Source organism: Citrus sinensis, chromosome 4, assembly GCF_022201045.2.
Source record: "Citrus sinensis cultivar Valencia sweet orange chromosome 4, DVS_A1.0, whole genome shotgun sequence".
Taxonomy (NCBI): Eukaryota; Viridiplantae; Streptophyta; class Magnoliopsida; order Sapindales; family Rutaceae; genus Citrus; species Citrus sinensis.
In genome coordinates, this window is record NC_068559.1 from 7,177,003 (window position 1) to 7,321,181 (window position 144,179).

Sequence of the window (144,179 nt, forward strand, 5' to 3'; positions counted from 1 at the left end):
ATCCGAACTTGAAATATTTGGATCAGATGAGATCGAATCGGGTCGGGTCGGTTTATTTGCCCAGCCTAACCTTAAGTTCTGCGTGACAATTCTCCCAAACTTTAGAGATGTATTCTCTTATTTATATATACTATTTAGGGAGAATACCCTCATCCATTTCTACTAAGAAATTGAAAGTGAAAGAAACCTCATAAATGAATGAAAAAGTTGTAGAAATAGAAAAGCCTTTGAAAGGGAAAATTAAAGAGGAGCAAGAGGTGTCTGCCAAAGAAGATCCTTCTTATACCCTTTTCTCAAAAGAAAAGGAAGATCCAGACAAAATTAAGGAAATGGAAGGGATCTGAGCGAATGGAAAGGTTAAAAAAAAAAAGCATGAATTCCACTTGCGCTTCAAAAGACACATGATAAGGGTGAGAGTACTAAAACCCACCAATTTTATTTATACACCTATTTTTTATTTAAATTTCTTATTATTAAAGTTTTTTTTATGGAATTACATATTGTACCCTGTTTTCTCTTTCGCTTTTTGCCTCAGTTTCGCACCCAGGGCTTCGCATTTTTTCTTCTCTCAATGTTCAGTTGTAAGTGAATGGTAATGTTTGTCTGTCAAAAATTGATAAATTCAGATTTTCTACATGCCATCAACAATTAAAAACAAAACAAAACTTACTATCCAAATATAAACTTCAAACGAAATTTACAAGACATCAAAGTCATTAATTTTTTTTCCTAAAATCTTTGAAAATGAAAATCATGATTCCAATGACCTCGGCATCCTTCGTCCATATTGAAGAACATGGATTATAGTGACATGAATTGTAAGCCCTGCCAAAAAGACTTTGATTGCCCAGCGGAGATATGCATATGGTTGAGCTCCATGATATTTTTACTTCAATAATACAAGAAATGCAGTAAGGGTTTATTAATAATGCAATCATGATCTAATAAGAAAGATTAAGAATCAATATCCATGTTAGAGTATACGTGAGAATTTAGTTTACAGGATGTTATGGCAGAGAGAAAATATACACCTATTAAAAAAATGAAGAGTAATTCTAACATTTTGAAATTTAAAAATTTAAAAATAAATATAATTTTTGTTCACGTTTAAAGAGAGATTTAGTAGGTTCAAGCGACCTCACCCTATAATTGATTACAGATGTTGAAAATTAATTAATCCAAATCAACTTGTGGATGTATCTTTTGTTTCCCATTAAAATTAATCCGAATCAGCTTGCGCATGTACCTTCTGTTTCCCATTAACTCATTACAATTTATTTTTTCCACTTTTATTCTTTGTTAAGTTTCCTGATCTAACTCTAGAGTAGGCAACAAAATAGTTTTTGCGTTAATTAAAACACAAACACAACCCAAATAAGACACAAACGTTTCCTATTATCGTTGCTAAAATAGAAATTAATCTTCCCGCGTGCTAATTTTTTTTTTTTTTTTTATGTTGACGAAACCTATTACATTAATTAACTAAACAGTGCTAGAATTTTTCGGACAGCAATACGACACAAATACGATACACACATATATAAAAAGCTCAATTCTCTTTGACTCTTGTGTAATTCTCTTTACCAACACTCCCCTCTCTCTCAAAGAAAAATATACACTCTCCAGCATCAATAGACAATTATGGTAGGTCTTTTCTTTAATTTTCACCTTTTGATTTAGAATTAAGATTTAGCTTTTATCATATAGTTGCGTTGAACTTTTAATAATCTCGTACAAAGGGTGATTAGCATATTGAATCCAACTTCGTTGGTTCATTAGGACTCGAAATCGTTGTTACTTTTTTTAATTAGTTAATAACATCAATTGTATTCAATCGTGTTTTCAGGCCGGGAATCAACCCCAGTGGCTCCAAGGTCTTTTGACTCTTTTCCTAGAGAGAAGCTTTCAAAATTGCAATCACGGAACGGCAGTTAGACAAAGGAACATATATTGTTTGAATTGTTGCACCAGTATATGCGAAAAATGCTTGTCCAATCACGAAAGTACTCATCACCTCTTAAAGGTTCACATGAATAAATAAATATTATTTGAATTAAATTTATTACATCATAAATTTTTAATACTATCTGCATGATTTATTTATTTACTTATGTATTTGTTTTGTAAATTTTTAATATTTCAGATCCGCACATATGGCGAAAACGGCGTTGTACGGTTCGTTGAGGCTCACGAGTTCATTGACTGTGGACATATCCAAGTAATAAGTCAAAGCTTGAATTCAAATCTTTTTTATTTCTTCTTCATTGAATATTTTCTTAAAAATTCTGCTATTTGCCAATGAAGTACTACTCTGAACTGCATAATAATGCTCACGCACGAACATCCGAATTTTAATCCGAATTGAGCTGTGCCACACAATTTTGTTCTTGGTTCAAATTCGGTATCCAGGCATGAGCATATGACTTGTGAAACTACATTTATATCTGACCACTTTCTTACAAACGTGCTCCATATATTTTCTCTTCAGACATATCAACATAATGGTGAAAAAGTGCTACATATAAACCAAAGGCCAGGAACATATTTTAGAGAATCCACCACCAACAAATGCAGTGGGTGTCCGGCTAGGCTGCAAGGGAATAATTATTTCTGTTCACTCTATTGTAAGGTTGTTTCAAAATCTCCCGTATGTATACATGTTTATACACACACACACACACACAAACACACACACACATACATACATACATACATACATACATACATACATATATATATATATAGACACACACACGAATAAAAGTTTGCACTATTCCTTTTCTAATTATTAATCCTCCCTCCTTGTAGGTTTCTTATCTCTGTCAAAATTCTTCGAATTCAAGCAATTTTCCTCGTCTATTGAACAAGTTGGGTCTCTGAACAAGCTCGCTGGATTAATTTGACGAAGAAATCATTAATAAATGACAAACTCTAAAGCTTGGTGTTTCTTCATATTATTTGTAGTGACAGACTATTTTATTAGCTGCTGTTTTATTTGAACTCCCTTATTATTATTATGAATTAGAGTTTTTAGCTATACATAGAGTCATTAATTTTATTATTTTGTCAGTTGAAGCTGTAAATTGTGATACAAGTTATTTGTTAGGCTGCTCACTAATTATCCATAACATTAATTAGTACATTAAATATAATAGCCTTGGTACAATTGGTCTATCTCTGCCACTCCAAAACTGGATGCACGTAAATCTGCTGCCATGTGACTTGACTTGTGCAATTTAGTTGAAATAGAAACGAAAACGGAAGCATATATAACACATGCAATTTAATCCCCAAATTCCTCCGAAATTAAAGAACTAAGGGTTCCTTTGAATATTCTCCTCATTTTAATTCCATAAAAACGCAATAGCAGTTTCCTATATTTGTTCCTTTAGTTATCATATATTGTTGTATTTGTCCTTTATCAGTTGCAGAAGAAATTGATGTTGGTCATTCGGTAAATGTGTTCGGAAAGCTATATAGCTTTTGGATTTGAGAGGGGCTCGAGTCTAGCTCGCGTTAGAATTACAGATTTGATGTACCGTTAACTATCTCGACTTACATCCCTGAGTGATTATATTTCAAACATTCTAAAAGCTTGTCTCTGGATATCTATGTTTTAGGAGAAACTCTAACAGAAATGCTTCGAGCTATAGTATTTGTAGTTCTTAATCACATATATATGCTTGTTTGGTGCGGTGGATAGGATAGGATAGGATGAGATGAGATATAATTGAATATGACTTGAGCTATATGACTTAAAATAAGATGTGATAGGATAAGATTATATTTCATGACCTCTCATGTTTGGCGTAATACAAGATTGGACTAAATTGTAATGTATATATAATTTTAACATTAAATTAGGTTAAAGATAATAAAAATGACCAGATATTATTTTAAGTTTAATGGAAAGATATAAACTTTACTTTTATAATAATAAAATTATATATTTAAATTTAAAATTGTATTATATTTTAATGTTTAAAACAAGCGAAAATTATTTACACTATTAATCAAAAAAATTACTTAATAATAAATTTACATTAATAATGTTACTAAAATATTTAAACAAATATAATTACTTTTTAATATTTTATTTTCATGATAAATAAATAACTTTTTTGTTTTATTTGTTATTTATAATGTTTAATTATTATAATACTTGTATTATGCTTAGTACATATTTATATAATTTTAATATTGAGAAACTATTAAGTATAAATAATTGCTTTTTAAAATTATTCTCAACTAGTCCCAAGGCCACCCGTGAGATAACTTTCTTCATAAAGTTGGGATTATCTTGTGGGCTCAGGATAAGATAATCCCAATACTCTTTGAGAGCATCAATAAGGGATTTGGATGAAGTTTGAAAGAATATTACATTCCCGCATTTTGATCCTTCAACCAAACTCATCCTATACGTAAATATGGTGTTAATTTATCCTACATCTTACTATATTATTGCTTATATTGCAGGCTATCATTTGATAAAGATGTATTTGAAACTTTCGGAATGATGCTGAACTTTATAATGTAGACCTACATTGATTTGTATATACTTTGTATTTTCGTGAAAGATATCATGACATTTAATTTTAGGTTTTAATTTAGTCTAGATTCAAATTAATGGTTAATTATTTCTTACAACCATTTTATATCTAATCTTTCCTTACAATATGTTGGCGGCTGATTTTGGGTTAACGAGATAAAATCACAAAACCAAGCCCAGAACAATAAATTTATTTTTGTTGGGGAGCGGGGTGCCTCGCTTGTTCGGCGCGTGTGGGTTGTTTAGGCTTTTTGTGGAGTGGAGGAGGATTGAGAAGGTGGTGGATATGGCGGGGGTCTGACTTCAGGTGTAGAAGGCTGGTGAAAATCATCTTAAACCTACGAAACAACTAAAAAAGAGGTCAGAGGTGGAGCCGGGGGTGGTCGGCGACCACACTCTGACGCTCAAGTTAGAGTTGGGTTATCTCAGGTTAGAGAGCTTGCAAGCTCTCAGTAATAAAGGTTTTGAGGTTGAAGAAACCTTAGCTTTTTTGGTGGTGTGTTTGTGAACTTAATTGATAAAAATTAAACCTGAGTATTTATATGGTGTACTATACCCCGGTTGCCGTGGCACCTGACGTTATTTTAGTAGCGTTCCCTGCTGTCATGTCAGGAATATTCTTATTTTCATGCATATATATATATCCACATCCATCCATTATTGTTTCTTTTCTGATCTTAGGTACGTACGTAAGGTTTGCTTTTCTTATAGGATGATTATCTATGGTCAGCGAAAGACTGTATATTTTGTAATATTAGATTCTACACGGCATGAACAATTAATTATTTGTTCTCTTGCAGAAAAAAAATCCAACTGGGACAATGTTGTGTTGGCTTATGAGCTAGTTTGGGCCATTGGTACTGGAAAGGTTGCAACCCCTGCTTAGGCTCAAGAAGGAAGTTTGAGTTTATGTCTTATTTAATTTGATGTTTCAATGACAATGATCTTCGTGCTTAGAAGAATGATATGACTATCCTTATTCTTGCTATCAACATAAATATTGTTGGATTGATTATGAGCCTTTTTTTTTTTAACAAGAATTGATTATGAGCTTGTTTGGTGTTTTTGTCAGCACATTTCCATATATTTTCACCACGTGTATTTTTTCCTAGGCAGAGCATTTCAGAATTTGTCTATAGCTCTAGAAGTTTTGAAACAAGTAATAATACAGTAGAGCTGTTTCTGATTGTCATCATCATTTTTTCACCTTATAGATTCATACATACAACAAAGAATTATATTTGTTTCCCAATCCATCTTCAGACTCCCATGCTTGTGGATGCTTTCTTTTATACATCTGCCTAAATATTCGTACAAACCCACAAATAATTTTGCCCGTGTCATTTCCATTTCAGATGGGTACATGCACAGAAATAATTTTGTACTTTGTGTTTGTAACACCCTAGGCAAATCCCACATCGGCAAAGTACGGGAGAAATGCTGGGTTTATAAGGAGTGATCCACACCTTAATTGGCAAGACGCGTTTTGGGGTGTATGAGCGCCCCAAGAACAAATCTGTGCGGGCCTTGTTAAGGCCCAAAGCGGACAATATCTTGCCAGGTCTGGGTTGGGTCATGACATTATGGTATCAGAGCGGCTCCGCGTGTCCTCTTGAGCGATGGTGGGGCAAACCTCAGCGAGGACGCTGAGTCCTCAAGGGGGGGTGTATGTAACACCCTAGGCAAATCCCACATCGGCAAAGTACGGGAGAGATGCTGGGTTTATAAGGAGTGATCCACACCTTAATTGGCAAGACGCGTTTTGGGGTGTATGAGCGCCCCAAGAACAAATCCGTACGGGCCTTGTTAAGGCCCAAAGCGGACAATATCTTGCCAGGTCTGGGTTGGGTCATGACAGTGTTTACATATTGAATACAAGTAAATAGATGTTTTAAGTCTATTTCAATTATTACTTTATCTCTTTTTGCCAGCAAAACTTGCTGACATAATTGCTCTTTGTTGTGCTTCTAAAGTTGATATTCTGTGAATTTTTATGTAATCATTTTTCTCAGACCATGTTTTAAATATATGTGACAGGTCCATGCTGAACTGAGGAAATGGCTTAAAGACAATGTCAATGCTGAAGTTGCAACATCAACTCGAATCATCTATAGAGGTATCCTTTCACTACTTTGTTAGCCATTAATTGTGACCACTATTTAAAATTAATTGTGTATGTTGTAATCGTTATTAATATATATGGAGCCAAGCATGGGCTTATTGAAGCTAATGATTGGTCTTTTTAGAACTTTTTCTTGTTCAAACAAAGTAATAAATAGCACCTTACAACTAAACATACAATATTATTTTTATTGAACTTACTTTGGCCTTTTCTATTCGATATCAAGGAGACGTATTCTCACATATATGCATTCTTTCGCTCTGCTATGTGCTTAATATTTTTCCTTTTGCAACAATAATTTTAGTTGGATTGGTTCTTAAACAGTTCCAAATATTTAGAAAAACGGAAGTTGCTTAAGGATATAATATACAATGCGAACTGTTGAAAACGGATCCAAGAACAGAATTCTCTGCCACTGATATTTTCTTCAGCTTAATTAATTAGAGGGGTAATGAATAATAATGCAGTGAACCAGGCCTGTTTTTGTATTCCTCGTTTATAGGTACTAACAGATTCATCAATATTATCAAGTTTCCACTCATCAACATTTTATAATTAGATGTCGTTCGTGGTTTATCCTACAGTTTCATTTTGTAGTATACTACTTGGTTTAATGCTGAAGCTGTGAAAAACTTTTGTACACTCTCAACAATGGCAAGATACTCAAAAAGAAATTCAATTGTAGGTTGTTGTGCACTGAACGACCGACAAATGTTTGTTATTATTTAGGCATTTCTTCCATTTTTATTTTTGGGGTTAGAATAACAGAATGAGATATATTTTCACAGCTACTTTCAAAATATTTAATGACAACTGCATCATCCAAAAAGAACCAGTGATTTTGAATTAAATTTTTATTGAGATCCGCTTTCTGGCTGTATTAAAGCCTGATGACCTTCGGAGAAATCTTATATATATCTCCAGTATAGGGAATATATTTATTTGTTGTGCTTCTCTATGCGTGGTTTGGGGTGGCAGGGGAAATGAGGAGAATATGGTACTGCATTCTATTGTCTGTTTGATATACTTTTTTTAAAAATAATTAATTCATATAAATGTTTGGTGTACTTATTTGTGCTATTTTCTCGTCGGTTCTTGCTTTTGGAATTTCCTTTTGCATTTGAAGGAAAGAGGAAGTTCGTTATATTATGGGCTAGTTTAGTTATGGCCACTTTTTAGGTTGTGTGGTTGGAGAGAAACAAAAGAATATTTGAGGACAATACGTGAGGATATTTTTGTATATTTGGGAGAAAGTGAGGATTTGGGCTTTTCATTGGGCTTCCATTCCATTTCTTCAAAGTTTAATGAGTCTCCTTTTAATTCTTAGCAACAGGCAAGAAATGGCAGCAGCCTGAGAAGGAGAGTTTTGGCCTTTTCATAGATTTTGTGGAGACTTTCGTGTTTATACTCTTAGCTATAGTTTGTGTGTAGTCATATTCATAATAGAGTTTTAGAACATTTGTGCATGATTTTCACAGGATATGTGCCCAGATAGAAATAACCATAATGTTTTGCATGCCTAACTCCCATATATGATCTTGCTTACCTATTCCTATAGGAACGTTCTGCTGAAAAATAAGTATTGAGACAATCATTAGTTCATATTATCTTCATTGTCATGGTGATATGTATTATGCTTGAAATTTATATTACAAGATACCTTTTTTATTTACTATATATTTTATTGTGGCAAGGAATTAATTTAAGTTGTATAAAAAGTTAAAGTTTTACTTTAATAGATAACTCTTTATAATATAGGGTTGGCTATATTAATTAGTGTTGCACATGCAGATTGAGTTTGAATTAGTAATGATTCTGTTGCATCTAAAACTTAGGGGTTTTACTGTAGGTTTTTATTCTTTATAACGATAGTGCTTGGTATATTCAATTGGTGTTGCATATGCAGGTTGAGAGAAATTGCTGGTCTTGGGAGTTTTGCTGGGTATTTGTTGAGAATGGGAGTTTATCTACTGGAATTTTACTGAGAATATGGGAGTTCTGCGTTACAAGATTTGACGGCTTGTTAGTTTGTAAAATTTGAAACGTTTGCTGGAATTAACTTCTTAATTACTTTGGATGTGTTAACTGTTGGATAAAAGTGTTTTTAGATGATGTTATTAATACAAAGTGTTTTTGGACTTAATAGAATGTATAATTTAATTTTTGGTTCATATTGAATTTGTGATTGAATTTCATATACAAGAATGCATAAATTTAAATGAAATAATTCATAATTATGTTCAGTATAAATTTAGAATTTGTGATAGAAAAAATTAATCATAAAATAAGTCATAAAAAGAATTAATGACATAAAATATCAATCATAAATTTTATCACAAACGTAATATTTTACCCGCCAAAATTGTCCATATGAAAATTAATTTTCCAGCCAAAATTTCAAAATAAAAAAAAATTTACATGTCCCACCAAAAAATTAAATAATTTATTTATTTTTTTCCATGACTGACATATGACATTTAAACGCTATCATACGTTAATGACATACTTTTTTTCTATCATAAAAGAGTGACAGGTACATAAATGATAGATAATTTCACTGTCATCCACCCCACTTTATGATAGATTTTTGCAGTCATCTATTGCCAGTTTTGTTGTAGTGTTGGGTGTATTGAGTATTTTTTTTTTTAGAGTTTTTTCACTTTTGTAAAGTCTCATTATTAGTAAAATTATCTTCCAGTCTTTGCCCATGGACGTAGATTTTACGCCGAAACACGTAAAAATTATTGTGTCCTATTTTCTCTGCATTTGTTTACACCACATTTATATTTCTCCAGAAGTTACAGTCACTAAAATATTGGTAATTGCTCAATCTCACGCTTCCGTAACAGTATTCACTATCAAATCAATTAGAATAACAAAAGCAATTCAAATTATTTGGCACTAAAGTGCTATGGAATAAGAATAGCTTATTGAATCTCTTTTGTCTAATCATTCAGGAGTAGAGACACTCTTTAAGAATCATATTTCAAATGTGAGATATAAAACCGACAATAAATTCAATGAGATAAATAAAGAGATTGTATTTTATCATATCTTTATTTTCTTTACTTTTTAAATTTAAAATCACCTTTTCAATTGGTTTGTTAACCAGTTATAATATTTTAAAAATAAATAAATTTTTTAATTAATAAAAATAATGTGTACTGTTGATAAGATCTAATGATACATAGTTCTTACATTATTAATGCGGTAAAAAAATTACGGCATCATAGAGGGATGTTTTCTTTCGATATCTTTCTGGCACAAACAATTCCACATGGTCTATAACACAAGTTAATTAAAAGATTTATCTCTGCTTTATCTTCTTAGTTTTTTTTAATAGGCTGAGTAATGTGTAAAAGCCATTTAATTAATTACATATAGATCTCGAAAATTAGTTAATCCAAACCAACTTGTGCTTATATATATATTTTTTCCCCAATAACTTATATTTTCTATTTTCTACTTTTGTTCCTTTTCTTTTCTTTCTCGTTTCCTGATCTAACACTAGATCAGAGTAGGCAACAAAATAGTGTTGCGTTAATTAAGACACAAGCACAACTTGAATAAGGACTTTTCCATTTTATAGTTGCTAAAACTAGAAACTATTTTTGTTAACAAAACCTATTTCATTAATTATAACATCCCCAAAGCAAAATCTATTTCTAATATAATTATTGTACTTTTCAAACTTAAAAGGGATTAAATGCCATTATTACTCCTATATTTAATTAACATGCAAAATATATAAGAATTTAACCATAAGGGGCGTCACCTTCTGAACGTGCAATCTTTTTCCCCCCTTTTCCTTGTTTTCCCGTTTTTGCAATATATATTTGTCCCCTTTTCGTTCTTTCCCTTTTTGCAACATAATACGACCTATTAAGTCACACAAACACGACATAAATACGGCACATTCATCTCTTTAAATAGTTCGAATTTCTTCTCTATTTGATTCATTGCAATTATCCTCTTTCTATCCAGCTAGCTAGCACTCCTCTCCTCTTGCAAAAGTTATTCTCTTGCTAGAATCCCTTATTCTCTTGCTAGAATCCCTACCAAGAAAACAATGGTTGGCTTTTATTTTTATATCTTTAGTTGTTTCTTATAATTTAGATTAATTTTAACTGTATTAATACATTCCATGTTTTTCAGGACAATGTTGTTATTGTACCTCGTTGGCTAACCGCTCTTCTTAAAGGAAGATTCGACGAGCATTGTGAAGAGCAAGGTCATAATCGAAAACATAAGAACCTTTTTTGTTTGGAATGTCGAACTTGTATTTGTAAAGATTGCGATGATCATGCGAATCATCGACTCTTAAAGGTTACTAAACTCTATATTCGGCTATTTTCGACCCAAAAATTTAGAAAAAGTTAGTAAGGATACAAGAACACAACTATTATTTATTGCACAATTATCAATTATTCCCCCCTCTTAACATCAATGAGACATTATCTGCAATATCTTGAAGGAAAAAGTAGAGTTTAGAAGACATCACCTGAACACAGTAATAGAAAATATTTAAAAACGGAGAGTTAGATCTAATTTGTACTTCTTACTACTACTACCATCATCAATTGACCAATCCAACACAAAAGTCTTGAGATTTGGCTCTGGACTATAAGCTTTTAAAAGATTAAGTAACTCATTAGTAGTAAGAGCACAGATAATAAAAAATATCAATGAATATTAGAGAGTGGTAATCTCATATAGTTTAATTAATTGAAATATAGCAAGTAACTTACAGCTTGTTGGTAAATATTGATTTTTAATTTTAAATTAGCATATAATTGCTATATTATTCTATATCATGGATAGCACTTAAGATGTTGGTCTTGTTGAAGTGTTCAAGTCATTCCAAAAGAGCTCAACATATATATATTTGCTTTAGACGTTGACACATGAGCTCTAAATGGAATACCACAAAAGTATATTCATTTTACTACTGAGAAATTTTATTTCCCCAAATACGAGAAGAGATTGGAAACTTAGAAACTAAAAAACTTAATGAGTAATCAATATAAAAACTCTACATCGAATATGTAGTTCAATTGAAAGGAAAAAAAAAATTAAAGTAACAAGATACAAATTTCATCTGATTGATAAAGTTCATGTTCTCACAATTCAAAGTTGGCTCTAATTAATAATTCACAGATGTTAGTTTTTAATTACTATGGCGGCATGGATAGTTGCAAGATGATAAAAGAAATACGTAATAAAAACAACTAAAATTGAAAATAAAACTAAATTTATTTATAAAATAATTATACAAAATATTAAAAACACACCTGAAAATCAAGATTACAGGAAGATGGAGAGAATTTGAGAAGAAGAGAGATGTAGAGAGATCATTAAAAACATAAAAATGAGCCTCAATTTATAGAAAAATAAATTCATAATCCAGTGTTTTACCATCCATCATAAGTTTCATGCATGCGCTCCTCACAACCAATAGATCAAGATCCAACGGCTAGTCAAACTTCAAAAGTCAACATCACACGTGGCATTGTTTGACTTAATCAATTTAGCCAAAGAACAGTTGAGATTTGGCGGGTTAATGGATGGATTGGGTCGACCCGAATACAAAGATTCGGATCCTACAACTTGCTTCACCAACCATTGCCACGTGACACAATCATGGCCATTGAATCATGAACGGTTGAGATTTCGTCAAAATTGTCTGCTATCCCATGCACTCAAATCTATTGTAAGCTCATTTCATCATCCAATCAGTGCTCGATCAAGCAAAAAAGTCAACTCTTTTTACACAAGCTCAATTTTAAGTCGATCTTGACTGATCTTAAAGTTTTCGGACCTCCAGAATCCAAATTTGACCTCCGTTTATTTGTTTGGAGCCTCGAATTGCGTGAAATTAATATTTTACCTAATAAACACTTAAAAATACATAAAATTAGATATATTTAATACATAATTAATAATTCCTAATATATTTCATAAACACAAATAAAATTATAACATAAGCACAAAATAACATTATTACCGCTTGATAATTAGACAATTTTTAACACTAATCAACTATGCATTTGAGACAAAAAGAGAATAAAAAAAGTGTTGTGCTATTAAAAATTAAATGTTGCATTTATAATGTTTCACAACATTAATGTCAAACGTAACAAATATATATATATAATGATATTTTCGAGTAGTCAATTGTATCTTTCTTTTACAAAATGCTACTGGAAACAAACTGCTAACTATGAGCATCTGAAAGAATGGTGCATCATGATTTATACCAGGTAATGTGGCTACCCACGCACCATAAGTGCGGTATGACCCAACAAAATAAGGCAACATAAATGACAAAAAATTAAAACTCCTTTAATAAGTGGGCAAGATCATTAATTCATGTAAGGTAATAACTAAATATATAACATCATCAAAGCGTGATTTGATATGAATATTGTTCAACAAGAACATCAAATCAATGATTCCTTGTCTGGTTTGACCGTCCAGCAGCACATTTAGAAGCCTCCCTGTCAAACATTGAAGGCAATAAACTGACAATAAGTTGAGCTAGAAGGACAAGTTAACCGTTCCTATAAATGGTTTTGCTAGGTTAACATTATATGTCCACTTGGATTTGGAAGGAGACTGCTATGTTATAAACATAATCCAGTTTGACAATACAACTGAAATTTACAAGAATTCACTGTCAAATCAAGTCGAATAACAAAAACAATTAAGATTATTTGGCACTAAAGTGCTATGGAATAAGAACAGCTTGTCGAATCTTTTTCGTATAATCATTCAGGAGTAGAGACAATCTTCAAGAATCCAATTTCAAATGTGAGAGATAAAACCGACAGTGAATTCAATGAGATAAATACAAAGATTGTATTTTATCATATCTCTATTTTCTTTACTTTTTAAATTTAAAATCACCCTTTCAACTGGTTTGTTAGCCACATTATTAATGTTGTAACAAAATTACGGCTTCATAGAGGGACGCTTTTCTTTCGATATCTTTCTGGCACAAACAATTCCACATGGTCTATAACACAAGTTAATTAAAAGACTTATCTCTGCTTTATCTTCTTAGTTTTTTTTAATAGGCTGAGTAATGTGTAAAAGCCATTTAATTAATTACATATAGATCTCGAAAATTAGTTAATCCAAACCAACTTGTGCTTATATATTTTTTTTCCCCAATAACTTATATTTTCTATTTTCTACTTTTGTTCCTTTCTTTTTCTTTCTCGTTTCCTGATCTAACACTAGATCAGAGTAGGCAACAAAATAGTGTTGCGTTAATTAAGACACAAGCACAACTTGAATAAGGACTTTTCCATTTTATAGTTGCTAAAAATAGAAACTATTTTTGTTAACAAAACCTATTTCATTAATTATAACATCCCCAAAGCAAAATCTATTTCTAATATAATTATTGTACTTTTCAAACTTAAAAGGGATTACATGCCGTTATTACTCCTATATTTAATTAACATGCAAAATATATAAGAATTTAACCATACGGGGCGTCACCTTCTGAACGTGCAATCTTTTTCCCCCCTTTTCCTTGCTTTCCCGTTTTTGCAATATATATTTGTCCCCTTTTCGTTCTTTCCCTTTTTGCAACATAATACGACCTATTAAGTCACACAAACACGACATAAATACGGCACATTCATCTCTTTAAATAGTTCGAATTTCTTCTCTATTTGATTCATTGCAATTATCCTCTTTCTAGCCAGCTAGCTAGCACGCCTCTCCTCTTGCAAAAGTTATTCTCTTGCTAGAATCCCTTATTCTCTTGCTAGAATCCCTACCAAGAAAACAATGGTTGGCTTTTATTTTTATATCTTTAGTTGTTTCTTATAATTTAGATTAATTTTAACTGTATTAATATATTCCATGTTTTTCAGGACAATGTTCTTATTGTACCTCGTTGGCTAACCGCTCTTCTTAAAGGAAGATTCGACGAGCATTGTGAAGAGCAAGGTCATAATCGAAAACATAAGAACCTTTTTTGTTTGGAATGTCGAGCTTGTATTTGTAAAGATTGCGATGATCATGCGAATCATCGACTCTTAAAGGTTACTATCTATACTTATTGATTCTGTACTATCATGATCTTTTATTTTGCTTTGATATTGCTTTACATCAATTTTTCATATTTCAGATTTTCGCACATGGCACTGGTAGAAATCAAAGTTGTGCAGTTGTAAAGTTGGACAATACCAACGAGTTGCTTGATTGTAGCCATATCCAAGTAAGTTGTCATCTTATTTTTATGTATGTGATATTCATAAACCATGACTTTTTATTATTCTTTTCTCTTTATTACAATACTTTAAAAAAAGAAAAAAAAGAGTATTATTTTAATGAATTAGTGTTTTCATACGGTCCAAAAATAATGTTTATATTAATTTCATTTTTAATAATTTGTCATTAAATATTTACTCACTTTAAAAAAAAAAAAACTTTTTTTCCTCACTTTCCTCGCTTTATACATTTATGTGTTCTAAATCTATGTTACTCTTTAGCCACGCGTCCATAATGGTGCCCAAGTGTTATTTATTAAGCAAAGGCCACAGACAAGTTATGGAGGCAATAATTGTGAACGTGACGGCTGCGATGCAACGCTTGAACATCATAATTCCTTTTGTTCAATCGATTGCAAGGTTAGTTAATTAAGTAATTAATTTCACTTTAGTTAAATTATTTTATTCTAACTCTAATATTTATCTGTCTTTAATTATAGGTTAATCATATCATGTCAGTTCCATCCAATTATCGCAACGCCAAATGGCTTTTGAACAGAGTGAATCTGCCATAGCTTGCACTGCATGCTTCATCAAATTCTTCAATTGTTTTTTTTTCTCTTCATTCGACATTTAAATTTCTAGTGAAGGGCGCTTTTTTTTTTTGGGTTTTCGGAACTTATTATTATTAGTAATGCGTATTTATTTGAGTTATCAATCTTTGGTCAGTTATGTGGTTTGACTTAATTACTAAAAATTGGATCCTGTAAACCCTAAGCTTTGTTAAATTCAAAAATAAAAAGATGAATAAGTGGTGAGAGTTATTCCATCAAAAGACCCACAAGGATATAGACAAAACAAAAAGTAAAGCAAACAAAGAGATTATATGAATCTTCATTGAGGAAATCCAAAACAGTGCATCTTGAATGCGGTAGGAGTTCCTTAAATCTCTTATCAAAATATCAACATGGCTAACCTTATACGAAAATGATAGTCCATCTCATTATGTTTCGACCGCGCATGCAAGACTGGATTTACCGTCATATGTGTGTAACGCACTTATATTATCACAAAACACGAAGAATAGGAAGGTTAGCCATGTGAGCTCAACTGTTGTGAAAGCAAGTGATCAACACTTCATACAGTGGGCCGCTTCTTATAACACCATGAGATACGATTTGCATTGAGAAAGATACAAAATCCCGTAGTACTTCATCAAGTCTGATAAAAAAAAAAGGGGCCCCAATCAGCATCACAAAATTAAACCATTCAAGTTAAGTGTACAACTTGAACTTAGAAACCGAAGACCATGGTCCAAAGTATGTCTACTTGGTTGGCTAAGTGAGTTAGGATGGTTGCGTGAGATGAATAAGGTACCTTCCGGAGGTCATAACTTAGGCTACCGATGTTCGATTTGGGCATATAATATATTGTTTCAAAATTTGTGACTAAACAAACAAAACCCAAAATAGATTGCACATTTTTGGTTTGTGTTTGTACTTTATCGAGTTTGATCAAAGCACCCACCCTAATTAGCATCATAAAATTAAACCATTCAAGTTAAGTGTACAACTTTGTCTCAGAAACTGAAGACCATGATCCAAAGTATGGGTACTTGGTTGGCAAAACGATGTAAGATGGTTGCATGAGATGAGTAGGGTACATTCTAGAGGTCATAACGTGAGTTACAAGTGTTTGTTTTGGGCATATAATATACTGTTTTGAAGTTTGTGACTAGACAAACAAAGCCCAAAATAGATTGCACCCTTTTGGTCCGTGCTCAAGCTAAAAATTCTATTTTTTCTTGGTCTTTTTTTAGTTTTAAGATATTTCCTATTTCTCTTTTTTTGGATTTTATTTTTTTAGAAATCAAATTTGGGTTCCATTTATTTATTTTTCTTATTTAGAATAGAAGAATATTAATATAAAATAATATTTTATATTTGTCTATTTTCGTAAATTTGTGATGTTTAGGGCTACTATGTTAGGGGCGCAAAACCCTAATTTTATTAATTCAAACTTTTTCAATAAAACATTCATTATTGAGAAGCTTTGTTTCTCTTATCAATCAAATTCTTATGTTTTCACATTGTCATTAAGGTAAATCCCTCCATGGAAAAGTTATATGGGGAAAACTCATTTTAGCACTGAACAAGTTTTTTCTTTTAATTTATATATGTATATAAGTTTCGATTTTAGATGGGTAAAATGATGATTTTTATATCTTCTCAAGATTTAAACTTGGGTAACCAATCAAATAAAATTATGTAAAAACTACATAACAATGAAGCCCTTGGGGCTAGAAAAAAAATTACAAGTTTATGACTATGAAACACAAATAGATTAACCAAAAGAATTAATGAAGAGAATACGAAGCATTGGTCTGAATCATGAATTATCTATGTATTTCTTTTTGTTGCTTTAGAATAAAAAGTTATTATCTTATGCTTTTATCTAAATTAGTAATTTTTCAAATAGGCACAAGTTGGGATCAGAGAATTTTATTATTTAATTAAGGTTATTAATTTATCATTTATTGTATTACAACATTATTACTATTACTATTACTATTATTATTATTTTTTCTAAAGTCCCCATATTTGATACACCTAATGAAAAGAGTTTTTATTGTTGTGAGTACGTTACACACACACACACACACACACACACAAATAGAAACATAATAGAATCTTTCGGTGTATATAATTTTGGTAAAATCAGTTCCATAATCTGTAATGCAAGTTGAGGGAAAAAGATAGCTAAGCCTCCGAGATTTGGGAAAATGGTCATGAAGAACCCCAATTTCAATAATGGACATCAAAACCTAATTTTATCTAGTTAATATTCTTCACATATAGTTAGTAAAAAAATAGCTTCAAAATTTTTAATAAATATAAAAGTGTGCTACAAATAATTTACTCTATCTAGTAGACTAATAATAGTAAAAAAATAATTTTTGAAATAATTTTTAAAATATAAATTATTATATTTATTTCATTAATATATTTGTATTTATTATAAAGATTTTAAATAAATCTTTGGTTTAAATAAATTTTACAATGAATAAAATATATCTCATGCATTATTTTAAAGTTAAAATTATTTTATGTAAAATTCAAAATAATTCAAGCTATTATATAATATTTTAATATTATGTTTCCATTTGTATAAAATTTACTTTAATATAATAGAATATGTCTAATAGATTGTAAAATATTAAATAATTTTTTAATGTTGAAATTATTTTAAAATGTATATATTATTACATTCATTTTAATATTATTTTTCTATTTTTATAAAACATTGAGTCATTTTTTTGTGGTTAATTAGCGCCAAAGAATATTATAGCAAAGGAGGATTCCTTTATTGAAATTGGGAGTTTCTTTGACCATTTTTTAAAACTTTATGGGTGTAGTTATGCTTTCTCCTATAATTAAGAGTGAGACTATTTGAACCCACAAATTTCATTTCTAGAACCATTTTTTTTAAAATTTTTATTATTTATGAAATTTTTGTGGAATTACCGAATGTAATGTGTTCTCTTTCTCTTCCTATTCCTCACATATTTTCTTCTTTCAAAGTTCAACTGCATGTGAATGTTTAATGTTTCTGTCGAAAGTTGATAAATTCGTCTGTCAAAAATTGATAAATTCAAATTTTCTATTGGCCATCATCAATTAAAAACAAAACAAAATCCACGATAAAAAATAAATTAAAAAAAAACGTTTACAGGCCATGAAATACGTAAAATCTTTGAAAATGAAAATCCTGATTCGAATGACATCGGCATACATTGACCTTATTGAAGAACATGGATTATAATACATGACGGTCCCAGCGTAGATATACATATGGCTGAGCTCCAGGAGAGTTTTAGTTCAATAATTCAAATGCAGTAATGATTTATTGAAAAATGCAATTATGATCTAATAAGAAAGATTAAGAATCAATATCCATGTTAGAGTGTAAGTGAGAATTTAGTTTACAAGATGTTATATTAGAGAGAGAATATGCATCTGTAAAAGAAAGAAAAAAATAAATAGTAATTCTGACATTCTAAAATTTTAAAAATTTAAAAATAAATATATCTTTTATACATGTGTAGAGAAGAATTTTGTGGGTTCAACTAACCCTACCCTATAATTAATTATAGATGTCGAAAATTAATTAATCCAAATCAACTTGGTGCATTTATTATGTGTTTCCCATTAACTCATTGCAATTTATTTTTTCCACTTTTATTCTTTTTGAAGTTTCCTCATCTAACACTAGAGTAGGCAACAAAATAGTGATTGCGTTAATTAAGATACAAACACTACCCAAATAAGACTCAAACGTTTCCTATTATAGTTGCTAAAACAGAAATTAATCTACCCGCGTGCTTTTTTTTTTCTTGTTCATTAAACCTATCACATTAATTAATTAAAACAGTGCTACAATTTTTCGGACAGCAATACGACACAAATAAGACACATACATATATAAAATGCTCAATTCTCTTTGATTCTTGTGTAATTCTCTTTACTAACACTCCTCTCTCTCTCTAAAAAATATACACTCTCCAGCATCAAAAGATAATTATGGTCGGTCTTTTCTTTAATTTTCACTTTTTGTTTAGAATTTAGATTCAGCTTTGATCATATAGTTGTGCTGATCTTTTAATAATCTCGTGTCAAGGGTGATTAGCATATTGAATCCAACTTCGTTTGTTTATTAGGACTCGAAATTTTTGTTATTGAATTTTATCAGTTAATAACATCAATTGTATTTCAATCGTGTTTTCAGGCAGGGAATCAACCCCAGTGGCTCCAAGGTCTTTTGACTCTCTTCCAAGAGAGAAGCTTTGAAAATTGCAATTATGGAAAGGCTGTTAAACAAAGGAACATATATTGTTTGAATTGTTGCGCCAGAATATGCGAAAAATGCTTGTCCGATCCCGAAAGTACTCATCACCTCTTAAAGGTTCACATGAATAAATAAATATTAATTGAATTAAATTTATTACATCATGAAATTTTTAAAACCATCTGCATGATTTATTTACTTATGCATTTGTTTTGTAAATCTTTAATATTTCAGATCCGCACATCTGGCCGAAAGAGCGTTGTACGGTTGGTTGACGCTGACGAGTTTATTGATTGTAATCTTATTTATTTCTTCTTCATTGAATATTTTCTTCAAAAATTCTGGTATTTGCCAACGAACTACTATTCTGAACTACATAATAATGCTCATGTACAAACATCCGAATTTTGCAAAATCCGAATTGGACTATGGCATACAATTTTGATCTTAGCTCAAGTTCGGTATCCACACATGAGCGTATGACTGATGAAACCACATTTATATCTGCCCACTTTCTTGCCAACAAGATGGTGAAAAAGTGCTACATATAAACCAAAGGCCAGAAGCATATTTTAGAGAATCCACCTCCAATAAATGCAACGGCTGTTCAGATAGGCTGCAAGGGAATAATTATTTCTGTTCACTCTATTGCAAGGTTCATTCAAAATCTCCTTATAATTTGTATATATGTATATATGTGTGCGTGTATATGTATATATATATACATATTACCGGGTAAATTTTTTTAATCGCTTAGTATCAATTATACATCTATGTATACATATATAAAAGTTTACATTATTCTTTTTCTAATTATTAATCGTCCCTCCTCTTAGGTTTCTTATCTCTGTCAAAATTCATGGAATTCAAGCAATTTTCCTCGTCTATTGAACAAGTTGGGTCTTTGAAGAAGCTCGCTGGTTTAATTTGACGAAGAAATAATTAATAAATGACAAAGAAAACTCTGAAGCTCGGAGTTTTTTCAAATTATTTGCAGTGACAGACTATTTTATTAATTTATGTTTTATTTGAAGTTCCTTATTATTATTATGAATTAGAATTTTTATTTTTGAAAGTCCTATCATTAATATCTCTTATTGTGCATAGATTTTAGCTACAAATAGAATCATTAATTTTATTATCTTGTCAGTTGAAGTTGTAAGTTGTCATACAAGTTATTTGTTAGGCTGATCACCAATTAGTACATATTATTAATTAGTACAGTTTTGATGGATAAATGTTGGCCTATCTTCGCCACTCCAAAACACTGGAATGATTCTTTTGCTGGTTGCAAGTAAATCTGCTGCCAAATGACTTGAGTTGTACAATTAATTTGAAATATAAAAGAAAAAAAGAAGGACACGAGCAATTAAAATTCCAAATCCCTAGTCTCCGAAATTAAAGCATTAAAGGATCCGTTGAACGTTCTCCTTATTTTACTTGGAATAATACTTCTATATACAAAAGGGAATGTAGAGACTAAGGAGCTATGAACAGACTAAGCAACCTTAGATTCTTCCCCAAGATCACCAACCAACTAATCAAGATGCTGCAAGATTGATGACTGAAAAGCTGCGACTAAGATGAACCTATGAACTAGATAATTAACTGATTGGAATTAAGAATCAAAACAGAAGTAAATGAATCAGAGAACAAAAGAATCTTAACGTGGTGCAGCTAGATTTCTCTAGCTTACATCCACGGGAGGGCAAAATACAGCTTTATTGATTTACCAAGATGAATTACAGAGTAATGCTTATGCACTAGAAAGAACGTAACTGACTATATATATAAACCAGTCCCCTTCTCTCTCTTCAGCTCTCTCTGCATACCAATCTGTTGCTTCCACATCAGCTGCTGATAACAGCTTCAATAACGAACCCAGAAATTCCCCAGCAACTCACGTGAGTTCCTCATGCGTTTAACAGCTTCCAACGACCCTTGCAAGCTGAACCCAAGCACGTGATACAAGCGTGCTTCACTTAAACTTAAACGACAAATCCACATGTCGTTCAGAAGAGTATTTCTTTTACTCCTCAAAACGCAAGACTCTATGTCGTTGAGCTTAAGTGATTTCAGCTCTAAACGCAAAATCTTCTGCCGTTTTGGTTTTCTGGATTTTCTTTCACAAACAACAGGGAATAATACCAATTTCCAATGATTGAATCTTTTATGGAATGGTCCACTGAAGTGGCGATCTTGGAATTTCTTGAAAGGGCATTTATTCGTTTAGTTATTATACAATGTTGTGGTTATCTTTTGTCGATTGCAGAAGAAATTGGGCTCGAAACTAGCTAGCATTAGTATTAGAGACTTGATGCTTCATTAATTATCTCAACTTAATAGTTCATTTAGAGAAACGGACTGTCCCTCAGTAATTATTTTTCCAACATTATAAACGCTTATCCTAAGTAATTATTCTATAAAGAGCATGGGATACCTTTTCACTATTTTGGGAATTAATGGGTGGGTCTCCCATGAGATACTTAACTTTTATACTCACTCCATGATTTAGAATGACATTGAGTACCACCCGCAGCAGGTTTGTCATTACTAATCCGGCACCAACAAAATGTTTAAATTGCCTAACCCACCCGCAACTAGCTGTGGTTTTTAGTTTTTTTCAAAAACCTATCCGCTGTGGATTTTAACAATTATCAAAACCACCGATAACCTGCAATAGGTTTTGCCCATAACCCATAGTTACGATAGTAGCAATAAATTTATTTCAAATCAGCAGTTTTGCCTGTAACTCGCGACAGTGGCAATAGTGACATATTTATTCCAAATCATAATACCACATCCAAATCATAATACACCTAAAAAATTCATCTAAACATTTCTGTAAAAATATACCCTTACTATTGCATATAAATATACAATTAACGTTAGGCTAGGAGTTATGCTTATGCTTGAGCTTTTAACTAGATTAGTAGGCACGTTTTGGTGGATTTTTGGCCAAAATCGAGAAATCTAAGATAGACCAATTTCAACTAACATGGCTGCCTTTTCATTGATAGCTACAAAAGTTTCTTTAAAAATATATACATACATACATACTGTGAAGAGAAAGATGTGAATCAAGCTAGTGTTAGCAATTATGTATTTTTATAATTAAAAAGACTAGGTTAGGTCTTGGGCAACAAGTGGTTGTTAATAACAAAGTTTATGTATTTTTATAATTAAATATTTTTAATGTAATTTTAATAATTAAAATTTATAAAAAAAATAAAATTGTGGGTTGACGGATACTGCTGTGAAAATTTTATTGTACTCGAAAGCACACGAATCTATTGTAGTACATATTTATGGTGACGAGTGTCGATTGACGAGGAGGTTAATTTAGTTATATGTAGAGTTAATTTTCTAAGTGTGCATGTGAATTGGTTAGAGATGATTTTTTTTTATCAACACTTGAGTCTCTGAATTCAACTCAACACTTCACCAAGGGCTTAATATTCCTTTTTACTGCTAATTATTTTATGAGAGGGTATTTCCAAAACTTAAGCCTCACTTTAATAAATATTGTATCAAGCACTTAGTGTCCCCAGAGAGTAATCATCTTCTGCTAAGTGTGGTGTCAAGTACACGTTGTGCTAGACAATAATAAGCTTTCTGTCGACAATGTGGCAAGACCATTTACTAAATAACTTAGATGCACTCTCAGTCAACACTGAGTCTAGAAAATCCACAATTACTGGAGGAGATTTTCTTTTTAATAAATATAGTGTAAAGTGCTTATTATGCCGGACAGTAATGATCTATCATTAGAGAGCCAATATACCATGCAAAATCTAGATAGGATACATTGTCTGTTGACAATAAGTCAAAACAACCACATAAATCGGAGAGGAAAATAAAATAAACTTATCAAATTAAACCTATGAATCATGTTGAGGCTTCACCTTCAACCAAAACTTGAAATTAAATTAGCCACTCATGATTGAACTAGAGTTATTAAAATATGTAGAAAATACAAGATGAAGAGAGAATTATGAAAAATGGAGCTCAAATTTAGATTCAACGCTATCAAATTAGGGGAGCCCCTTATTTATAGTTGCAATGAGTTAAACATGGGCATTAGATGAAAACAATTCGAATACTCAGGATTGTGTCGTGGCAAGATCTTATTAGTTGAAACAAATCATCAGGTCCAATAACATGTTGCCACATCATCAATCAACACCACTTCAACATTTTTCGGTATAATAGGATACTGGCATACTGCCACATCATCGGTCAATGTCACGTCATTGGTCCATGCCACATTAGCATTTTTCAGTCCAATAAGCTACTGCCACATCATTTGGTCACTGCCATGTTAGCTAGTCAATGGCACGCTAGTTGGGCCTCATTAAAATCTCAAAATTATAGTTTTATCCTTTATGCCCTTCCTACGGTGTTCATTTTGCTGTCTGACTACTCATTAATCTTGAAATATCCAGAATACCCTTGAAATACATAGCATTATAACAATACACACAAAATTAAAGTTTAAAAGACTTAAATAAATAAAAGTATAAATGTTAGTGAGGCTTGGAGTGCAAAATGATGATTTAACCTTCTGTAAATATGTATTCTCTAGTCCCTAGCAATAAGCTATAAAATCCAAATCAAATTAAAATCTATTTACCAAATAAATGAACACTTTGAAGTTCTATTCTTCTCCTTCGCCACTCAACCATCAATCAACAATTCAGCAAAACTTCTTTTGTGTGCAGTGATCTTTAACATAATGATTATAGGGTTTGGTTAAAATAAAGTGGTATTTTTGTTCTCACCACTTCATTGAAGTTATTTTTCTTAGGTAGCAAGTTTATTTATAATATATTTCTAACCAACTCTAATTGTTTTACGTGAACACTCTCTACTTGCCTAGGAAAGAGGCTCGGTTATTAAAAAAGTATTGGGTTGGACAAATCGAACTCTCACCATTTTTCGCAAACACCTTTTGCTTGCTTAGGCAGGAGGCCCAGTTACTAAGTAAGAGTTTACATAAGCTTGATCAACTCTCACCATTTTACACGAATACCCTCTGCTTGCTCAGGAAGGAGACCTGGTTAGTGAGTGAGAGTGTCTCTTTTCTTTTTTTCTTTTTTTTTTTTGGTAAATTCTACTACCTTTGATTGTTGCTTACGAATAAAATGAAAAGATTAGATATTACAAAATCTTAACTTACCACTACCACCTGTCATGTGTGTCTAGACTAATCTATTGAATTTGTCAAGATGGCCAAGGTAGACAAAAATGGGCACTCAATAATATCATAATGGAGAATTCAAAATTTTATTTTTTTTTATTTAGACTCAAAAGTCTAAGAAGATGCACATCAAGATGTATGTCTAAAGTAACTAAACTCTATATTCGACTATTTTCGACACAAAAATTTAGAAAAGGTTAGCACGAATACAAGAAAACAACTATTATTTATTGCACAATTGTCAATTATTCCCTCCTCTTAACCTCAATGAGACATTGTCATCAATGTCTTGAAGGAAAAAAAGTAGAGTTTAGAAGACATCACTTGAACACAGCAATAGAAAATATTTAGAAATGGAGAGTTAGATCTAATTTTTACTTTTTACTACTACTACTACCATCATCAATCGACCAATCCAACGCAAGAGTCTTGGGATTTGGCTCTGGACTATAAGCTTCTAAAAGATTGAGTAACTCATTAGTAGTAAGAGCACAAATAAAGAGTTTTTTTGGCTATAAACGAAATGATTTTTAATTGCATGGTTAATAAATTCTATAAAGGCATCATAAAAGTTATTATCATTTAACAAGATGGGCTTCTGATGAATGTTCGAATGGGCCCAAGAAGCAAATGTAAATAGTGCATCTAGAGTTGCAAAATCTTCTTGCAAGAAAATAAAATTGTTAGCATGTTTTGGCATTCTGCTTATTCTCTCTTGTATACTTGAAACAACTAACTCCTCTCAAATTAGTGGGCCTGACAAGCTTCCCTGAGGTTTTAGGGCTTTTTTTATGATGCCTAGCACTTAACTTCCTCTAGTAAAAGCAGCTTCTAAGATTAGTTTTTATAACCCTTGATCACTTTCTTTATATATCAGGTGTAGTTTTCTTTTGGCTATGACGCGACTATGACATAACTGTTCTTTTTGAGTTGTCTGCTCAAAGTTATCTCTATTAAAATAATTGTTAAAATTATTTGTGAGTTGTTTGAAAAAAAAACTCGCATTTAAAGATATGGTGACAGACATAATGATATACAATTGTATATAGGGTGGTGTATTTGTCAAATGATGTGTAAAACTCATGGCTTAATAGTCAAAAGCAAACAATAAAAAGAAACAAACAATGATTAGATATAAAATCATATTATTAAAAGTAATAATGCAAATGATAAAAGAACTATAAACTAAAAGGATATATACTGGTAGTTGTGATTGTGACTTATATTTTTCTTTGGTTTTATGTTCAGAAATGACTTGAACGCCCTCTATGGGTCGATGATAGGATTCCCATCCAGTTTTCTTGTAAACTAGCAAACTGGGATATTTATAGTCAGATTCTCGAGATATTAAAGCTTAAAGGATTTAACTATATAAAAGTAGAAATGTTAGCGAGGCTTGGAGTGCAAGATGATGATTTTACTCTTTGCAAATATGCATTCTGCAGCACTTAACAAATACCCTCTTGATTTTTTTGTTAATACCAAATCCACCCGCAACTGGCAGCAGATTTAAATTTATAGTACTAAATCCACCAGTAACTCACAAAATTATCCACAGCAAATAGTTTTTAGTGGGCGAGTTTGGGCGAATTTGTGGGTTTATGGTACCATAACATCATTATCCATGATCTTACCAAACATGGGATAAGCTTGGGATTAAACAAAAACTCTCTGGTCCATATAGCTATACCACATACCAAACAAGACCCTTTATGTTATGTTTTTTAAAGGACTAAAGAAGTGTGTTTTACCAACTGTAATGCGTTATATTTTCTCATGCTCACAAACTTCTTGCAGAAAAAAAAAGGTTTTATTTTTCTCTTTTATGAATTTTCAACTCCCAGCTATGTAAAACTATATTGTTTTTTCTTGTTAACACCATGCTTGCAAACTCTTATTATTGGTATTATTATTTATCATGTATATATATTTTGATTTTAGAAATGAAAGTATGTGTTTGACTAAGGATCAATAATTATTGGTCACCAATTTAATGGCATAGGGGCTTAAATACACAATATTATGCCACACAAGCATAAATACACGATGACTAAGCTTAAGTACAATATATCGGATAAGGCTTATGACTCAATCCTAGGTTAGAACAATTCCTACAATTCTAAAAATAACTATGATTACAAGCCAAAAGGAGAAAAAGAATTTCACCAATTAAAACTACTTAAAATCATGATGAATTTTATGGACAGTTGTCAATGTCAACTAATGCAGATGAAACCCTTTTTCCAATCGGAGAAGGAAAATAATAATACAAGAATAACACAATACACCATAACACAATATTAACTACAAAAACAATAAAAAAAACCGCAAAACTCAATAACATAATCACCCCATCTAGAGAATCCCTAAGAAGCCTTGATGAGTCCTTAAACCATGCCTTCGATTACTCGCACAGGTCATCAAAATATCAATGTGCCACTATTAGAGTCATTTATCAACTCTAATATAGGCATCCTTTGATTCGAACATTAACACAATTCTAATTTGAACTTTGCATTGACACCATTTACGACCATATAAGATCTCAAGAGGAGTAGATAAATAACACCCAATAAATAATAAGAAAAACAACCGCCATAAAGAAAAGAAGATAAAATAGGAAAACTAGAAAAATTAAAGCATAAAAATAAATAGGAGATTAAATTAAAAAAAAAGCCGAAGAGGGATTTTTCCCTCTCTGACCAGAGAAACACCTCTTTTTTGTTGGCGACTATGAGCTGTTGGGTTGGTGGTTTGATAAAGAGGGATTGATGGTGGCTCTAGTAGTGCTGCTAGTGGTGAACTCTCACGGTAACGACCATAGCTTTGTGACATCACGTCGCTAATGTAAACAACAGGATGGAGTTAACGAGCGATCGACTACTTGAAAAGTTGGTCCGTGATTTTTTGTAGGCTTTTGAGTCAAAGCTTGAAAGGATAGATCAAGATGTAGATCTAAACAAATCAACAAAGTAACTATGGAAGATTTGTCAGCACTACTCTTTTCTAATGATGAGAAGAATGGATAGGTTGATGTGGTTGTTGTTTGTTAGAAATTTGGCGGGTGGCAGCCTGCAGTTATTAAGCGAAGCAGATTATTTGTGCGGCTCGGGTTGGATAAATTTGTACTTTGATGTAAAGGAATAAGAGTTTTGGTCCACCTTTTTCTATTTATCATGTATATTAAACTATGCTTGATTGGTTATTTTGTCATTGAACATTGATATTTGGAGAAAAAACTTAAACAAAATGGTAAAAAATGAACTATAGCAGTATGCAATGTTGGAGAAAAAATCAAAATAAGTAATTAACACTATTACACCACATACACCACATCACACAATATTATAGTCCATTTTGTCAATATTTTGTCAGCCTTCAGTGATGATGCGCAAATGTAAAAGGTTGATAGATAAGAGAAACTAGGTTTTTAAATAATGAAAATTTTATTGGAAAAGTTTAAATGAATAAAACAAGAATTTTGTGTCCTCTTTATGCTAACTGTTGATGTGTATTGCTATAGGTGTCAGTGTGCAAGTGTACACAATAAATAATATAATGATGAATATCCAGATCGTCTCCACAGGGATTGATGTTACAGGACTTGCTACAACAATCTTAACAATGCAAATTCAGTCTACTTAATTAAAATAAAATAATGAATGAAATTAATGACCTAACAAAATTAAAAATGCAATAAACAGAATACAATAAGGAAAAAATCTCAAGGCAAACACAAAAATATACTCAATAGGAAGGGAGTAGTTGAGTGGTTAAACTCACTTAATGGTATTAACTGTTTTTCAATTACAATAATGTTGCTAAAGCACTAAGCATAATCCCTCATACATCCTCAGCTGTTGCATGTTAGATATGTTACATCTATATGCAATCTAACAGTGACCAGTTCTAACATTAGATATAGCATTATATGTTCTAAAATTTAATAACCCTACAAGGTGAATTCTTATGTGTTGTTCTTCACTAATCTTAGATTAAGCATGACCCTATTCAAATAGAGATTAACTCAACTTGGAAAACTCAATCTAAAACCATGTATTGCCTTGATTTGTTCTACTAAGTCAGGCCTTTTTGAGGCTCCTCCTTAGCTAGTATCTACTAAATGGGTGGTCAACCGAAATAAAGATTTGCAATAAGTAAAATCAAGACAAAATGCTATGACATATTCTAAGCAACACGCATTTATAAGTCAAAAAACCATTAAGCTTGTTTAACACCCAACTACATCAAAGTTTAGTTTATGATAGGCAATAAAACAGTAACAATACTCATTTTTACCATCAAATACATTTCCATAGAAAGATGAAAACAAGCAAATAAAGGTGAGAAATTGAGTTCCGATAATACAAGACGTCCCTCTTTTAGGTTTTTGCGATCTCTGTTTCTTTTTCTTAGAAATCCCTTTCTGCAGCCCTCAACTCTCTCTTGTTCTATTTTTTTTCTTTTTCTCTCTATTGTTTCTTTGTGTGATGGCCACCTTTTGTTTCTTTCATGTGTGCTTTTTTTATATCTTGGAATTAAGGCAACCAAAAGCATGTGGCCACGTGTCTCTTTTTTGGAAACCTCGGATCGCATATCTTTTTGTGCCGCTTGTCATTACTTTGTCAGTTAACACATAGGTAGTCTTGCCCTCATTTGCTCTTATATTGCTACAGCAATTGCTACTACAACAATTGCTACAATCAATTTATTAAAATTAAACTTAAATAGATATTCATGCAAAAATGACAATAAAAATACAATTAAAACACATCATTCACTCTCTAAATAATATTAGTTTTAAGTCTAAAAATGCCATGATAACTCTCATTTCATAGAGTTATCATGCCCTCAAACTTAAATCATTACTTGTCCTTATGCAATTATGCAACAAACAACTTAGCTCTGTCATCTAGCTTGCTCAGATTCATCAACCCTCAGATCTCATTCTTAAACATACAAAATCACCATCAGCAGTTCTAGTTCTAGACTTACGTTTTATTTTATCCAGAGTGTGTGTGTAGCACTTTGATCAAGTTCTAAAATTGCTGCAACATCACTCAAGCATCAAGTATAACTCAAAGATAACAACATACATTTCTATTTGTAGGGGAACGACGGTAAAAAATGGCTTCAAACTGTGCCACAGAAATTTCCATAAGTACCTTTCAGTGTAACATTGATTTTTTATGTGAATGCCTATCACTTGTAATGATGACACCTAATTACTCGATCAATGTATAGCTCAGAGTTGTTGCAACAAAAACATCTAAGACGCTATAACATACTCTTATCTTTAGACACCTTTCACTAAAAGCTAAACATGGGGCTCATGAACAAACCTGACTACTCAGTATCTTAGACAAAGGACCTCTCTTGCTTCTTGGGTTGCTGCAGCAATACTAATAACTTTTGTTGCCTTTTTACTCAAGTCTGCATATGGGGTATATACTTAGCCCTAGTTACTCAGCAACTGAATCATTAGAGCATAATTTTATCTCATATCTAGCATAGTTTGTGATAATTCTGAAAAAAATTTCAGGCTCCCCCCAAACTTAAGATATTTTTTAACTTTAGATTGCTAATAGTTTCTACATTACTTTACGTAGTTTTGCTACAGCATACTCACAAAACTCAACCAAAGCCTAAGTGTTAAGACAAAGTTCCAACCCTCACATATAAACTATCTCTACTTGGAAGTCATTCATCCTATATTTATCACTTAATTCCTTTTTATTGGGTTTTCTAATCCAAATATGAATGGTAGATAAACAGAGTTACACACACAATACAAACACATACATTCATAGACATATTACACCATAATATAGCCCCCTAAACTTGAGAGGTGTTGCGTCCTCACATGTACTTAAAATAAATTAAAAACAATCATGCATAAACTTAAAATCAAGAAATGCAAAATAAACAAGCTAAAATAAATAAAAGAAAAGTTTTAGAAATTACAAAGCTAGACTGGGCAGGTATGGGATACTCCCCTATTGTTGAAAGCAATGCTGCAACATATGCTGTGCAGGGCTATTACTTCTTCGATCCACTTCTCAAATGCTCCTTTGGTGAACCCAGTGGTGCAACAACTATTTGTTTCTTTTTCTGTCTTTTAATTTAACTGGTTAGAGGGTTCCAGCCACTTCAGTAACTTTAAGCAGAGTTGGCTTTGTTTTCTTAGGTTCTAGTTCTTTTGGTACTTACAATGCTACAACACCTCTAGAAGGTTGTGCCCATTTTCTTTTGCTGGATGGCTTTTAAGTTTGGACATGAAACTTTATGGGAGTTTTCTTTATGACAACTGGTGAAAAAGTTGTTGCTACCGGTTTTTCAGTAGTGATGCTCGCAATGAGTTCTGTCATACTCCTCTTTGCTTTTTTTTTTTTTTTTTATCTTGTAAATCTGTTGATGGCCTCTTCGATAGCTGCATCAACATCTTCTTGCTCCTTAGTCTCAGACTCCTCTTCGATTAGGATTTTTTCTTTTCCCTTTCTTTTAGGAGTCACAAATTGGAGGTTCTTTTTTTTTTCCCCATCTTCACTTTCTTCTTCTTCTTCTTCTTCATCATCTTCAACTTTTTCTTTTTTCTTACTGTTGATCTTCTCCTAACTCTCATTCAGTCTCGGCTTCTTCATTTTCTTCTACTGGAGTAGTCTCCTCAGCTCTTTGGAAATTAAATTGTTGTAGCAGAGATTCAGGAAATCTGCATGTTTGCTCTTCATATACATGGTAAATTGATGTTTCTATGCTTCAAGATGCAGTAAGTGAGTCCAAAACCTCTAACTCTCCTCCTTTTACACTTGGACACATACATTCAAGCTTTTATTGAGTTCTTGCAGCATCTTTCCAATCCATGTAGCTTGCCCTAATTTAGTTGCAGTAGGATGTACTAGAGTTGCTGTAGCAGTAGATTCACCAACAATCTTTTCGATTGTCCTAGCTGTGAGAGCCCTTTCATTCTTTATTCTCTCATCATTTGTAATAAATTTTACTCTTAAGGCCTCACAAACACCTGTGATAAGTGAAAGAAATAGTAAGGTAACAAACTTTTACTTCTTTGTGGCAACTATGGTTGTGTGTATGGTTGGCATCATGTAGACTTCAAGAATTTCACCTACACCTTAGCAATAAGCTTTAAGTCTATCCTATTAACCACCATACCTTCCTCATTCATCCATTCACTGCCTTATATAGTTAAAGTTTTAAAACTTCCCCCCACTTCTTTACAGTCATATTTTTAGCAAACGTAGTATACTCAAAATCAATAACAATAGGCAAGTCATAAGAAACATTGATAACTTAAGAATCTAAGGGGACTTGAACTTGCCCCACAAAAATATTGTGTTGCTCTTGCTATAATATGTTTGAGCATAACTCCTTAACAATTGGGAGTACTAGGTCTCGACGATGAGCATAGAACTTGATCCAATATCTTCATACTGCAGCAGTGTGCATGTTGTTTATCGTCCCAGTTGGCTGTCTTGGAAATTGGAAACCCTTTTCTTTTAAAATTTTTTTAGGTTCGATAAATTCTTCATATTTTTTCTCGGCTTTAAAGTAGTAGAAACGCTCAGGATCTTTCAATCTACCAGCACGGGCTTCGATGTTAGGTATGCTGCAACAATTCAAAATAAGTTTTGTTGTGTTGAAAAAATAAAAACATGGGAAAGAAATATTAAGATACAAAGAATTACAGACGAAAAGAGAGAAAGTGATAATGAAATTGAAATGGTGGAAGTAAAACCCGAATTTATAATAAAATGAAAGTGGAAAAAGAGAGGTAATTAAAATGATAAGTTTGGAAAATTTTGAATTTAAAAAAAATTAAATGGAAAGAAAGAGATACATGTCACGAAAAATCAGGGATTGCACTATCTTTCTTGTCAAAAATAATGATCTCCTGACATAAGTGTGTCAGCCACCAATGGTAAAAATTAAGACTGACAATTCAACGGTAAAAATCGTTGCTGTAATAACCAATCTGTTGCTACAAAAATAACGGTAAATGCATATGTTGTTTGAGAAGCATTTTGTTTGCCTTGTTGTGAGTGATTTTGCAGCATTTTTTTTTTGCATTTAAGAATTCTTTTATCCACTTTTCTTACTGCAATTTAATGACAAGAAAATAAAGAAGTTGGATGCATAATTTAAAATAACAAAAAGGAATATTAAACAATATTCAAGACTAAATTTAGAGCTTTAAAAATTGGAAATAACTTCCTTTATTGAGTCGCCTGCCGATCAGCACTTGATTTTAGGTTCTTCAGCCTGACCGTCCCCGATTGCTTAAGCTGGATCCTTTAAGAACATATCCTTCCTTGGATTGTTCATAGTAGCTCTAATGTAATGTTTTATTCTTTGTCCATTCACCTTGAATTCTTGACCTGTCCTTTCATCTTGAAGTTCATAATCCCCATGAGGATAAATCTTCATAAGTTTGAAAGGTCCTGACCATCGTGTTGCTTAGAAGAGTTTTAATCGCGAGTTGTAGAGCAAGACTTGGTAGCCTGGAGTAAGCTCTTTTTTTTTTATCTGCTTGTCATGTCATTGCTTAGTCCTCTTCTTGTAGATTCTTGCATTTTTCATAGGAGAATAACTGCAACTCGTCTAACTCATAAAGTTGTAGCTTCCTCTGCTCTGCTGCAACTATCATATCCATGTTCAGTTATTTAACTGCCCAATATGTTTTGTGCTCCAGCTCTAATGGCAAATGGCAAGCTTTGTCATGAATAATTTTGTATGGAGACATGCCAAGTGGGGTTTTGTAAGTTCGATAAGCCTATAAGGAGTCATTTAGTCTAATAGGCCAATCATTTTTAGTAGATTCATCACTTTGTTTAGAATTTTTTTTAACTCTTTATTAGACACTTCTGCCTAACCACTTGTTTGTGGATAATATACTGTAGCAACCTTATGCTTGATTTCATACTTAGCCAATGCTACAGCAATCATCCTGTTGACAAAAAGGGTTCCTTTTGAAATACTAACTAGGCAATCCAAGAGGGAGGTGAATTGAGATTTTAAAACTTAAGATAAACAAAACACACAACAATTCAATCTATTCCCTTAATGAAACAAAAAACAATAAATTCAATAAATTACAATAATAAAAGAATAAGGGAAGAGAGAGCAAACACAATGATTTTTACGTGGTTCGGCAACTTCCGTTAGGGTTGGAAAATTGCGGGCTTGGCCCGGGCTTGCGCGGGCCTGGGCTGGACCAGGACAGGGCTTGGACTTTTAATAATTTAATAAAATTTTATTTTAATTTCTTTTTTATTGACTGAGAGCTACTGGCATTTTCATTTATAGATAGAAACTTTTCCTACAGCGTATCAATTATCCACCAAATTTCATAAAACAATAATAATATACATATAAGTGAAAATTTTGCTTAATTTTGATGACAAAGTAGAGAAAGTGCCTATCAAATAAAAATATGCAAATTACAAGAGATAAAATACGATAAACTAGGTAAATGTTAAATACCCTTTAATAATTTTTAAAAGAATTTATGGTTGAAACTGAAACACAGTGCTTCTTCTTCATTATCCACTTGCTATGACAACAATGAAACATTCTTCTTCTTCTTCTTCACTCTCTCTCTCTATTCTTCCACAAAACTACTCTCCATTACAACATCAACAATGGCTTCAGTAATCTCAGAATTTCGACAATAATTAAAAAAAATCAAAGCTCACTTGGGGTGGAGTTGGTGATGGTTTACTGTTGGTTCGCTTGCGTTGCTGGTACTGCTGGTTTTGGGTCGCGTTGGAGTTGAGATCGCTGCTGTTGCATCGCGTGCGTTTGATTGGCTGTAGGTACATCGCGCTGGTGGTGCTGGTGGGTGTGGGTCGCTGTTGCGTCGCCCATTTGGTGTTGTACTGCTACTGGGTTGCTGGATCTACTGCGTCGCGCGTGGATGATGGATCGCTACTGATGGTGGTGCCTCCTTAATTCGGTGTGAGGGTAAGGCAGTAAACATCAGCTGTTGGCTGCCGGCGGAGAGTGTAGTGAGAGGCTGATGTAGCGGCTGGAGATGTAGGGATAAATTTAGAGATTTTAGGTTTTGAGAATTTGGTTTCGTTTTGTTTTTTGTTAATTACTTAATCTCGACTTTTTTTTATTTCTTAGTTTTTTTTTCAATTTAAAATTTTTAATATATTATAATTTATTTCTTAAAAAATATATGTATGCATTATATTATAAAGCCCAGGCTTAAGTCACCACGTGAGAGCCCTTGTCCTTAACTTTAAGCCGTGGGCTGGACCTAAAGCCAGCGGGCGTGGGTTGGGCTGTCACGGGCTTGGGCCGGCCTAGGTTTTTTTTCCAATCCTAACTCCCACCTATGTCCATGCCTCCAAGCTCACCTGGCTATAGTATTACTATTCATGAAATTACATTTGTGCCCAAAACGTTATGTAATTATACTGTGGCCTAAAATGTCATAAAACTTTTCAAACAGGTCCAATTTCAAAATTTCTAAATAATACTTGTTATTCCTAAAACTTTTTAAAATTGTGATATGGCCCAAAATATAATAATATTTTTTTAAAAAGTTCTTTTCAAACTTTAACAAATACTTATGAATTTCAAAATTCTCAAACCCTTTACAATTTAGTCCAACATTTGAAAATATCAAATTTTCCTCAGGCGGTTAGCCACTAGCCCTCAGGTGGTTAGCCGCTAACTCTCTGTCCATTTTTGGATATTTTCATTCGGGTCCTCAAACATTTATAAATTATGGTATGGCCCAAATCATTTTAAATGATTGCAAACAAGTCCAAATCCAGAATTCAAAAAAATACTTATTAAAATCAAAGATGACAAAACTTTTTTATTTTAGTTCAAATTACTCAAATCCACAAAATACTTTATCTTATAAATATAAAACCTTTTAGTTTATGAAAAGTAATGATTTAAATAAAATATTGAGCTTCTCAAATGTTAAACCATGTATCAATTAAATCATACCAGCTTTACTAGAATTTGTCGCAATAATTAGTCCGTTAAGCTCTAAACTTTATTCTTGATTGAGCCGTTGTCTATTGAGTGTCTTGAACTTGATTTCACTTTATTCACTTGTATAAACATTATCTTTCAAGAACTAATAAACTTGTGAAATACAATATTTATTGAATCACTTAAGACACATGTTTGTTATCATCAAAATTACATTATGTGTAGCTCTTTAGGCTAACACTTCATCATTAACAATAGCTCTAGGAGTGCCAAATCTCGAGAAAATATTCTTCTGAATGAACTTTACCATTTCTTTGGCATCATTTGTGGACAATGTTGTTGCTTCTGCCCACTTGGATACATAGTCCATAACAATTAAGATGTATAAGCTACTAAAAGAGGATGGAAATGGTCCCATAAAATCTATTCCCCATACCTCTAAGATGTTGATCAGTGGCATTTCATGTTCCTTATTCTTTTGCACATGTCACAACATTTAACAAATTCATAAGCATCTCTAAAAATAGAGGGCCAGTAATAACTTAATTAAAGAACTTTTGTTGTTATTCTATGTCCTTTAAAATGTCCACCATATGCGGCAGCATGACAGGACTGCAGAATGTTTGAAATTTCTTCGTCAGAAACACATCTTCTGATCACATGGTCTGAACACATCTTGTACAAGTAGGGATCATCCTACTGATAGCTTCTGACATCATGGAGAAATCTTTTTTTCTGCTGGTAGCTCAAATCTGACACTAGTAATCCACTCACTAAATAATTAGTAAAATATGCATACCATGGAAAACTAGCTTGCTGCAACATTTGTGCATGCTCTATTATTAGTAAATACTTATCAAGAAATTTTTCTGTTACATCTTGCTTAGTTAAAATGCATGCATCTGCTTCCAACCTTGAGAGATGATCTACTTTTTTTTCATTTTCTATCTTTGATCTCTAGATCAAACTCTTGTAGTAAAAGAATCCACCTAATCAACCTTGGTTTGACATCTTTCTTTGAAATCAAGTACTTTATAACTGAGTGATCTGTATAAACAGTCACTTTGGTGCCAACTAAATAAGTTCTGAATTTATCAAATGCATAAACAACTACCAACAACTCTTTTTTTGTGGTAGTATAATTGAGTTGTCCATCAGCTAGGGTCTTACTAGTATAACAAATAGAGTGAAAAATCTTGCCTTTGCCCTAGCAATACTCCAACAAAGTGGTCATTAGCATCACACATCAATTCAAAAGGCATACTCCAATCAGGTGCTACAACAACTGGTGCTGTAACAAGGACTTTCTTCAACTCAACAAAGGCTTTTAGGCAATTCTCATCAAAATTAAAGGGTCTATCATGCTCCAGCAACATGCACAAAGGTTTGGATATTTTGAAAAAATCCTTAATAAACTTTCTATAAAACCCAGCATGTCTTAAGAAACTCCTTATGCCCTTGACTGAAGTAGGTGGTGGAAGTTTATTAATCACCCCTATTTTTGTATTATCCGGCTCTATTCCCTTTCTAGAGACCCTGTGGCCTAGAACTATCCCTTCTTGTAACATGAAATGACACTTTTCGTACTTCAACACTAAGTTTGTCTCTTCACATCTCTTAAATATATTTTCTACATTATGCAAACAGACATCATGTGATTCCCCAAGAACAAAAAAATTATCCATGAATACTACAAGTGTTTGCTCAACCATATATGAAAAATTTAACATCATACACTTTTGAAAAATTGTTGGAGCATTGCACAGGCCAAATAACATCCTTCTAAAGGCAAAGGTTCCGTAGGGACAAGTGAATGTTGTCTTCTCATGATCCTCTAGTGCTAGTAAATTGGTTGTAGTACTCTTTTCTAGCAAGTCTGTCCAGCATCTGATCTATGAAAGGCAATGAAAAGTGATATTTCCTGGTGGCTTTATTTAACTTTTTATAATCTATGTAAACTCTTCATCTAGTTACTGTTCTTGTAGGAATAAACTCATGCTTTTCATTTGCTATGACTATTACTCTACCTTTCTTTGGAACACATTGTACTGGGCTTACTCATGAGCTATTTGATATTGGGTAAATAATTCCAACATCAAGCCACTTGATGATCTTTTCCTTCACAACTTCTTTCATGATGGGATTTTATCTTCTCTGTTGCTCTACTAAGTTATTGTAGTAATCCTCCAGGAAAATCTTATGCTTGTATATGGATGGGCTAATTCATTTGATATTTTCCACAGTCCATTCGATGGCCTTACTGTATCTCTCTAATACATCCACCAAGCTCTTCTCTTGTTCTGCAATCAAAGAAGATGAAATGATTATAGGAAGTGTGTCATTGTCACCAAGGTAAACATACTTCAAATGTGAAGGTAAAAGTTTTAATTATAAAATAGGAGATGATTCAATAGAGGGAATAGAAGACTTTACTTCTGCGTTTGAAAGATTTAAAGATTTAAAGTGCTCGTAAGTTCTTCCGGGTTACTTCTCTCCTAATGATACTATGTCAGTTGTTTCAATATCTTCTTCTTCAAGTTCTTCAAATGTTACAGCATTGATTTCTTCGTTACTGCAGTATCTGTTTAATCTCTCTACTACAGTAAAATCTATAACACTGATAAAATTACAATCTTCAACATCATCAATACTCTTCATGGCATCTAGCACATTGAGTGTAATTTACTAATCATTAACCCACATAGTCAATTTTCATTTTTGTACATCTATTAGGGTCTTAACTATGGCTAAGAAGGTCCTGACTAAAATTATTGGTACTTCTTTATCTGTCTCAAAGTCCAGCACTATAAAATCTACTGGAAAATAAATTTATCCACTTTTACCAATACACCTTCAATCTTGCCTTCTGAATAGGCATGAGATATGTCAACAGGTTGTAAAGTCACTGTTGTTAATTTAACTTCTCCAACTCCCAATTGCTTGAACACTAATAGAGGTATGGGATTGATGCTAACTTCCAAATCATAAAACGCCTTGTCATTGTATTTAGTTCATATAGAGCATGGGATTGTAAAGCTTCCTGAATCCTTCAACTTCTGAGGTATCTCGTTATGAAGCATATAGCTGCATTCTTGTATTAAAGCAACTGTTTCAAACTCTCTAAGCATTCTTTTCCTTGCCAAAATATCCTTCAAGAACTTCACATAATTTGGCATTTGTTTTAAGGTTTCTACAAAAGGAATATTGATATGTAGCTGCTTGAACACTTCTAAGAATTTATTGAATTATTTATCTTGTTTTTGTTTCTAGATTCTGTGAGAAAAATATGGCGGGTGTCTAAACTGTTGTGCTATAGCAGGTTGTACAGATTGCTTCTCTTTTGCCATGTTTTGGACTAATGTGGGTGGTGTTGTAGCATCCTCACCAACACATGCTGGAGCATCATTTTTTACCGATGTTGTAGCTTGGCTATTTACACTAATGTGCTGGAAAGTAGGAGGTTGTGGCTCCGTTTTAACTTGAGTTTCTTCTTGGGTTACAATGGGTTAACTCTTCTTTTTAGTATACTAATTGGAATATGAACATCTTTTCTAAATCTTAAATTAATCACTTTGCAATGTTCTTTTCCTTTTCTTCTTGGATCCTCTGTATTGCTAGGTAAAATGCCCTGAGGTTTGTTGCTTAGTGCTGTGGTAAGCTGTCCAATCTGATTTTTTAAGTTTCTTAAGGATACAACTTGGCTTTGGACAACCGCTCCATTCTCCATCCCCTGATTTTACTGGTGAAATCTCGGTGGTTGAGCAGGCATGTTTTGTCCACTGGGTACGACAGTATGTTGATTATGATTGCTCTATGAGAAGTTTTGGTGATGTCTCTATCCAATGTTTTAAGTGTTTGAATAAGGATTATTGTAGTTCTGTCTGTTGTAGATGCCCACATAGTTGACTGAAGCAGGATTTCCAAGACCATTGTCGAATAAATGCCCTCTCTATAATAAACACAAGATACCTTGTTGGTAAATATTGATTTTTAATTTTAAATTAGCATATAATTGCTATATTATTCTATATCATGGATAGCACTTAAGATGCTGGTCTTGTTGAAGTGTTCAAGTCATTCCAAAAGAGCTCAACATATATATATTTGCTTTAGACGTTGACACATGAGCTCTAAATGGAATACCACAAAAGTATATTCATTTTACTACTGAGAAATTTTATTTCCCCAAATACGAGAAGAGATTGGAAACTTAGAAACTAAAAAACTTAATGAGTAATCCATATAAAAACTCTACATCGAATATGTAGTTCAATTGAAAGGAAAAAAAAAATTAAAGTAACAAGATACAAATTTCATCTGATTGATAAAGTTCGTGTTCTCACAATTCAAAGTTGGCTCTAATTAATAATTCACAGATGTTAGTTTTTAATTACTATGGCGGCATGGATAGTTGCAAGATGATAAAAGAAATACGTAATAAAAACAACTAAAATTGAAAATAAAACTAAATTTATTTATAAAATAATTATACAAAATATTAAAAACACACCTGAAAATCAAGATTACAGGAAGATGGAGAGAATTTGAGAAGAAGAGAGATGTAGAGAGATCATTAAAAACATAAAAATGAGCCTCAATTTATAGAAAAATAAATTCATAATCCAGTGTTTTACCATCCATCATAAGTTTCATGCATGCGCTCCTCACAACCAATAGATCAAGATCCAACGGCTAGTCAAACTTCAAAAGTCAACATCACACGTGGCATTGTTTGACTTAATCAATTTAGCCAAAGAACAGTTGAGATTTGGCGGGTTAATGGATGGATTGGGTCGACCCGAATACAAAGATTCGGATCCTACAACTTGCTTCACCAACCATTGCCACGTGACACAATCATGGCCATTGAATCATGAACGGTTGAGATTTCGTCAAAATTGTCTGCTATCCCATGCACTCAAATCTATTGTAAGCTCATTTCATCATCCAATCAGTGCTCGATCAAGCAAAAAAGTCAACTCTTTTTACACAAGCTCAATTTTAAGTCGATCTTGACTGATCTTAAAGTTTTCGGACCTCCAGAATCCAAATTTGACCTCCGTTTATTTGTTTGGAGCCTCGAATTTCGTGAAATTAATATTTTACCTAATAAACACTTAAAAATACATAAAATTAGATATATTTAATACATAATTAATAATTCCTAATATATTTCATAAACACAAATAAAATTATAACATAAGCACAAAATAACATTATTACCGCTTGATAATTAGACAATTTTTAACACTAATCAACTATGCATTTGAGACAAAAAGAGAATAAAAAAAGTGTTGTGCTATTAAAAATTAAATGTTGCATTTATAATGTTTCACAACATTAATGTCAAACGTAACAAATATATATATATAATGATATTTTCGAGTAGTCAATTGTATCTTTCTTTTACAAAATGCTACTGGAAACAAACTGCTAACTATGAGCATCTGAAAGAATGGTGCATCATGATTTATACCAGGTAATGTGGCTACCCACGCACCATAAGTGCGGTATGACCCAACAAAATAAGGCAACATAAATGACAAAAAATTAAAACTCCTTTAATAAGTGGGCAAGATCATTAATTCATGTAAGGTAATAACTAAATATATAACATCATCAAAGCGTGATTTGATATGAATATTGTTCAACAAGAACATCAAATCAATGATTCCTTGTCTGGTTTGACCGTCCAGCAGCACATTTAGAAGCCTCCCTGTCAAACATTGAAGGCAATAAACTGACAATAAGTTGAGCTAGAAGGACAAGTTAACCGTTCCTATAAATGGTTTTGCTAGGTTAACATTATATGTCCACTTGGATTTGGAAGGAGACTGCTATGTTATAAACATAATCCAGTTTGACAATACAACTGAAATTTACAAGAATTCACTGTCAAATCAAGTCGAATAACAAAAACAATTAAGATTATTTGGCACTAAAGTGCTATGGAATAAGAACAGCTTGTCGAATCTTTTTCGTATAATCATTCAGGAGTAGAGACAATCTTCAAGAATCCAATTTCAAATGTGAGAGATAAAACCGACAGTGAATTCAATGAGATAAATACAAAGATTGTATTTTATCATATCTCTATTTTCTTTACTTTTTAAATTTAAAATCACCCTTTCAACTGGTTTGTTAGCCACATTATTAATGTTGTAACAAAATTACGGCTTCATAGAGGGACGCTTTTCTTTCGATATCTTTCTGGCACAAACAATTCCACATGGTCTATAACACAAGTTAATTAAAAGACTTATCTCTGCTTTATCTTCTTAGTTTTTTTTAATAGGCTGAGTAATGTGTAAAAGCCATTTAATTAATTACATATAGATCTCGAAAATTAGTTAATCCAAACCAACTTGTGCTTATATATTTTTTTTCCCCAATAACTTATATTTTCTATTTTCTACTTTTGTTCCTTTCTTTTTCTTTCTCGTTTCCTGATCTAACACTAGATCAGAGTAGGCAACAAAATAGTGTTGCGTTAATTAAGACACAAGCACAACTTGAATAAGGACTTTTCCATTTTATAGTTGCTAAAAATAGAAACTATTTTTGTTAACAAAACCTATTTCATTAATTATAACATCCCCAAAGCAAAATCTATTTCTAATATAATTATTGTACTTTTCAAACTTAAAAGGGATTACATGCCGTTATTACTCCTATATTTAATTAACATGCAAAATATATAAGAATTTAACCATACGGGGCGTCACCTTCTGAACGTGCAATCTTTTTCCCCCCTTTTCCTTGCTTTCCCGTTTTTGCAATATATATTTGTCCCCTTTTCGTTCTTTCCCTTTTTGCAACATAATACGACCTATTAAGTCACACAAACACGACATAAATACGGCACATTCATCTCTTTAAATAGTTCGAATTTCTTCTCTATTTGATTCATTGCAATTGTCCTCTTTCTAGCCAGCTAGCTAGCACGCCTCTCCTCTTGCAAAAGTTATTCTCTTGCTAGAATCCCTTATTCTCTTGCTAGAATCCCTACCAAGAAAACAATGGTTGGCTTTTATTTTTATATCTTTAGTTGTTTCTTATAATTTAGATTAATTTTAACTGTATTAATATATTCCATGTTTTTCAGGACAATGTTCTTATTGTACCTCGTTGGCTAACCGCTCTTCTTAAAGGAAGATTCGACGAGCATTGTGAAGAGCAAGGTCATAATCGAAAACATAAGAACCTTTTTTGTTTGGAATGTCGAGCTTGTATTTGTAAAGATTGCGATGATCATGCGAATCATCGACTCTTAAAGGTTACTATCTATACTTATTGATTCTGTACTATCATGATCTTTTATTTTGCTTTGATATTGCTTTACATCAATTTTTCATATTTCAGATTTTCGCACATGGCACTGGTAGAAATCAAAGTTGTGCAGTTGTAAAGTTGGACAATACCAACGAGTTGCTTGATTGTAGCCATATCCAAGTAAGTTGTCATCTTATTTTTATGTATGTGATATTCATAAACCATGACTTTTTATTATTCTTTTCTCTTTATTACAATACTTTAAAAAAAGAAAAAAAAGAGTATTATTTTAATGAATTAGTGTTTTCATACGGTCCAAAAATAATGTTTATATTAATTTCATTTTTAATAATTTGTCATTAAATATTTACTCACTTTAAAAAAAAAAAACTTTTTTTCCTCACTTTCCTCGCTTTATACATTTATGTGTTCTAAATCTATGTTACTCTTTAGCCACGCGTCCATAATGGTGCCCAAGTGTTATTTATTAAGCAAAGGCCACAGACAAGTTATGAGGGCAATAATTGTGAACGTGACGGCTGCGATGCAACGCTTGAACATCATAATTCCTTTTGTTCAATCGATTGCAAGGTTAGTTAATTAAGTAATTAATTTCACTTTAGTTAAATTATTTTATTCTAACTCTAATATTTATCTGTCTTTAATTATAGGTTAATCATATCATGTCAGTTCCATCCAATTATCGCAACGCCAAATGGCTTTTGAACAGAGTGAATCTGCCATAGCTTGCACTGCATGCTTCATCAAATTCTTCAATTGTTTTTTTTTCTCTTCATTCGACATTTAAATTTCTAGTGAAGGGCGCTTTTTTTTTTTGGGTTTTCGGAACTTATTATTATTAGTAATGCGTATTTATTTGAGTTATCAATCTTTGGTCAGTTATGTGGTTTGACTTAATTACTAAAAATTGGATCCTGTAAACCCTAAGCTTTGTTAAATTCAAAAATAAAAAGATGAATAAGTGGTGAGAGTTATTCCATCAAAAGACCCACAAGGATATAGACAAAACAAAAAGTAAAGCAAACAAAGAGATTATATGAATCTTCATTGAGGAAATCCAAAACAGTGCATCTTGAATGCGGTAGGAGTTCCTTAAATCTCTTATCAAAATATCAACATGGCTAACCTTATACGAAAATGATAGTCCATCTCATTATGTTTCGACCGCGCATGCAAGACTGGATTTACCGTCATATGTGTGTAACGCACTTATATTATCACAAAACACGAAGAATAGGAAGGTTAGCCATGTGAGCTCAACTGTTGTGAAAGCAAGTGATCAACACTTCATACAGTGGGCCGCTTCTTATAACACCATGAGATACGATTTGCATTGAGAAAGATACAAAATCCCGTAGTACTTCATCAAGTCTGATAAAAAAAAAAGGGGCCCCAATCAGCATCACAAAATTAAACCATTCAAGTTAAGTGTACAACTTGAACTTAGAAACCGAAGACCATGGTCCAAAGTATGTCTACTTGGTTGGCTAAGTGAGTTAGGATGGTTGCGTGAGATGAATAAGGTACCTTCCGGAGGTCATAACTTAGGCTACCGATGTTCGATTTGGGCATATAATATATTGTTTCAAAATTTGTGACTAAACAAACAAAACCCAAAATAGATTGCACATTTTTGGTTTGTGTTTGTACTTTATCGAGTTTGATCAAAGCACCCACCCTAATTAGCATCATAAAATTAAACCATTCAAGTTAAGTGTACAACTTTGTCTTAGAAACTGAAGACCATGATCCAAAGTATGGGTACTTGGTTGGCAAAACGATGTAAGATGGTTGCATGAGATGAGTAGGGTACATTCTAGAGGTCATAACGTGAGTTACAAGTGTTTGTTTTGGGCATATAATATACTGTTTTGAAGTTTGTGACTAGACAAACAAAGCCCAAAATAGATTGCACCCTTTTGGTCCGTGCTCAAGCTAAAAATTCTATTTTTTCTTGGTCTTTTTTTAGTTTTAAGATATTTCCTATTTCTCTTTTTTTGGATTTTATTTTTTTAGAAATCAAATTTGGGTTCCATTTATTTATTTTTCTTATTTAGAATAGAAGAATATTAATATAAAATAATATTTTATATTTGTCTATTTTCGTAAATTTGTGATGTTTAGGGCTACTATGTTAGGGGCGCAAAACCCTAATTTTATTAATTCAAACTTTTTCAATAAAACATTCATTATTGAGAAGCTTTGTTTCTCTTATCAATCAAATTCTTATGTTTTCACATTGTCATTAAGGTAAATCCCTCCATGGAAAAGTTATATGGGGAAAACTCATTTTAGCACTGAACAAGTTTTTTCTTTTAATTTATATATGTATATAAGTTTCGATTTTAGATGGGTAAAATGATGATTTTTATATCTTCTCAAGATTTAAACTTGGGTAACCAATCAAATAAAATTATGTAAAAACTACATAACAATGAAGCCCTTGGGGCTAGAAAAAAAATTACAAGTTTATGACTATGAAACAAAAATAGATTAACCAAAAGAATTAATGAAGAGAATACGAAGCATTGGTCTGAATCATGAATTATCTATGTATTTCTTTTTGTTGCTTTAGAATAAAAAGTTATTATCTTATGCTTTTATCTAAATTAGTAATTTTTCAAATAGGCACAAGTTGGGATCAGAGAATTTTATTATTTAATTAAGGTTATTAATTTATCATTTATTGTATTACAACATTATTACTATTACTATTACTATTATTATTATTTTTTCTAAAGTCCCCATATTTGATACACCTAATGAAAAGAGTTTTTATTGTTGTGAGTACGTTACACACACACACACACACACAGATAGAAACATAATAGAATCTTTCACATGAATAAATAAATATTAATTGAATTAAATTTATTACATCATGAAATTTTTAAAACCATCTGCATGATTTATTTACTTATGCTTTTGTTTTGTAAATCTTTAATATTTCAGATCCGCACATCTGGCCGAAAGAGCGTTGTACGGTTGGTTGACGCTGACGAGTTTATTGATTGTAATCTTATTTATTTCTTCTTCATTGAATATTTTCTTCAAAAATTCTGGTATTTGCCAACGAAGTACTATTCTGAACTACATAATAATGCTCATGTACAAACATCCGAATTTTGCAAAATCCGAATTGGACTATGGCATACAAATTTGATCTTAGCTCAAGTTCGGTATCCACACATGAGCGTATGACTGATGAAACCACATTTATATCTGCCCACTTTCTTGCCAACAAGATGGTGAAAAAGTGCTACATATAAACCAAAGGCCAGAAGCATATTTTAGAGAATCCACCTCCAATAAATGCAACGGCTGTTCAGATAGGCTGCAAGGGAATAATTATTTCCGTTCACTCTATTGCAAGGTTCATTCAAAATCTCCTTATAATTTGTATATATGTATATATGTGTGCGTGTATATGTATATATATATACATATTACCGGGTAAATTTTTTTAATCGCTTAGTATCAATTATACATCTATGTATACATATATAAAAGTTTACATTATTCTTTTTCTAATTATTAATCGTCCCTCCTCTTAGGTTTCTTATCTCTGTCAAAATTCATGGAATTCAAGCAATTTTCCTCGTCTATTGAACAAGTTGGGTCTTTGAAGAAGCTCGCTGGTTTAATTTGACGAAGAAATAATTAATAAATGACAAAGAAAACTCTGAAGCTCGGAGTTTTTTCAAATTATTTGCAGTGACAGACTATTTTATTAATTTATGTTTTATTTGAAGTTCCTTATTATTATTATGAATTAGAATTTTTATTTTTGAAAGTCCTATCATTAATATCTCTTATTGTGCATAGATTTTAGCTACAAATAGAATCATTAATTTTATTATCTTGTCAGTTGAAGCTGTAAGTTGTCATACAAGTTATTTGTTAGGCTGATCACCAATTAGTACATATTATTAATTAGTACAGTTTTGATGGATAAATGTTGGCCTATCTTCGCCACTCCAAAACACTGGAATGATTCTTTTGCTGGTTGCAAGTAAATCTGCTGCCAAATGACTTGAGTTGTACAATTAATTTGAAATATAAAAGAAAAAAAGGACACGAGCAATTAAAATTCCAAATCCCTAGTCTCCGAAATTAAAGCATTAAAGGATCCGTTGAACGTTCTCCTTATTTTACTTGGAATAATACTTCTATATACAAAAGGGAATGTAGAGACTAAGGAGCTATGAACAGACTAAGCAACCTTAGATTCTTCCCCAAGATCACCAACCAACTAATCAAGATGCTGCAAGATTGATGACTGAAAAGCTGCGACTAAGATGAACCTATGGAACTAGATAATTAACTGATTGGAATTAAGAATCAAAACAGAAGTAAATGAATCAGAGAACAAAAGAATCTTAACGTGGTTCAGCTAGATTTCTCTAGCTTACATCCACGGGAGGGCAAAATACAGCTTTATTGATTTACCAAGATGAATTACAGAGTAATGCTTATGCACTAGAAAGAACGTAACTGACTATATATATAAACCAGTCCCCTTCTCTCTCTTCAGCTCTCTCTGCATACCAATCTGTTGCTTCCACATCAGCTGCTGATAACAGCTTCAATAACGAACCCAGAAATTCCCCAGCAACTCACGTGAGTTCCTCATGCGTTTAACAGCTTCCAACGACCCTTGCAAGCTGAACCCAAGCACGTGATACAAGCGTGCTTCACTTAAACTTAAACGACAAATCCACATGTCGTTCAGAAGAGTATTTCTTTTACTCCTCAAAACGCAAGACTCTATGTCGTTGAGCTTAAGTGATTTCAGCTCTAAACGCAAAATCTTCTGCCGTTTTGGTTTTCTGGATTTTCTTTCACAAACAACAGGGAATAATACCAATTTCCAATGATTGAATCTTTTATGGAATGGTCCACTGAAGTGGCGATCTTGGAATTTCTTGAAAGGGCATTTATTCGTTTAGTTATTATACAATGTTGTGGTTATCTTTTATCGATTGCAGAAGAAATTGGGCTCGAAACTAGCTAGCATTAGTATTAGAGACTTGATGCTTCATTAATTATCTCAACTTAATAGTTCATTTAGAGAAACGGACTGTCCCTCAGTAATTATTTTTCCAACATTATAAACGCTTATCCTAAGTAATTATTCTATAAAGAGCATGGGATACCTTTTCACTATTTTGGGGATTAATGGGTGGGTCCCACATGAGATACTTAACTTTTATACTCACTCCATGATTTAGAATGACATTGAGTACCACCCGCAGCAGGTTTGTCATTACTAATCCGGCACTAACAAAATGTTTAAATTGCCTAACCCACCCGCAACTAGCTGTGGGTTTTAGTTTTTTTCAAAAACCTATCCACTGTGGATTTTAACAATTATCAAAACCACCGATAACCTGCAATAGGTTTTGCCCATAACCCATAGTTACGATAGTAGCAATAAATTTATTTCAAATCAGTAGTTTTGCCTGTAACTCGCGACAGTGGCAACAGTGACATATTTATTCCAAATCATAATACCACATCCAAATCATAATACACACCTAAAAAATTCATCTAAACATTTTTGTAAAAATATACCCTTACTATTGCATATAAATATACAATTAACGTTAGGCCAGGAGTTATGCTTATGCTTGAGCTTTTAACTAGATTAGTAGGCACGTTTTGGTGGATTTTTGGCCAAAATCGAGAAATCTAAGATAGACCAATTTCAACTAACATGGCTGCCTTTTCATTGATAGCTACAAAAGTTTCTTTAAAAATATATACATACATACATACTGTGAAGAGAAAGATGTGAATCAAGCTAGTGTTAGCAATTATGTATTTTTATAATTAAAAAGACTAGGTTAGGTCTTGGGCAACAAGTGGTTGTTAATAACAAAGTTTATGTATTTTTATAATTAAATATTTTTAATGATTTTAATAATTAAAATTTATAAAAAAAATAAAATTGTGGGTTGACGGATACTGCTGTGCAAATTTTATTGTACTCGAAAGCACACGAATCTATTGTAGTACATATTTATGGTGACGAGTGTCGATTGACGAGGAGGTTAATTTAGTTATATGTAGAGTTAATTTTCTAAGTGTGCATGTAAATTGGTTAGAGATGATTTTTTTTATCAACACTTGAGTTTCTGAATTCAACTCAATAATTCACCAAGGGCTTAATATTCCTTTTTACTTCTAATTATTTTATGAGAGGGTATTTCCAAAACTTAAGCCTCACTTTAATAAATATTGTATCAAGCACTTAGTGTCCCCAGAGAGTAATCATCTTCTGCTAAGTGTGGTGTCAAGTACACGTTGTGCTAGACAATAATAAGCTTTCTGTCGACAATGTGGCAAGACCATTTACTAAATAACTTAGATGCACTCTCAGTCAACACTGAGTCAAGAAAATCCACAATTACTAGAGGAGATTTTCTTTCTAATAAATATAGTGTAAAGTGCTTATTATGCCGGACAGTAATGATCTATCACTAGAGAGCCAATATACCATGCAAAATCTAGATAGGATACATTGTCTGTTGACAATAAGTCAGAACAACCACATAAATCGGAGAGGAAAATAAAATAAACTTATCAAAATAAACCTATGAATCATGTTGAGGCTTCACCTTCAACCAAAACTTGAAATTAAATTAGCCACTCATGATTGAACTAGAGTTATTAAAATATGTAGAAAATACAAGATGAAGAGAGAATTATGAAAAATGGAGCTCAAATTTAGATTCAACGTTGTCAAATTAGGGTAGCCCCTTATTTATAGTTGCAATGAGTTAATCATGGGCATTAGATGAAAACAATTCGAATACTCAAGATTGTGTCGTGGCAAGATCTTATTAGTTGAAACAAATCATCAGGTCCAATAACATGTTGCCACATCATCAATCAACACCACTTCAACATTTTTCGGTATAATAGGATACTGGCATACTGCCACATCATCGATCAACGCCACGTCATTGGTCCATGCCACATTAGCATTTTTCAGTCCAATAAGCTACTGCCACATCATCTGGTCAACGCCATGTTAGCTAGTCAATGGCACGCTAGTTGGGCCTCATTAAAATCTCAAAATTATAGTTTTACCCTTTATGCCCTTCCTACGGTGTTCATTTTGCTGTCTGACTACTCATTAATCTTGAAATATCCAGAATACCCTTGAAATACATAGCATTATAACAATACACACAAAATTAAAGTTTAAAAGACTTAAATAAATAAAAGTATAAATGTTAGTGAGGCTTGGAGTGCAAAATGATGATTTAACCTTCTGTAAATATGTATTCTCTAGTCCCTAGCAATAAGCTATAAAATCCGAATCAAATTTAAATCTATTTACCAAATAAATGAACACTTTGAAGTTCTATTCTTCTCCTTCGCCACTCAACCATCAATCAACAATTCAGCAAAACTTCTTTTGTGTGCAGTGATCTTTAACATAATGATTATGGGGTTTGGTTAAAATAAAGTGGTATTTTTGTTCTCACCACTTCATTGAAGTTATTTTTCTTAGGTAGCAAGTTTATTTATAATATATTTCTAACCAACTCTAATTGTTTTACGTGAACACTCTCTGCTTGCTTAGGAAAGAGGCTCGGTTATTAAAAAAGTGTTGGGTTGGACAAATCGAACTCTCACCATTTTTCGCAATCACCTTTTGTTTGCTTAGGCAAGAGGCCCAGTTACTAAGTAAGAGTTTACATAAGCTTGATCAACTGTCACCATTTTACACGAATACCCTTTGCTTGCTCAGGAAGGAGACCTGGTTAGTGAGTGAGAGTGTCTCTTTTCTTTTTTTCTTTTTTTTGGTAAATTCTACTACCTTTGATTGTTGCTTACGAATAAAATGAAAAGATTAGGTATTACAAAATCTTAACTTACCACCACCACCTGTCATGTGTGTCTAGACTAATCTATTGAATTTGTCAAGATGGCCAAGGTAGACAAAAATGGGCACTCAATAATATCATAATGGAGAATTCAAATTTTTTTTTATTTAGACTCAAAAGTCTAAGAAGATGCACATCAAGATGTATGTCTAAAGTAACTAAACTCTATATTCGACTATTTTCGACACAAAAATTTAGAAAAGGTTAGCAAGAATACAAGAACACAACTATTATTTATTGCACAATTGTCAATTATTCCCTCCTTTTAACCTCAATGAGACATTGTCATCAATGTCTTGAAGGAAAAAAAGTAGAGTTTAGAAGACATCACTTGAACACAGCAATAGAAAATATTTAGAAATGGAGAGTTAGATCTAATTTTTACTTTTTACTACTACTACTACCATCATCAATCGACCAATCCAACGCAAGAGTCTTGGGATTTGGCTCTGGACTATAAGCTTCTAAAAGATTGAGTAACTCATTAGTAGTAAGAGCACAAATAAAGAGTTTTTTGGCTATAAACGAAATGATTTTTAATTGCATGGTTAATAAATTCTATAAAGGCATCATAAAAGTTATTATCATTTAACAAGATGGGCTTTTGATGAATGTTCGAATGGGCCCAAGAAGCAAATGTAAATAGTGCATCTAGAGTTGCACGATCTTCTAGCAAGAAAATAAAATTATTAGCATGTTTTGGCATTCTGCTTATTCTCTCTTGTATACTTGAAACAACTAACTCCTCTCAAATTAGTGGGCCTAACAAGCTTCCCTAAGGTTTTAGGGCTTTTTTTATGATGCCTAGCACTTAACTTCCTCTAGTAAAAGCAGCTTCTAAGACTAGTTTTGATAACCCTTGATCACCTTCTCTATATATCAGGTGTAGTTTTCTTTTGGCTATGACGCGACTATGACATAACTGTTCTTTTTGAGTTGTCTGCTCAAAGTTATCTCTATTAAAATAATTGTTAAAATTATTTGTGAGTTGTTTGAAAAAAAAAACTCGCATTTAAAGATATGGTGACAGACATAATGATATACAATTTGATATAGGGTGGTGTATTTATCAAATGATGTGTAAAACTCATGGCTTAATAGTCAAAAGCAAATAATAAAAAGAAACGAACAATGATTAGATATAAAATCATATTATTAAAAGTAATAATGCAAATGATAAAAGAACTATAAACTAAAAGGATATATACTGGTAGTTGTGATTGTGACTTATATTTTTCTTTGGTTTTATGTTCAGAAACGACTTGAACGCCCTCTATGGGTCGATGATAGGATTCCCATCCAGTTTTCTTGTAAACTAACAAACTGGGATATTTATAGTCAGATTCTCGAGACATTAAAGCTTAAAGGATTTAACTATATAAAAGTAGAAATGTTAGCGAGGCTTGGAGTGTAAGATGATGGTTTTACTCTTTGCAAATATGCATTCTGCAGCACTTAACAAATACCCTCTTGATTTTTTTATTAATACCAAATCCACCCGCAACTGGCAGCAGATTTAAATTTATAGTACTAAATCCACTAGTAACTCACAAAATTATCCACAGCAAATAGTTTTTAGTGGGCGAGTTTGGGCGAATTTGTGGGTTTATGGTACCATAACATCATTATCCACGATCTTACCAAACATGGGATAAGCTTGGGATTAAACAAAAACTGTCTGGTCCATATAACTATACCACATACCAAACAAGACCCTTTATGTTATGTTTTTTTAAGGACTAAAGAAGTGTATTTTACCAACTGTAATGCGTTATATTTTCTCATGCTCACAAACTTCTTGCAGAAAAACAAAAAAGGTTTTATTTTTCTCTTTTATGAATTTTCAACTCCCAGCTATGTAAAACTATATTGTTTTTTCTTGTTAACACCATGCTTGCAAACTCTTATTGTTGGTATTATTATTTATCATGTACATATCTTTTGATTTTAGAAATGAAAGTATGTGTTTGACTAAGGATCAATAATTATTGGTCACCAATTTAATGCCATAGGGGCTTAAATACACAATATTATGCCACACAAGCATAAATACACGATGGCTAAGCTTAAGTACAATATATCGGATAAGGCTTATGACTCAATCCTAGGTTAGGACAATTCCTACAATTCTAAAAATAACTATGATTACAAGCCAAAAGGAGAAAAAGAATTTCACCAATTAAAACTACTTAAAATCATGATGAATTTTATGGACAGTTGTCAATGTCAACTAATGCAGATGAAACCCTTTTTCCAAATCGGAGAAGGAAAATAATAATACAAGAATAACACAATACACCATAACACAATATTAACTACAAAAACAATAAAAAAACCGCAAAACTCAATAACATAATCACCCCATCTAGAGAATCCCTAAGAAGCCTTGATGAGTCCTTAAACCATGCCTTCGATTACTCGCACAGGTCATCAAAATATCAATGTGCCACTATTAAAGTCATTTATCAACTCTAATATAGGCATCCTTTGATTCGAACATTAACACAATTCTAATTTGAACTTTGCATTGACACCATTTACGACCATATAAGATCTCAAGAGGAGTAGATAAATAACACCCAATAAATAATAAGAAAAACAACCGCCATAAAGAAAAGAAGATAAAATAGGAAAACTAGAAAAATTAAAGCATAAAAATAAATAGGAGATTAAATTAAAAAAAAAATCCAAGAGGGATTTTTCCCTCTCTGACCAGAGAAACACCTCTTTTTTTGTTGGCGGCTATGAGCTGTTGGGTTGGTGGTTTGATAAAGAGGGATTGATGGTGGCTCGAGTAATGCTGCTAGTGGTGAACTCTCATGGTAACGACCATAGCTTTGTGACATCACGTCGCTAATGTAAACAACAGGATGGAGTTAACGAGCGATCGACTACTTGAAAAGTTGGTCCGTGATTTTTTGTAGGCTTTTGAGTCAAAGCTTGAAAGGATAGATCTAGATGTAGATCTAAACAAATCAACAAAGTAACTATGGAAGATTTGTCAGCACTACTCTTTTCTAATGATGAGGAGAATGGATAGGTTGATGTGGTTGTTGTTTGTTAGAAATTTGGCGGGTGGCAGCCTGCAGTTATTAAGCGAAGCAGATTATTTGTGCGGCTCGGGTTGGATAAATTTGTACTTTGATGTAAAGGAATAAGAGTTTTGGTCCACCTTTTTCTATTTATCATGTATATTAAACTATGCTTGATTGGTTATTTTGTCATTGAACACTGATATTTGGAGAAAAAACTTAAACAGAATGGTAAAAAATGAACTATAGCAGTATGCAATGTTGGAGAAAAAGTCAAAATAAGTAATTAACACTATTAGACCACATACACCACACCACACAATATTATAGTCCATTTTGTCAATATTTTACATCTATATGCAATCTAACAGTGACCAGTTAGATATCTCTCATACATCCTCAGCTGTCGCATGTTAGATATCTTACATCTATATGCAATCTAATAGTGACCAGTTCTAACATTAGATATAGCATTATATGTTCTAAAATTTAATTGCCCTACAAGGTGAATTCTTATGTGTTGTTCATCACTAATCTTAGATTAAGCATGACCCTATTCAAATAGAGATTAACTCAACTTGGGAAACTCAATCTAAAACTATGTATTGCCTTGATTTGTTCTACTAAGTCAGGCCTTTTTGAGGCTCCTCCTTAGCTAGTATCTACTAAATGGGTGGTCAACCGAAATAAAGATTTGCAATAAGTAAAATCAAGACAAAATGCTACGACATATTCTAAGCAACACGCATTTATAAGTCAAATAACCATTAAGCTTGTTTAACACCCAATTACATCAAAGTTTAGTTTATGATAGGCAATAAAACAGTAACAATACTCATTTTTACCATCAAATACATTTCCATAGAAAGATGAAAACAAGCAAATAAAGGTGAGAAATTGAGTTCCGATAATACAAGACGTCCCTCTTTTAGGTTTTTGCGATCTCTGTTTCTTTTTCTTAGAAATCCCTTTCTGCAGCCCTGAACTCTCTCTTGTTCTATTTTTTTTCTTTTTCTCTCTATTGTTTCTTTGTGTGATGGCCACCTTTTGTTTCTTTCATGTGTGCTTTTTTTATATCTTGGAATTAAGGCAACCAAAAGCATGTGGCCACGTGTCTCTTTTTTGGAAACCTCAGATCGCATATCTTTTTGTGCCGCTTGTCATTACTTTGTCAGTTAACACATAGGTAGTCTTGCCCTCATTTGCTCCTATATTGCTACAGCAATTGCTACAACAACAATTGCTACAATCAATTTATTAAAATTAAACTTAAATAGATATTCATGCAAAAATGACAATAAAAATACAATTAAAACACATCATTCACTCTCTAAATAATATTAGTTTTAAGTCTAAAAATGCCATGATAACTCTCATTTCATAGAGTTATCATGCCCTCAAACTTAAATCATTACTTGTCCTTATGCAATTATGCAACAAACAACTTAGCTCTGTCATCTAGCTTGCTCGGATTCATCAACCCTCAGATCTCATTCTTAAACATACAAAATCACCATCAGCAGTTCTAGTTCTAGACTTACGTTTTATTTTATCCAGAGTGTGTGTGTAGCACTTTGATCAAGTTCTAAAATTGCTGTAACATTACTCAAGCATCAAGTATAACTCAAAGATAACAACAGACATTTCTATTTGTAGGGGAACAACGGTAAAAAATGGCTTCAAACTGTGCCACAGAAATTTCCATAAGTACCTTTCAGTGTAACATTGATTTTTTATGTGAATGCCTATCACTTGTAATGATGATACCTAATTACTCGATCAATGTATAGCTCAGAGTTGTTGCAACAAAAACATCTAAGACGCTATAACATACTCTTATCTTTAGACACCTTTAACTAAAAGCTAAACATGGGGCTCATGAACAGACCTGACTACTCAGTATCTTAGACAAAGGACCTCTGTTGCTTCTTGGGTTGCTACAGCAATACTAATAACTTTTGTTGCCTTTTTACTCAAGTCTGCGTATGGGGTATATACTTAGCCCTAGTTACTCAGCAACTGAATCATTAGAGCATAATTTTATCTCATATCTAGCATAGTTTGTGATAATTCTGAAAAAAATTTCAGGTTCCCCCCAAACTTAAGATATTTTTTAACTTTAGATTGCTAATAGTTTCTACATTGCTTTACGTAGTTTTGCTACAGCATACTCACAAAACTCAACCAAAGCCTAAGTGTTAAGACAAAGTTCCAACCCTCATATATAAACTATCTCTACTTGGAAGTTATTCATCCTACATTTATCACTTAATTCCTCTTTATTGGGTTTTCTAATCCAAATATGAATGGTAGATAAATAGAGTTTCACACACAATACAAACACATACATTCATAGACATATTACACCATAATATAGCCCTCTAAACTTGAGAGGTGCTGCGTCCTCACATGTACTTAAAATAAATTAAAAACAATCATGCATAAACTTAAAATCAAGAAATGCAAAATAAACAAGCTAAAATAAATAAAAGAAAAGTTTTAGAAATTACAAAGCTAGACTGGGCAGGTATGGGATACTCCCCTATTGTTGAAAGCAATGCTGCAACATATGTTGTGCAGGGCTATTACTTCTTCGATCCACTTCTCAAATGCTCCTTTGGTGAACCCAGTGGTGTAGCAACTGTTTGTTTCTTTTTCTGTCTTTTAATTTAACTGGTTGGAGGGTTCCAGCCACTTCTGTAACTTTAAGTAGAGTTGGCTTTGTTTTCTTAGGTTCTATTTCTTTTGGTACTTACAATGCTACAACACCTCTAGAAGGTTGTGCCCATTTTCTTTTGCTGGATGGCTTTTAAGTTTGGACATGAAACTTTATGGGAGTTTTCTTTATGACAACTGGTGAAAAAGTTGTTGCTACCGATTTTTCAGCAGTGATGCTCGCAATGAGTTCTGTCATACTCCTCTTTGTTTTTTTTTTTTTATCTTGTAACTCTGTTGATGGCCTCTTCGATAGCTGCATCAACATCTTCTTGCTCCTTAGTCTCAGACTCCTCTTCGATTAAGATTTTTTCTTTTCCCTTTCTTTTAGGAGTCACAAATTGGAGGTTCTTTTTTTTTTCCTCATCTTCACTTTCTTCTTCTTCTTCTTCTTCATCATCTTCAACTTTTTCTTTTTTCTTACTGTTGATCTTCTCCTGACTCTCATTCAGTCTTGGCTTCTTCATTTTCTTCTACTGGAGTAGTCTCCTCAGCTCTTTGGAAATTAAATTATTGTAGCAGAGATTCAGGAAATCTGCATGTTTACTCTTCATATACATGGTAAATTGATGTTTCTATGCTTCAAGATGCAGTAAGTGGGTCCAAAACCTCTAACTCTCCTCCTTTTACACTTGGACACATACATTCAAGCTTTTATTGAGTTCTTGCAGCATCTTTCCAATCCATGTAGCTTGCCCTAATTTAGTTGCAGTAGGATGTACTAGAGTTGCTGTAGCAGTAGATTCACCAACAATCTTTTCGATTGTCCTAGCTGTGAGAGCCCCTTCATTCTTTATTCTCCCATCATTTGTAATAAATTTTACTCTTGAGGCCTCACAAACACCTGTGATAAGTGAAAGAAATAGTAAGGCAACAAACTTTTGCTTCTTTGTGGCACACTCTCTAATTTCTTGTTCAATGATTTTTTCAACATTTGTGGCTAAACCTTTTACAATAGCATAAACAAGTAGCAATTTATCCTGGGACACTATGGTTGTGTGTATGGTTGGCATCATGTAGACTTCAATAATTTCACCCACACCTTAGCAATAAGCTTTAAGTCTATCCTATTAACCACCATACCTTCCTCATTCATCCATTCACTGCCTTATGTAGTTAGGGTTTTAAAACTTCCCCCCACTTCTTTACAGTCATATTTTTAGCAAACGTAGTATACTCAAAATCAATAACAGTAGGCAAGTCATAAGAAACATTGATAACTTAAGAATCTAAGGGGACTTGAACTTGCCTCACAAAAATATTATGTTGCTCTTGCTATAATATGTTTGAGCATATCTCCTTAACAATTGGGAGTACTAGGTCTCGGCGATGAGCATAGAACTTGATCCAATATCTTCGTACTGCAGCAGTGTGCATGTTGTTTATCGTCCCAGTTGGCTGTCTTGGAAATTGGAAACCCTTTTCTTCTAAAATTTTTTTAGGTTCGATAAATTCTTCATATTTTTTCTCGGCTTTAAAGTAGTAGAAACGCTTAGGATCTTTCAATCTACCAGCACGGGCTTCGATGTTAGGTATGTTGCAACAATTCAAAATGAGTTTTGTTGTGTTGAAAAAATAAAAACATGGGAAAGAAATATTAAGATACAAAGAATTACAGACAGAAAGAGAGAAAGTGATAATGAAATTGAAATGGTGGAAGTAAAACCCGAATTTATAATAAAAAGAAAGTGGAAAAAGAGAGGTAATTAAAATGATAAGTTTGGAAAATTTTGAATTTAAAAAAAAAATTAATGGAAAGAAAGAGATACATGTCACGAAAAATCAGGGATTGCACTATCTTTCTTGTCAAAAATAATGATCTCCTGACATAAGCGTGTCAGCCACCAATGGTAAAAATTAAGACTGACAATGCAACGGTAAAAATCATTGCTGTAATAACCAATCTGTTGCTACAGAAATAATGGTAAATGCATATGTTGTTTGAGAAGCATCTTTTGTTTGCCTTGTTGTGAGTGATTTTGCAGCATTTTTTTTTTGCATTTAAGAATTCTTTTATCCACTTTTCTTACTGCAATTTAATGACAAGAAAATAAAGAAGTTGGATGCATAATTTAAAATAACAAAAAGGAATATTAAACAATATTCAAGACTAAATTTAGAGCTTTAAAAATTGGAAATAACTTCCTTTATTGAGTCGCCTGACGATCAGCACTTGATTTTAGGTTCTTCAGCCTTACCATCCCCGATTGCTTAAGCTGGATCCTTTAAGAACATATCCTTCCTTGGATTGTTCATAGTAGCTCTAATGTAATGTTTTATTCTTTGTCCATTCACCTTTAATTCTTGACCTGTCCTTTCATCTTGAAGTTCATAATCCCCGTGAGGATAAATCTTCATAAGTTTGAAAGGTCCTGACCATCGTGTTGCTTAGAAGAGTTTTAATCGCGAGTTGTAGAGCAAGACTTGGTAGCCTGGAGTAAGCTCTTTTTTTTTTATCTGCTTGTCATGTCATTGCTTAGTCCTCTTCTTGTAGATTCTTGCATTTTTCATAGGAGAATAACTGCAACTCGTCTAACTCATAAAGTTGTAGCTTCCTCTGCTCTGCTGCAACTATCATATCCATGTTCAGTTATTTAACTGCCCAATATGTTTTGTGCTCCAGCTCTAATGGCAAATGGCAAGCTTTGTCATGAATAATTTTGTATGGAGACATGCCAAGTGAGGTTTTGTAAGTTCGATAAGCCTATAAGGAGTCATTTAGTCTAATAGGCCAATCATTTTTAGTAGATTCATCACTTTGTTTAGAATTTTTTTAACTCTTTATTAGACACTTCTGCCTGACCACTTGTTTGTGGATAATATACTGTAGCAACCTTATGCTTGATTTCATACTTAGCCAATGCTACAGCAATCATCCTGTTGACAAAAAGGGTTCCTTTTGAAATACTAACTAGGCAATCCAAGAGGGAGGTGAATTGAGATTTTAAAACTTAAGATAAACAAAACACACAACAATTCAATCTATTCCCTTAATGAAACAAAAAACAATAAATTCAATAAATTACAATAATAAAAGAATAAGGGAAGAGAGAGCAAACACAATGATTTTTACGTGGTTCGGCAACTTCCGTTAGGGTTGGAAAATTGCGGGCTTGGCCCGGGCTTGCGCGGGCCTGGGCTGGACCAGGACAGGGCTTGGACTTTTAATAATTTAATAAAATTTTATTTTAATTTCTTTTTTATTGACTGAGAGCTACTGGCATTTTCATTTATAGATAGAAACTTTTCCTACAGCGTATCAATTATCCACCAAATCTCATAAAAAAATAATAATTACATATAAGTGAAAATTTTGCTTAATTTTGATGACAAAGTAGAGAAAGTGCCTATCAAATAAAAATATGCAAATTACAAGAGATAAAATACGATAAACTAGGTAAATGTTAAATACCCTTTAATAATTTTTAAAAGAATTTATGGTTGAAACTGAAACACAGTGCTTCTTCTTCATTATCCACTTGCTATGACAACAATGAAACATTCTTCTTCTTCTTCTTCACTCTCTCTCTTTATTCTTCCACAAAACTACTCTCCATTACAACATCAACAATGGCTTCAGTAATCTCAGAATTTCGACAATAATTAAAAAAAATCAAAGCTTACTTGGGGTGGAGTTGGTGATGGTTTATTGTTGGTTCGCTTGCGTTGCTGGTGCTGCTGGTTTTGGGTCGTGTTGGAGCTGAGATCACTGCTGCTGCATCGCGCGCGTTCGATTGGCTGCAGCTACATCGCGCTGGTGGTGCTGGTGGGTGTGGCTCGCTGTTGCGTCGCCCGTTTGGTGTTGCACTGCTGCTGGGTTGCTGGATCTACTGCCTCGCGCGTGGATGGTGGATTGCTACTGACGGTGGTGGCTCCTTAATTCGGTGTGAGGGTAAGGCAGTAAACATCAGTTGTTGGCTGTCGACGGAGAGTGTAGTGAGAGGCTGATGCAACGGCTGGAGATGTAGAGATAAATTTAGAGATTTTAGGTTTTGAGAATTTAGTTTCGTTTTGTTTTTTGTTAATTACTTAATCTCGACCTTTTTTTATTTCTTAGTTTTTTTTTTCAATTTAAAATTTTTAATATATTATAATTTATTTCTTAAAAAATATATGTATGCATTATATTATAAAGCCCAGGCTTAAGTCACCACGTGAGTGCCCTTGTCCTTAACTTTAAGTCGTGGGCTGGACCTAAAGCCAGCGGGCGTGGGCTGGGCTGTCACGGGCTTGGGCCGACCTAGGCTTTTTTGCCAATCCTAACTCCCACCTATGTCCATGCCTCTAAGCTCACCTGGCTATAGTATTATTATTCACAAAATTACATTTGTGCCCAAAACGTTATGTAATTATACTGTGGCCTAAAATGTCATAAAACTTTTCAAACAGGTCCAATTTCAGAATTTCCAAATAATACTTGTTATTCCTAAAACTTTTTAAAATTGTGATATGGCCCAAAATATAATAATATTTTTTTAAAAAGTTCTTTTCAAACTTTAACAAATACTTATGAATTTCAAAATTCTCAAACCCTTTACAATTTAGTCCAACATTGGAAAATATCAAATTTTCCTCAGGCGATTAGCCACTAGCCCTCAGGTGGTTAGCCGCTAACTCTCTGTCCATTTTTGGATATTTTCATTCGGGTCCTCAAACGTTTATAAATTATGGTATGGCCCAAATCGTTTCAAATGATTGTAAACAAGTCCAAATCCAGAATTCAAAAAAATACTTATTAAAATCAAAGATGGCAAAACTTTTTTATTTTAGTTCAAATTACTCAAATCCACAAAATACTTTATCTTATAAATATAAAACCTTTTAGTTTATGAAAAGTAATGATTTAAATAAAATATTGAGCTTCTCAAATGTTAAACCATGTATCAATTAAATCATATCAGCTTTACTAGAATTTGTCGCAATAATTAGTCCGTTAAGCTCTAAACTTTATTCTTGATTGCGCCGTTGTCTATTGAGTGTCTTGAACTTGATTTCACTTTATTCACTTGTATAAACATTATCTTTCAAGAACTAATAAACTTGTGAAATACAATATTTATTGAATCACTTAAGACACATGTTTGTTATCATCAAAATTACATTATTTGTAGCTCTTTAGGCTAACACTTCATCATTAACAATAGCTCTAGGAGTGCCAAATCTCGAGAAAAGATTCTTCTGAATGAACTTTACCATTTCTTTGGCATCATTTGTGAACAATGTTGCTGCTTCTACCCACTTGGATACATAGTCCATAACAATTAAGATGTATAAGATGCTAAAAGAGGATGGAAATGGTCCCATAAAATCTATTCCCCATACCTCTAAGATGTTGATCAGTGGCATTTCATGTTCCCTATTCTTTTGCACATGTCATAACATTTAACAAATTCATAAGCATCTCTAAAAATAGAGGGCCAGTAATAACTTAATTGAAGAACTTTTGTTGTTATTCTATGTCCTTCAAAATGTCCACCATATGCGACAGCATGACAGGACTGTAGAATGTTTGAAATTTCTTCGTCAGAAACACATCTTCTGATCACATGGTCTGAACACATCTTGTACAAGTAGGGATCATCCTACTGATAGCTTCTGACATCATGGAGAAATCTTTTCTTCTGCTGGTAGCTCAAATCTGACAGTAGTAATCCACTCATTAAATAATTAGTAAAATATGCATACCATGGAAAACCAGCTTGTTGCAACATTTGTGCATGCTCTATTATTAGCAAATACTTATCAAGAAATTTTTCTGTTACATCTTGCTTAGTTAAAATGCATGCATCTGCTTCCAACCTTGAGAGATGATCTACTTTTTTTTTCATTTTCTATCTTTGATCTCTAGATCAAACTCTTGTAGTAAAAGAATCCACCTAATCAACCTTGGTTTGACATCTTTCTTTGAAATCAAGTACTTTATAACTGAGTGATCCGTATAAACAGTCACTTTGGTGCCAACCAAATAAGTTTTGAATTTATCAAATGCATAAACAACTACCAACAACTCTTTTTTTGTGGTAGTATAATTGAGTTGTGCATCAGTTAGGGTCTTACTAGTATAACAAATAGAGTGAAAAATCTTGCCTTTGCCCTAGCAATGCTCCAACAAAGTGGTCATTAGCATCACACATCAATTCAAAAGGCATACTCCAATCAGGTGCTACAACAACTGGTGCTGTAACAAGGACTTTCTTCAACTCAACAAAGGCCTTTAGGCAATTCTCATCAAAATTAAAGGGTCTATCATGCTCCAGCAACATGTACAAAGGTTTGGATATTTTGAAAAAAATCCTTAATAAACTTTCTATAAAACCCAGCATGTCCTAAGAAACTCCTTATGCCCTTGACTGAAGTAGGTGGTGGAAGTTTATTAATCACCCTATTTTTGTATTATCCGGCTTTATTCCCTTTCTAGAGACCTTGTGGCCTAGAACTATCCCTTCTTGTAACATGAAATGGCACTTTTCGTACTTCAACACTAAGTTTGTCTCTTCACATCTCTTAAACATATTTTCTACATTATGCAAACAGACATCATGTGATTCCCCAAGAACAAAAAAATTATCCATGAATACTACAAGTGTTTGCTCAACCATATCTGAAAAAATTAACATCATACACTTTTGAAAAATTGTTGGAGCATTGCACAGGCCAAATAACATCCTTCTAAAGGCAAAGGTTCTGTAGGGACAAGTGAATATTGTCTTCTCATGATCCTCTAGTGCTAGCAATCTGGTTGTAGTACTCTTTTCTAGCAAGTCTGTCCAGCATCTGATATATGAAAGGCAATGAAAAGTGATCTTTCCTGGTGGCTTTATTTAACTTTTTATAATCTATGTAAACTCTTCATCTAGTTACTGTTCTTGTAGGAATAAACTCATGCTTTTCATTTGCTATGACTATTACTCCACCTTTCTTTGGAACACATTGTACTGGGCTTACTCATGAGCTATTTGATATTGGGTAAATAATTCCAACATCAAGCCACTTGATGATCTTTTCCTTCACAACTTCTTTCATGATGGGATTTTATCTTCTCTGTTGCTCTACTAAGTTATTGTAGTAATCCTCTAGGAAAATCTTATGCTTGTATATGGATGGGCTGATTCATTTGATATTTGCCACAGTCCGTTTGATGGCCTTATTGTATCTCCCTAATACATCCACCAAGCTCTTCTCTTGTTCTGTAATCAAAGAAGATGAAATGATTATAGGAAGTGTGTCATTGTCACCAAGGTAAACATACTTCAAATGTGAAGGTAAAAGTTTTAATTATAAAATAGGAGATGATTCAACAGAGGGAATAGAAGACTTTACTTCCGCGTTTGAAAGATTTAAAGATTTAAAGTGCTCGTAAGTTCTTCCGGGTTACTTCTCTCCTAATGATACTATGTCAGCTGTTTCAAGATCTTCTTCTTCAAGTTCTTCAAATGTTACAGTCTTGATTTCTTCGTTACTGCAGTATCTGTTTAATCTCTCTACTCCAGTAAAATCTATAACACTGATAAAATTACAGTCTTCAACATCATCAATACTCTTCATGGCATCTAGCACATTGAGTGTAATTTACTAATCATTAACCCACATAGTCAATTTTCATTTTTGTACATCTATTAGGGTCTTAACTATGGCTAAGAAGGGTCTGACTAAAATTATTGGTACTTCTTTATCTGTCTCAAAGTCCAGCACTATAAGATCTACTGGAAAATAAATTTATCCACTTTCACCAATACACCTTCAATCTTGCCTTTTGAATAGGCATGAGATATGTCAACAAGTTGTAAAGTCATTGTTGTTAATTTAACTTCTCCAACTCCCAATTGCTTGAACACTAATAGAGGTATGGGATTGATGCTAACTTCCAAATCATAAAACGCCTTGTCATTGTATTTAGTTCATATAGAGCATGGGATTGTAAAGCTTCCTGAATCCTTCAGCTTCTGAGGTATCTCGTTATGAAGCATATAGCTGCATTCTTGTATTAAAGCAACTGTTTCAAACTCTCTAAGCATTCTTTTCCTTGCCAAAATATCCTTCAAGAACTTCACATAATTTGGCATTTGTTTTAAGGTTTCCACAAAAGGAATATTGATATGTAGCTGCTTGAACACTTCTAAGAATTTATTGAATTATTTATCTTGTTTTTGTTTCTAGATTCTTTGAGAAAAATATGGCGGGTGTCTAAACTGTTGTGCTATAGCAGGTTGTACAGATTGCTTCTCTTTTGCCATGTTTTGGACTAATGTGGGTGGTGTTGCAGCATCCTCACCAACACATGCTGGAGCATCATTTTTTACCGATGTTGTAGCTTGGCTATTTACACTAATGTGCTGGAAAGTAGGAGGTTGTGGCTCCGTTTTAAGTTGAGTTTCTTCTTGGGTTACAATGGGTTAACTCTTCTTTTTAGTACACTAATTGGAATATGAACATCTTTTCTAAATCTTAAATTAATCACTTTGCAATGTTCTTTTCCTTTTCTTCTTGGATCCTCTGTATTGCTAGGTAAAATGCCCTGAGGTCTGTTGCTTAGTGCTGTGGTAAGCTGTCCAATCTGATTTTTTAAGTTTCTTAAGGATACAACTTGGCTTTGGACAACCGCTCCATTCTCCATCCCCTGATTTTACTGGTGAAATCTAGGTGGTTGAGCAGGCATGTTTTGTCCACTGGGTACGACAGTATGTTGATTATGATTGCTCTATGAGAAGTTTTGGTGATGTCTCTATCCAATTTTTTAAGTGTTTGAATAAGGATTATTGTAGTTCTGTCTGTTGTAGATGCCCACATAGTTGACTGAAGCAGGATTTCCAAGACCATTGTCGAATAAATGCCCTTCTCTGTAATAAACACAAGATACCTCAGTAATTTGGTTAAAGTTGCTGAAGTAGTAATTATAGTTGTTGTGCAAATTTTAATGTACTCGCAAGCGCACGAATCTATTGTAGTATAGATCAATGGTGACGAGTGTTGATCCTACGAGGAGGTGGATTTTAATTATATGTAAAATTAATTTTGTAAATGGGTGGTTGAAATTGTGGAGGAAGTGATTTAAATTATCCTAAAATTGGAATTGAGATGGCGATAATAAATTCTAAAATTGGAATTGCAATGGCGAGAATAAATTGAAACGAAATCTATTGAAATGACGTACTTGGGTATCTGGATCCGTATCAACATGCATCATGAGCTAAATAATCCGTATTAATGCCAATTAAATCATGAGGGGGGAATCCACACCTCATGAACCACGCTCTAATCAATATGGTGCTAAGGGCTTATCGTGACAAATATAATAACCTTGTACTAGAGGGCCGGTGAAACCAATGCGGTACTAGACAAGATTAGTATTATTTGTTGATGAGAAGTCAAAATATCCAAAAAAACTAGAGGGGAAGAGAAAATAAATTTACCAAATTAAGCCCATGACACATGTTGAGACTTCACCTTCAACCCAAGCTTGAAAGAAAATTAGCTACTCATAATTGAACTAGGGGCAAAATGGAAATTTATTAAAATATGAAGAAAATACAAGATGGAGAAGAAATTACAGAAAATGGATCCCAAAAATGGATTCAGAGATATCAAATTAGGGGGGGAGGCCCCGTTTTTATAGATACATGGAGTAAATCATGGCCATCGAATTAAAAACAGTTTGGACGCTCAAGATTGCGCCACGTCATCAGTCAACAGTACGTGGTTTGACCACGCGGATGAACAGTAACACAGTTTGACCTGGATGAACAGTAACGCGGTTTGGTTGAAAATAATCTTGTGTGAGGCATGTACCGTACGCGAGATTTTTCTTCCACTGATATGCTGCCACGTCACCATCAACAGTACATAAGAATTTTAGCCCAACAGGATCGTGACACCTCATCAGTCAATGCCACATCATCGGTCAATGCCACGTCATCGATCCGTCTATGTGAACAATGTCATGAACAGTAACGTAGACAGTACCGTACACGTGAATAGTACCGTACATGTGAATAGTGCTATTTTTCCTTTTATGCTACTCCTAAGGTTTTCGACCGTCCTGAGTTCAAAAGTGATATCCGTTTTGCCGTCTGATCTCTCCTTTATTATGAAATGACTATAATGCCCCTAAAATACATAAAATACTTAATTAAAATAAAACACATGTAATCAAATCACAAGAAGGTTAAATACATAAAAGTAAAGGTTGTTAGTAAGACTTGAAATGTAAAATGACGGTTTTCTCCTTTATAAATATGCCTTTTCTAACACTCAACACACCCCCCAACTAGCTTATTGCTAGTCCCTAGCAAATAAAGCGAAAACAAAATTCAAATTCAAAATATTTTTTTTTAAATAGAAACACTCATATTTATTCCATCAGATTAATGATAGTAATCAAATAAAAGTATAAGCATTATCTCCAGTCTAAAGCAACATCACACCCACATCAACCATCCACATGAATCAACCCAGTAGACTTTGTTATAGCTACTTTCAATAATGACATGTCAAACCCCAAAATCTCACTGGAAGTAGTGACACTCTCACAAAGAAATTAAAACCAATAAAAATAGTCACTCCAATGAATGGTAATTGAGAGAGAAAATAATAAAGAAGTGATATCACATGCTCTCACCAAGATGAAATAAATATGCCCTCAGCTTAGAAATAATAGATCTCAAGTCAAATAAAAATGCTAGTCAACCCAATTTATTTATCTTTTTTTTTTCTTTTATTTATTTTTATTATGCACCACTACATCTTTTTAGCCCACATAACTAGCTTCTACTTCAGATTATAGTTCCCTAAAATCAGGAAGGACTTTTATTAGGATGTAACGTAGGCTAGGGACATGGTTAACAAAGAAGGGAAATAAGGAAAACAAAGTGTATGTTTGAGAAAAATGCAGAGGAAATTTCTTTTTTTTTGGAAGTTGCAAGGTGGATTTCACCTATTATTGTTATTATTATTTAGTTTTTTTTGAATTTATTTATTTATTTATTTTTTTTGCTTTTTCTTGGCACAACATCACTAAATAAAATAATTATTTACATTTTCTTAAACATAAATAGGTGATGGAACTTATAAGACATCAGGTAATACTCTAAATCGGAGTGGGTCAAGATGATAAGTTGACAAAGAGGGTTAACTATGGATATTTAATAAAATGGATGGCTAGAAAGGCTCAAACGGATCAAAGATGGCCTTTCCATCGTCTTTTAGGGCTCTAAATAATCATCCATATCTACTAGTTAGATGGGCCTCCAAATGTAGCAACACACATTTTTTTTCTTTTTTTTTATTTTACAATTTTTTTAAGGGTTAACTCAAAAGAAATCTAGAGATCGTGTATACAATAATAAACTGTTAAGCTGTATAAAGAATGGGCAAAAGATTTACTCTCCAAGAAAAATGATAGGCTCAAAAACTCACTTGGTACTTATTATGACATGTTCATTCCTTCAAGCAACTCATATTTGTCTCCGACATCAATATATAGAGTAGCAAACATAATGTAACATCGCTTAAGACCAAAGATAATACAAATACTAAAATTTGAAATTAATCATGTCATCCAATGTTAAAACAAATCACACAATTTTTTTTTTCAAACAACATTCTACCCCCAACCTATTCTAAGCATGAAAGGAAAATATGCATGCAGAAATGTGAAAATGATGCATAAAAACTAATTAGAAAAGTTACACGTAAAATGATAGAAAACGAAAATGATTTTTTTTTTTTAAAGAAGATGCGTTTCTAGAGGAACTACACTCTATATTCAGCCATCTTCGACTCAAAAGTTGGAAAATGTATATTTATAGAGGAGAAAAAAAGAAGAAGAAAAATAAACATCAAAACTTAATAAAGAAAAAGAAATTTTTTTTAATTTTTTTTTAAACAATGAAGATGTGTTTCTAGAGTCACTGCCCTCCATATTCAGCCATCTTCAACACAAAAAATTAGCAATAGTTAGTTTCTACAACAAAAAATTAGTAAAAACTTAACCAAACTTCCACAATTGTCAATCATTCCCTCCCCCCAACCAAAACGAAACATTGTCCTCAATGTTTGAAAGGAAAGAAGTAGAGTTTAGAAGACATCACCTGGGTGGTGCAACACAAAAAAAAATATTTACAAGCGGAGAGTTAAATCTAATTTATACTTCTTACTGCGGCTACTGTTACCATCATTATTTGGGCGCTCCAACACAAAGGTCTAGGGGTCTGGCTCCGGTTTATAAGCTTGTAACAGATCAAGTAGCTCATTAGCAGTATGAGCACAAATAAAAAGTTTTTTCACATTAGAAGGAATGAAATAGTTTTTTATTGCATGCTTAAGAAATATGATAAAGCCATCATAAAAGTTATTGACATTTAACAAACCGATGGGTTTCTGGTGGATGTGCAGATGGACCTAAGATGCTAGTGTGATAAGTGCCTCTAGTGTTGCAAGATCTTCTGGAAGAAAAATAAAAGCATCAGCATGATTAAGCATTTCAGTTATTCTTTCTTGCATACCTGAGACGACTAACTCTTCTCCAGTTGATGAGTCAGATGAACTGCCCAATGGTTTTAAGACTCTGGGGATGATGCCTAACACTTGACTTCCTCTAACAAAAGCTGCTTCTGAGACCATTTTTGATAACCCTTGGTTACCTCCTCCATACACCAAGTGTAATTTTCTCTCTGCTATACTTCAACCAAGATCGATGGCTGTCTTAACAAACTCTTTATGTTTGCCATAGGTAAATCCAGAAAGCACACAAATGTTCTTGAATTGTCTATTTGGAGTAGCTGCCATTGTGATACTTCTCAAAAAACAACTTGTGAGTGCTTGACAAAAACAAAATCACATTTAAGAGTCTTGGTGACAGTGGGTCACAGTTGTGTATGAGGTAACATGTCAGTGTCAAATAACACGTAAAGCACGTGGCTCGCGAGTCAAAAAGGAAACAGTAAAAAGAAAAAAGCAAACAGTAATAAGAAAAAAGCAAACAGTAATAAGAAAAAAACAAACAGTAATAAGAAAAAAGCAAACAGTAATAAAATTATTAAAGACAATAATACACACAATAAAACAATAGTGAAAAAAAATAATAGTAAAGTGAAAGGATATTTACAGGTAGTTGCGACTGTGGCTCACATCTTCCTATGGTTTTACGTCTAGAAACGGCTTGAACGCCCTCTATGGGTCGAGGATAGGCGTCCTATCCAGTTTTCTTATAAACTGGCAAATAGGGTCATTTATAGTCAGATTCCCGAGACTATATCGTGCATGCTCTTTCTGGAATAATGGCCATAATTGGAGAATCGCTCCTTGCACATATCCACTGGGATGCGTTTCAAGAGACAAAAGGATATCATCCAATGACTCCTTATTCAAGTCATCCCTAATGAATTGAATCTTATCTTCCCTGTTATCAGACACCATTCCTAAAGAACATGGATTTTTATTGCAACTCATTCTGGCACACTTATGACAAGCAACAGAAATTCTTCGAGCTCGTCGTTTTCTTGCATAAGTTTTTTTACCACAACCAGGCATGTATGCAATAAATTTTGGAGGTAACTCACCTGCCAATCGTACTTTCGCCTCAATTAACCAACGGATATCAGCAGGTATGTTATTGCTCATGAGTAATCGCATGCGTTCGGACCGAGCTTTATAGATCGTAAGGAGGGCATTATGAGGAAGTGAAGGGAATCGCTTGTGAAGCTTCGCTAGAATCTCGTTTCTGTCCATACCTTCGCCTCAGAATATCAGTTATTATGGGAAACTGAAGTAACCGACTTGATTGTCACGGAGTACCGTTATCCGCCACTTCACTGGGGTAACAAACTAAAGCACACAAACAGAAAAACAAATTAAAACACACAAAGAAAATTAAAATCGTCCTCTTATTGAATTTACCTCAAGCTCCAACTGGATGTCGTAAACACTTCTCTCAATGTCTTTGAGTTGGCTTTCTAAACCCTCAACATAGGCTACTAACTCTGGTGGTTGTAGAGCCCAAATACGATGTGTTTTACAAAATTAAATCTGCCTTTTGAGATGAGTTTTGACACGTTGAAGTGGTTTAAGAATGTTCAGGAGGAACGGTCTAAGTAAGGTACTCATGATAAAAAATGATAAGAGAAAACTTAATAGTTAAACAAACACACTTATGCAAAAATAATTTCAATTAGCAAAAGAATAATATAAAGAAAGAAAGAAAAAAATCAAATCACCGAAAAAAAAAAATCAATTCAAATTTGGTGGGTCACTCAAATTTATTTCGATGTCTTCTCCATGTGGTTGGTATTCTAAATATGGCTTTAATCTTTGACCATTAACTTTAAACGTGACACCGTTCTTTGGGTCCTTAATTTCAGCTGCCCCATGTGGAAAAACAGTATGAACAATAAATGGGCAAGACCAACAAGAGCGTAACTTACCTGGGAATAGGTGCAAGCGAGAATTGAATAAAAGCACTTTCTGACCTGGAGTGAACGATTTTCTCATAATTTGCTTATCATGGAAGACTTTCATTCGTTGCTTGTAAATCTTGGCATTTTCGTATGCATCATTGCGAATTTCTTCAAGTTCTGCCAACTGTAATCTTCTTTCTGAGCTGGCTTGCTGCATGTCAAAATTAAATTTCTTGATGGCCCAATATGCACGATGCTCGAGTTCCACAGGTAGGTGGCAAGCTTTTCCATACACTAGCCTGTAGGGTGACATCCCAATCGGGATCTTGAAAGCCGTTCTATATGCCCATAATGCATCATCAAGTCTTAATGACCAATCTTTCCTGTCTGGCCTCACCGTTTTTTCTAATATGTGCTTTATTTCTCGATTGGATATCTTAACTTGGCCACTGGTTTGCGAATGATACGGAGTCGGTACTTTGTGTGTGATTGAATACTTTGTCAAAAGAACTTTGAATGCTTTGTTACAAAAGTGGGCACCACCATCACTGATTATTCCTCGAGGGAATCCAAAGCGTGAGATAATATTGCTTTTCAAAAATGCTATCACCACCTTGTGATCATTGGTCCTACATGGAATTGCTTCTACCCATTTCGATACGTAGTCAACAACAACCAATATGTATTGATGGCCAAAAAAAGGGGGAAAGGGTCCCATGAAGTCCATACCCCATACATAAAAAATCTCAACCACTAAAATTGGATTTAGTGGCATCATGTTCCTTCATGTAATGCTCCCCATTCGTTGACACCTATCACATGAAGAACAGAAAGTGTAAGCGTCTCGAAATATAGTTGGCCAATAGAAACCACATTGTAAAACTTTAGTTGCTGTTTTCTTAGCACTGAAATTGCCTCCACAAGCTTGTTCATGGTAGAATGAAAGAATATTATGAATTTCATTTTCTGGGACACATCGTCTAACAATTTGGTCTGCACAATACTTGAACAAATACGGGTCATCCCAAAAGAAATTCTTTATCTCTGCAAAGAATTTAGCCTTGTCTTACTTGGTCCAATGCTCTGGAAGTTTACTTGTAACAAGATAATTAACTATATCAGCATACCAAGGTAATACTTCCACACTCATTAATTGTTCATCTGGAAATGACTCATTCAATATTAATGGCTCTGTAATTGTGTCAAAATGGAGCTGAGAGAGGTGATCTGCCACAACATTTTCTGTCCCTTTCTTATCTTTGAATTCCAAGTCAAATTCCTGCAAAAGTAACACCCAACGAATTAGTCTAGCTTTTGCATCTTTCTTTGTGAGAAGATATTTAAGAGCAGCATGATCTGTGAACACAATTATTTTACAACCAATGAGATAAGATCGAAATTTTTCCAATGCAAACACTACTGTTAGCATTTCTTTTTCAGTAGTTGAATAGTTCAACTGTGCATCATTCAATGTCATATTAGCATAATAAATAACATGGGGAATTCGATCAACTCTTTGTCCTAATACTGCTCTTACTGCATAATCAGATGCATCACACATGAGTTCAAATGGTAAGCTCCAGTTCGGGGCCTGAATGATGGGTGATGATGTCAACAATTACTTTAGTTTTTCAAACGCCATAAGACATGAATCAGTAAAGATAAAAGGTACATCCTTAGCAAGTAGATTGCATAAGGGTCTAGAAACTTTGCTAAAATCTTTAATGAAACGTCTATAGAAACCAGCATGCCCAAGGAAAGATCTTACTTCTCTGACTGTTTTGGGTGGAGGAAGATTAGAAATGAGATCCACCTTGGCTTTGTCAACCTCAATACCTTTGCTCGAAATGATGTGACTGAGAACAATACCTTGTTTTACCATAAAATGACATTTCTCCCAATTTAAGACCAAGTTCTTCTCGATACATCTCTACAGAACTAGTGTTAGATGATGTAAACATTGATCAAACGAATCACCAAAGACAGAAAAGTCATCCATAAAGACTTCAAGGAATCGTTCAACCATATCAGAAAAAATGCTCAACATGCATCGTTGAAATGTAGCATGTGCATTACATAATCCAAATGGCATTCTCCTATATGCAAATGTGCCAAAAGGGCAAGTGAAAGTAGTTTTCTCCTGATCTTTTGGTGCTATGGGAATCTGATTATATCCTGAGTAGCCATCTAGAAAGCAATAAAATTCATGGCCTGCTAATCTATCAAGCATTTGATCAATAAATGGTAAAGGAAAATGGTCTTTACGTGTGACAGAATTCAACTTTCTATAATCAATGCATACACGTCATCCTGTAGTTACTCTAGTGGGTATCAATTCATTATCAGCATTCGTAACTACTGTGACTCCTGACTTTTTGGGGACAACTTGCACAGGACTGACCCATGAACTATCAGAAATTGGATAAATGATACTTGCATCTAATAGTTTAAGGACTTCAGTTCTAACAACTTCTTTCATGTTAGGATTTAACCGACATTGCATCTCCCTAGTAGTTTTAGCATTTTCATCAAGGTGAATGTAATGGATGCAGTCTACTGGGTTTAAACCTTTAATGTCTGCTATGATCCATCCTAATGCTCCTTTGTGCTCTTTTAAAACATCCAACAACTTACCTTTTTGTTCGTCATTTAGGGATGATGAGATGATTACCGGCAAAGTACTTTCTTCTCCCAAAAATGCATATTCCAGAGTGTTGGGTAATGGTTTGAGCTCGAGTTTCGGTGGTGATTCTGATGATGGGATGAGTTTCTTCTCTGATGGTGCTAGTTGTTCAACTATTGACTTCCATTTATTGGTGTCCATGGATGGTGCTGAGTCAAGTAGGGCGTTGACCTCATCGACCGATCTGTCAATATCAAAATCCAAACCAAAGTGAGTTAAACATGTTTGTAAAGGATCATCACTAATGTTTGAAAGAAAAGTGTTATCAACTATTGTTTCAATTAAATCCACATCAACAATTCAATCATCTGCATTGTGAGGTTGTTTGGCAATGTTGAAGATGTTCAGCTCCATAGTCATGTTGCCGAAGGACAACTGCATATTTTCAGTCCTGCATTGAATGTGAGCATCTGCAGTTGCCAAGAAAGGTCGGCCTAGGATAATGGGAATGTGCTTCCTTGAATCCTGTATTGGTTGAGTGTCAATTACAATGAAATCAACAGGAAAATAAAACTTGTCTACCTGGATAAGCACGTTCTCCAAAATACCACGAGGTATTTTCGTGGACCGATTTGCAAGCTGTAACACTACTGGAGTTGGGTGTAATTCTCCCAGTCCAAGTTTCACGAATACTAAATAAGGCAACAGATTTACACTAGCTCCTAAATCCAACAAAGCATTCTCAATTGTGTGGTTTCCTATACTACATGAGATAGTGGGGGAGGCTGGGTCTTTGCATTTTAAAGGAATTTTATGTTGGAGTATAGAACTAACGTTTTCTGTTAAAAATGCCTTCTTTTGAACATGCATATTTCTCTTTTTAGTACAAAGGTCTTTAAGAAACTTGGCATAAGATGGAACTTGTTTAATAGCATCAAGCAAAGGGATGTTAACGCTTACCTGTTTGAAGATTTCAAGAATCTCACCTGTGGATTTTCCCTTTTTTCTTTTAGCTAACCTCTGAGGAAATTGAGCCTTGGGAACATATTCTCGTGGGTTGGTTTCTTCTCTCTCCTCCGGTGATGAGTCCTTAATATTCACAGGTACAATTTGATTTTCTTTTATCACCGGCATCTCCACTTTGTTGTCGACTTATTTGCCTTTTCGCAAGGTCATTACTGCTTTGACCTCTCCGTGCTGCTTTGGTGAACTGGTACTTGCTTCATGCACTCCTTTAGGATTAGGCACTGGTTGACTTGGAAACTTACCTTTCTCAACAGTCATTGTCAAGGTCTGAACTGAAGAAACAAGTTGTCCTACCATCTTCTCGAGGCTTGACACTGATTGAGCTTGTGAGTTGAAGCCTGCTCTCAACTCATTTTGTAGTCCATCAATGGTGCGGTTCTGTTGCTCAATCGTGGAGTGAGTAACATTCTTGAAATTCTGGAATGCATCCTCCCATGGTCTGGGTTGTGAGTAGTTCTGGTTTTGATTGTATGGTCTAAATGGGGGCTGAGAGGCTTGAGGATTTTGTGGAATTGGTGGAGCTGGAGCTGCTGGTCCGTTCTGTTGGAATCCTTGAGACCATGAAAAATTGGGGTGATCTCTCCATCCAGGGTTATATGTGTTGGAGTATGGGTTGTAATTTGATGGCTTTCTCATTACACCTATGGCATTGGCTTGATCTGAGTATGAGTTATGGTCATGTGGTTCTATTGATTTAGCAGTCGATAACGATGCTATTTGTCGAGCAAGACCTTCAACCATCTCCTTGACTTCTTTGATTCCCGAAGTTGACTCGCCAATTTGAACCTCATTTACTCCCTTAATTCTTCTAGTATTCCAGAGTGATCAACTATGTTGTTGGGAATTATCCGCTTGTCGCTGAAAGAATTCCCAAATCTCTGATGCACTTTTTGACATTAGCTCTCCTCCACTTGTTGCCATTAGCCATTCTTGCACATTCGGCAATAATCCCTCCAAAAAGTATTGGCATTGGTGCCATTTCTCATACCCATGATGTGGACATTTCAAGAGTAGCCCATTGAATCACTCCCATGTTTCGAAAAACTGCTCGTCTTCTCTCTGAGTAAACTCTGAGATTTCCCTGCGAATAGCATTGGTTTTATGCACTGGAAAATATTTATTCAAAAATTTTTTTACCATTTGTTCCCATGATGCAATACTATTAGCAGACAATGTATTAAGCCATGAACGAGCTTTATCTTTTAAAGAAAATGGGAATAATCTGAGTTTAACATCATCGTCTGAAAAATTCTCATATTTAAATGTTTGACAAATAGTATGAAAGTCATTCAGTTGATTATATGGGTCCTCATTTTCTAGGCCATAGAATGTTGGGAGACAATTTAGCACACTAGGTTTTAATTCAAAACTCCTAGCAGCTACATTTGGGTATCTTATGCATGATGTGCTCAAATTGGCTAAAGGACTGAAATAATCCTTAAATTGCCTCTCCTGTGGTGCTTGTAAATCCATTCTAAATTTATTTTTAATGTGCCTGTGTGTGCAAAGTGTTTTTTCTAATTCAAGGTCTATAGGTTCAAGATTAGGTAATAATGACCTACGACTATGCATGCAAAACAAATAAAATAAAAATAAAGATGGGAACAAAACAAATAAAAATAAAGAAGAGGGAGAAATTACAATACAACCTTATTGCGCTATTACAACATTTCTATAAAAATACACAAAAATAAATACGTGAAATAAATTAACTAAAAATTAAATTAATAAAATAAAAAAAATGACAAAGAAAAATAAATTGAAAATTAAATCACAGAATTTTAAAGAAGAGAAAAAGAAAAGAAATACTAACCTTTAAATGTAGATTCACTTTTTTTCTTTTTTTTTAATTAAAAAAAACAAGAAAAGAAATAAAAGAAATTATTCACAAAAATTAATTCTATGAATTAAAATTACTTACCTCCCCGGCAACGGCGCCAAAAACTTGTTGTGCAAATTTTAATATACTCGCAAGCGCACGAATCTATTGTAGTATAGATCAATGGTGATGAGTGTCGACCCCACGAGGAGGTGGATTTTAATTATATGTAGAATTAATTTTGCAAATGGGTGGTTGAAATTGTGGTGGAAGTGATTTAAATTATCCTAAAATTAGAATTGAGATGGCGATAATAAATTCTAAAATTGGAATTGCAATGGCGAGAATAAATTGAAACGAAATCTATTGAAATGACGTACTTGGGTATCTGGATCCGTATCAACATGCATCATGGGCTAAATAATCCGTATTAATGCCAATTAAATCATGAGGGGGGAATCCACACCTCATGAACCATGCTCTAATCAATATGATGCTAAGGGCTTATCGTGCCAAATAATAATAACCTTGTACTAGAGGACCGGTGAAACCAAGGCGGTACTAGACAAGATTAGTATTATTTGTCGACGAGAAGTCAAAACATCCATAAAAACTAGAGGGGAAGAGAAAATAAATTTACCAAATTAAGCCCATGACACATGTTGAGACTTCACCTTCAACCCAAGCTTGAAAGAAAATTAGCTACTCATAATTGAACTAGGGGCAAAATGAGAATTTATTAAAATACGAAGAAAATACAAGATTGAGAAGGAATTACAGAAAATGGATCCCAAAAATAGATTCAGAGATATCAAATTAGGGGGGGAGGCCCCCTTTTTATAGATACATGGAGTAAATCATGGCCATCGAATTAAAAACAGTTTGGACGCTCAAGATTGCGCCACGTCATCAGTCAACAGTACGCGGTTTGACCACGTGGATGAACAGTAACACAGTTTGACCTGGATGAATAGTAATGCGGTTTGGTTGAAAATAATCTTGTGTGATGCATGTACCGTACGCAAGATTTTTCTTCCACTGATATGCTGCCACGTCACCATCAACAGTACATAAGAATTTTAGCCCAACAGGATCGTGACACCTCATCAGTCAATGCCACATCATCGGTCAATGCCACGTCATCGATCCGTCTATGTAAACAGTGTCGTGAACAGTAACGTAGACAGTACCGTACACGTGAATAGTACCGTACATGTGAATAGTATCATTTTTCCTTTTATGCTCCTCCTAAGGTTTTCGACCGTCCTGAGTTCAAAAGTGATGTCCGTTTTGCCGTCTGATCTCTCCTTTATTATGAAATGACTATAATGCCCCTAAAATACATAAAATACTTAATTAAAATAAAACACATGTAATCAAATCACAAGAAGGTTAAATACATAAAAGTAAAGGTTGTTAGTAAGACTTGAAATGTAAAATGATGGTTTTCTCCTTTATAAATATGCATTTTCTTACACTCAACAATAGTCTTCACTATATTTGATAATGAGGTTACTTGAGCTGATAATACTGTCAAGGCATCTACATTGTGGACTCCTGCCCACCGATGGTTGTTATTAGCTATTCTTTCCAAAATTTCATAAGCCTCATTATAAGACTTAGATAACAAGGTCCCATTTACCGAAGCATCCATCATCAATCTAAGTACTTGGGTTGAGACCATTGTAGAAAGTTTCTAACTGTATATAATAAGGAATATCATTATGAGGACATCTCTTGAGTAACTCCATGAATCTTTCTCATGCATCATACAAACTTTCATCTTCAAGTTGATGGAAAATTTTGTGATCTCATTTCTCAATTTTGCATTCATGGCAAGTGGGAAGCACTTTATTAAAAATTTATCCGCCAAGTCATTCCATATAATAATGAAATTAGGCGGTAGAGAGTTCAACCATACTCTTGTTCGATCCCTTAGAGAAAATGGGAAGAGTATGAATCTTAATGCTTTCTGCGATACTCCAGCAATCTTGAAAGCATCACTTACTTCTAGAAATAGTTTAAAGTGAAGGCGATGATCTTCTGATGGCAGTCGATTGAATTGCCGCATTGTTTGAAGTGTATAAACATCACTAGTTTACGCTCAAAATTAGCAGCTTGCACTTTAGGTCTAACTATTCCAGGATTTATGGCTTGAGGGGCCAACAAGGCATAATCTCTAATGACTCTATCTCTATCATTTGCCATGTAGATAATATTACTGTTCTCTAGTTGCCCATAAATATTTTGTCCATTTTGACCTTCTTTACCTCCATGTGCATTGACGGGTTCTATTTCTCATCGAGGGTTCAAGTTCCTTATACCTTACAAATCATCTATGTCTGCAACATATCTTAAATTTCTATGATCTTTTCTCAATCTCCTTGCAGTTCTTTAAATTTCTAAATCAAACTAGAATTCAACATATTTGTACCTACGCATACAAGGGTTGCTAGAGCACTTCTGTCAACACAGTAAACAAATTATAAAAAAAACTAAAATTGGCACCAACTAAAATTGACTTCACAAATCACAATAAGCATTCAATTCTCGGAAACAATGTCAAAAATTTGTTGATATGTATTGCTATAGGTGTCAATGTGTAAGTGTACACAACAAGTAATATAATAATGAGTATCCAGATTGTCTCTATAAGGATTAATATTATAGTACTTGCTACAGCAATCTTAACAATACAAATTCAATCTAATTAAAATAAAATCATGAATGAAATTAATGACCTAACAAAATTAAAAATAAAATAAATAGAATGCAATAAGGAAAAAATCTCATGGTAAACACAAAGATATACTCAATATGAAAGAAATAGTTAAGTGCTTAAACTCATTCAATTCAATCTATTGATTGTTTTTCAATTACAGTATTGTTGCTATGACACATGTTAAAGCACTGGACAGAATCCCTCATGCATCCTCAGCTGTCGCATGTTGGATATCTTATATCTATATGCAACGTAACAGTGACCAGTTGCGATGCTAACATTAGATATAGTATTATATGTTCTAAAATTCAATTGCTCTACAAGGTAAATCCCTATGTCTTGTTCTTCACTAATCTTAGATTAAGTATGACCATATTTAAATCGAGATTAACTCAACTTGGGAAACTCAAACTAAAACCATGTATTGTCTTAATTTGTTCCACTCAGTCAGATCATTTTTAGGCTTCTCCTTAGCTAGTATCCATTAAATGGGTGGTCAACTGAAATAGAGATTTGCAATAAGTAAAATTAAGACAAAATGATGCAGCAGCAACACGCATATATAAGTCAAATAATCATTAACCTTGCTTTCACCCAACTACATCAAAGTTTAGTTCATGATAGCGATAAAACAGTAATAATACTCGTTTTTGCCATCAGATACATTCTCATAGAGAGATGAAAACAAGCAAATAAAGATGAGGAATTGAGTTATGCTAATATAAGACGTCCATCTCTTAGGTTTTTGCGACCTCTCTTTCTTTTTCTCAGAAATCTCTTGCTGCAACCCTCAACTCTCTCTTGTTCTCTTATTTTTCTTTTTCTCTCTGTTTTTTCTTTGTGTGACGGCCACCTTGTTTCTTTCACATGTACGCTTTTTATATCTTGGAATTAGGACAACCAAAAGCATGTGACCATGTGTCTCTTTTTTGGAAACCTTGGATCGCATATCATTTTGTGTCGCCTGTCGCCACTTTGTCAATTAACACGCAAGTAGTCTTGCTTGTAATTTGCTTCTGGATTGCTACAACAATTGCTACAACATTTTCTCTGATTTAGACTTCTTTTAGTTCATCTGCAGACAAGTTTTTTGTTATTTATGCAAGTCTTCTGATGCATCCTATAAATAAAGTTTGAGCTTTTTGGTCATCTATAATTATACTCATATTCAGAGCACAAAGTGATCTAAAACACAATCAATTTATTAAAATTAAACTTAAATAGATACTTGTGCAAAAATGTAACTAAAAATGCAATAAAAACAAATCATTCACTCTGTAAGTAATATTAGTTTAAGTCTACAAATGTCATGATAAGTCTCATTTCATAAAATTATCACTAACCCTAATTATTGGAAATTTACCAAAGTAGGCAAATCTAACATATTAGTTTATAATATAATTCTCTTAATCTAAATAAGGAAAACAAAACAAGTGGCGCCCAAATCTAAAATCTAGAAAAAAAAAAGATAAAAATCTTAAAAGTAACAAGAAAAATAGGAAAATAACTTAAAATTATAAAATGACTAGGAAAGAAACTAAATTTCTAGCTAGACAATGTGGGTTGGTTTGTATTGTCGCAAGATTCGTAATGGTATAGTATATCCCCAAAACGGTTGGGCCGGATTTATACTAACCATAAATATTGTAAATTTATCAAAATAGGCACATTTTATAGTAAAATTCTCCTATTGCAAATAAGAAAAACAAAAAAAAATGGCATCTAAATTTGATATTTAAAAAAAAAAAGATAAAACTCCTGAAATTAACTAGAGAAACAAAAAAATAACTTAATATTATAAAATAGAAAGGAAAGAAATAGAATTTTGGCACGATCATGTGGCAGAATGGCATAAACACGGTCTTAGATTTGGTTCATCTCATCGCAAACTTTGAAATTATATTATATGGCCAAAAGGGGTACCTATAGCCCAAGTTATGACATCTAGAAAGTTCCTTCCTCACCCCATGAAACCATCTTACAATATTTAGTTTATTTAACATTTTTCTTTCTCCTTAATTAAAGTAAATAGTTCTTTGGCCTAATTGGCGAACACTTGCTTTTACACTGTGTGAGAGCAGGTGTTCAAAATCCCGTAAACCCAATTTTAGGGGTATAATTTCCTTCGTCAATTATGATATTTGAAGGCTACTCTTCACCAAAACTCCATTGATTACAGCACTTGTCCTCTATACCACTCATCAATTCCATTTAGAAAAAAAATTAAAACTCTTCTTATTTTCCTTTTCTTTTAAAAAATTGGAAAAAATAAATTATTTTTATTTGAGAAAAATGAAAAGAAAAGGAGGTATATTAGGAAAAAAAAATCAGATGATAGTGTTCCAACCCGCAATGAAATTATCATGTACTAAATGGGTGTTAAAAATAATCTATACTTGTTGATCAATTATATAATGGTCTATAGTAGTATATAGCGCGTATTTTAATATGCAATGTAACTTTTATTAAAACATGGGTGATCTAGTAATTTTAGATTACAAACAATTTCATCCATGAGCTTATTGATGCAATTTATGACATTCACTGAAATATACGTACTTAGTTGTGTCATTTATTAGTGTTACACCATATATAAGTTTTATAATTACAATTTATTTGATTTTTGTTAGATAACTATTAGATGATATATTTTGAAACATTTATGTTCAAAAAAGTTATCACATTATAAATTTATAGGAGGTTTAAAAATTTTTATATGTCTCTTTCTTTAATACAAATATTGTTTACCGTTAATTAAATCTAATGGTACACAGTTGAAACATTATTGATGCCATAAGTTTTTTACTACATCATTCAGGGACCTCATTGAAATATAGTAAATAAAAAATAGCTTAAAATGTTTAATGAGTACAAAAAGTATAATACAAATAATTTAAACTATCTAGCAGACTAGTGATATTGACAATTTTAATATTTAAAATAATTTTAAAATGTAATATTTATGTTTTTTGAATAATACATTTGTATTTAGCATAAAGATTTTAAATAAATATTTGGTTTAAATAAATTTCACAATTAATAAAATATGTCTCATGTATTAATAATATTAAAATTATTTTTTATAATATTAAAAAATTTAATTTATTATATGCTTATTTTAATAGACAATAATGTTTCTATTTGTTATAAAATTTAATTTAATATAATAAAATATGTCTAATAGATTTAAAATATTAAACAATTTTTTAATGTTGAAATTATTTTAAAATATATGTATTATTACATTATCTTAATATTGCATTTCTATTTTTATAAAACATTTAGTCAATTTTTGGGATTAATAGAGCCAAGTACTATGGTCAAAAAGTGATCTTGTTATCTCTTGTTGAAACCTTAAGGTAGGAGTGGGCAAAATCGGATTCGGATCGGGTTCGGGTCAACCCGATCGGATTTCGGGTTGGTCGGATTGAGAAAAATGTCATCCGAACTCAACCCGAATATGTGATCCGATCCGAATATGTTCGGTTCGGATCGGATCGGATCAAAAAATCGGGTTAAGAACGGATCGGATCGGATTTGGGTGGTATTGCTTAGGTTGCAGAGAGAATTGTAATTTTCTTTTTTAAATCACATCTTGGATTTGATAACTGAAGTTAGAATCAATCGCTGCAAATTTCATTACAATCACGAGAACTTTATATCTCCAATTTGAACACACGAAATTGAACAATCATTTCAACAAATTAAAAAGCATGAATTCCACTCGCTTCAAAAGACACATGATAAGGGTGAGAGTACTAAAACCCACCAATTTTATTTATACACCTATTTTTTATTTAAATTTCTTATTATTAAAGTTTTTTTTTATGGAATTACCTATTGTACCCTGTTTTCTCTTTCGCTTTTTGTCTCAGTTTCGCACCCAGGGCTTCGCATTTTTTCTTCTCTCAATGTTCAATTGTAAGTGAATGGTAATGTTTGTCTGTCAAAAATTGATAAATTCAGATTTTCTACATGCCATCAACAATTAAAAACAAAACAAAACTTACTATCCAAATATAAACTTCAAACGAAATTTACAAGACATCAAAGTCATTAATTTTTTTTCCTAAAATCTTTGAAAATGAAAATCATGATTCCAATGACCTCGGCATCCTTCGTCCATATTGAAGAACATGGATTATAGTGACATGAATTGTAAGCCCTGCCTAAAAGACTTTGGTTGCCCAGCGGAGATATGCATATGGTTGAGCTCCATGATATTTTTACTTCAATAATACAAGAAATGCAGTAAGGGTTTATTAATAATGCAATCATGATCTAATACGAAAGATTAAGAATCAAAATCCATGTTAGAGTATACGTGAGAATTTAGTTTACAGGATGTTATGGCAGAGAGAAAATATACACCTGTTAAAAAAAATGAAGAGTAATTCTAACATTTTGAAATTTAAAAATTTAAAAATAAATATAATTTTTGTTCAGGTATAAAGAGAGATTTAGTAGGTTCAAGCGACCTCACCCTATAATTGATTACAGATGTTGAAAATTAATTAATCCAAATCAACTTGTGGATGTATCTTTTGTTTCCCATTAAAATTAATCCGAATCAGCTTGCGCATGTACCTTCTGTTTCCCATTAACTCATTACAATTTATTTTTTCCACGTTTATTCTTTGTTAAGTTTCCTGATCTAACTCTAGAGTAGGCAACAAAATAGTTTTTGCGTTAATTAAAACACAAACACAACCCAAATAAGACACAAACGTTTCCTATTATCGTTGCTAAAATAGAAATTAATCTTCCCGCGTGCTAATTTTTTTTTTTTTTTATGTTGACGAAACCTATTACATTAATTAACTAAACAGTGCTAGAATTTTTCGGACAGCAATACGACACAAATACGATACACACATATATAAAAAGCTCAATTCTCTTTGACTCTTGTGTAATTCTCTTTACCAACACTCCCCTCTCTCTCAAAGAAAAATATACACTCTCCAGCATCAATAGACAATTATGGTCGGTCTTTTCTTTAATTTTCACCTTTTGATTTAGAATTAAGATTTAGCTTTTATCATATAGTTGCGTTGAACTTTTAATAATCTCGTATAAAGGGTGATTAGCATATTGAATCCAACTTCGTTGGTTCATTAGGACTCGAAATCGTTGTTACTTTTTTTAATTAGTTAATAACATCAATTGTATTCAATCGTGTTTTCAGGCCGGGAATCAACCACAGTGGCTCCAAGGTCTTTTGACTCTTTTCCAAGAGAGAAGCTTTCAATATTGCAATCACGGAACGGCAGTTAGACAAAGGAACATATATTGTTTGAATTGTTGCACCAGTATATGCGAAAAATGCTTGTCCAATCACGAAAGTACTCATCACCTCTTAAAGGTTCACATGAATAAATAAATATTATTTGAATTAAATTTATTACATCATAAATTTTTAATACTATCTGCATGATTTATTTATTTACTTATGTATTTGTTTTGTAAATTTTTAATATTTCAGATCCGCACATATAACGAAAAGAGCGTTGTACGGTTCGTTGAGGCTCACGAGTTCATTGACTGTGGACATATCCAAGTAATAAGTCAAAGCTTGAATTCAAATCTTTTCTATTTCTTCTTCATTGAATATTTTCTTAAAAATTCTGCTATTTGCCAACGAAGTACTACTCTGAACTGCATAATAATGCTCACGCACGAACATCCGAATTTTAATCCGAATTGAGCTGTGCCACACAATTTTGTTCTGGGTTCAAATTCGGTATCCGGGCATGAGCATATGACTTGTGAAACTACATTTATATCTGACCACTTTCTTACAAACGTGCTCCATATATTTTCTCTTCAGACATATCAACATAATGGTGAAAAAGTACTACATATAAACCAAAGGCCAGGAACATATTTTAGAGAATCCACCACCAACAAATGCAGTGGGTGTCCGGCTAGGCTGCAAGGGAATAATTATTTCTGTTCACTCTATTGTAAGGTTGTTTCAAAATCTCCCGTATGTATACATGTTTATACACACACACACACACACACACACACACACACACACACAAACACACACACACACACACACATACATACATATATATATATAGACAGACACACACATAAAAGTTTGCACTATTCTTTTTCTAATTATTAATCCTCCCTCCTTGTAGGTTTCTTATCTCTGTCAAAATTCTTCGAATTCAAGCAATTTTCCTCGTCTATTGAACAAGTTGGGTCTCTGAACAAGCTCGCTGGATTAATTTGATGAAGAAATCATTAATAAATGACAAACTCTAAAGCTTGGTGTTTCTTCATATTATTTGTAGTGACAGACTATTTTATTAGCCGCTGTTTTATTTGAACTCCCTTATTATTATTATGAATTAGAGTTTTTAGCTATACATAGAGTCATTAATTTTATTATTTTGTCAGTTGAAGCTGTAAATTGTGATACAAGTTATTTGTTAGGCTGCTCACTAATTATCCATAACATTAATTAGTACATTAAATATAATAGCCTTGGTACAATTGGTCTATCTCTGCCACTCCAAAACTGGATGCACGTAAATCTGCTGCCATGTGACTTGACTTGTGCAATTTAGTTGAAATAGAAACGAAAACGGAAGCATATATAACACATGCAATTTAATCCCCAAATTCCTCCGAAATTAAAGAACTAAGGGTTCCTTTGACTCATTTTAATTCCATAAAAACGCATTAGCAGTTTCCTATATTTGTTCCTTTAGTTATCATATATTGTTGTATTTGTCCTTTATCAGTTGCAGAAGAAATTGATGTTGGTCATTCGGTAAATGTGTTCGGAAAGCTATATAGCTTTTGGATTTGAGAGGGGCTCGAGTCTAGCTAGCGTTAGAATTACAGATTTGATGTACCGTTAACTATCTCGACTTACATCCCTGAGTGATTATATTTCAAACATTCTAAAAGCTTGTCTCTGGATATCTATGTTTTAGGAGAAACTCTAACAGAAATGCTTCGAGCTATAGTATTTGTAGTTCTTAATCACATATATATGCTTGTTTGGTGCGGTGGATAGGATAGGATAGGATGAGATGAGATATAATTGAATATGACTTGAGCTATATGACTTAAAATAAGATGTGATGGGATAAGATTATATTTCGTGACCTCTCATATTTGGCGTAATACAAGATTGGACTAAATTGTAATGTATATATAATTTTAACATTAAATTAGATTAAAGATAATAAAAATGACCAGATATTATTTTAAGTTTAATGGAAAGATATAAACTTTACTTTTATAATAATAAAATTATATATTTAAATTTAAAATTGTATTATATTTTAATGTTTAAAACAAGCGAAAATTATTTACACTATTAATCAAAAAAATTACTTAATAATAAATTTACATTAATAATGTTACTAAAATATTTAAACAAATACAATTACTTTTTAATATTTTATTTTCATGATAAATAAATAACTTTTTTTTATTTGTTATTTATAATGTTTAATTATTATAATACTTGTATTATGCTTAGTACATATTTATATAATTTTAATATTGAGAAACTATTAAGTATAAATAATTGCTTTTTAAAATTATTCTCAACTAGTCCCAAGGCCACCCATGAGATAACTTTCTTCATAAAGTTGGGATTATCTTGTGGGCTCAGGATAAGATAATCCCAATACTCTTTGAGAGCATCAATAAGGGATTTGGATGAAGTTTGAAAGAATATTCCATTCCCGCATTTTGATCCTTCAACCAAACTCATCCTATACGTAAATATGGTGTTAATTTATCCTACATCTTATTATATTATTGCTTATATTGCAGGCTATCATTTGATAAAGATGTATTTGAAACTTTCGGAATGATGCTGAACTTTATAATGTAGACCTACATTGATTTGTATATACTTTGTATTTTCGTGAAAGATATCATGACATTTAATTTTAAGTTTTAATTTAGTCTAGATTCAAATTAATGATTAATTATTTCTTACAACCATTTTATATCTAATCTTTCCTTACAATATGTTGGCGGCTGATTTTGGGTTAACGAGATAAAATCACAAAACCAAGCCAAGAACAATAAATTTATTTTTGTTGGGGAGCGGGGTGCCTCGCTTGTTCGGCGCATGTGGGTTGTTTAGGCTTTTTGTGGAGTGGAGGAGGATTGAGAAGGTGGTGGATATGGCGGGGGTCTGACTTCAGGTGCGGAAGGCTGGTGAAAATTATCTTAAACCTGCAAAACAACTAAAAAAGAGGTCAGAGGTGGAGCCGGGGGTGGTCGGCGACCACACTCCGACGCTCAAGTCGGAGTTGGGTTATCTCAGGTTAGAGAGCTTGCAAGCTCTCAATAATAAAAGTTTTGAGGTTGAAGAAACCTTAGCTTTTTTGGTGGCGTGTTTTTGAACTTAATTGATAAAAATTAAACTTGAGTATTTATATGGTGTACTATACCCCGGTCGCCGTGGCACCTAACGTTATTTTAGTGGCGTTCCCTGCTGTCATGTTAGGAATATTCTTATTTTCATGCATATATATATATCCACATCCATCCATTATTGTTTCTTTTCTGATCTTAGGTACGTACGTGAGGTTTGCTTTTCTTATAGGATGATTATCTATGGTCAGCGAAAGACTGTATATTTTGTAATATTAGATTCTACACTGCATGAACAATTAATTATTTGTTCTCTTGCAGAAAAAAAATCCAACTGGGACAATGTTGTGTTGGCTTATGAGCTAGTTTGGGCCATTGATACTGGAAAGGTTGCAACCCCTGCTTAGGCTCAGGAAGGAAGTTTGAGTTTATGTCTTATTTAATTTGATGTTTCAATGACAATGATCTTCGTGCTTATAAGAATGATATGACTATCCTTATTCTTGCTATCAACATAAATATTGTTGGATTGATTATGAGCCTTTTTTTTTTTTAACAAGAATTGATTATGAGCTTGTTTGGTGTTTTTGTCAGCACATTTCCATATATTTTCACCACGTGTATTTTTTCCTAGGCAGAGCATTTCAGAATTTGTATATAGCTCTAGAAGTTTTGAAACAAGTAATAATACAGTAGAGCTGTTTCTGATTGTCATCATCATTTTTTCACCTTATAGATTCATACATACAACAAAGAATTATATTTGTTTCCCAATCCATCTTCAGACTCCCATGCTTGTGGATGCTTTCTTTTATACATCTGCCTAAATATTCGTACAAACCCACCAATAATTTTGCCTGTGTCATTTCCTTTTCAGATGGGTACAGGCACAGAAATAGTTTTGTACTTTGTGTTTACATATTGAATACAAGTAAATAGATGTTTTAAGTCTATTTCAATTATTACTTTATCTCTTTTTGCCAGCAAAACTTGCTGACATAATTGCTCTTTGTTGTGCTTCTAAAGTTGATATTCTGTGAATTTTTATGTAATCATTTTTCTCAGACCATGTTTTAAATATATGTGACAGGTCCATGCTGAACTGAGGAAATGGCTTAAAGACAATGTCAATGCTGAAGTTGCAGCATCAACTCGAATCATCTATAGAGGTATCCTTTCACTACTTTGTTAGCCATTAATTGTGACCACTATTTAAAATTAATTGTGTATGTTGTAATCATTATTAATATATATGGAGCCAAGCATGGGCTTATTGAAGCTAATGACTGGTCTTTTTAGAACTTTTTCTTGTTCAGACAAAGTAATAAATAGCACCTTACAACTAAACATACAATATTATTTTTATTGAACTTACTTTGGCCTTTTCTATTCGATATCAAGGAGACGTATTCTCACATATATGCATTCTTTCGCTCTGCTATGTGCTTAATATTTTTCCTTTTGCAACAATAATTTTAGTTGGATTGGTTCTTAAACAGTTCCAAATATTTAGAAAAACGGAAGTTGCTTAAGGATATAATATACAATGCGAACTGTTGAAAACGGATCCAAGAACAGAATTCTCTGCCACTGATATTTTCTTCAGCTTAATTAATTAGAGGGGTAATGAATAATAATGCAGTGAACCAGGCCTGTTTTTGTATTCCTCGTTTATAGGTACTAACAGATTCATCAATATTATCAAGTTTCCACTCATCAACATTTTATAATTAGATGTCGTTCGTGGTTTATCCTACAGTTTCATTTTGTAGTATACTACTTGGTTTAATGCTGAAGCTGTGAAAAACTTTTGTACACTCTCAACAATGGCAAGATACTCAAAAAGAAATTCAATTGTAGGTTGTTGTGCACTGAACGACCGACAAATGTTTGTTATTATTTAGGCATTTCTTCCATTTTTATTTTTGGGGTTAGAATAACAGAATGAGATATATTTTCACAGCTACTTTCAAAATATTTAATGACAACTGCATCATCCAAAAAGAACCAGTGATTTTGAATTAAATTTTTATTGAGATCCGCTTTCTGGCTGTATTAAAGCCTGATGACCTTCGGAGAAATCTTATATATATCTCCAGTATAGGGAATATATTTATTTGTTGTGCTTCTCTATGCGTGGTTTGGGGTGGCAGGGGAAATGAGGAGAATATGGTACTGCATTCTATTGTCTGTTTGATATACTTTTTTTTTAAAATAATTAATTCATATAAATGTTTGGTGTACTTATTTGTGCTATTTTCTCGTCGGTTCTTGCTTTTGGAATTTCCTTTTGCATTTGAAGGAAAGAGGAAGTTCGTTATATTATGGGCTAGTTTAGTTATGGCCACTTTTTAGGGTGTGTGGTTGGAGAGAAACAAAAGAATATTTGAGGACAATACGTGAGGATATTTTTGTATATTTGGGAGAAAGCGAGGATTTGGGCTTTTCATTGGGCTTCCATTCCATTTCTTCAAAGTTTAATGAGTCTCCTTTTAATTCTTAGCAACAGGCAAGAAATGGCAGCAGCCTGAGAAGGAGAGTTTTGGCCTTTTCATAGATTTTGTGGAGACTTTCGTGTTTATACTCTTAGCTATAGTTTGTGTGTAGTCATATTCATAATAGAGTTTTAGAACATTTGTGCATGATTTTCACAGGATATGTGCCCAGATAGAAATAACCATAATGTTTTGCATGCCTAACTCCCATATATGATCTTGCTTACCTATTCCTATAGGAACGTTCTGTCTGAAAAATAAGTATTGAGACAATCATTAGTTCATATTATCTTCATTGTCATGGTGATATGTACTATGCTTGAAATTTATATTACAAGTACCTTTTTTATTTACTATATATTTTATTGTAGCAAGGAATTAATTTAAGTTGTATAAAAAGTTAAAGTTTTACTTTAATAGATAACTCTTTATAATATAGGGTTGGCTATATTAATTAGTGTTGCACATGCAGATTGAGTTTGAATTTGTAATGATTCTGTTGCATCTAAAACTTAGGGGTTTTACTGTAGTTTTTTATTCTTTATAACGATAGTGCTTGGTATATTCAATTGGTGTTGCATATGCAGGTTGAGAGAAATTGCTGGTCTTGGGAGTTTTGCTGGGTATTTGTTGAGAATGGGAGTTTATCTACTGGAATTTTACTGAGAATATGGGAGTTCTGCGTTACAAGATTTGACGGCTTGTTAGTTTGTAAAATTTGAAACGTTTGCTGGAATTAACTTCTTAATTACTTTGGATGTGTTAACTGTTGGATAAAAGTGTTTTTAGATGATGTTATTAATACAAAGTGTTTTTGGACTTAATAGAATGTATAATTTAATTTTTGGTTCATATTGAATTTGTGATTGAATTTCATATACAAGAATGCATAAATTTAAATGAAATAATTCATAATTATGTTCAGTATAAATTTAGAATTTGTGATAGAAAAAATTAATCATAAAATAAGTCATAAAAAGAATTAATGACATAAAATATCAATCATAAATTTTATCCCAAACATAATATTTTACCTGCCAAAATTGTCCATATGAAAATTAATTTTCCAGCCAAAATTTCAAAATTAAAAAAAAATTTACATGTCCCACCAAAAAATTAAATAATTTATTTATTTTTTTCCATGACTGACATATGACATTTAAACGCTATCATACGTTAATGACATACTTTTTTTCTATCATAAAAGAGTGACAGGTACATAGATGATAGATAATTTCACTGTCATCCACCCCCCTTTATGATAGATTTTTGCAGTCATCTATTGCCAGTTTTGTTGTAGTGTTGGGTGTATTGGGTATTGTTTTTTTTTAGAGTTTTTTCACTTTTGTAAAGTCTCATTATTAGTAAAATTATCTTCCAGTCTTTGCCCATGGACGTAGGTTTTACGCCGAACCACGTAAAAATTATTGTGTCCTATTTTCTCTGCATTTGTTTACACCATATTTATATTTCTCCAGAAGTTACAGTCACTGAAATATTGGTAATTGCTCAATCTCACGCTTCCGCAACAGTATTCACTATCAAATCAATTAGAATAACAAAAGCAATTCAGATTATTTGGCACTAAAGTGCTATGGAATAAGAATAGCTTATCGAATCTCTTTTGTCTAATCATTCAGGAGTAGAGACAATCTTTAAGAATCATATTTCACATGTGAGATATAAAACCGACAATAAATTCAATGAGATAAATAAAGAGATTGTATTTTATCATATCTTTATTTTCTTTATTTTTTAAATTTAAAATCACCTTTTCAATTGGTTTGTTAACCAGTTATAATATTTTAAAAATAAATAAATTTTTTAATTAATAAAAATAATGTGTACTGTTGATAAGATCTAATGATACATAGTTCTTACATTATTAATGCGGTAAAAAAATTACCGCATCATAGAGGGATGTTTTCTTTCGATATCTTTCTGGCACAAACAATTCCACATGGTCTATAACACAAGTTAATTAAAAGACTTATCTCTGCTTTATCTTCTTAGTTTTTTTTAATAGGCTGAGTAATGTGTAAAAGCCATATAATTAATTACATATAGATCTCGAAAATTAGTTAATCCAAACCAACTTGTGCTTATATATTTTTTTTCCCCAATAACTTATATTTTCTATTTTCTACTTTTGTTCCTTTTCTTTTCTTTCTCGTTTCCTGATCTAACACTAGATCAGAGTAGGCAACAAAATAGTGTTGCGTTAATTAAGACACAAGCACAACTTGAATAAGGACTTTTCCATTTTATAGTTGCTAAAACTAGAAACTATTTTTGTTAACAAAACCTATTTCATTAATTATAAGATCCCCAAAGCAAAATCTATTTCTAATATAATTATTGTACTTTTCAAACTTAAAAGGGATTACATGCCATTATTACTCCTATATTTAATTAACATGCAAAATATATAAGAATTTAACCATAAGGGGCGTCACCTTCTGAACGTGCAATCTTTTTCCCCCCTTTTCCTTGCTTTCCCGTTTTTGCAATATATATTTGTCCCCTTTTCGTTCTTTCCCTTTTTGTAACATAATACGACCTATTAAGTCACACAAACACGACATAAATACGGCACATTCATCTCTTTAAATAGTTCGAATTTCTTCTCTATTTGATTCATTGCAATTATCCTCTTTCTATCCAGCTAGCTAGCACTCCTCTCCTCTTGCAAAAGTTATTCTCTTGCTAGAATCCCTTATTCTCTTGCTAGAATCCCTACCAAGAAAACAATGGTTGGCTTTTATTTTTATATCTTTAGTTGTTTCTTATAATTTAGATTAATTTTAACTGTATTAATACATTCCATGTTTTTCAGGACAATGTTGTTATTGTACCTCGTTGGCTAACCGCTCTTCTTAAAGGAAGATTCGACGAGCATTGTGAAGAGCAAGGTCATAATCGAAAACATAAGAACCTTTTTTGTTTGGAATGTCGAACTTGTATTTGTAAAGATTGCGATGATCATGCGAATCATCGACTCTTAAAGGTTACTAAACTCTATATTCGGCTATTTTCGACCCAAAAATTTAGAAAAAGTTAGTGAGAATACAAGAACACAACTATTATTTATTGCACAATTATCAATTATTCCCCCCTCTTAACATCAATGATACATTATCTGCAATATCTTGAAGGAAAAAGTAGAGTTTAGAAGACATCACCTGAATACAGTAATAGAAAATATTTAAAAACGGAGAGTTAGATCTAATTTGTACTTCTTACTACTACTACTATCATCAATTGACCAATCCAACACAAGAGTCTTGAGATTTGGCTCTGGACTATAAGCGTTTAAAAGATTAAGTAACTCATTAGTCGTAAGAGCACAAATAATAAAAAATATCAATGAATATTAGAGAGTGGTAATCTCATATAGTTTAATTAATTGAAATATAGCAAGTAACTTACAGCTTGTTGGTAAATATTGATTTTTAATTTTAAATTAGCATATAATTGCTATATTATTCTATATCATGGATAGCACTTAAGATGCTGGTCTTGTTGAAGTGTTCAAGTCATTCCAAAAGAGCTCAACATATATATATTTGCTTTAGACGTTGACACATGAGCTCTAAATGGAATACCACAAAAGTATATTCATTTTACTACTGAGAAATTTTATTTCCCCAAATACGAGAAGAGATTGGAAACTTAGAAACTAAAAAACTTAATGAGTAATCCATATAAAAACTCTACATCGAATATGTAGTTCAATTGAAAGGAAAAAAAAATTAAAGTAACAAGATACAAATTTCATCTGATTGATAAAGTTCATGTTCTCACAATTCAAAGTTGGCTCTAATTAATAATTCACAGATGTTAGTTTTTAATTACTATGGCGGCATGGATAGTTGCAAGATGATAAAAGAAATACGTAATAAAAACAACTAAAATTGAAAATAAAACTAAATTTATTTATAAAATAATTATACAAAATATTAAAAACACACCTGAAAATCAAGATTACAGGGAGATGGAGAGAATTTGAGAAGAAGAGAGATGTAGAGAGATCATTAAAAACATAAAAATGAGCCTCAATTTATAGAAAAATAAATTCATAATCCAGTGTTTTACCGTCCATCATAAGTTTCATGCATGCGCTCCTCACAACCAATAGATCAAGATCCAACGGCTGGTCAAACTTCAAAAGTCAACATCACATGTGGCATTGTTTGACTTGATCAATTTGGCCAAAGAACAGTTGAGATTTGGCGGGTTAATGGATGGATTGGGTCGACCCGAATACAAAGATTCGGATCCTACAACTTGCTTCACCAACCATTGCCACGTGGCACAATCATGGCCATTGAATCATGAACGGTTGAGATTTCGTCAAAATTGTCTGCTATCCCATGCACTCAAATCTATTGTAAGCTCATTTCATCATTCAATTACTGTTCGGTCAAGCAAAAAAGTCAACTCTTTTTACACAAGCTCAATTTTAAGTCGATCTTGACTGATCTTAAAGTTTTCGGACCTCCAGAATCCAAATTTGACCTCCGTTTATTTGTTTGGAGCCTCGAATTGCGTGAAATTAATATTTTACCTATAAACACTTAAAAATATATAAAATTAGATATATTTAATACATAATTAATAATTCCTAATATATTTCATAAACACAAATAAAATTATAACATAAGCACAAAATAACATTATTACCGCTTGATAATTAGACAATTTTTAACACTAATCAACTATGCATTTGAGACAAAAAGAGAATAAAAAAAGTGTTGTGCTATTAAAAATTAAATGTTGCATTTATATGTTTCACAACATTAATGTCAAACGTAACAAATATATATATATATAATGATATTTTCGAGTAGTCAATTGTATCTTTCTTTTACAAAATGCTACTGGAAACAAACTGCTAACTATGAGCATCTGAAAGAATGGTGCATCATGATTTATACCAGGTAATGTGGCTACCAACGCACCATAAGTGCGGTATGACCCAGCAAAATAAGGCAACATAAATGACAAAAAATTAAAACTCCTTTAATAAGTGGGCAAGATCATTAATTCATGTAAGGTAATAACTAAATATATAACATCATCAAAGCGTGATTTGATATGAATATTGTTCAACAAGAACATCAAATCAATGATTCCTTGTCTGGTTTGACCGTCCAGCAGCACATTTAGAAGCCTCCCTGTCAAACATTGAAGGCAATAAACTGACAATAAGTTGAGCTAGAAGGACAAGTTAACCGTTCCTATAAATGGTTTTGCTAGGTTAACATTATATGTCCACTTGGATTTGGAAGGAGACTGCTATGTTATAAACATAATCCAGTTTGACAATACAACTGAAATTTACAAGAATTCACTGTCAAATCAATTCGAATAACAAAAACAATTAAGATTATTTGGCACTAAAGTGCTATGGAATAAGAACAGCTTGTCGAATCTTTTTCGTATAATCATTCAGGAGTAGAGACAATCTTCAAGAATCCAATTTCAAATGTGAGAGATAAAACCGACAGTGAATTCAATGAGATAAATACAAAGATTGTATTTTATCATATCTCTATTTTCTTTACTTTTTAAATTTAAAATCACCCTTTCAACTGGTTTGTTAACCACATTATTAATGTTGTAACAAAATTACGGCTTCACAGAGGGACGCTTTTCTTTCGATATCTTTCTGGCACAAACAATTCCACATGGTCTATAACACAAGTTAATTAAAAGACTTATCTCTGCTTTATCTTCTTAGTTTTTTTTAATAGGCTGAGTAATGTGTAAAAGCCATATAATTAATTACATATAGATCTCGAAAATTAGTTAATCCAAACCAACTTGTGCTTATATATTTTTTTTCCCCAATAACTTATATTTTCTATTTTCTACTTCTGTTCCTTTTCTTTTCTTTCTCGTTTCCTGATCTAACACTAGATCAGAGTAGGCAACAAAATAGTGTTGCGTTAATTAAGACACAAGCACAACTTGAATAAGGACTTTTCCATTTTATAGTTGCTAAAAATAGAAACTATTTTTGTTAACAAAACCTATTTCATTAATTATAACATCCCCAAAGCAAAATCTATTTCTAATATAATTATTGTACTTTTCAAACTTAAAAGGGATTACATGCCGTTATTACTCCTATATTTAATTAACATGCAAAATATATAAGAATTTAACCATACGGGGCGTCACCTTCTGAACGTGCAATCTTTTTCCCCCCTTTTCCTTGCTTTCCCGTTTTTGCAATATATATTTGTCCCCTTTTCGTTCTTTCCCTTTTTGCAGCATAATACGACCTATTAAGTCACACAAACACGACATAAATACGGCACATTCATCTCTTTAAATAGTTCGAATTTCTTCTCTATTTGATTCATTGCAATCATCCTCTTTCTAGCCAGCTAGCTAGCACGCCTCTCCTCTTGCAAAAGTTATTCTCTTGCTAGAATCCCTTATTCTCTTGCTAGAATCCCTACCAAGAAAACAATGGTTGGCTTTTATTTTTATATCCTTAGTTGTTTCTTATAATTTAGATTAATTTTAACTGTATTAATATATTCCATGTTTTTCAGGACAATGTTCTTATTGTACCTCGTTGGCTAACCGCTCTTCTTAAAGGAAGATTCGACGAGCATTGTGAAGAGCAAGGTCATAATCGAAAACATAAGAACCTTTTTTGTTTGGAATGTCGAGCTTGTATTTGTAAAGATTGCGATGATCATGCGAATCATCGACTCTTAAAGGTTACTATCTATACTTATTGATTCTGTACTATCATGATCTTTTATTTTGCTTTGATATTGCTTTACATCAATTTTTCATATTTCAGATTTTCACACATGGCACTGGTAGAAATCAAAGTTGTGCAGTTGTAAAGTTGGACAATACCAACGAGTTGCTTGATTGTAGCCATATCCAAGTAAGTTGTCATCTTATTTTTATGTATGTGATATTCATAAACCATGACTTTTTATTATTCTTTTCTCTTTATTACAATACTTTAAAAAAAGAAAAAAAAGAGTATTATTTTAATGAATTAGTGTTTTCATACGGTCCAAAAATAATGTTTATATTAATTTCATTTTTAATAATTTGTCATTAAATATTTACTCACTTTAAAAAAAAAAAACTTTTTTTCCTCACTTTCCTCGCTTTATACATTTATGTGTTCTAAATCTATGTTACTCTTTAGCCACGCGTCCATAATGGTGCCCAAGTGTTATTTATTAAGCAAAGGCCACAGACAAGTTATGGAGGCAATAATTGTGAACGTGACGGCTGCGATGCAACGCTTGAACATCATAATTCCTTTTGTTCAATCGATTGCAAGGTTAGTTAATTAAGTAATTAATTTCACTTTAGTTAAATTATTTTATTCTAACTCTAATATTTATCTGTCTTTAATTATAGGTTAATCATATCATGTCAGTTCCATCCAATTATCGCAACGCCAAATGGCTTTTGAACAGAGTGAATCTGCCATAGCTTGCATTGCATGCGTCATCAAATTCTTCAATTGTTTTTTTTTATCTTCATTCGGCATTTAAATTTCTAGTGAAGGGCGCTTTTTTTTTTTTGGGTTTTCGGAACTTATTATTATTAGTAATGCGTATTTATTTGAGTTATCAATCTTTGGTCAGTTATGTGGTTTGACTTAATTACTAAAAATTGGATCCTGTAAACCCTAAGCTTTGTTAAATTCAAAAATAAAAAGATGAATAAGTGGTGAGAGTTATTCCATCAAAAGACCCACAAGGATATAGACGAAACAAAAAGTAAAGCAAACAAAGAGATTATATGAATCTTCATTGAGGAAATCCAAAACAGTGCATCTTGAATGCGGTAGGAGTTCCTTAAATCTCTTATCAAAATATCAACATGGCTAACCTTATACGAAAATGATAGTCCATCTCATTATGTTTCGACCGCGCATGCAAGACTGGATTTACTGTCATATGTGTGTAACGCACTTATATTATCACAAAACACTAGGGGTGTCAAAAAAGCCCGCCCGGACCGGACCCGGCCCGGACCCGGCCAATCCGGTCCGGGCAAAACCCGGACCGCATGCATATAAAAACCGGATCCGGGTTTGAAATTCTCAAACCCGGACATTTCCGGGCCCGGGTCCGGGTTCAACACAAAAAACCCGGAACCCGGACCGGACCCGGTTTTTTAATAAATTTAAAAAATAAATATATTATATATAAATATATAATTATGAATTTATGATATGTTAGATGTTATTTAAATTTATTGTGTTGTTGAATTTAATTTATTTATTTTATATATAGATTGAATGAGTTTAAGTTAGAAATTAGATGAATTTAGGTATTAGAAAGTAGATTGAAATAATTTTTATTTATCATTTGTGCAAAATTTGCATTGTTAATGTGTTATATATTTGTATTTGACTATTTTCTTTTTTAAAGTTTGAGATTGAATGAGTTTATTTGATTATTTTCTTTTTTAAAATTTGCATTGTTAGAGAAATGAAAAAAAAATTAAAGAAAAAAATTGAAAAAAAATTGAAATTATCACATGCGGGTTTTAAAAACCCGGATCAAAACCCGGACCCGAAAGGTGCCGGGCTCAAGCCCGGACCGCACCCGGAAAAACCGGGTTTTAACCCGGGTCCGGGCTTGCATTTCTCTCATCCGGTCCGGTCCCGGGCAACACCAAAACCCGGACCGGACCCGGATTTTGCCAAGTCTACAAAACACGAAGAATAGGAAGGTTAGCCATGTGAGCTCAACTGTTGTGAAAGCAAGTGATCAACACTTCATACAGTGGGCCGCTTCTTAGAACACCATGAGATACGGTTTGCATTGAGAAAGATACAAAATCCCGTTGTACTTCATCAAGTCTGATAAAAAAAAAGGGGCCCCAATCAGCATCACAAAATTAAACCATTCAAGTTAAGTGTACAACTTGAACTTAGAAACCGAAGACCATGGTCCAAAGTATGTCTACTTGGTTGGCTAAGTGAGTTAGGATGGTTGCGTCAGATGAATAAGGTACCTTCCGGAGGTCATAACTTAGGCTACCGATGTTCGATTTGGGCATATAATATATTGTTTCAAAATTTGTGACTAAACAAACAAAACCCAAAATAGATTGCACATTTTTGTTTTGTGTTTGTACTTTATTGAGTTTGATCAAAGCACCCACCCTAATTAGCATCATAAAATTAAACCATTCAAGTTAAGTGTACAACTTTGTCTTAGAAACTGAAGTCCATGATCCAAAGTATGGGTACTTGGTTGGCAAAATGATGTAAGATGGTTGCATGAGATGAGTAGGGTACATTCTAGAGGTCATAACGTGAGTTACAAGTGTTTGTTTTGGGCATATAATATACTGTTTCGAAGTTTGCGACTAGACAAACAAAGCCCAAAATAGATTGCACCCTTTTGGTCCGTGCTCAAGCTAAAAATTCTATTTTTTCTTGGTCTTTTTTTAGTTTTAAGATATTTCCTATTTCTCTTTTTTTGGATTTTATTTTTTTAGAAATCAAATTTGGGTTCCATTTATTTATTTTTCTTATTTAGAATAGGAGAATCTTAATATAAAATAATATTTTATATTTGTCTATTTTCGTAAATTTGTGATGTTTAGGGCTACTATGTTACGGGCGCAAAACCCTAATTTTATTAATTCAAACTTTTTCAATAAAACATTCATTATTGAGAAGCTTTGTTTCTCTTATCAATCAAATTCTTATGTTTTCACACTACTAGAAAAATGATCTTTACTGACTTTAGAATAGTGTCAGAAATTACTTTTACTGACACTTATTAATTGTGTCAGTAATCTGGGAGTCAGAAAAATAGTGACACTTGTAAGTGGTGTCAGTGATTACTATTACTATAGTATCACTAAAATAATAACACCATAGTATCAAAATATTACAATACTATATTAGTATTTGTGATTACTGTTACTATAGTATCACTACTTTATTTATTATTTAAAAAAATAATTATATAAAATGACATGTTGCCCATTGATTTGTTGATAGAATTAAAAGGCTGTGAGAAATAAGAACAAAAATCAATTTATATATCAAAACCTTTCGTAACATTTAAATATTATCAATATATATTACACAATCCAAATACTTCAATACACAAAGACGTCTGATTACAAGACAAGTTATTCTTATAATTGAATAATCTTAACTACTATTATCCAATCAATTTGATAATGATACTTCTCTAGAAAATATCTTCATAGTATATGACTAATTACCGAATTCTGTCCACGGGATAAGGCATCTTGAGCAATGAGCCATATCAAATGAATTTGAGGGGAAAGGTAGGCGCTGTGTGGAAATGATGCCAAGAATTGCGGGAATTCCACGTTCCAATGCAAATTGAACTTGAGCTTCATGATTATCTCTTGGTGCAAGAGAAACCGTTAAAATTCCACGATCTAATAAATCACCTCCCCAGCTGGCAACCTATAAAAAAAAATGTAATTGAGTTAAATTTATCCTAAGATGACCGAGAGGCACCATAAGAATAAACCATCAATGCAACATAGATTAGCCCAGTATATGATTAGACGAAAAAGTGGGCAAATGGAAAACAAAACTCACCCCACATCCAGTGTCAATAGCAGTTCGAACTGTCCCATCTTTCATTTCTGGAATCAGATCTCGTATCAAATCAACATATGCACCAACTCATTTGGGAAACATTGTACCTCCACCAGGAAAGAGGAACTTCTCTCCTTGTTTTCTCAGCCAATTCTGATTTGACTTCTGCTTGTTAATCCAATCATAAGGCACATTCCTGAAACTAGATCCAAATAATAGAACAAAATTGACTTACGGCCAACATCAGTGGACAAAAAAACCAGTTCATTAATAGATCATAATACCTGTACCAACATTCATCCCTGCTTTTTGGCCACTTGATAGGTGGCTTATACCCATTAGGAGGGGGTATTAAGCATTCCTTCCTCTCAAAAACTGGAGGGCAGTGGCGTTCCATGAAAGTCAGCCGATGAGCACCGTACTTTTTCCACCTCTGTAGCAATGAATGTTTGCCATCAATATGGCCACTTGATATCATATAGCTTTGTAACATTGCCTAGAAGCTGTTACTATTATCAAATAAGCATTTAAGGTATACCTTTGGATCTGTGCATGGAGTGTAGTCTTGATAGTTGCTGCTGCAATCAGGGAAGTTAACAGATTTGATCTGAAGCGGAGCAACCGCTGGATCCTTGGGAGACGGGACTGCTTTCTGGACATCCCTAATCTCGACTCTATTTTTCTCAGAACAAAAGATTCCACCAAGGTAAAACGAAAACCCACGTAGTGCAACAAACAATATTGTCAAAGGAACAATCCTGGGACTTTTATCACCATTTGGAGAAATGGGTTTCCTATCTTTATGCTTCATTTTGTCAGAAACAATTAATTACCTGCATTGATAATAGTAAAAAAAAATGTAGTCACAGCTAAGTGAGATTAAATTTTTAGCTCAATGACCAAACACGTAAAGAAACATCTCCAAGATCCCAACTATGGAAATAAATACATTCCATGCTCCAGTTTTGATTCCTCCATTGTCTAAGATATTAAACTAAGCATCATAAAGCAGAATGAAGCGGACAGTACAATATTTGAGTCACAACTCAATTTCACAACCCAGTCACTTATAATTATCCTGAGACTATTAATAGGATCCAATTAACCAACTAAGACGGTTGAGAATTAATGTGTGAACTTAAATGAACGAGTAAATATCAATTTGACCAACCAAAAAAAAAATCAAATGGGAGTTAAAGAACACGAATTTGCCAGACGAATGAGCGCAATAATAAAGCAAAAGACGAATTTGCCAGACGATGAAGTTATTTCTGGTTCATCACTAAATTCTCTAATAAAATAAAACCTCTAAGATCACCAATACAATTCAAACAAACTCAATTCGTAACCCAATTACAAAATGAAGAATGAACCAACTGATAACAAAAATATTACAACAAGGTCATCCCAGGTTTCAAAATCACCAATAATTAATTTTTTTAAAAAAAACTCTTGCCTGTCTAATTCGAAACAGAACCTCTTCTCCCTTTGCCGCTTCTTCTTTGCTTTCATAAAACCCAGCTCCAACCAAAAACTTCAACCCTAAAGGAAATTGAAATCAGCGTTTTCTATACAGAAAGAAAAAAGTAATTATAAATAAAGATAAAACACAACCTTTTCTCATGGGTTCTTTGCATATCACCCTCCATCGATCCTGCAATTGATATTGGCTTCGTCACTCCATACTGCTTAGGCGGTAACGGCGACAAAATCATTCTCTTCGAACTTAACATTAAAAACAATGAAATACCCCCTACAAAAAAGCCCTAATTTTTGGATTCGAACTTTCAAAAAAACCGTAGCTTTGCTCAAATTCTTCACAACACTTTCTAGTTCAAGGGTATTTTAGGTCAAGGATGGCGATTTGAAGGTTGACGATGACGGCTGAGGTAGATCATTGTTATAGAGAGAGAGAGAGAGAGAGAGAGAGAGAGAAGGAAGGAAGAGAGCTTCAGTTCATAGTAAGAAGCGGCCGTGGGGAGTGTTTTTTCACTTCTTAAAAATTTTAGATTTTAGGTTTTCACGTACACCTTCCATTAAAACGACATAGTATCTAGGTAATTTAATTTAATTTTTAATATTATTTACTTATTAAGCCAAAAATCAAAATCCAACTCATGGCCCAGTGGTTAATGTTTAAAATTAAAAAGTTAAAGTTTAGAGGTCTTTAGTTCGATTCCTAATGGACACAAAATTAAAATTTTATTTTTCTAATTACTAACACCTTATTGTCACAGATCTCTGATATTTAATTTACAGACACTATAGTATCACAAATTTGTGATATTTATTTGTTAAACACGGAAAATGTCTGAAATGCATGTAATTACTGATACTTTTTAATAAAGTATCACAAGACAAGTGTCAGTAAAGGTTATTTTTCTAGTAGTGTCACATTGTCATTAAGGTAAATCCCTCCATGGAAAAGTTATATGGGGAAAACTCATTTTAGCACTGAACAAGTTTTTTCTTTTAATTTATATATGTATATAAGTTTCGATTTTAGATGGGTAAAATGATGATTTTTATATCTTCTCAAGATTTAAACTTGGGTAACCAATCAAATAAAATTATGTAAAAACTACATAACAATGAAGCCCTTGGGGCTAGAAAAAAAATTACAAGTTTATGACTATGAAACACAAATAGATTAACCAAAAGAATTAATGAAGAGACTACGAAGCATTGGTCTGAATCATGAATTATCTATGTATTTCTTTTTGTTGCTTTAGAATAAAAAGTTATTATCTTATGCTTTTATCTAAATTAGTAATTTTTCAAATAGGCACAAGTTGGGATCAGAGAATTTTATTATTTAATTAAGGTTATTAATTTATCATTTATTGTATTACAACATTATTACTATTACTATTACTATTATTATTATTTTTTCTAAAGTCCCCATATTTGATACACCTAATGAAAAGAGTTTTTATTGTTGTGAGTACGTTACACACACACACACACACACAAATAGAAACATAATAGAATCTTTCGGTGTATATAATTTTGGTAAAATCAGTTCCATAATCTGTAATGCAAGTTAAGGGAAAAAGATAGCTAAGCCTCCGAGATTTGGGAAAATGGTCATGAAGAACCCCAATTTCAATAATGGACATCAAAACCTAATTTTATCTAGTTAATATTCTTCACATATAGTTAGTAAAAAAATAGCTTCAAAATTTTTAATAAATATAAAAGTGTGCTACAAATAATTTACTCTATCTAGTAGACTAATAATAGTAAAAAATAATTTTTGAAATAATTTTTAAAATATAAATTATTATATTTATTTCATTAATATATTTGTATTTATTATAAAGATTTTAAATAAATCTTTGGTTTAAATAAATTTTACAATGAATAAAATATATCTCATGCATTATTTTAAAGTTAAAATTATTTTATGTAAAATTCAAAATAATTCAAACTATTATATAATATTTTAATATTATGTTTCCATTTGTATAAAATTTACTTTAATATAATAGAATATGTCTAATAGATTGTAAAATATTAAATAATTTTTTAATGTTGAAATTATTTTAAAATGTATATATTATTACATTCATTTTAATATTATTTTTCTATTTTTATAAAACATTGAGTCATTTTTTTGTGGTTAATTAGCGCCAAAGAATATTATAACAAAGGAGGATTCCTTTATTGAAATTGGGAGTTTCTTTGACCATTTTTTTAAACTTTATGGGTGTAGTTATGCTTTCTCCTATAATTAAGAGTGAGACTATTTGAACCCACAAATTTCATTTCTAGAACCATTTTTTTTTAATTTTTATTATTTATGAAATTTTTGTGGAATTACCGAATGTAATGTGTTCTCTTTCTCTTCCTATTCCTCACATATTTTCTTCTTTCAAAGTTCAACTGCATGTGAATGTTTAATGTTTCTGTCGAAAGTTGATAAATTCGTCTGTCAAAAATTGATAAATTCAAATTTTCTATTGGCCATCATCAATTAAAAACAAAACAAAATCCACGATAAAAAATAAATTAAAAAAAAAAGTTTACAGGCCATGAAATACGTAAAATCTTTGAAAATGAAAATCCTGATTCGAATGACATCGGCATACATTGACCTTATTGAAGAACATGGATTATAATACATGACGGTCCCAGCGTAGATATGCATATGGCTGAGCTCCAGGAGAGTTTTAGTTCAATAATTCAAATGTGAAGAAAAGAAAAGCCGTAAAATAAACAGTAGCCACAAAATGAACAGTAGCCGCAAGATGAACAGTAGCCGCAAGATGAACAGTAACCGCAAGATGAACAATAGTCACTGGTGGCTATAAATAGAGGAGTGCTCCTCCTTATTGTTTGTATCCCAAATCCCAGAGATGGAATCCAAGTTTTGGTGAGAAATTAAGAGGGAGAAATATTCTTAAGCATGTAGTTATATTGAAGGAGCATTTGGCTCCTCAATATAGGTATTATGGGTTTGCTTTGTTAAGGGATATTTCTCAAGATTATGTATTTGGTGCTTGGGTGAGAGAAAATTTATGAGAGTGTGGTTGTAATAATTTTCCACATAGTGAATATTTTTTTTCTCTGGTTGTCTTGTGACAACGGCCGTGGTTTTTCTCCGGATTTGGAGTTTTCCACGTAAATCTTGTGTTGTGTGATTGGTATATTCTCCATTCAATTTTTCTTATTAATTTGTTGCTTGATAAATTGCTTGGAGAGATCTTGGGAGGAAACTCAATTTCCTAACAGTGGTATCAGAGCCATTGATTGAAGTTTTGGTGTCGGGGTACTATTCACGTATACGGTACTGTTCACGTGAAGCAGTGGGAGCCAATCCAAATAATCTGTGGTGAAGAGAATATGAAGCAAATATGTCAGCAGCTGGTGTTTTTCAAACTTGGTTGAAGTTTGATGTTGTTGAAAAATTAATGGGAGAATGATTTTATTGGCTTGTGGCGAATTCAAGTCAAAGGTGTATCCAATCTGGTATGCACAAAGATTTGAAGGTGTGGACAATTTTGGCACCTCAAGAAAATTGTCAAGAAGGTGGAGTGGGCTCGGCAAATTACTCCAAAATCAGTAAAGGAGACACTGATATTCTCGCAGATGGTGAGGTTCCTTTTGATAGGAGACTTGGTTAGTTCTTTTAGCATGTAGATCTCCAAGTTGCCATGAAAGAGAACATGTTATGATCAGTGGGGTCCACAAGTTTGCACGCGGGCATTGGCTTGGTATAAATGCAAGGTGTGTGGTGGAAAAGTTATGTCATGGCTGAAGAATTCTCAGGGAAACCAAGCATGAGAATTGCACCATAATTTTCAGCGAATATGTTCGACATGTGCCGGGAAAAAAAAATTCTTAGAATTGGTAATTAATTCTAAGTGGTATACTCTTTATGGTGGAGTATGATAATTCTCTATGTTGAGAATTATGACTAAAGGTGAAGACAACAAGGGTGGTGTGGAGATTGATTGATTATCAATCAAATCTCCAAGTGGGAGAATGAAGAAAAGAAAAGCCGTAAAATAAACAGTAGCCACAAAATGAACAGTAGCCGCAAGATGAACAGTAGCCGCAAGATGAACAGTAACCGCAAGATGAACAATAGTCACTGGTGGCTATAAATAGAGGAGTGCTCCTCCTTATTGTTTGTATCCCAAATCCCAGAGATGGAATCCAAGTTTTGGTGAGAAATTAAGAGGGAGAAATATTCTTAAGCATGTAGTTATATTGAAGGAGCATTTGGCTCCTCAATATAGGTATTATGGGTTTGCTTTGTTAAGGGATATTTCTCAAGATTATGTATTTGGGGCTTGGGTGAGAGAAAATTTATGAGAGTGTGGTTTTAATAATTTTCCACATAGTGAATATTTTTTTTCTCTGGTTGTCTTGTGACAACGGCCGTGGTTTTTCTCCGGATTTGGAGTTTTCCACGTAAATCTTGTGTTGTGTGATTGGTATATTCTCCATTCAATTTTTCTTATTAATTTGTTGCTTGATAAATTGCTTGGAGAGATCTTGGGAGGAAACTCAATTTCCTAACAAAATGCAGTAATGATTTATTGAAAAATGCAATTATGATCTAATAAGAAAGATTAAGAATCAATATCCATGTTAGAGTGTAAGTGAGAATTTAGTTTACAAGATGTTATATTAGAGAGAGAATATGCATCTGTAAAAGAAAGAAAAAAATAAATAGTAATTCTGACATTCTAAAATTTTAAAAATTTAAAAATAAATATATCTTTTATACCTGTGTAGAGAGGATTTTTGTGGGTTCAACTAACCCTACCCTATAATTAATTATAGATGTCGAAAATTAATTAATCCAAATCAACTTGGTGCATTTATTATTTGTTTCCCATTAACTCATTGCAATTTATTTTTTCCACTTTTATTCTTTTTGAAGTTTCCTCATCTAACACTAGAGTAGGCAACAAAATAGTGATTGCGTTAATTAAGATACAAACACTACCCAAATAAGACTCAAACGTTTCCTATTATAGTTGCTAAAACAGAAATTAATCTACCCGCGTGCTTTTTTTTTTCTTGTTCATTAAACCTATCACATTAATTAATTAAAACAGTGCTACAATTTTTCGGACAGCAATACGACACAAATAAGACACATACATATATAAAATGCTCAATTCTCTTTGATTCTTGTGTAATTCTCTTTACTAACACTCCTCTCTCTCTCTAAAAAATATACACTCTCCAGCATCAAAAGATAATTATGGTCGGTCTTTTCTTTAATTTTCACTTTTTGTTTAGAATTTAGATTCAGCTTTGATCATATAGTTGTGCTGATCTTTTAATAATCTCGTGTCAAGGGTGATTAGCATATTGAATCCAACTTCGTTTGTTTATTAGGACTCGAAATTTTTGTTATTGAATTTTATCAGTTAATAACATCAATTGTATTTCAATCGTGTTTTCAGGCAGGGAATCAACCCCAGTGGCTCCAAGGTCTTTTGACTCTCTTCCAAGAGAGAAGCTTTGAAAATTGCAATCATGGAAAGGCTGTTAAACAAAGGAACATATATTGTTTGAATTGTTGCGCCAGAATATGCGAAAAATGCTTGTCCGATCCCGAAAGTACTCATCACCACTTAAAGGTTCACATGAATAAATAAATATTAATTGAATTAAATTTATTACATCATGAAATTTTTAAAACCATCTGCATGATTTATTTACTTATGCATTTGTTTTGTAAATCTTTAATATTTCAGATCCGCACATCTGGCCGAAAGAGCGTTGTACGGTTGGTTGACGCTGACGAGTTTATTGATTGTGGACATATCCAAGTAAAAAGTCAGCTTGAATTGCAATCTTATTTATTTCTTCTTCATTGAATATTTTCTTCAAAAATTCTTGTATTTGCCAACGAAGTACTATTCTGAACTACATAATAATTATTTCTGTTCACTCTATTGCAAGGTTCATTCAAAATCTCCTTATAATTCGTATATATGTATGTGTGTGTGTGTGTGTGTGTGTATCTATACACATATTACCGAGTAAATTTTTTTAGTCGCTTAGTATCAGTTATACATCTATGTATACATATATAAAAGTTTACATTATTCTTTTTGTAATTATTAATCCTCCCCCTTTTAGGTTTCTTATCTCTGTCAAAATTCATGGAATTCAAACAATTTTCCTCGTCTATTGAACAAGTTTGGTCTTTGAAGAAGCTCGCTGGTTTAATTTGACGAAGAAATAATGAATAAATGACAAAGAAAATTCTGAAGCTCGGAGTTTTTTCAAATTATTTGTAGTGACAGACTATTTTATTAATTTATGTTTTATTTGAAATTCCTTATTATTATTATTATGAATTAGAATTTTTATTTTTGAAAGTTCTATCATTAATATCTCTTGATTGTGCATAGATTTTAGCTACAAATAGAATCATTAATTTTATTATCTTGCCAGTTGAAGCTGTAAATTGTCGTACAAGTTATTTGTTAGTCTGATCACCAATTATACATATTATCAATTAGTACAGTTTTGATGGATAAATGTTGGCCTATCTTCGCCACTCCAAAACACTGGAATGCTTCTTTTGCTGGTTGCAAGTAAATCTGCTGCGAAATGACTTGAGTTGTACAATTAATCCGAAATATAAAAGAAAAAAAGAAGGATACAAGCAATTAAAATTCCAAATCCCTAGTCTCCGAAATTAAGGCATTAAAGGATCCTTTGAACGTTCTCCTTTTTTTACTTGGAATAATACTTCTATATACAAAAGGGACTAATACCAATGTCCAATGATTGAATCTTTTATGGAATGGTCCACTGAAGTGGCGATCTTGGAATTTCTTGAAAGGGCATTTATTCGTTTAGTTATTATACAATGTTGTGGTTATCCTTTATCGATTGCAGAAGAAATTGGGCTCGAAACTAGCTAGCATTAGTATTAGAGACTTGATGCTTCATTAATTATCTCAACCTAATAGTTCATTTAGAGAAACGGACTGTTCCTTAGTAATTATTTTTCCAACATTATAAACGTTTATCCTAAGTAGTTATTCCATAAAGAGCGTGGGATAACTTTTCACTATTTTGGGGATTAACCCTCACATGAGATACCTAACTTTTATACTCACTCCATGATTCAGGATGGCATTGAGTACCACCCGCAGCAGATTTGTCATTACAAATCCAGCACCAACAAAATGTTTAAATTACTGAAGATGCGGGTTTTAGTTTTTTTTTTTAAAAAAAACTAACCACCGTGGATTTTAACAATTATCAAAACCACCGATAACCTGCAGTAGGTTTTGCCCATAACCCGTAGTTACGACAGTAGCAATAGATTTATTTCAAATCAGTAGTTTTGCCTGTAACTTGCGGTGGTGGCAACAGTGACATATTTATTCCAAATTACAATACCACATCCAAAATCATAATACACATCCAAAAAATTCATCTAAACATTTCTATAAAAATATACCCTTACTATTGCATATAAATATACAATTAACGTTAGGCTAGGAGTTATGTTTATGCTTGAGCTTTTGACTAGATTAGTAGGCGCGTTTAGGTGGATTTTTGGCCAAAACCGAGAAATCTAAGATAGACCAATTTCAACTAATATGGCTGCCTTTTCATTGATAGCTACAAAAGTTTCTTTAAAAATATATACATAAATACTGTGAAGAGAAATATGTGAATCAAGCTAGCGATAACAGTTATGTATTTTAAAATTAAATATTTTTAAATTAAAAAGATTAGGTTAGGTCTTGAGCAACAAGTGGTTGTTAATAACAGGGTTTATGTATTTTTATAATTAAATATTTTTAATGTAATTTTAATAATTAAATTTTATAAAAAAATAAAGTTGTGGGTTAACATATACTGCTGTGTAAATTTAATTGTACTCGCAAGTACACGAATCTATTGTAGTACAGATTTACGGTAACGAGTGTCGATTGAGGAGGAGGTTAATTTAGTTATGTGTAGAGTTTATTTTCTAAGTGTGCATGTGAATTGGCTAGAGATGATTTTTTATCAACACTAATATTTAGAATAAAAACCGTGGGAATAAATTAAGGATGAAAATAATTCAACTAAAACACTTGAGCCTGTGAATTCAACTCAACACTTCACTAGGGGCTTAATATTCCTTTTTACTTCTAATTAATTTATGAGAGGGTATTTCCAAAACTTAAGCCTCATTTAATAAATATAGTATGAAGCACTTAGTGTCCCCAGAGATTAATGATCTTCTGCTAAGTGTGGTGTCAAGTACACGTTGTGCTACACGATAATAATCTTTATGTCGACAACATGGCAAGACCATTTACTAAATAAGTTAGATGCACTCTCGATCAACACTAAGTCAAGAAAACCCACAATTACTGGAGGAGATTTTCTTTCTAATAAATATGGTGTAAAGTGCTTATTGTACCAGACAGTAATGATCTATCACTAGGGAGCCGATATACCATTCAAAATCTATATAGGATGCACTGTCTGTTGACAATGAGTCAGAACATCCACATAAATCAGAGAGGAAAATAAAATAAACTTATCAAATTAAACCTATGGATCATGTTGAGGCTTCACCTTCAACCAAAACTTGAAATTAAATTAGCCACTCATGATTGAACTAGGGGTAAAATGATAATTTTATTAAAATATGTATAAAGTACAAGATCAAGAGAGAATTATGAAAAATGGAGCTCAAATTTAGATTCAACGCTGTCAAATTAGGGGGAGCCCCTTATTTATAGACGTAATGAGTGAATCATGGGCATCGCATGAAAACAATTCAGATACTCAGGATTGTGCCGTGGCAAGATCTAATTAGTTAAAACATATCATCAGGTCCAATAACATGCTGCCATATCACCAATCAACACCACTTCAACATTTTTTGGTACAATAGGATATTGGCATACTGCCACATCATCGGTAAACGCCACGTCATTGGTCCATGCCACATTAGCATTTTTCGGTCCAATAAACTACTGCCACATCATTTGGTCAACGCCACGTTAGCTAGTCAATGGCACGCTAGTTGGGCCCCACTAAAATTTCAAAATTACAATTTTACCCTTTATGCCTTTCCTACGGTGTTAAGTTGTTCTGACTTCTCATTTTGCTGTTTGACTTCTCATTAATCATGAAATATCCAAAATACCCTTGAAATACATAAGATTATAACAATACACACAAAATTAAAGTTTAAAGGACTTAAATATATAAAAGTATAATTGTTAGCGAGGCTTGGAGTACAAAATGATGATTTAACCTTCTGTAAATATGTATTCCCTATCCCTCAACACACCCTTCAACCAGCTTATTGCTAGTCCATAGCAATAAGCTATAAAATCTAAATCAAATTAAAATCTATTTACAAAATAAATGAAATCTTCGAAATTCTATTCTTCCCATTCGCCACTTTACCATCAATCAACAATTCAGCAAAACTTCTTTCGTGTGCAGTGATCTTTGACATAATGATTATGGGATTTGGTTAAAATAAAGTGCTATTTTCGTTCTTATCACTTCATTGAAGGTATTTTTCTTAGGTAGCAAGTTTATTTATAATATATTTCTAACCAACTCTAATTGTTTTACGTGAACACTCTCTGCTTGCTTAGGAAGGAGGCCCGGTTATTAAGAAAGAGTTGAGTTGGACAAATCGAACTCTCACCATTTTTTGCAAACACCTTCTGCTTGCTTAGGCAAGAGGCCCAATTACTAAGTAAGAGTTTACAAAAGCTTGATCAAATCTCACAATTTTACACGAATACCCTCTGATTGCTTACACAGGAGACCTTGTTAGTAAGTGAGAGTGTCTCTTTTCTTTTTTTCTTTTTTTGGGTAAATTCTACTACCTCTGATAGTTGCTTATGAATGAAATGAAAAGATTAGGTATTATAAAATCCTAACTTACCACCACCACCTGTCATGTGTGTCTATGCTAATCTATTGAATCTATCAAGATGGCCAAGGTAGACAAAAAGGGGCACTCAATAATATCATAATGGAGAATTCAAAAATTTGTTTTATTTTTTTATTTTTTTATTTAGACTCAAAGTCTAAGAAGATGCGTATCAAGATGTATGTCTAGAGTAACTAAACTCTATATTCGGCTATTTTCGACCCAAAAATTTAGAAAAAGTTAGTAAGAATACAAGAACACACCTATTATTTATTGCACAATTGTCAATTATTCCCTCATCTTAACATCAATGAGACATCCTTAATATCTTAAAGGAAAAAAGTAGAGTTTAGAAGACATCACCTGAACACAGCAATAGAAAATATTTAAAAACAGAGAGTTAGATCTAATTTATACTTCTTACTACTACTACCATCATCAATCAACCAATCCAACGCAAGAGTCTTGAGATTTGGCTCTGGACTATAAGCTTCTAAAAGATTAAGTAACTCATTAGTAGTAAGAGCACAGATAATAAAAAATATCAATGAATATTAGAGAGTGGTAATCTCATATGGTTTAATTAATTGAAATATAGCAAGTAACTTACAGCTTGTTGGTAAATATTGATTTTTAATTTTAAATTAGCATATAATTGCTATATTATTCTATATCATGGATAGCACTTAAGATGCCGATCTTGTTGAAGTGTTCAAGTCATTCCAAAAGAGCTCAATATATATATACTTGCTTTAGACGTTGACACATGAGCTCTAAATGGAATACCGCAAAAGTATATTCATTTTAATACTGAGAAATTTTATTTCCCCAAATACAAGATGAGATTGGAAACTTGGAAACTAAAAAACTTAATGAATAATCCATATAAAAACTTTACATCGAATATGTAGTTCAATTGAAAGGAAAAAAAAATTTAAAGTAACAAGATACAAATTTCATCTAATTAATAAAGTTCATGTTCTCACAATTCAAAGTTGGCTCTAATTAATAATTCACAGATGTTAGTTTTTAATTACTATGGCGGCATGGATAGTTACAAGATGATAAAAGAAATATGTAATAAAAACAACTAAAATTGAAAATAAAACTAAATTTATTTATAAAAATAATTATACAAAATATTAAAAACACACCTGAAAATCAAGATTACGGGGAGATGGAGAGAATTTGAGAAAAAGGGAGATGTAGAGAGATCATTAAAAACATAAAAATGAGCCTCAATTTATAGAAAAATAAATTCATAATCCAGTGTTTTACCGTCCATCATAAGTTTCATGCATGCGCTCCTCACAACCAATAGATCAAGATCCAACGGCTGACTGATCTTAAAGTTTTCGGACCTCCAGAATCCAAATTTGACCTCCGTTTATTTGTTTGGAGCCTCGAATTGCCTGAAATTAATATTTTACCTAATAAACACATAAAAATACATAAAATTAGATATATTTAATACATAGTTAATAATTCCTAACATATTCCGTAAACACAAATATAAATTATAACATAAGCACAAAATAACATTATTACCGCTTGATAATTAGAAAATTTTTAACACTAATCAACTATGCATTTGAGACAAAAAGAGAATAAAAAAAGTGTTATGCTATTAAAAATTAAATGTTGCATTTATAATGTTCCACAACATTAATGTAAAACGTAACAAATATATATATAATGATATTTTCGAGTAGTCAATTGTATCTTTCTTTTACAAAATGCTACTGGAAACAAACTGCTAACTATGGGCATCTGAAAGAATGGTGCATCATGATTTATACCAGGTAATGTGGCTACCAACGCACCCTAAGTGCAACATAAATGACAAAAAATTAAAACTCCTTTAATAAGTGGGCAAGATCATTAATTCATGTAAGGTAATAACTAAATATATAACATCATCAAAGCGTGATTTGATATGAATATTGTACAACAAGAACCTCAAATCAAATCAATGATTCCTTGTCTGGTTTGACCGTCCAACAGCACATTTAGAAGCCTCCCTGTCAAACATTGAAGGCAATAAACTGACAATAATTGAGCTAGAAGGACAAGTTAACCGTTCCTATAAATGGTCTTGCTAGGTTAACATTATATGTCCACTTGGATTTGGAAGGAGACTGCTATGTTATAAACATAATCCATTTTGACAATACAACTGAAATGTACAAGAATTCACTATCAAATCAATTAGAATAACAAAAACAATTAAGATTATTTGGCACTAAAGTGCTATGGAATAAGAACAGCTTATCGAATCTTTTTCGTATAATCATTCAGGAGTAGAGACAATCTTCAAGAATCCAATTTCCAATGTGAGAGATAAAACTGACGGTGAATTCAATGAGATAAATACAAAGATTGTATTTTATCATATCTCTATTTTCTTTACTTTTTAAATTTAAAATCACCTTTTCAACTGGTTTGTTAACCACATTATTAATGTTGTAACAAAACTACGGCTTCATAGAGGGACGCTTTTCTTTCGATATCTTTCTGGCACAAACAATTCCACATGGTCTATAACACAAGTTAATTAAAAGATTTATCTCTGCTTTATCTTCTTAGTTTTTTTTAATAGGCTGAGTATATGTGTAAAAGCCATATAATTAATTACATATAGATCTCGAAAATTAGTTAATCCAAACCAACTTGTGCTTATATATTTTTTTCCCCAATAACTTATATTTTCTATTTTCTACTTTTGTTCCTTTTCTTTTCTTTCTCGTTTCCTGATCTAACACTAGATCAGAGTAGGCAACAAAATAGTGTTGCGTTAATTAAGACACAAGCATAACTTGAATAAGGACTTTTCCATTTTATAGTTGCTGAAAATAGAAACTATTTTTGTTAATAAAACCTATTTCATTAATTATAACATCCCCAAAGCAAAATCTATTTCTAATATAATTATTGTACTTTTCAAACTTAAAAGGGATTACATGCCGTTATTACTCCTATATTTAATTAACATGCAAAATATATAAGAATTTAACCATACGGAGCGTCACCTTCCGAACGTGCAATCTTTTTCCCCCCTTTTCCTTGCTTTCCCGTTTTGCAATATATATTTGTCCCCTTTTCATTCTTTCCCTTTTTGCAACATAATACGACCTATTAAGTCACACAAACACGACATAAATATGGCACATTCATCTCTTTAAATAGTTCGAATTTCTTCTCTATTTGATTCATTGCAATTATCCTCTTTCTAGCCAGCTAGCTAGCACTCCTCTCCTCTTGCAAAAGTTATTCTCTTGCTGGAATCCCTTATTCTCTTGCTAGAATCCCTACCAAGAAAACAATGGTTGGCTTTTATTTTTATATCTTTAGTTGTTTCTTATAATTTGGATTAATTTTAACTGTATTAATACTTTCCATGCTTTTCAGGACAATGTTGTAATTGTACCTCGTTGGCTAACCGCTCTTCTTAAAGGAAGATTCGACGAGCATTGTGAAGAGCAAGGTCATAATCGAAAACATAAAAACGTTTTTTGTTTGGAATGTCGAACTTGTATTTGTAAAGATTGCGATGATCGTGCGAATCATCGACTCTAAAACGTTACTATTATGGTCTTTTATTTTGCTTTGATATTGCTTTACATCAGTTTTTAATATTTCAGATTTTCACATATGGCACTGGTAGAAATCAAAGTTATGCAGTTGTAAAGTTGGACAATACCAACGAGGTGCTTGATTGTAGCAATATCCAAGTAAGTTGTCATCTTATTTTTATGTATGTGATATTCATAAACCATGACTTTCTATTATTCTTTTCTCTTTATTACAATACTTTAAAAAAAAGAAGAAAGAAAAAAAAAGAGTATTATTTTAGTGAATTAGTGTTTTCATACGGTCCAAAAATAATGATTATATTAATTTCATTTTTAATAATTTTTCATTAAATATTTACTCACTTTCAAAAAAAAAAAACTTTTTCCTCACTTTATACATTTATGTGTTCTAAATCTATGTTAGTCTTTAGCCACGCGTCCATAATGGTGCCCAAGTGTTATTTATTAAGCAAAGGCCACAGACAAGTTATGGAGGCAGTAATTGTGAACGTGACGGCTGCGATGCAACGCTTGAACGTCATAATTCCTTTTGTTCAATCGATTGCAAGGTTAGTTAATTAATTAATTAATTTCACTTTAGTTAAATTATTTTATTCTAATTACAGGTTAATCATATCATGTCAGCTCCATCCAATTATCGCAACGCCAGATGGCTTCTGAACGGAGTGAATCTGCCATAGCTTGCACTGCATGCATCATCAAATTCTTCAATTGTTTTTTTTTCCCTTCATTAGACATTTAAATTTCTAGTGAAGGGCGCTTTTTTTTTTTGGGTTTTCGGAACTTATTATTATTAGTAATGAGTATTTATTTGAGTTATCAATCTTTGGTCAATTATGTGGTTTGACTTAATTACTGAAAATTGGTTTCTGAAAACCCTAAGCTTTGTTAAATTCAAAAATAAAAAGATGAATAAGTGGTGAGACTTATTCCATCAAAAGACCCACAAGGATATAAAGAAAACAAAAAGTAAAGCAAACAAAGAGATTATATGAATCTTCATTGAGGAAATCCAAAACCGGGCATCTTGAATGCGGTAGGAGTTCCTTAAATCTCTTATCAAAATATTTGCAATGTTACACCAGCTTATACGAAAATGATAGTCCATCTCATTATGTTTAGACCGCGCATGCAAGACTGGATTTACTGTCATATGTGTGTAACGCACTTATATTATCACAAAACACGAAGAATAGGAAGGTTAGCCATGTGAGCTCAACTGTTGTGAAAGCAAGTGATCTACACTTCATACAGTGGGCTGCTTCTTAGAACACCATGAGATACAGTTTGCATTGAGAAATGTGAAGTCAGAAAGTAGTTATATTCTGTTAAACGTTAATGAAGTGGCATGCTGAGCTGGCGTGGGATCTTTTGGCTGTTAAATCTATTAGTTGAGTAGAACAGCAGCTGGCTTCTTCTCCCGTGACTAAGAGGTTATAAAAGGGCAGCAAAAGTATTCATGAAACAGAGGTGTGTGTGTGAGAGATTCTTGGAGTGAGATATAGAGCTTATATGAGAAGTTAATATCTCTGTAATCTCATCATCTTTTTTAAACCATTTTTCATTCTAAATAAAGTTTAGAGCAGTGCTGTTTCAACCGTGGATGTAGGCTTCTTATGGCCGAACCACGTTACATCTTCTTGCCATTATCTTTTATATTCTTGGTGTCTTTGGTTGCTTTGTTTTGATCTTTAGTGAGAGTACATTTGTTCGTATGCTTTGATTTTCTTAAAGAAGCTTGAAGTGCTGGGCTAAGTTCTTAACAAATTGGTATCAGAGCCAGAAGGACACTCTGTTCTTGATCTGGCATAATGGGCAGCACAAGATTCGATCTTGAAAAATTCAATGGAGAGAATGACTTCTATTTGTGGAGTCTTAAGATGCGAGCCATTCTGATTCAACAGGGCTTGGATAGTGCCCTCGATGATGAAGATGAATCAAAGTCCAAAAAGGAAAAGGAAGGAGGATCTTCAAGTTTGGGTGGAGACTCAAGGACTATAAACAACAAAGCTCACAACACTATCATTCTACACTTGTCTGATGAAGTGCTGAGAGAAGTAGCCAAGGAGAAGACAGCCTCTGGTTTATGGGCTAAACTGGAAGAACTCTTCTTGAAGAAATCTTTGGCTAAAAGATTGTACATGAAGAGGAAGCTCTACACGTTTTCAATGAAGGAAGGGACAGCCATGAAAGACCACCTTGATGAGTTCAATAAACTGATACTCGATCTTGAAAACGTTAATGTCATGCTTGAAGATGAAGATAGAGCTCTTATTTTGTTGAGCTCACTGCCTGATTCCTATGAGCATTTTATGGACACCTTACTCTATGGAAGACAGACCCTCACATTGAAGGATGTCAAGAATGCTCTCAAATCTAAAGACCTAAAGAAAAGATCAGACTTCAAGGATCAAGCAATAGGAGATGGATTGTTTGTCAAAAAAAAATCAGAAAAGAAAGTAAACAAAAACAAGAAGAACAAAAATCAAAAACAAAAAGATGACAAGAAAAAGAAGAAAAGAAAATGCTACTTTTGTCAAAGGGAAGGACATTACATCAAGGACTGTTTCGAGGAAAAGAAGCTTGAAAAGCTGTAAAAGGAGACAAATGGAAAGGCAGCAATTGCATCTGAAGATGAAGAAGATGCTGATGTTCTCATTGCAATAGAAAAACAACCCACAACTGAATGGATTCTTGATTCTGGATGATCCTTCCACATGTGCCCAAATAAAGAATTCTTCAAGACCTTCGAGAGCATAGATGGTGGGAAAGTGTTGCTGGGAAACAACCTTGCTTGCAAAGTCACTGGAATGGGGACTATCAACATTCAGATGTTTGATGATAAAACCAGGGAGCTTAAACAAGTAAGGTATGTCCCTGAACTAAAACCTGATTTCTCTTGGGATGATGGATAAAATGGGTTGTAGCATTAAGGCTGAAGATGGGAAAATTAAGGTCCTAAATAAAGGTGAAGTCATAATGAAGGGTGTTAGGAGAAATAGTTTGTATGTGTTAGTTAGGACAGTGCCTCAGCTTGGAGTAAATGCAAACATAAGTAGTGATAAAACCAAGCTCTGGCACATGAGACTTGGACATATGAGTCAAAAAGGTATGAAAGAGCTGGAGAAACAAGGTTTGTTTGGTTATGATCAGATTTCTCAACTGGAATTCTGTGAAAAGTGTGTGTTTCGTTAAGCCATTAGACTTAAGTTTAACATAAGCAAGCATGAAACTTAATAGACCCTGGACTACATACATTCTGACATTTAGGGACCCTCCCAAGTTCCATCTCATGGTGGAGCTAGATACCTTATCACCTTCATAGATGACTACTCAAGGAAGCTTTGGGTTTACATCTTGAAGTATAAGAGTGAAGCCCTAGATAAATTCAAGGAATGGACAGCTCTAATGGAGAATCAAAGAAGGAAGAAAGTGAAAAGGCTCAAAACTGATAATGGGCTAGAATACTGCAGTAATGAGTTTGATGAGTTCTGTAAAAGGCTGGGCATTGCAAGACATAAGACAGTAAGGCATACACCTCAGCAAAATGGACTTGCTGAAAGGTTGAATAGGACCTTGATTGAAAAGGTCAGATGCATGCTGTTGAGCTCAAATCTCTTCAAGTTTTTTTGGGCTGAAGCTGCTGTTACAGCTGCATATCTCATTAATAGAAGTCCATCATCAGCTCTGGAGTTCAAAACACCTCAGGAAGTCTGGTCTGGGAAGCCACCTGATCTCAGCAATCTGAAAGTATTTGGTTGCCCTGCCTATGCACACATCAGACAGGGCAAGCTGGAACTAAGGGCTGTGAAAGGTTACTTCATGGGGTACCCTGAGAGCATTAAAGGGTACAAAATATGGAGCATAAATAGGAAACCCACCAGAACCTTTATTAGCAGGGATGTTGTTTTTGATGAGGAAGCCCTGACACAGTCAAGGGTTGAGACTGAAATAATCAATACAAGCTCTGAAGATAAAGGAGTTGTTGAGCTGGAGGTAGAGTCACCTAAAGAAGCAAAACAGCATCCAAAGCAAACACATTCTGAACTGGAAGGATATCAACTGGCAAGGGATAGAATAAGAAGAACCATCAAAATGCCTGAAAGATTTGGAGTTGCAGATCTTATATCATATGCTTTGGCTGTGGCTGAAGTTGAAATAAGTGAGGAACCAGCAACCTACAAGCAAGCTATGAGAACCAAGGACAAAAGAAAGTGGGTAGCTGCCATGGAAGAAGAAATGACCTCACTTAGAAAGAATAAGACCTAGACTTTAGTAAAGAAACCAGATAACCAAAAGCTAGTAGACTGTAAATGGATATATAAGATAAAGGAAGGAGTCTCAGAAGATGAACTAGCTAGGTACAAGGCCAGACTTGTAGCAAAGGGGTTCATCCAAAGAGAGGGAGTGGATTTTAATGAAGTGTTCTCCCCTGTGGTCAAACACAGCTCAATAAGAGTCTTATTATCTATTGCAGCATACAATGACTTGGAGTTAGATCAAATGGACGTGAAGACTGCTTTTCTACATGGAGATCTCAGTGAGAGGATACTGATGGAACAGCCAGAGGGGTTTGTTGAAGCTGGATTAGAAGACATGGCTTGCTTGCTCAATAAAAGCCTATATGGATTAAAGTAGACACCTAGGCAATGGTATTTGAAATTCGATGAGTTTATGATCACACATGGCTACAGCAGAAGTAAATATGACAGTTGTGTGTATTCTATGGCTCTAAACTCTAGAAATTTTATTTACCTTTTACTCTATGTGGATGACATGCTCCTGGCATGTAAATAAAAAGAAGAGCTAGAGTGGCTTAAAGGTGAACTAAGCTCAGAGTTCGAAATGAAGGACCTAGGTCCAGCCACCAAAATATTGGGAATGCACATAATCATAGATAGAGTTTCTAAAACTCTTTTCTTGTCTCAGACAGGATATGTGGAGAAGGTTCTCAGTATATTTGGAATGAATGAATCCAAACCAGTCTTAACTCCTTTAGGAGCTCAGTTCAGACTCTCTAAACAGGAAGAGCCAGAAGAAAAAGCAGAGGTTGAACACATGAAGAATATACCATACACTAGTGTGGTTGGTTGTATTATGTATGCCATGGTCTGCACCAGACCTGATTTGGCCTATGGAATTGGAGTGCTGAGCAGATTCATGTCAAATCCTGGAAAACATCATTGGCATGCAGCTAAGTGGATGTTGAGGTACCTAAAGGGTACAGCTAGTCTGGGTATAGTATATGGAAGGGTTGACAAAAGCTCTAGTCAAATTCAAGGTTATGTTGATTAAGACTTTGCTGGCGATCTGGATAAAAGGAGGTCAATCACTGGTTATGTCTACACTTTGTGTGGTGGAGCAGTCAGCTGGAAGGCTTCTTTACAGTCAGTAGTTGCTTTGTCAACTACTGAGGTAGAGTACATAGCACTCTCAGAAGCAGTGAAAGAAGCAATATGGTTAAAAGGGTTAGTAACTGAGTTAGGCCTGAAGCAAAGATCATTCAATATCAGCTGTGACAGCTCTAGTGCCATCCAGTTAAGTAAGAACCCAAAATAGCACGAGAGGACAAAACATGTGGATATAAGGTTACACTTCATCAGAGATGAGATTGCTCAAAAAGTTGTAAATGTAATTAAGATTGCATCAGAATGTAACCTTGCAGACATGCTTACGAAGCCTCTGCCATCAGTCAAATTCAAAGCTACTTTGAATTTGATTGGCATGGTTAGTCAGTAGATCAAGTTGTGGTAGGTTGATTCAGTGACTGGAGGAAGCTTTAACAGAATAAAACTAGGTGGAGATTTGTGAAGCCAGAAAGTAGTTATATTCTGTTAAACATTAATGAGGTGGCATGCTGAGCTGGCGTGGGATCTTTTGGCTGTTAAATCTGTTAGTTGAGTAGAACAGCAGCTGGCTTCTTCTCTCGTGACTAAGAGGTTATAAAAGGGCAGCAAAAGTATTCATGAAACAGAGGTGTGTGTGTGAGAGATTCTTGGAGTGAGATATAGAGCTTATATGAGAAGTTAATATCTCTGTAATCTCATCATCTTTTTTAAACCATTTTTCATTCTAAATAAAGCTTAGAGCAGTGTTGTTTCAACCGTGGATGTAGGCTTCTTGTGGCCGAACCACGTTACATCTTCTTGCCATTATCTTTTATATTCTTGGTGTCTTTGGTTGCTTTGTTTTGATCTTTAGTGAGAGTACATTTGTTCGTATGCTTTGATTTTCTTAAAGAAGCTTGAAGTGCTGGGCTAAGTTCTTAACAAGAAAGATACAAAATCCCATTGTACTTCATAAAGTCTGATCAAAACACCCACCCAGTCAGCATCACAAAATTAAACCATTCAAGTTAAGTGTACAACTTCATCTTAGAAAACGAAGATCATGATCCAAAGTATGTGTACTTAGTTGGCTAAGTGGTAGGATGGTTGCGAGAGATGAATAAGGTACATTCTGAAGGTCATAACTTAGGTTACAGGTGTTCGTTTTAGGCATATAATATATTATTTTGAAGTTTGCGACAAGATGAACAAAACCCAAAATAGATTGCACCCTTTTGGTGTGTGCTCATACTTTATTGAGTCTGATCAAAACACCCACCCTAATCAACATCATAAAATTAAACCATTCAAGTTAAGTGTACAAGTTTGTCTTACAAACCGAAGACCATGATCCAAAGTATGGGTACTTGGTTGGCTAAGTGATGTAGGATGGTTGCATGAGACGAGTAGGGTACCTTCTAGAGGTCATAACTTGGGTTACATGTGTTTGTTTTGTGCATATAATATACTGTTTCGAAGTTTGCGACTAGACGAACAAAGCCACAAATAGATTGCACCTTTTTGGTCCGTGCTTGAGCTAAAAATTCTACTTTTTTCTTGGTCGTTTTTTAGTTTCAAGATATTTTCATTTTTTTTAAATTTTTTTTAGAAATCAAATTTGGGTATCGTTTATTTTGTTTTTCCTATTTAGAACAGGAAAATCTTAATATAAATTAATATTTTAGATTTTTCTATTTTGATAAATTTGCGATCTTTAGGGTTACTATGTAAGGGGCCCAAAACCCTAGTTTTGTTAATTCAAACTTTTTCAATATAATGTTCATTATCGAGAAGCTTTGTTTCTCTTATTAATCAAATTCTTATGTTTCCACATCGTCACTAAGGTAAATCCCTCTATAGAAAGTTATATAAGAAAAACTAATTTCAACACTGAACAAGTTTTTTCTTTTAATTTTATATATGTATATAAGTTTAGGCTTTAGATGGGTAAAATGATGATTTTTATATCTTCTCAAGATTTAAACTTAGATAACAAATCAAATAAAATTATGTAAAACTACATGACAATTAAGCCCTTGGGGCTAGGCAAAACAAATTACAAGTTTATGACTATGAAACACAAATAGAGTAACCAAAAGAATTAATGAAGAGAGTATGAAGCATTGGTCTCAATCATGAATTATCTATGTATTTACTTTTGTTGCTTTAGAATAAAAAGTTATTATCTTATGCTTTTATCGAAATTAATAATTTTTCAAATAGGCCTAAGTTGGGACCATAGAATTTTATTATTTAGTTAAGGTTATTAATTTATCATTTATTGTATTACAACATTATTATTATTATTATTATTCTAAAGTCCCCATATTTGATACACCTGATGAAAAGAGTTTTTATTGTTGTGAGTTTATATATATAGTGCATGTATATACAAATAGAAACCTAATAGAATCTTTCGGTGTATATCATTTTGGTAAAATCAATTCCATAATATGTAACACAAGTTAAGGGTAAAAGGATAGTTAAGCCTCTGAGGCTTGGGAAAATGGTCATGGAGAACCCCAATTTCAATAATGGACACCAAGACCTAATTTTGACCAATTAATATTCTTTAAATATAGTAAGTAAAAAAATAGCCTTAAAATTTTTAATAAATATAAAACTGTGCTATAGATAATTTACTCTATCTAGTAGACTAATAATATTAAAAAAATTAATATTTGAAATAATTTTGAAAATATAAATTATCATATTTATTTCATTAATATATTTGTATTTATTATAAAACTTTTAAATAAATCTTTGGTTTAAATAAATTTTACAATTAATAAAATATATCTCATGCTTTAGTTTAAAGTTAAAATCATTTTATGTAAAATTCAAAATAATTCAAACTATTATATAATATGATCTAATAAGAAAGATTAAGAATCAATATCTATGTTAGAGTGTGAGTGAGAATTTAGTTTACAAGATGTTATATTCGAGAGAGAATATGCATCTGTAAAAGAAATGAAAAAAATGAATAATAATTCTAACATTCTAAAAATTTAAAAATAAATATACCTTTTATATAAGTGTAGAGAGAGATTTAGTGGGTTCAACTAACCATAACCTATAATTAATTATAGATGTCGAAAACTTAATTAATCCAAATCAACTTAGTGTATGTATCATTTGCTTCCCATTAACTCATTACAATTTATTTTTTCCACTTTTATTCTTTTTAAAGTTTCCTCATCTAACAGTAGAAAACTTTAAAAAGAAATTAATCTACCCGCGTGCTGTTTCTTTCTTTTTTTTTTCTGTTCAGTAAACCTATTACATTAATTAATTAAACAATGCTAGAATTTTTCCACAATTAACGTTAGGCTAGGAGTTATGCTTATGCTTGAGCTTTCAACTAGATTAGTAGGCACGTTTTGGTGGATTTTTGGCCAAAATCGAGAAATCTAAGATAGACCAATTTCAACTAACATGGCTGCCTTTTCATTGATAGCTACAAAAGTTTCTTTAAAAATATATACATACATACATACTGTGAAGAGAAAGATGTGAATCAAGCTAGCGATAGCAATTATGTATTTTTATAATTAAAAAGACTAGGTTAGGTCTTGGGCAACAAGTGGTTGTTAATAATAGAGTTTATGTATTTTTATAATTAAATATTTTTAATGTAATTTTAATAATTAAAATTTATTAAAAAATAAAATTATGGGTTGACGGATACTGCTGTGCGAATTTTATTGTACTCGAAAGCACACGAATCTATTGTAGTACATATTTATGGTGACGAGTGTCGATTGACGAGGAGGTTAATTTAGTTATGTGTAGAGTTAATTTTCTAAGTGTGCATGTAAATTGGTTAGAAATGATTTTTTTTATCAACACTTGAGTCTTTGAATTCAACTCAACACTTCACCAAGGGCTTAATATTCCTTTTTACTTCTAATTAATTTATAAGAGGGTATTTCCAAAACTTTAGCCTCACTTTAATAAATATTGTATCAAGCACTTAGTGTCCCCAGAGAGTAATCATCTTCTGCTAAGTATAGTGTCAAGTAAACGTTGTGCTAGACAATAATAAGTTTTCTGTCGACAATGTGGCAAGACCATTTACTAAATAAGTTAGATGCACTCTCGGTCAACACTGAGTCAAGAAAATCCACAATTACTGGAGGAGATTTTCTTTCTAATAAATATGGTGTAAAGTGCTTATTATGCCGGCCATTAATGATTTATCACTAGAGAGCCAATATACCATGCAAAATCTAGATAGGATACATTGTCTGTTGACAATGAGTCAGAACAGCCACATAAATCGGAGAGGAAAATCAAATAAACTTATCAAATTAAACCTATGGATCATGTTGAGGCTTCACCTTTAACCAAAACTTGAAATTAAATTAGCCACTCATGATTGAACTAGGGTTATTAAAATATGTAGAAAATACAAGATGAAGAGAGAATTATGAAAAATGGAGCTCAAATTTAGATTCAACGCTGTCAAATTAGGGAGCCCCTTATTTATAGTTACAATGAGTGAATCATGGGCATCAGATGAAAACAATTTAAATACTCAGGATTGTGTCGTGGCAAGATCTTATTGGTTGAAACAAATCATCAGGTCCAATAACATGCTGCCACATCATCAATCAACACCACTTCAACATTTTTCGGTATAATAGGATACTGGCATACTGCCACATCATTGGTCAACGCCACGTCATTAGTTCATGCCACATTAGCATTTTTCAGTCCAATAAGCTACTGGCACATCATCTGGTCAACGCCATGTTAGCTAGTCAATGGCACACTAGTTGGGCCTTATTAAAATCTCAAAATTACAATTTTACCCTTTATGCCCTTCCTACTGTGTTCATTTTGCTGTCTGACTACTCATTAATCATGAAACATCCAAAATACCCTTGAAATACATAACATTATAACAATACACACAAAAATAAAGTTTAAAAGACTTAAATAAATAAAAGTATAAATGTTAGTGAGGCTTGGAATGCAAAATGATGATTTAACCTTCTGTAAATATGTATTCTCTATCCCTCAACAGATCCTTCAACAAGCTTATTGCTAGTCCCTAACAATAAGCTATAAAATCCAAATCAAATTAAAATCTATTTACCAAATAAATGAACTCTTTGAAGTTCTATTCTTCTCCTTCGCCACTCAACCATCAATCAACAATTTAGCAAATCTTCTTTTGTGTGCAGTGATCTTTGACATAATGATTATGGGGTTTGGTTAAAAGAAAGTGGTATTTTTGTTCTTACCACTTCATTGAAGTTATTTTTCTTAGGTAGCATGTTTATTTATAATATATTTCTAACCAACTCTAATTGTTTTACGTGAACACTCTCTGCTTGCTTAGGAAGGAGGCTCGGTTATTAAAAAAGAGTTGGGTTGGACAAATCGAACTCTCACCATTTTTCACAAACACCTTCTGCTTGTTTAGGCAGGAGGCCCAATTACTAAGTAAGAGTTTACATAAGCTTGATCAACTCTTACCATTTTACACGAATACCCTCTGCTTGCTTAGGCAGGAGACCCAGTTAGTGAGTGAGAGTGTCGCTTTTCTTTTTTGCTTTTGTTTTTGGTAAATTCTACTACCTTTAATTGTTGCTTACGAATAAAATGAAAAGATTAGGTATTACAAAATCTTAACTTACCACCACCACCTGTCATGTTTGTCTAGACTAATTTATTGAATCTGTCAAGATAGCCAAGGTAGACAAAAAGGGGCACTCAATAATATCATAATGGAGAATTCAAAGTTTTTTTTTTTTAATTTAGACTCAAAAGTCTAAGAAGATGCGCATCAAGATGTATGTCTAGAGTAACTAAACTCTATATTCGACTATTTTCGACATAAAAATTTAGAAAAAGGTTAGCAAGAATACAAGAACACAACTATTATTTATTGCACAATTGTCAATTATTCCCTCCTCTTAATCTCAATCAGACATTGTCCTCAATGTCTTGAAGGAAAAAAGTAGAGTTTAGAAGACATCACTTGAACACATCAATAGAAAATATTTAGAAATGGAGAGTTAGATCTAATTTTTACTTTTTACTACTACTACTACCTTCATCAATCGACCAATCCAATGTAAGAGTCTTGGGATTTGGCTCTGGACTATAAGCTTCTAAAAGATTGAGTAACTCATTAGTAGTAAGAGCACAAATAAAGAGTTTTTTGGCTATAAACGAAATGATTTTTAATTTCATGGTTAATAAATTCTATAAAGGCATCATAAAAGTTATTATCATTTAACAAGATGGGCTTCTGATGAATATTCGAATTGGCCCAAGAAGCAAATGTAAATAGTGCATCTAGAGTTGCAAGGTCTCCTAGCAAGAAAATGAAATTGTTAGCATGTTTTGGCATTCTGCTTATTCTCTCTTGTATACTTGAAACAACTAACTCTTCTCAAATTAGTGGGCCTGACAAGCTTCCCTGAGGTTTCAGGGCTTTTTTTATGATGCCTAGCACTTAACTTCCTCTAGTAAAAGTAGCTTCTAAGACTAGTTTTGATAACCCTTGATCACCTCCTCTATATATCAGGTGTAGTGTTCTTTTGGCTATGACACGACTATGACATAACTGTTCTTTTTGAGTTGTCTGCTCAAAGTTATCGCTATTAAAACAATTGTTAAAATTATTTGTGAGTTGTTTGAAAAACAAAACTTGTATTTAAAGATCTGGTGACAGACATAATGATATACAATTGTAAATTAGGGGTGGCAATATGGGTCAGGATTCGTTTATTCGATTCAATTCAATGCGAATTAAATGGGTTTAGGCTTGAAAAAATTGATTCGTTTAATAATTGGGTGAATTCGATTCGATTCGTTAATTAAACGAATCGAATGCGGGTTTAAAAATTTAGATTCGTTTATTCGTTTAGAATTCGTTTAATAAATGGGTCATAAACGAATCGAATACGGGTAGATTCGTTTAAAATTCGTTTATTATTCATTTAATTAAATTACTTTTTTATCCTTAAATTTATTTGAAAGCTTTTTAAAATTTGAAGATTAATATTGTAATTTTAAGCAAATAACAAAAGAAAAAAAAACAAAGTAGCAGAAACCTAAAGCTAAATCCCTAAAAATTCTCCCCTCACTTAGCCGCTCTCGTTGCTCTCTACCTCTCTCACACGAATCACACTCACCTACCCATACCAAGTGAAGCAATCAAGCAACAAAAACAGCCGCCGGTAGTGCATCTATCATCGATTGAGCTTGAGGGACGCAGCCACGCCAGTGCAGCCCGCAACTCGGCAGCAACCCAGGAGCATCAGCCGCGCAACGTATTAGCAGCCACTCGAACCCACAGCAGTAGCTAACCCGTGCGGCGGTGCAGCAGCAGCAAACCCAGACGAGCGCGACCCGAACCAGTGCCCAGGTGACCGCGACCCGAATCAACAAGCCATCACCAACTCAGCGTTTCTTTGGTCTTCTTTGTTCTTTCTTTTCTGGTAAATTCTCATTCAATTTGTTTTGGATTGGTTTTCATTAGCTTGTTATGTTGTTTAAATTTTGGTCTCTGTTTATTTTTTCTGGAAAAAGATTGTTTTTCATGATAAATTTTCGATGATGAGTGTGGCAAATATTATGAAAATGACTCATTTTTCTTCGAAGTTCGTGATTGGCTATCCAATTTGGATGTTGAATGCAGGGGATCTGCAATTATGTTGTGGGTTTAAATTTTCTCAGAACTTGAATTTGATTTCTCAATTGTAATTTTGGTTCCTAATTTCAGATATCGAAGTTTTAGATGACAGTCAATTCCAGTTTTGACAGATATTAACTCCATAGTCGGCTGCTACAGTTCTATTTTGTGAGCAAAAAAAAAAATGAGAGAACTTGTCGAGTGAAGCTTTTAAGAGTCTAAGAGTGATGGTAACACAATGCTAAACTCATCTGCTGGTGCTTTTGTGGATAATATCATGAGATTATGGTTGAATTATTGAGAAATTTTGTATTGTAGAATATTATGAGATTATAGTTTAGAAAATGTTTTGTATTGTTCGGAAAATATTATGAAAGTATGTATAAATCGATTATGGTGTTAAAAATTATCTGTAGGATAAGGAAGAAGCCCCCACAAATATTGGATTAATTTTTTTTTAGTATTAGAATTTATAATTTATTATGTTGTATTGTTAATATTGTGCATTGGAATATTGTGCATTAGGAATATTGCTGGGTTAGAATTTGGCATACATGATGAATAGATTTGATTTTTGAAATATTGTTAGGTAAAGTTTTTATCTTGTTCAATTATTATTTCCTTGAAAATGCTACAAATTTGCTATATATTTGATTTTTGAAATTTTACAATATTGCAGCATGTTAATAACATTTTATTTACTTTTTGGTGTAGGATTTTTGTTTTCAAGGTGACAAAGACAAATGAAGAGAATTAAAGAAATTACATTTCTTTATAATTTGAATTTGAATTATTGTTATTTGTAATATTAAGGATTTGGTATTTGGTATTTGGATGACTGTATAATATAATTTGAATTATTTGTATTTTGTTGTGGGATATTAAATATGTTTTTTTTGCTTAATTTTGTTTATTAATTATATTTTCTAAACGAATTGTAAACGAATCCTAATTCGATTCGATTCATTATGGATTCGTAAAGGATAAACGAATAATAAACGAATCTGGATTCGATTCAATTCGTTTATCAATTCTATTAAACGAATTAAACGAATCGAACCGAATATTCGTTTAATAAACGAATCGAATCCGAATCCTGAAATTTCAATTCGTTTAATAAACGAATCGAATTCGAATCCATAGAATTTTGACCCAATTCGTTTACGATTCGATTCGAATTCGATTCGTTTATTCGTTTTGCCACCCCTATTGTAAATAGGGTGGTGTATTTATCAAATGATGTGTAAAACTCATGGCTTAATAGTCAAAAGCAAACAATAAAAAGAAACGAACAATGATTAGATATAAAATCATATTATTAAAAGTAATAATGCAAATGATAAAAGAACTATAAACTAAAACGATATATATTGTTAGTTGTGATTGTGACTTATATTTTTCTTTGGTTTTATGTTCAAAAACGACTTGAACGCCCTCTATAGGTCGAGGAAAGGATTCCCATCCAATTTTCTTGTAAACTGACAAACTGGGATATTTATAGTCAGATTCTCGAGACATTAAAGCTTAAAGGATTTAACTATATAAAAGTAGAAATGTTAGCGAGGCTTGGAGTGAAAAATGATAATTTTACTCTTTACAAATATGCATTCTGCAGCACTCAACAAATACCCTCTTGATTTTTTTGTTAATACCAAATCCACCTGCAACTGGCAGCAGATTTAAATTTATAGTACTAAATCCACCAGTAACTCACAAAATTATCCACAGCAAATAGTTTTTGGTGGGCGAGTTTGGGCGAATTTGTGGGTTTATGGTACCATAACATCACTATCCATGATCTTGCCAAACATGGGATAAGCTTGGGATTAAACAAAAATTGTCTGGTCCATATAGCTATACCACATACCAAACAAGACCCTTTATGTTATGTTTTTTTAAGGACTAAAGAAGTGTATTTTACCAACTGTAATGCGCTATATTTTCTCATGCTCACAAACTTCTTGTAGAAAAACAAAAAAGGTTTTATTTTTCTCTTTTATGAATTTTCAACTCCCAGCTATATAAAACTATATTGTTTTTTCTTGTTAACACCATGCTTGCAAACTCTTATTATTGGTATTATTATTTATCATGTATATATATTTTGATTTTAGAAATGAAAGTATGCGTTTGACTAAGGATCAATAATTATTGGTCACCAATTTAATGCCATAGGCGCTTAAATACACAATATTGTGCCACACAAGCATAAATACACGATGACTAAGCTTAAGTACAATATATCCGATAAGGCTTATGACTCAATCCTGGGTTAGGACAATTCCTACAATTCTAAAAATAACTATGATTACAAGCCAAAAGGAGAAAAAGAATTTCACCAATTAAAACTACTTAAAATCATGATGAATTTTATGGACAGTTGTGTCAACTAATGCAGATGAAGCCCTTTTTCCAAATCAGAGAAGGAAAATAATAATACAAGAATAATACAATACACCATAACACAATATTAACTACAAAAACAATAAAAAACCGCAAAACTCAATAACATAATCACCCCATCTAGAGAATCCCTAAGAAGCGTTGATGAGTCCTTAAACCATGCCTTCGATTACTTGCACAGGTCATCAAAATATCAAGAAAATTTTAGATAAGAGAAACTAGGTTTTTAAATAATGAAAATTTTATTAGAAAAGTTTAAATGAATAAAATAAGAATTTTGGGTCCTCTTTATATTAACTGTTGATGTGTATTGCTATAGGTGTCAGTGTGCAAGTGTACACAACAAATAATATAATGATGAATATCCAGATCGTCTCCACAGGGATTGATGTTACAGGACTTGCTACAACAATCTTAACAATGCAAATTCAGTCTACTTAATTAAAATAAAATAAGGAATGAAATTAATGACCTAACAAAATTAAAAATGCAATAAACAGAATATAATAAGGAAAAAATCTCAAGGCAAACACAAAGATATACTCAATGGGAAGGGAGTAGTTGAGTAATTAAACTCACTTAATGGTATTAACTGTTTTTCAATTATAATAATGTTGCTAAAGCACTAGGTAGAATCCCTCATGCATCCTCAACTGTCGTATGTTAGATATCTTACATCTATATGCAACCTAACAGTGACCGGTTCTAACATTAGATATAGCATTATATGTTCTAAAATTTAATTGCTCTACAAGGTGAATTCTTATGTCTTGTTCTTCACTAATCTTAGATTACGCATAACCCTATTCAAATAGAGATTAACTCAACTTAGGAAACTCAATCTAAAACCATGTATTGCCTTGATTTGTTCTACTAAGTCAGACTTTTTTTAGGCTCCTCCTTAGCTAGTATCTACTAAATGGGTGGTCAACCAAAATAAAGATTTGCAATAAGTAAAATCAAGACAAAATGCTACGATAGATTCTAAGTAACACGCATTTATAAGTTAAATAACCATTAAGCTTATTTAACACCCAACTACATCAAAGTTTAGTTTATGATAGGCAATAAAACAATAACAATAACAATACTCGTTTTTGCCATCAAATACATTTCCATAGAGAGATGAAAACAAGCAAATAAAGGTGAGAAATTGAGTTCCAATAATACAAGACGTCTCTCTTTTAGGTTTTTACGATCTCTGTTTCTTGTTCTTAGAAATCCCTTTCTGCAGCCTTCAACTCTCTCTTGTTCTATTTTTTTTTCTTTTTCTCTCTATTGTTTCTTTGTGTGATGGCTACCTTTTGTTTATTTCATGTGTGCTTTTTTTATCTTGGAATTAAGGCAACCAAAAGCATGTGGCTACATGTCTCTTTTTTGGAAACCTCGGATCGCATATCTTTTTGTGTCGCTTGTCATTACTTTGTCAGTTAACACATAGGTAGTCTTGCCCGCATTTGCTCCTAGATTGCTACAACAATTGCTACAACAACAATTGCTACAATCAATTTATTAAAATTAAACTTAAATAGATATACATGCAAAAATGACAATAAAAATACAATAAAAACACATCATTCACTCTCTAAATAATATTAGTTTAAGTCTAAAAATGCCATGATAACTCTCATTTCATAGAGTTATCACACCCTCAAACTTAAATCATTACTTGTCCTTATGCAATTATGCAACAAACAACTTAGCTCTGTCATCTAGCTTGCTCGGATTCATCAACCCTCAGATCTCATTCTTAAACATACAAAATCACCATCAGCAGTTCCAGTTCTAGACTTACTTTTATTTTATCCAGAGTGTATGTGTGGCACTTTGATCAAGTTCTAAAATTACTGCAACATCACTCAAGCATAAAGTATAACTCAAAGATAACAACATAAATTTCTATTTGTAAAGGAACGATGGTAAAAAATGGCTTCAAATTGTGCCACCGAAATTTTCATAAGTACCTTTCAGTGTAACATTGATTTTTCATGTGAATGCCTATCACTTGTAATGATCACACCTAATTACTCGATCAATGTACAGCTCAGAGTTGTTGCAGCAAAAAAATCTAAGATGCTATAACATACTCTTATCTTTAGACACCTTTAACTGAAAGCTAAACATGAGGCTCATGAACAGACCTGACTACTCAGTATCTTAGACAAGGACCTCTCTTGCTTCTTGGGTTGCTACAACAATACTAATAACTTTTGTTGCATTTTTACTCAAGTCTGCATATGGGGTACATACTTAGCCCTAGTTACTCAGCAACTGAATCACTGAAGCATAATTTTATCTTATATCTAGCATAGTTTGTGATAATTCTGAAAAAAATTTCAGGTTCCCCCCAAACTTAAGATATTTTTAAACTTTAGATTACTAATAGTTTCTACATTGCTTTACGTAGTTTTGCTACAGTATACTCACAAAACTCAACCAAAGCCTAATTGTTAAGACAAAGTTCCAACCCTCATATATAAACTATCTCTACTTGGAAGTCATTCATCCTACATTTATCACTTAATTCCTCTTTATTGGGTTTTCTAATCCAAATATGAATGGTAGATAAACAAAGTTACACAGACAATACAAACACATACATTCATAGACATATTACACCATAACATAGCCCCCTAAACTTGAGAGATGTTGCGTCCTCACATGTACTCAAAATAAATTACAAACAATCATGCATAAACTTAAAATCAAGAAATGCAAAATAAACAAGCTAAAATAAATAAAAGAAAAGTTTCAAAAATTACAAAGCTAGACTGGGCAGGTATGGGATACTCCTCTATTGTTGAAAGCAATGCCGCAGCACATGCTGTGCAGGGCTATTACTTCTTCGATCCACTTCTCAAACGCTCCTTTGGTGAACCCAGTAGTGCAGCAAATGTTTGTTTCTTCTTCTGTCTTTTAATTTAACTGGTTGGAGGGGTTCCAGCCGCTTCTGTAACTTTAAGCAGAGTTGGCTTTGTTTTCTTAGGTTCTAGTTCTTTTGGTACTTACAATGCTACAACACCTCTAGAAGGTTGTGCCCATTTTCTTTTGCTGGATGACTGTTAAGTTTGGACAGGAAACTTTATGGGAGTTTTCTTTATGACAACTGGTGAAAGAGTTGTTGTTACCGATTTTTCAGTAGTGATGCTCGCAATGAGTTCCGTCATACTCCTCTTTGCTTTTTTTTTTTTTTTATCTTGTAACTCTATTGATGGCTTCTTCAATAGCTGCATCAACATCTTCTTGCTCCTCAGTCTCAGACTCCTCTTCGATTAAGATTTTTTCTTTTCCCTTTCTTTTAGGAGTCACAAATTGGAGGTTTTTTTTTTCCTCATCTTCACTTTCTTCTTCTTCATCTTCTACTGGAGTAGTCTCCTCAGCTCTTTGGAAATTGAATTGTTATAGCAGAGATTCAGGAAATCTGCATGTTTGCTCTTCATATACATGGTAAATTGATGTTTCTATGCTTCAAGATGCAGTAAGTAAGTCCAAAACCTCTAACTCTCCTCCTTTTACACTTGGACACATACATTTAAGCTTGTATTGAGTTCTTGCAGCATCTTTCCAATCCATGTAGCTTGCCCTAATTTAGTTGTAGTAGGATGTACTAGAGTTGTTGCAGCAGTAGATTCACCAACAATCTTTTCGATTGTCCTAGCTGTGAGAGCCCCTTCATTCTTTATTCTCTCATCATTTGCAATAAATTTTACTCCTAAGGCCTCACAAACACCTGTGATAAATAATAAGGCAACAAACTTTTGCTTCTTTGTGGCACACTCTCTAATTTCTTGTTCAATGATTTTTTCAACATTTGTGGCTAAACCTTTTACAATAGCATAAAGAAGTAGCAGTTTGTCCTGGGACACTGTGGTTGTGTGTATGGTTGGCATCAGTCTAGACTTCAAGAATTTCACATACACCTTAGCAATAAGCTTTAAGTCTATCCTATTAACCACCATACTTTCCTCATTCATCCATTCGCTGCCTTATACAGTTAGGGTTTTAAAACTTCCCCCCACTTCTATACAGTCATATTTTTAGCAAACGTAGTATACTCAAAATCAATAACAGTAGGCAAGTCATAAGAAACATTGATAACTTAAGAATCTATGGGGACTTGAACTTGCCTCACAAAAATAGTGTTGGTCTTGCTATAATATGTTTGAGCATAACTCCTTAACAATTTGGAGTACTAGGTCTCAGCGATGAGCATAGAACTTAATCCAACATATCTGTACTGCAGTAATGTGCATGTTGTTCATCGTTCCAGTTGGCTATCTTGGAAATTGGAAACCCTTTTCTTCTAAAATTTTTCAAGGTTCGATAAATGCTTCATATTTTTTCTCGGCTTTGAAGTAGTAGAAACGCTCAGGATCTTTCAATCTGCCAGCACCGGCTTCGATGTTAGGTATGCTGTAGCAATTCAAAATGAGTTTTGTTATGTTGAAAAGATAAAAACATGGGAAAGAAATATTAAGATACAAAGAATTACAGACGGAAAGAGAGAAAGTGATAATGAAATTGAAATGGTGGAAGTAAAACCCGAATTTATAATAAAAGGAGAGTGGAAAAAGAGAGGTAATTAAAATGATAAGTTTGGAAAATTTTGAATTAAAAAAAATTAAATGGAAAGAAAGAGATACGTGTCACGAAAAATTAGGGATTGTATTGTCTTTCTTGTCAAAAATAATGATCTCCTGACATAAGCATGTCAGCCAGCAAAGGTAAAAACTAAGACTGACAATTCAACGGTAAAAATCGTTACTGTAATAACCAATCTGTTGCTACAAAAATAATGGTAAACGCATATGTTGTTTGAGAAGCATCTTTTGTTTGCCTTGTTGTGAGTGATTTTGCAGTATTTTTTTTTTTTTTTTTGCATTTGAGAATTCATTTATCCACTTTTCTTACTGCAATTTAATGACAAGAAAATAAAAGAAAATAAAGAAGTTGGATGCACAATTTAAAATAAAAAAAAAGGAAAATTAAAAAATATAAAAGACTAAATTTAGAGCTTTAAAAATTGGAAATAACTTCCTTTATTGGGTCGCTTGCCGATCAGCACTTGATTTTAGGTTCTTCAGCCTGACTGTCCCCAATTGCTTAAGCTGGATCCTTTAAGAACATATCCTTCCTTGGATTGTTCATAGCAGCTCTAATGTAATGCTTCATTCTTTGTCCATTCACCTTGAATTCTTGACATGTCCATTCATCTTGAAGTTCATAAGCCCCATGAGGATAAATCTTCATAAGTTTGAAAGGTCCTGACCATCGTGTTGCTTAGAAGAGTTTTAATGGCGAGTTGTAGAGCAAGACTTGGTAGCCTGAAGTAAGCTCTTTTTTTTTTTTATCTGCTTGTCATGTCGTTGCTTGGTCATCTTCTTGTAGATTCTTACATTTTCATAGGAGAATAACCGCAATTCGTCTAACTCATAAAGTTGTAGCTTCCTCTGCTCTACTACAGCTATCATATCCATGTTCAGTTGTTTAACTGCCCAATATGTTTTGTGCTCCAGCTCTAATGGCAAATGGCAAGCTTTGTCATGAATAATTTTGTATGGAGACATGCCGGGTGGGGTTTTGAAAGTTCGATAAGCCTATAAGGAGTCATTTAGTCTAATAAGCCAATCATTTTTAGTAGATTCATCACTTTGTTTAGAATATTTTTTATCTTTTTATTAGACACTTCTACTTGACCACTTGTTTGTGGATAATATATTGTAGCAACCTTATGCTTAATTTCATACTTAGCCAATGCTACAACAATCATCATGTTGACAAAAATGGTTCCTTTTCAAATACTAACTAGGCAATCCAAGAGGGAGGTGAATTGAGATTTTAAAATTTAAGATAAACAAAACACACAACAATTCAATATATTCCCTTAATGAAATAAAAAACAATAAATTCAATAAAGTACAATAATAAAATAGTAAGGGAAGAGAGAGCAAACACAATGATTTTTACGTAGTTCGGCAACTCCCGCTAGGGTTGGCAAATTACGGGCTTAGGCCAGGCTTGCGCGGGCCTAGGCTGGGCCAGGACAGGGCTTGGACTTTTTAATAATTTAATAAAATTTTATTTTAATTTCTTTTTTATTGACTGAGAGCCACTTGCATTTCCATTTATAGATAGAAACTTTTCCTACAGCGTATTAATTATCCACCAAATCTCATAAAAAAAAATAATGTACATATAAGTGAACATTTTGCTTAATTTTGATGACAAAATAGAGAAAGTGCCTATCAAATAAAAATATGCAAATTACAAGAGATAAAATACGATAAACTAGGTAAATGTTAAATACCCTTTAATAATTTTTAAAAGAATTTGTGGTTGAAACTGAAACACAGTGCTTCTTCTTCATTATCCACTTGCTATGACAACAATGAAACATTCTTCTTCTTCTTTTTCACTCTCTCTCTCTCGATTCTTCCACAAAACTACTCTCCATTACAACATCAACAATGGCTTCAGTACTCTCAGAATTTCTACAATAACTAAAAAAATTCAAAGCTTACTTGGGGTGGAGTTGGTGATGGTTTGCTGTTGGTTCGCTTGTGTTGCTGGTGCTGCTAGTTTTGGATCGTGTTGGAGCTGAGATCGATGCTGCTACATCGCGCACATTCGATTGGCTGCAGCTACATCGCGCTAGTGGTGCTGGTGGGTGTGGGTCGCTGTTGCGTCGCCCATTTGGTGCTGTACTGCTATTGGGTTGTTGAATCTGCTGCGTCGCACGTGGATGGTGGATCGCTACTGACGGTGGTGTCTCTTTAATTCGGTGTGAGGGTAAGGCAATAAACATCGGCTGTTGGCTGCCAGTGGAGAGTACAGTGAGAGGCTGATGTAGCGGCTAGAGATGTAGACATAAATTTAGGGATTTTAGGTTTTGAGAATTTGGTTTCGTTTTGTTTTTTGTTAATTACTTAATCTCAGCTTTTTTTTATTTCTCATTTTTTTTTTCAATTTAAAATTTTTAATATATTATAATTTATTTCTTAAAAAATATATGTATGCATTATATTATAAAGCACAGGCTTAAGTCACCACGTGAGAGACCTTGTCCTTAACTTTAAGTCGCGGGCTGGACCTAAAGCCCGCGGGCGTGGGTTGGGCTGTCACGGGCTTGGGCCGACCCAGGCTTTTTTGCCAATCCTAACTTCCGCCTACGTCCATGCCTTTAAGCTCACCTGGCTATAGTAATACTATTCACGAAATTACATTTGTGCCCAAAACATTATGTAATTATACTCTGGCCTAAAATGTCATAAAACTTTTCAAACAGGTCCAATTTCAGAATTTCTAAATAGTACTTGTTATTCCTAAAACTTTATGAAATTGTGATATGGCCCAAAATATAATAATATTTTTCAAAAAAGTTCTTTTCAAACTTTAACAAAATACTTATGAATTTCAAAATTCTCAAACCCTTTATAATTTAGTCCAACATTAGAAAATATCAAATTTTCCTCAGGCGGCTAGCTACTAGCCCTCAAGTGGTTAGCCGCTAACTCTCTGTCCATTTTTTGATATTTTCATTCGGGTCCTCAAACTTTTATAAATTATAGTATGGCCCAAATCGTTTCAAATGATTGCAAATAAGTCCAAATCCAGAATTCAAAACAATACTTATTAAAATCAAAGATGGCAAAACTTTTTCATTTTAGTTCAAATTATTCAAATCCACAAAATACTTTATCTTATAAATATAAAACCTTTTAGTTTATGAAAAGTAATGATTTAAATAAAATATTGAGCTTCTCAAATGTTAAACCATGCATCAATTAAATCATACTGGCTTTACCAGAATTTATCGCAATAATTAGTCCGTTAATCTCTAAACTTTATTCTTGATTGCGCCGTTGTTTGTTGAGTGTCTTGAACTTGATTTCACTTTATTCACTTGTATAAACATTATCCTTCAAGAACTAGTGAACTTGTGAAATACAATATTTATTGAATTACTTAAGACACATGTTTGTTATCATCAAAATTACATTATGTGTAGCTCTTTAGGCTAACACTTCATCATTAACAATAGCTCTAGGAGTGCCAAATCTCAAGAAAATATTCTTCTAAATGAACTTTACCATTGCTTTGGCGTCATTTGTGGACAATGCTGCTGCTTCTACCCACTTGGATACATAGTCCATAACAATTAAGATGTATAAGCTGCTAAAAGAGGATGGAAATGGTCCCATAAAATCTATTCCCCATACTCAAAAAGTTCCACCTCTAAGATGTTGATCAGTGGCATTTCATGTTCCCTATTCTTTTGCACCTGTCACAACATTTAACAAACTCGTAAGCATCTCTAAAAATAGAGGGCCAGTAATAACCTAATTGAAGAACTTTTGTTGTTATTCTATGTCCTTCAAAATGTCCACCATATGCGGCAGCATGACAAGACTGCAGAATGTTTGAAATTTCTTCGTCAGAAACACATCTTCTGATCACATGGTCTAAACACATCTTGTACAAGTAGGGATCATCCTACTGATAGGTTCTGACATCATGGAGAAATCTTTTCTTCTGCTGGTAGCTCAAATCTGACAGTAGTAATCCACTCACTAAATAATTAGTAAAATATGCATACCATGGAAAACCAGCTTGCTACAACATTTGTGCATGCTGTATTATTAGCAACTACTTATCAAGAAATGTTTCTATTACATCTTGCTTAGTTAAAATGCATGCATCTGCTTCCAACCTTGAGAGATGATCTTTTTTTTTTTCATTTTTTATCTTTGATCTTTAGATCAAACTTTTGGAGTAAAAGAATCCACCTAATCAACCTTGGTTTGACATCTTTCTTTGAAATCAAGTACTTTATAACTGAGTGATCCGTATAAACAGTCACTTTGGTGCAAACTAAATAAGCTCTGAATTTATCAAATGTATGAACAACTACCAACAACTCTTTTTTTGTGGTAGTATAATTGAGTTGTGTATCAGCTAGGGTCTTACTAGTATAACAAATAGAGTGAAAAATCTTGCCTTTGCCCTAGCAATGCTCCAACAAAGTGGTCATTAGCATCACACGTCAATTCAAAAGGCATACTCCAATCGAGTGCTACAACAACTAGTGCTGTAACAATGACTTTCTTCAACTCAACAAAGACCTTTAGGCAATTCTCATCAAAATTAAAGGGTCTATCATGCTCCAGCAACATGCATAAAGGTTTGGATATTTTGAAAAAATTCTTAATAAACTTTCTATAAAACCCAGCATGTCCTAAGAAACTCCTTATGCCCTTGACTGAAGTAGGTGGTGGAAGTTTATTAATCACCTCTATTTTTGTATTATCCGGCTCTATTCCCTTTCTAGAGACCCTGTGGCCTAGATCTATCCCTTCTTGTAACATGAAATGACACTTTTCCTACTTCAACATTAAATTTGTCTCTTCACATCTCTTAAACATATTTTCTAGATTATGAAAACAGACATCATATGATTCCCCAAGAACAAAAAAATCATCCATGCATACTACAAGTGTTTGCTCAACCATATCTGAAAAAATTGACATCATACACTTTTGAAAAATTGCTGGAGCATTGCACAAGCCAAATAACATCCTTCTAAAGGCAAATGTTCCGTAGGGACAAGTGAATGTTGTCTTCTCATGATCCTCTAGTGCTAGCAATCCGGTTGTAGTACTCTTTTCTAGCAAGTCTGTCCAACATCTGATCTATGAAAGGCAATGAAAAGTGATCTATGCTAGTGGCTTTGTTTAACTTTTTATAATCTATGTAAACTCTTCATCTAGTTACTGTTCTTGTAGGAATAAACTCATTCTTTTCATTTGCGATGACTATTACTCCACCTTTCTTTGGAACACATTGTATTGGGCTTACTCATGAGCTATCTGATATTAGGTAAATGATTCCAACATCAAGCCACTTGATGATCTTTTCCTTCACAACTTCCTTCATGATGGGATTTTATCTTCTCTGTTGCTCTACTAAGTTATTGTAGTAATCCTCCAGCAAAATCTTATGCTTGTATATGGATGGGCTGATTCATTTGATATTTGCCACAGTCCATTTGATGGCCTTATTGTATCTCCCTAATACATCCACCAAGCTTTTCTTTTGTTCTGCAATCAAAAAAGATGAAATGATTATAGGTAGTGTGTCATTGTCACCAAGGTAAACATACTTCAAATGTGAAGGTAAAAGTTTTAATTTTAAAATAGGAGATGATTCAATAGAGGGAATAGAAGACTTTACTTCCCCGTTTGAAAGATTTAAAGATTTAAGGTGCTCGTAAGTTCTTCTAGGTTACTTCTCTCCTAATGATACTATGTCAGCTGTTTCACGATCTTTTTCTTCAAGTTCTTCAAATGTTACAGCCTTGATTTCTTCATTACTGCAGTATCTGTTTAATCTCTCTACTACAGTAAAATCTATAACACTGATAAAATTACAGTCTTCAACATCATCAATACTCTTCATGGCATCTAGCACATTGAGTATAATTTACTAATCATTAACCCACATAGTCAGTTTTCATTTTTGTACATCTATTAGGGTCTTAACTATGGCTAAGAAGGGTCTGACTAAAATTATCAGTACTTCTTTATCTGTCTCAAAGTCCAGCACTGTAAACTCTACTGGAAAATAAATTTATCCACTTTCACCAATACACCTTCAATCTTACCTTATGAATAGACATAAGATATGTTAGCAAGTTGTAAAGTCATTATTGTTAATTTAACTTCTCCAACTCCCAATTGCTTGAACACTAATAGAGGTATGGGATTGATGCTAACTTCCAAATCATAAAACGTATTGTCATTGTATTTAGTTCATATAGAGCATGGGATTGTAAAGCTTCCTGAATCCTTCAGCTTCTGAAGCATCTCGTTATGAAGCATATAGCTGCATTCTTGTAGCAAAGCAACTATTTCAAACTCTTTAAGCATTATTTTCCTTGCCAAAATATCCTTCAAGAACTTCACATAATTTGGCATTTGTTTTAAGGCTTCCACAAAAGGAATGTTGATATGTAGCTGCTTGAACACTTCTAAGACTTTATTGAATTATTTATCTTGTTTTTGTTTCTAGATTCTTTGAGAAAAATATGGCGGGTGTCTAAACTGTTGTGCTATAGCAGGTTGTACAAATTGCTTTTCTTTTGTCATGTTCTGGATTGATGTGGGTGGTGTTGCAGTATCCTCACCAACACATGCTGGAGCATCATTTTTTGTAGATGTTGTAGCTTGCCTATTTACACTAATGTGCTGGAAAGTGGGAGGTTGTGGTTCCGTTTTAACTTGAGTTTCTTCTTAGGTTATAACGGGTTAACTCTTCTTTTTAGTACACTAATTGGAATATGAACATATTTTCTAGATTTTAAATTAATCACTTTGCAATGTTCTTTTCCTTTTCTTCTTGGATCCTCTGTATTGCTAGGTAAACTGCCTTGAGGTCTGTTGCTTAGTGCTGTAGTAAGCTGTCCAATCTGATTTTTTAAGTTTCTTAAGGATACAACTTGGCTTTGGACAACCGCTCCATTCTTCACAATATATTCTTTAATCAAAGTTTCAAAAGAACTGAGTTGATCATTGCTGGTATTTCTTTTCCCCTGATTTTACTGGTGAAATATAAGTGGTTGACCAGGCATGTTTTGTCCACTGGGTACGGCAGTATGTTTATTCTGATTGCTCTATGAGAAGTTTTGGTGATGTCTCTATCCAATGTTTTAAGTGTTTGAATAAGGATTATTGTAGTTCTGTCTGTTGCAGATGCCCACATAGTTCACTGAAGCAGGATTTCCAAGACCATTGTCGAATAGATGTCCTTCTCTATAATAAACACAAGATACCTCAGTAATTTGGTTAAAGTTGCTGAAGTAGTAATTATAGCCTTCGCTATATTTGTTAATGAGGTTACTTGGGCTGATAATACTGTCAATGCATCTACATTGTGGACTCCTGCCCATTGTTATTATTAACATTTCTTTATAAAATTTCATAAGCCTCATTATAAGACTTAGATAACAAGGTCCCACTTACTGAAGCATCCACCATCAATCTAAGTACTTGGGTTGAGACCATTATAGAAAATTTCTAACTGTATATAATAAGGAATATCATGATGAGGACATCTCTTGAGTAACTCCATGAATCTTTCTCATGCATCATACAAACTTTCATCTTCAAGTTGATGGAAAAATTTGTGATCTCATTTCTCAATTTTGCATTCATGGCAGGTGAGAAGTACTTTATTAAAAATTTATCCACCAAGTCATTCCATATAATAATGAAATCAGGCGGTAGAGAGTTCAACCATACTCTTGTTCGATCCCTTAGAGAAAATGGGAAGAGTATGAATCTTAATGCTTCCTGCGATACTCCAGTAATCTTGAAAGCATCACTTACTTCCATAAATAATTTAAGGTGAAGGCGAGGATCTTCTGATGCCAGTCAATTGAATTGCCGCACTGTTTGAAGTATATAAACATCACTAGTTTACGCTCAAAATTAGCAGCTTGCACTTTAGGTCTAACTATTCCAGGATTTATGGCTTGAGGGGCCAACAAGGCATAATCTCTAATGGCTCTGTCTCTATCATCTGTTATGTAGATACTATTATTGTTCTCTAGTTGCCCATAAATATTTTGTCCATTTTGACCTTCTTTACCTCCATGTGCATTGACGGGTTCTATTTCTCATCGAGGGTTCAAGTTCCTTATATCTTACAAATCATCTATGTCTGCAGCATTTCTTAAATTTCTATGATCTTTTCTCAATCTCCTTGCATTTTTTTTAAATTTCTAAATCAAACTAGAATTAAACATATTTGTACCTACGCATACAAGGGTTGCTAGAGCACTTCTGTCAACACAGTAAACAAATTATAAAAAAAAAACTAAAATTGGCACCAACAAAAATTGACTTCACAAATCACAATAAGCATTCAATTCTCAGAAACAATGTC

General features: G+C 32.9%; 3 protein-coding genes, 1 long non-coding RNA gene and 3 other non-coding genes across 9 annotated transcripts; 6 read left to right on the forward strand and 1 right to left on the reverse strand.

Moving 5' to 3' along the window:
* The first annotated feature begins 5,302 nt into the window (after positions 1-5,302).
* LOC112497074 (triosephosphate isomerase, cytosolic-like) lies at positions 5,303-91,109 on the forward strand. 3 transcript variants are annotated; one of them, XR_008054043.1, is made up of 3 exons: positions 5,303-5,417; positions 88,175-88,954; positions 90,868-91,109. XR_008054043.1 is itself a non-coding variant. In XM_052439422.1 (3 exons), the coding sequence occupies exons 1-3, from the start codon at positions 88,019-88,021 to the stop codon at positions 90,870-90,872; spliced, it is 240 nt and encodes a 79-aa protein (XP_052295382.1). In that variant the 5' UTR covers positions 88,004-88,018; the 3' UTR covers positions 90,873-91,109. The 3 variants fall into 3 exon arrangements, 1 of the variants encoding a protein (XP_052295382.1); XR_008054044.1 differs by having other exon boundaries at positions 5,345-5,417; positions 88,876-88,954; XM_052439422.1 differs by lacking the exon at positions 5,303-5,417 and adding an exon at positions 88,004-88,174 and having other exon boundaries at positions 88,876-88,954.
* LOC127901980 (small nucleolar RNA R71) lies at positions 75,872-75,975 on the forward strand. Its single transcript, XR_008054385.1, has one exon. It is a non-coding gene; the product is annotated as a small nucleolar RNA R71 (small nucleolar RNA).
* On the forward strand, positions 78,422-78,530 carry LOC112497001 (small nucleolar RNA R71). Its single transcript, XR_003063523.1, has one exon. It is a non-coding gene; the product is annotated as a small nucleolar RNA R71 (small nucleolar RNA).
* Positions 91,110-95,196: 4,087 nt separating the features above from the next.
* On the forward strand, positions 95,197-97,759 carry LOC127901834 (protein RGF1 INDUCIBLE TRANSCRIPTION FACTOR 1-like). The gene is made up of 5 exons (XM_052439843.1): positions 95,197-95,220; positions 96,847-97,017; positions 97,104-97,193; positions 97,467-97,604; positions 97,685-97,759. The coding sequence occupies exons 1-5, from the start codon at positions 95,197-95,199 to the stop codon at positions 97,757-97,759; spliced, it is 498 nt and encodes a 165-aa protein (XP_052295803.1).
* A 3,120-nt stretch (positions 97,760-100,879) lies between these two features.
* On the reverse strand, positions 100,880-101,685 carry LOC102612152 (probable methyltransferase PMT20). Its single transcript, XM_052439844.1, has 3 exons — positions 101,413-101,685; positions 101,159-101,307; positions 100,880-101,070 (listed from the first exon to the last, which is right to left on the reverse strand). The coding sequence occupies exons 1-3, from the start codon at positions 101,683-101,685 to the stop codon at positions 100,962-100,964; spliced, it is 531 nt and encodes a 176-aa protein (XP_052295804.1). The 3' UTR covers positions 100,880-100,961.
* A 26,442-nt stretch (positions 101,686-128,127) lies between these two features.
* On the forward strand, positions 128,128-129,739 carry LOC127901737 (uncharacterized). The gene is made up of 2 exons (XR_008053991.1): positions 128,128-128,640; positions 129,549-129,739. It is a non-coding gene; the product is annotated as an uncharacterized LOC127901737 (long non-coding RNA).
* A 13,589-nt stretch (positions 129,740-143,328) lies between these two features.
* Positions 143,329-143,437, forward strand: LOC112496771 (small nucleolar RNA R71). The gene has a single exon (XR_003063284.1). It is a non-coding gene; the product is annotated as a small nucleolar RNA R71 (small nucleolar RNA).
* Positions 143,438-144,179: the final 742 nt, after the last annotated feature.

What these genes read in the sequence shown, in the direction of transcription:
- LOC112497074 (XM_052439422.1), top strand. Translation starts at nt 88,019, where the DNA reads ATGATTATCTATGGTCAGCGAAAGACTGTATATTTTGTAATATTAGAT. An exon ending in GGGCCATTGATACTGGAAAG is followed by an intron (nt 88,175 to 88,875) that starts GTTGCAACCCCT and finishes TATATGTGACAG; the next exon opens with GTCCATGCTGAACTGAGGAA.
- LOC127901834 (XM_052439843.1), top strand. Translation starts at nt 95,197, where the DNA reads ATGGTGCATCATGATTTATACCAG. An exon ending in CGAATCATCGACTCTTAAAG is followed by an intron (nt 97,018 to 97,103) that starts GTTACTATCTAT and finishes TTCATATTTCAG; the next exon opens with ATTTTCACACATGGCACTGG. An exon ending in TTTGTTCAATCGATTGCAAG is followed by an intron (nt 97,605 to 97,684) that starts GTTAGTTAATTA and finishes CTTTAATTATAG; the next exon opens with GTTAATCATATCATGTCAGT.
- LOC102612152 (XM_052439844.1), bottom strand. Translation starts at nt 101,685, where the DNA reads ATGAAGCATAAAGATAGGAAACCCATTTCTCCAAATGGTGATAAAAGT. An exon ending in CTCCATGCACAGATCCAAAG is followed by an intron (nt 101,308 to 101,412) that starts GTATACCTTAAA and finishes TCATTGCTACAG; the next exon opens with AGGTGGAAAAAGTACGGTGC. An exon ending in AGGGATGAATGTTGGTACAG is followed by an intron (nt 101,071 to 101,158) that starts GTATTATGATCT and finishes ATCTAGTTTCAG; the next exon opens with GAATGTGCCTTATGATTGGA.